General features: G+C 42.5%; 1 protein-coding gene across 3 annotated transcripts; it reads right to left on the minus strand.

Annotated features, from left to right (window-relative positions):
• Window positions 1–14926: 14926 nt before the first annotated feature.
• On the minus strand, window positions 14927–80709 carry AGPAT3 (1-acylglycerol-3-phosphate O-acyltransferase 3). Of its 3 annotated transcripts, XM_014938187.1 has the most exons (10): window positions 80639–80709; window positions 70414–70534; window positions 37354–37580; window positions 32079–32248; window positions 31719–31880; window positions 29003–29156; window positions 28458–28560; window positions 25044–25119; window positions 21921–22119; window positions 14927–21286 (listed from the first exon to the last, which is right to left on the minus strand). In XM_014938187.1, exons 3-10 carry the CDS (start codon window positions 37529–37531, stop codon window positions 21198–21200), a joined length of 1131 nt encoding a protein of 376 aa, XP_014793673.1. In that variant the 5' UTR covers window positions 37532–37580; window positions 70414–70534; window positions 80639–80709; the 3' UTR covers window positions 14927–21197. The 3 variants fall into 3 exon arrangements, with proteins under 3 accessions (XP_014793673.1, XP_014793674.1, XP_014793675.1); XM_014938188.1 differs by lacking the exon at window positions 70414–70534 and having other exon boundaries at window positions 80639–80706; XM_014938189.1 differs by lacking the exons at window positions 70414–70534; window positions 80639–80709 and adding an exon at window positions 37910–37928.
• Window positions 80710–102577: the final 21868 nt, after the last annotated feature.

Here is a 102577-nt window from a genome sequence, read left to right on the forward strand (position 1 = left end):
GTACATGTCTTAAGTGAACATTATATTGTATCCACAAAGTACAATCATTATGGCCACCAGGCCATCATGATGTGACAGTTCTCTACAATTTTTCAACCTTACATACTTAGCAAGATAAAATTACATTCCCTTTAGCAAAGTAATTAGCAAATTCTCTTCACCATTTCAGTTTGCTGGGTATCAGTTGCCTGAAACATTTCCCTCGTCACATGAGCATAGCAGAATTATACCTGCGCTTTAAACGATGTATTGGTGAGAGAGGAGGAGCTGAACTTGAGGTAGTTTATAGTTGGCCAGAGCTTGTGCAAACGCTTCTCCTAAGTGTCAGCAGCATCATCGCCATCGCAGCAGTAGCCTCAATGCCCAAGTAGGTCACCACTGGTATGGATCTTGACTTTGAGGTGCAGTAGAAGGGAGCAGATTAATCTAGGAGGCATCTGTATGATGATGGATGAAAAGCCTGCGTGTTCACTACTAGACCAAGAAGAGGTTTTTGGTTTCCAAGCCTGTGCACGCCTCAGCTTCATCCGAATTTCAGGTTGGTGTGGACAGAAGTGCACACCAGCCCTTCCTTTCCTCCCAGTCCTGAGGCTTCTGTGTGAGGGCATCGGAGGTGTTCTGGCTGAGCAGGGGCCATCGTTCACGCCATCGACTCCCTTAGGTGGGTGTTTACAGCAACAGGGCTCTGGGTGGGTGAGAAGACAATAGCAGGATAAACAACCTTGGGAAAAAGGGACTCGCTCTCTCCCAAAACAAGGCACAAAAACTCGTTACTTTTGAAAACGCAGAGTCTGCTCTTCACGCTAACTTGGTTTAACTGAACTTCATTGGCTGTTTCAATAGCAATAGCTGACATTTGTTCTTCCGACTTTTACTTTGTGTACGCACTCTGATCTTGCAGCCAGGTCACTCTCCCCTCATTTCACAACTTCTCTCTGCAATAGGATTTATAAGGCATCATAGGGAATTTAAAACTTTCTCCATCAAAATGTTGCACGGTTGCAGTTGTTGATGTCCTGCTGTAAGGATTGTTCTTAGTGGTGATGTAAAGATTTACACGCCCGCTCGTCACTGCCGACGTGCAATCCAGTCCCATCAGTATGACACGAGTCACGTTACATGGCTCGTTTCAGGCAAGGCTAGTTTCTTGGGCAGCTTCTGTGGCTTTTGGGAACTCTCCCTCCTGGAGGAGGAATGAAGTCTGACTTGAAAGGTGGGGATTGTTTCAGAAGAAAGAAACTGGTTTCAGGTGTGCCGTATGTGTATATTGTACAGAGGTCCATGTAAACAATTAAAGGGTTAAATTTCTCCTTCTCCCCTTCTATCATATTCCCTATGTTTTGAAGCACAAGCCCACATGGCCCAGGTGTCAGGGGAAAACAGGGGAAATCAACATATCCCACACCTTTTTTCTTCCCTGCAATTTCCATTTCCTTCTTTTCCCATCAGCTCAGTTAAATTTCTCATTCTCCCCTTCTATCATATTCCATGGCCCAGGTGTCAGGGGGAAACAGGGGAAATCAACATATCCCACGCCTTTTTTCTTCCCCGGAATTTCCATTTCCTTCTTTTCCCATCAGCTCTTCTGTTACTGGTTTGTTTAAATGATACTCTCTGCAAGGCCGGACAAGGAATTTCATTATCTCCGTGAAATATTTGGCACTTTACCAAAACAAGATATAGCTGTAGTCATCAGTACAATATCGAAGAGATTAATGAGCTCAGTAAGTGCAAAAGAAGCAGCAGTGGTTTTGTGAGAACTGGCTCCTCTTTCTCAGGTCTCCCAAAGGGTTAGAAGGTTAATTAAACCCTGGCTCATTGTTATAACACTAAATCCTAAAATATGATGTCAGTCGTCAGGTCCCTACTGGGACAACCCATGTTGAAATTCTTTCAAATTTTTAAGCAGCAGGAAAAAGGAAGGAAAGAAGTTAAATTGTATCCCTCATTGCCTTATGTTTTGATGGAGAGTCCATTACAGGGGAAAATCCACGTTTGAAAAATCTTCCTGCGGAGTTTGAAGGTGATACCAACTGCCCTTTTTTGGGGAGGCAGAGAGAAAAGAGGACAAACAGAAGGAAAATCACGTTGAGGAAGGGAAACGATCCCCAGCGGGCAAGGGTGCGATAGGAGGAAAATACCGTTCCTGTGGCAGGTTTTGATCGGGACAGAGACACAAGCAGCAGTGTCCACACCGTCATGTGAGTCCCTCTCTCCAGTTTTGTCTGGCTGCCCGACAGCCTCTAACGATAATGGAGGCCCAGCAATATCCTGGTAGGTGCTGGGATCCCAGGATTTGCTGGCAGTAACAGTCAGTCGTGAATGTAAAAAATTCCTTGTTCCCTCTAATCCACATATCCCCCTGCTCCCATTTGGTGACCTCCAAAGACAGGTTTTTTCATAAAACCACCCCATACCTACATTCATACTATAACATTGCTTTCTGTTTCCTGTGGCGGGTTGTTCCCAGCCAGCAGCCTGGGGACAGAGGAAAAGAGGAAGGATAAAAGTGAGGAATCACGGGGTTTGAGATAAAGACAGTTTAATAGTTGAAGGAAAAGAGACAGAAAATGAAGGACAGGAAATCACTCGCCACCTCCCACAAGCAGGCCAGGGCCCAGCTGGTCTCTGAGCAGCAGCCACCTTAGAAGCCAAAAATCACCCTCCTCCTTCCTGTACCCCAGTTTTCGCTGCTGAGCGTGACATTGTGGTATTATTTGGTATGGAAAAGCCCTTTGGCCAGCTGGGGTCAGCTGTCCCAGCTGTGTCCCCTCCTAAGTCTTTTGCCCACCCCAGCCTACTCACTGGAGGAGAAGAGTGGGGGAAAGAGAAAGCCCGGATGCTTTGCAAGCTCTGTTCAGCAAAGGCCAAAACTTCCATGTGTTAACAACACTGTTTTAGCCACAAATTCAAAACACAATGCTATATGAGCCGCTGCGAAGAAAGTTAACTCCATCCTGGCCTGAGTGCAATATCTAAATCGCTTCAATCATCATTATGCCAACTTTCAGTTGGATGGAGGGTCTTGAAGATGTCTTCCCAGAGCTCATCAATGTAGGCACAAAAATTAGTGCCAGTTAGACTGCGCCCAACTCTTCTTGTTTACACAACAACCAGTCATTTAACAGGTTGGGTCGGTTTCCCCGAGAGGGCTCAGTGTGGGATTATGCCAGAGATATTAAGGAAACAATACCCTGAGTTTGACGTACTATCACCACCACTTAAAACAGAGCCTTGTAGGCACGTGAGCAGTTCTGGGTGAGATGGTAGGAGAAAGCTGGTATTTCACCAAATTACACATCTGGTATTTTACCAAAAGTTCGAATCCTGTCTGACCTGAAAATGGTTACAGAAGAGAAACTTCATAGGCAGAATGAATATTTGAATGTCCAAATGAATGTCATTATCTGGACAGTAACAAGGTTTGGAAAGAATAATTCAGAAGGAATTTCTACAGGAAGCTTCCTACTGCAAGATGAGCATCAACTTCCACCTATGGAAAAAGTTTAAAGAAATTTTGATTGAGTTAAACCCCATACCTACATTCATACTATAATATTGCTTTCTGTCTCACGTGGTGGGTTGTCCCCAGCCAGCAGCCTGGGGACAGAGGAAAAGAGGAAGGATAAAAGCGAGGAATCACAGGGTTTGAGATAAAGACAGTTTAATAGTTGAAGGAAAGAGACAGAAAATGAAGGACAGGAAATCACTCACCACCTCCCACAAGCAGGCCAGGGCCCAGCTGGTCTCTGAGCAGCAGCCACCTTAGAAGCCAAAAATCACCCTCCTCCTTCCTGTACCCCAGTTTTCGCTGCTGAGCGTGACATTGTGGTATTATTTGGTACGGAAAAGCCCTTTGGCCAGCTGGGGTCAGCTGTCCCAGCTGTGTCCCCTCCTAAGTCTTTTGCCCGCCCCAGCCTACTCACTGGAGGAGAAGAGTGGGGGAAAGAGACAGCCCAGATGCTGTGCAAGCTCTGTTCAGCAAGGGCCAAAACTTGGGTGTGTTAGCAACACTGTTTTAGCCACAAATTCAAAACACAATGCTATATGAGCCGCTGCGAAGAAAGTTAACTCCATCCTGGCCTGAGTGCAATATCTAAATCGCTTCAATCATCATTATGCCAACTTTCAGTTGGATGGAGGGTCTTGAAGATGTCTTCCCAGAGCTCATCAATGTAGGCACAAAAATTAGTGCCAGTTAGACTGCGCCCAACTCTTCTTGTTTACACAACAACCAGTCATTTAACAGGTTGGGTCGGTTTCCCCGAGAGGGCTCAGTGTGGGATTATGCCAGAGATATTAAGGAAACAATACCCTGAGTTTGACGTACTATCACCACCACTTAAAACAGAGCCTTGTAGGCACGTGAGCAGTTCTGGGTGAGATGGTAGGAGAAAGCTGGTATTTCACCAAATTACACATCTGGTATTTTACCAAAAGTTCGAATCCTGTCTGACCTGAAAATGGTTACAGAAGAGAAACTTCATAGGCAGAATGAATATTTGAATGTCCAAATGAATGTCATTATCTGGACAGTAACAAGGTTTGGAAAGAATAATTCAGAAGGAATTTCTACAGGAAGCTTCCTACTGCAAGATGAGCATCAACTTCCACCTATGGAAAAAGTTTAAAGAAATTTTGATTGAGTTAGAGCAGAAGTCCTTGCTTGTAGGGATTTCTTACTTTTTCCTCTGATAGAGTTGGTAATTAATATTTTGGGAGAAATGGCTATTGAAGTTTATGGGCTTCCAGTGAAATGGCCTGCAGTTGCTCTTTAATTCGCTCTGTCCAGTGTTTGGGATTGAAAAAAAAATCTACTTATTAACTGTAACTAAACGTTATACAAGTACCAAAGGAAAAATCCCAAAGAATGGCTATTGAAGTTTATGGGCTTCCCATGAGATGGCCTGCAGTTGCTCTTCTAATTCACCCTGTGCAGTGTTTGGGATTGAAAAACATCTACTTATTAACAGTAACTAAATTTTATACAAGTACCAAAGGAAAAATCCCAAAGGAAGCCTATCTTGAGGAGTCAGATATAGAACCAGCTGTACAGTTGACGTTTTCATTTCAACGTGGGGACAGCAGTCACAAAACTGACACCAAACGGTGCAGTCTGGTGCCGCCGGCTTGTGGCACAGCCATGAACAGCACTTGGCACAGACACGGACCCGTGTCAACAGACAATGGGTTTAGATGTATTTTCAGATCATTCCTTTCAATCAAACAACTCTAAAAATGAGACACAATGTATTTGCCCCACTAAATAAATAGCTGGAGTCACTCCTCTACGCTGTAAGTACTTTCAAAGCCTCGACTTTGAGATTTTAAGGCAATCCTAACGTTGAAACCAGAGGTTATTGATATCATTTGACACCAGCTTAGGAATGGCTTTTCAGCTTATTTTACAATGGCTATTCATCTTATTTTACAAGAGAAAAAGATGGTGGATTCACTCTGTGATTAATGAATTTGTGTATGAAAGCAAGTAAAAATTAATGCTGAGGGCATGTTTAACTTTTGTCATCTCTGGGTCACAACCCATAAAACATTTCTGCATGCAGTCTGTTGTGGGTTTTTTAACTGAATGAGTTTTGCATAGAAAATTCTGTTCTGAATGAACTAATTTCACTGATTCACAACCACCTGCAGAAATGCAGAAGAAAATTGTTGAAATTTTGACAGTTGATAAATTGTTTTTCAAAAAGAACACTTTAAGAACACCTTGTCTTTTTAGAATCATAGAATTGTCTAGGTTGGAAGGGACCTTTAAGATCATCTAGTCCAACCATCAACCTAACACTGAGAAAAACAAAAAAACACATCACTAAACCATGTCACTAAGCACTATGTCAACCCGTCTTTTGAACACCTCCAGGGATGGTGCCTCAATCACTTCCCTGGGCAGCCCATTCCCAGGCTTAATAACCCTTTCAGTTTAAAAATTTTTCCTAATATCCAACCTGAACCTCCCCTGGTGCAACTTGAGGCCATTTCCCCTTGTCCTATCACCTGTGACTTGGAAGACGAGACCGACCCCCCCCTCTCTACACCCTCCTTTCAGGTAGTTGTAGAGAGTGATAAGGTCTCTCCTCAGTCTCCTTTTCTCCAGGCTGAACAACCCCAGCTCCCTCAGCCTCTCCTCATAAGACTTACTCTCCAAATGCTTCACCAGCTTTGTTCCCCTTTGTTTTACTTTGTTAAATTAGTACATCAGCCACAAATCATTAACTATACATGGTAATCAGAACGTTGGCCTTTTCTTTCACACCATTGGGAAAGAATCATTGCCTCAAACTTATTTAATAGCAACAAAACCAATATGGGGAACCCATTTCCATACCAGCTCTCTTCAAGAGTATTTTCATTTCATCCACAGATGTTTGTCCGTGTTTCTGCAGCAGCAAATGCTGTGTTGTGTGAACTGCCCCCCATCACCAGAGTTAGGAAAACACAGGGAATGCAGAGGAAATGATAGCAACTTTGCTGAAGAGCTGCATGCATCCTTGCTCTGAAAGCCCTAAATGGCCACCAAGACAAACCAGAGGGACAATGGTTGAAACGTGGGAGCAAACATGACCATGCAGAGGTTGCTTGAAGAGGAGTAATGGCACGGGGAAGATTTTCCCCTGGGAAGCCTCAGGGAGAGTGGCTCAGCTCTGCAGCATGGTGAACCCCACTTCTGCAACCTCTAGCAAGGTGATACCAAAGCTCCTGTACTTGGGTTGTGCATGGACAAAGGTACATGCTGGTTTTTGCACAAACAGATCATAACAGAGTAGTCACAGGCTGTTAATTCTCTTCATTTATCCTCCTGCTTAGGACTAGCTTCTGAAGAGTAGGGGTGCATTTGGTATGAGCTAGACCATAACATTTCTAATTTGATTTTCTAAGCAGTAAAGGTCTCTCTTTGTCCATCACACCAGGCTGGGGAACAGCTGACGCATCCAAGGTATAATTAAAAATTGATGGAAAGAGGGAAGGAGGGAATCGTAAAGTGAGTTACACCATTATTTAAATACTCTTCACTCAATTCATCAAGGGAAAGCTCATTTCAAAATTAGCATGTCAAAAACTATTAGTTATTAAATTAAAATGCAATATTAATTAGAAATGAGATTCCCTTGCAAACTTACATTAGGCAGGTCCTCCCTGGATGGCAAAATGGAAGTACTACAAGAATAATGAAGTCGCCCAGAAAGCCATCAGATAAGCCTAGAAGTAAATATTCAGGTAAGAATCCTCCACTTCAGAGTCATTACTTTTTTTTCCCCCGCTGATTTTTCTACTGATCCCTCCAGATCAGTAGAACTGTGTTCTGCAGTGACATGACATGTATAATGAATGGATGGAAAGAGGACACCTTTTACATGTGCACTGGAATGTAGTTATGAAGATGTCAGATGTTTTCACATGTGGAAGCAGGGATGGAGAGTGGGTTTTCGTATCTAAAGCATTTATAGGAGCGAGTCCCATCAGGAGGAGACTTTTTTCTTACACCACCATCAAATGGTAAGGTGCTGCTAGCACCAGCCTTCACTTTTGAAGAAAGAGCCTGATAATTACCTTAATAACAGTACACCTCACAAAGGGTTAAACTGACAGCTGCCACCTCTGCATTTCAGTGATTATGTGATTTCACAGAGAAGGACTAAGCAACCAGAGACACAATAGTACCAGAAGTTTTGAGATCACAAAGGCATCCATGCAGTACAGGCTTTTTCCTCCACAGATTTCTATTTCAGGGTTTGATCCTATTAGGTATTGGTGCTCTTAGTAAACCTATTAAGACAGCTGTAAAACAAAAGATATCACGGATGGGTGAGAAAGGACAATGAGATCTCTCATCGATTCTTGTTCTGACCACTGCCACCCCCCCATAATAATAAGACAGTAAATATTTCTAATGGATGATGCTACTTGCATCCAGAGTCCTCTAGTATCACTGCAAACAAGCATTCACTACTTTTAACACCCCATGTTAGTCTTTTGCAGCTGTACCTGAAGATGGAAAGGCACCATGAACCTTGTCCTAAGCACCAGGCTGAAGCTGAGTAAGACTGAGCTCGAACACCCCGCCACCACCACCCTCCCCACCAAATGAGTTGTTGGTAAATGAGAACTGGTTTCTGCCTTTTGTTGTTTTAAATCTTGAGTGGGAGTGAGTGCTGTTTCATCCCAGGTTCCACACCAAGTGCTCGTCGTTGGGAAGGCCATTTCCCCTTCTGATGGGTGGATTAGCAGATCTCTCCTGGCCTGGGGGAGAGCCAGGGAGGCAAATCTGGGTGTGCTGGCAGTTTGGGTGCCGCTTCTCAATCCGTGCTGAAATCTCAGAGAAGCCCAAGGGAATTAAACACTTGACTCCCCTCAGGCTGCAAAGGAAGTCATGTGCTTAATCCTATTAGTGCCTGTGAAATTCCCAGAGCCAATATTAGCTCCAGAGGTTGCTTCGCCGAGAAATCCCTCGGAGAGTAAGAAAGAAAAAAAAAAATAAAATAGCTTCAGTGCAATTTGTTCTCCCTAACCACGTTATCGCACTGGAGTTAACAGGAATAATTTATGTGCCATTATATGCGGTACTTAATTTAGCTCGGCCAACTGCCTCCCTGTATGGCTGCCAGCAAAAGAGCGCGTAGTCTCAAGAAAATAACCAGTTTGCAGGCTTCCCGTCTTGCTGCAGTGCTGGGCCAGGGGTGGTGGTGGGATGTTGGGTAGTCAGTTGGTTGGTTGGTCCCATCCAACAGGGATCTAACCCCGCTCTGAGCGAGTTTCCCTCCCCTAAACCCCAGGATTCCACTCTGCAGCAAACAGTTGTGTCTCGTCCACACCTCACAGCTGCACGATATTCAAAAGCCCTGTCACAGAAGCATTTCTCAGCAGTCGATGAAGGTCTTTTCCATCCTTTAGCGAGCCATTAACGTTAAATTCATCAGAGAAGAAGTAACGGGGTTTGCCAGGCAAACTCTCTTCTGTTCAGTTAGCAGGTCTTGCTCTGAACCTACCAGCTGGCAGAGGCAGCCAGCAACGCCTCCTCACCCTGCCCTGCTGCAGAAGTGGCAGGTTCTGCCCTTATAACCCAAATAAAAGCTCCACGCTGAAAACCTTCAACTTCTTTAAAAAAAAAAAAAAAAAAAAGTAAATATACATTGTAATACCAGAGATTTGCCATAAAGCTTTGTAAATGACGGGAATTACATGAAGAGACCATTACATGGTCTCTTCTCACAGGTAATTAATGACAGAACAAGAGGGAACAGCTTCAAGCTCCAACAGGGTAGGTTTAGACTGAACATTATGCAGGAATTTTTCACAGAAAGAGTGGTCGGGCATTGGAACAGGCTGCCCAGGGAGGTCGTGGAGTCACCGTCCCTGGATGTGTTTAAGGGACGTTTAGATGCGGTACTGAGGGATATGGTGTAGGGGAGGACTATGTAGAGTAGGGTAGATGGTTGGACTCGATGATCCCAAGGGTCTCTTCCAACCTGAATGATTCTATGATTCTATGTGCTGGGTGTAACGTGGGAGGAACAAAGCAGCAAAACAGGGGAAAAGACCTAACAAGGAGGGAGAGCTTAGTCCACCTGGTCAGCATGGATTGCGTTTTCCTTACGCCTCATTTTCGTGCAACTGCTTGAAGGAACACCTTATGGCTGGGAGAAAGCCCACTTGTGTGTAAACCCAGGTGGTCTCTTGGCCTCGCTGGCTCAAACATGACACTTGCAGAGGTCCCGTTGGCTCAAACATGACACTTGCAGAGGTCATTCTGTTGGAGTAACCACGATGGGAAGGATTTTCCCCTCAGGAGAGCGGCTCGGCACTGTGGCACAGTGGACCCCACTTCTGCAGCCTGCAAACCGGCTTTGCTGGACAGAGGCGAAGCATGGAAGAGGGTGGCTGTTAGGCTTGAAGTCCTCCATCTACTGTCCTCTCTTGCCCCACAAAGAGGTAAGAGAAGCTGTAGCAGCTGTACGGGGGGCTGCTTCCTGGCTGCTAATCCGCAAGGAGAGAATTATACACATCCCAGTCACCGCAACAGTCTGAACAGGATTTAGCTCAAGTCAACTCATCCTCTTCAATGTCACCATGTAAATGGAAACGTCTGATGGCCAAACAAGCTGCAGAGACCATATTCTGCTCCACAAGTCCTGCCTGGCTGGATTGGAAAGTGGAGAGCTTTGGCTGGATGGAACAAGGTGCAGCAGTGTCCTCCTTTCTGAAAGCCACCATGAGAGGGCTCACACTTCTCCGCTGTGAGGGGGGGAAACACAAATGCCAGGGGGAAACGCTGCCACCAGAGCTTTCTCTCCACAGACTGGAAGAAGCAGTCTTCTTCCACTGTATCTGCACGGTAGAGGTTTAGGATTAAACGATACAGTTTCCAGCCCTCATCTTGACTATGTAATTTCAGCTACAGCTGAATTAAAAGATGGGGAAAAAGGAAAGTGTAGCACTTCCCTGCCTTTCACAAGGAGCTTTGGGCTAATGGGAAGCATTCAAGAAATAGCATTTTCCTAAAAATACTTGTATTTTGTAGTTTGTATTTCGTTGCAGCCAAGGTGGGAGGAGATTTATACGTGTTGTTAAACCCCGCTTAGTTTCTCCTCTTCTACTGGTTTTCCTCATGAAGCAGAGCCACTACTGGCACGTAGCTGGTTGTACTATCGTTGGACAAGTAAATAAAAGAGATGTCACAGGACAACCGCTGAATTCCACGTTTGCAAAAGTTGCCCTACATCAACAGGATGAAAAACAAAGGCAGTTCACAAGTCACAGTGAAGAAAAACAACCCGTCAGCAGAGTGAACTGTGCTGCTTAACGTGTTCTTCACAATCATTCCCTTCCCTGCCCGTTACACCGTGTCCATCTCATGCCTGCGTCCCTGCAGAGGCATTTCACACAGATGGCAAGGTGGTCTCTGCTTTTGGTGGTCTGCTTCCTAGCAAATCACCTGGGAAGCAACACGCTTTGCCTTTCCAGCGGTGAGCAGGAATGCCAGCTCTAGCCACGTGGCACAGCTCAAGCTCCAGCAGGCACACACCATGTAGCCCACCGCAGTCCTGCCCCTTTGGCACATACCTTTATCACAGCAGGAACATAATGGTGTTGGCGTTAGGGGGGACATATCTCTCTCTCATACAATACATTGATTACATACCATGTATCACACGATATAAAATCATAGAATCATCTACGTTGGAAGGGACCCTTCCTAGCAAATCACCTGGGAAGCAACACGCTTTGCCTTTCCAGCGGTGAGCAGGAATGCCAGCTCTAGCCACGTGGCACAGCTCAAGCTCCAGCAGGCACACACCATGTAGCCCACTGCAGTCCTGCCCCTTTGGCACATACCTTTATCACAGCAGGAACGTAATGGTGTTGGCGTTAGGGGGGACATATCTCTCTCTCATACAATACATTGATTACATACCATGTATCACACGATATAAAATCATAGAATCATCTACGTTGGAAGGGACCTTCAAGATCATCTAGTCCAACCATCAACCTAACTCTGACAAAAAAACATCACTAAACCATGTTCCCCAGCACCATGTCAACCTGCCTTTTGACCACCTCCAAGGATGGTGCCTCAACCACTTCCCCGGGCAAACCAATAGCACATACGATACTATTGGAGCTGACCAATAAACCCCCAGAAGGGAAGGCAGCTCAGTGGAGATGGGCAAGGGCGATGCACCTATGGAGCTCCAGGAATAACGCGGGGTGTGACTGACCACAGCCATTGCAAAGCTGACTTTAGCTCAACACAAAGGGGACCAGAAGGTGGCCTTTGTTTCAGACCAATAGCACATACGATACTATTGGAGCTGACCAATAAACCCCCAGAAGGGAAGGCAGCTCAGTGGAGATGGGCAAGGGCGATGCACCTATGGAGCTCCAGGAATAACGCGGGGTGTGACTGACCACAGCCATTGCAAAGCTGACTTTAGCTCAACACAAAGGGGACCAGAAGGTGGCCTTTGTTTCAGATAAAGAGCGATCAACAGTTGAGTGGGTCAACTGGTGGTGTAAACATCTCGCCCGGTCAGGCAGACCAGCATCAGGGGAATGAATCCATAGCTCAGCCCCACATTGTATAAAACCTAAAGAACCAACAAAAGGATTTCAAAAACAGCAATGGGCTTGAGCTGGCCTCAACCCATCAGTTCCTTACTGGCGATGGGGGATGCCCAGCATCGTGATGGTGAGCATATTACAGAGACTGGTAATGGAGATCCCGTTGGCATTACGCTTGAACCTAGCTCAACGCAAAGGGGACCAGAAGGTGGCCTTTGTTTCAGATAAAGAGCGATCAACAGTTGAGTGGGTCAACTGGTGGTGTAAACATCTCGCCCGGTCAGGCAGACCAGCATCAGGGGAATGAATCCATAGCTCAGCCCCACATTGTATAAAACCTAAAGAACCAACAAAAGGATTTCAAAAACAGCAATGGGCTTGAGCTGGCCTCAACCCATCAGTTCCTTACTGGCGATGGGGGATGCCCAGCATCGTGATGGTGAGCATATTACAGAGACTGGTAATGGAGATCCCGTTGGCATTACGCTTGAACCGTGTATTGCAATTGCTGTATTTTGCTGAATGTAACTTACATCTGTACTGTGCCCTGATTTCAGTTTAATTTATAACATGCTGCTAAATCAGAAATCCCATGTAACAACAACTATGGTCAAATATCTTTGATATTAAACATTACACCCCTCCACATGTGGGATATCAACCCAGTCAGAGTGTATTGGACTCCAACTCACACACACACATATATATTGATAGATATAAAATAGGTTAATGGATGTGAATCCATAGGGCGACAAAATCCAGAGGTGTATTTCATTAACCCATATCACAGTTATTAAGCTTAGATCTACCCATAAAAATCGGTTAAATTTACATTAAGTTTTGTTTCACAGACACACTCAGTCTTGTCAAGCCTCTTGGTAAGAAATGCCAGTTTCAGCAGTACGTAGAAAACACATTAACCTCTTCCTGCCCCCAGAAAGCCCTCTGCCCAACGTAACTGCAGTCAGGAGTGTAGCACATCTGAAACATGAACTCACTCCCAACTGATCGTGTTTGGTGTTGAGGACACAACAGTGCTTTCATGGGGTTCCAGGCTGTTTTCCCAAATATTTTAAAGCAGTACGGGAAGAAAAAGGGTGAGATAAGTGAGATTGAAGAATCTAGAAGAGATACACCCAGAAAGTGCCACCATGTTTTCTTCCACTTCCACATCTACCTTACCCAGTGCTGCCCATCACACACTGTGGTGACACGCAGCCTCATTAACCTCCCCTTGTCCATACACCTCACTGCTGCTTCTTCTCCAGTACGTGCAGTTGTCATCTCTGATGCTGGCTGGTTCAACAAGAGAAAGCAGCTCAGCAGAGAGGACTTGCAGAAGGGCAGGTGGAGAGGCAACGAGAGAAGACAGGTACCTCTGAGGACAAGAATTAACAACAAACATGACTCTTCTGTAGGGCATGGCAAGACAACAGCCACCAGGGAACAGAGCTCTGCCATCAGCCAGGGCTTTGCTTTTCATGGCTTGGCTTTTGCACGCATGTAACTAAGAATCATATCATCTTAATCAAATGAATTATTTACTATGCCATACTGATAAAAACTTCAACCCCTATTTTTTACCTTAAAGCTGAAAAAAATAGTCCTGGAACAAAGCATTGAAAATTCCAGATCAAAATCATCAGCCTTTAAAAATGAATTATGGATACGAGAAGATTCAATGGAGGCACAGACATAAGAAAAGCTGTACTTGTGCAAACTAGAAACGTTTAAAAATAAAAAGTAAGTTTCTGCTTGTGTAATCCTAGAATCAGAGCCCATTTCTCTCCACACAAAGGTCTGCCCGTACAGTGCCACACGCTGCAACTGAGCTGTCATTTTAAGGCAGCTCAGCACAACCTGGAATATTCAAAGGGGCAAAGGATGAGGGAAGGAAAAACCTTCAGGAGAAACCAACAACTCGGTGCTTGCAGTCTAGGAAAAAGATGACAGAGGAACATGGTATTATCACAGCCCTTGTCATTCGTTACAGGCACAAATAGCCTAAAGAAGAGCTGATGCCTTAGGGGACCAAGCAGGTAGAGAGGCAGGGCAGGTAGAAATTGTGGAGATTTACTTCTGCTGGGCAGCTTCTGGCAAAAATATGGGAAAGGGAGCAAAAATGCCAAGTGATCTTCCAGTAGCTCTTGGTTTGCTTTCAGGTGTGAATGTATGACGTGGGCGTACAGCTGAGGAAGGGGGAAGGTCTTTTATCTTCCAGTGAAAAACAGAAACTTAAAAGATGTCAGATTTGAAAAAGTGGTTTAATCTACAGCCATCTATCCATACAGCCAGCTTACCCTGCTGGAGTCTCAACTTCGTAGATCATACAACTTTGGGTTTACATTGGAGGATTCTTCAGGAAAGGAACATCCCTCTCCCCCCATCCTGGTCATGTGGAGGAGCCACGCAAAACTTTACATACTGGTTCTATAAATGCTACGGAGTCCTCAACGACTGGCTTAGCGCAGGGAATGCCTGTGGGGTTAAGCTTGTTCTTCACTCCCAGCCCCCACAAAACCATCCACCCAGATTATTGCTGTTGAGACACGGCCCTCGCATGGATCCAAAAAGCATAAATGGAAAGACAACCAACCAAAGCAAAAAGAAAATAGCCCTTAGTGCACGTTTAGCTACAAAAACCAGAGTGGCAAATAGGAAAAGGACACAGATCTCCCAGTTACATTATCAGCTACTCAGTAACACTGCGAAAAAACAGATGCTGGGTAGTCACCCTTCTTCATTCAAGCGCAATTAAAAATCCCTCTATGCCAGCGTGTTACGTACAAAATCACATACGGTTAAAATAAGCAACTGAAAGAGCGAATGAGATTCTAATATACAGTACTTTCGCACAGCCAAAGCTATTTTATTTTACAAGATGAGTCTTTTGCGTTAATTTTTTTCCGAAAGCCCAGTAAAAACAGCGTGAACTACTTAAGCAAAATTTAAGAGACCACTTACAAAGTAATATTTGCATAGCACTGTAAATCTGCGTATTTGTTTGGGCACAGTTCTTAGTAGAAACTACAGTGGGTGACAGGGTTGGGTTTTCTTAATACCTTTGTTTTTAAACCAGATTCGGACGCATCTCCTCTGAACGTCATAAAATCAAGTGTAGGAAATAACTGTAAAAATGTACAAAAATATATACACATGCACCGTAAATGCGTACCCTGTATACAGTTTTATTACTCGTTAGGTTTGGCTAGTAACGATCATCTGGTACTTACACTTCCCTCCAAATGCCAGGTTTGCAACAAATCAGTCGGGTTAAGGATGGCGAGTTTTCTGAGAGAAGGTTTTCATTAAAGCTACAGTACTTGCTGGTGATCTTTAGGAGCGAGCGACGCGCCAGCTGACAGGGGCTGCCTGGCGTTCAGGCAAGTAGCATCCAGTCGTCACAAAAGGTACAGCTCTGACAAAGCTGAAGCAAAGTAACACGAAGGGGCGGCGCAGCTCAGCTCTCTGCACAGATGCACATGCAGGTAATAAAGGAGGTATACAGAAACCAGTTCATGCCTTGGGAAAGAAAAAAATTCATTCCTCGTTAGCCTTTGCTGCCCACTCTTCCTCCCTTCGCAAATTGGATTTTAGTGTGACTCATAAATCGGCGTGTTTTCCTTGAAAATACACCCTGGCCAAAATAAAAAACGAAACAAAACTTGTCTAAGACTGAAAATTGGTAGCCATAGCCCCCACGCTAAAGAATACTTCCAATTCAGATTTTAAAAGAGCTATTATATTCCAGTTTATGCTAAAGTGTCTGTTTTTAAAATACGTTTGCTCTTAAGATAAAATGCTGCTTCTGTTAAAGTTTTTAAAAATAGACAATCAGCAACACTCAGCTACTCTCAGAAGTGCACAAATTAACTTTCTTCCAAGTTTCAAAAACTGAAGATTCTAACTATGGGTATAGCATTTTAAGAAATACAGTCAGCTTTCCATAAACCTTGAGAGGCTGAGGATAAGAGAAACAGGGCATATTTGGCCTACAGATCCCAATCCACTGTCTTCCCAATTCCAAAGCGTAAAATATTTTCATGGCATTTTCTGGTGGCTACCAAACGTGGCACAGACCTGGTAATGTGGACTTCCAGAAAGTTTTCTCTCAGACACCATAGCAGGTAAAAAACCCACAAGCAACAACTGGCAAGGATCTTGCCACAGAGATTGCTGAGACAATCAGATAAATTAGTCTTCCAGATAAACAGGGGCAAGCGTGGCAGAGTAAGAGCTGCCACCTGTAACAAGGAGATAAGCCCTTCAAGACAAATTCTGCCCCCAATCAAGTGAACGTGGCAAGGGTTACCTCGTAAGTTGTCGCAGGGTGGTGTGACATCAGTTAGAGTTTGTCTGCCCACACACACACTTATCTCTGCTTTGCAAAGCTCCCGGCAATCGCTCAATTTTCTCAGGGCAAGAATTTGTCTAGACCTGCTGGTGTTCCTCCTCCCTTCAGCGATGCACCTTGCAGCTCTCAGCACGGCTCTTACCGGCTTCACATCCCGGCTTCAATCGGCGCTGGCAGCCCTGGAGCAGCCCACGATGGATCAGAAAGTTCAGAAATTCAGAAAAGAGTAGCTGCGAGTAGCAAAGTACAAACTCAGCGTTACCATTACGTGGATTTGCTTCTTTCCACAGGCATAAACCAGTGTAGTAATCGTCTGCTGTGAACCACAAACTTCACACCAAGTGATGTAAGTCACAGGCATCCAGGAGATGGTGTGAGCTCCACCGCTGCATCCAATTTTCAAAGGAAATCTAGGAATGGATTTTTCGCTTTTATCTGCGTTGGCCTCCAGCACCTGAAGGAAACATGCTTGGGCTAGGTCCGTCCAATTTTGGCCTTAGACTTAGTTAATACTTACTTCTCCAAGATGCCAAAATATGTGAACATTATCTGTCTTCAATCTGGAACACTCTGCATACTGTGAACTCAGCATTATTAAAAGCCTCCAACCCCACATTTCTTTAATCAAAACCAGATTTTGGGGCAGTCCCTAACAAAAACTGCCTCTTTAGCGATTACCAGCCATAACAGTGACCCCTCCTTGATAGATACTCCAACTGTTAGCGAAGTCCTTGTCCCAGCTCTCTTTTACTGGCTTCATCAATGCCAGAGGACCTGTTACCAGGTGGTGATGGAATATGTGAGCAGGCCTGGGAAGGACTCCTCTTCCCTAATAAAGTTTTGCTCCAAAGCGGCAAAGTTGCATTATCACTTAACACAACTATGCTACTTCAGATATATTGAGCAAGCCAACCAGCACCAAAATGCAGGAAGACAAAACCCCAGCTACGTGAGACGATTTTTATAGGATTGGTTGAACTGGAAAGCTCCAAGTTCCAGCTAAGAGGTTGTAACCGAACCATCTGCAGAAGATACAGGCAAGCAAATATACAGACATCAGTAGACGGAGACAAGTGGTATCACGTGGAAGTGAGCAGACACGCTCACTTCTTCTGTGAATACTAGGCAATTAGGACAAAGGTAGTAGTCATATTCATTGGTCAGCATTTAAATGTAGAGCCCTTCAAGATAAGTTAAAGCAGAACAAAGGAACGTTGCCCATGCTCTTTGTGCTAGAGACAAGTATTTTGCTCAGTAACGCAAAGTCAATTGCAAGAGCACATTCAGCCCACAATGAGCTACAGAGAACTATAATCCCTACTGAGCCAAGATCTCCAGATACCAGTTATCTGGTCCTTCTTCAGCATCAGCTTTTTGTGCCTTCCTAACTGAGAGATGCCACAATGCTAGCAGTCTCCAAGCTCTCCCATCAGGTTCTTAGATGCAGGTCAACATGATGCTACCTTGGAACTGCAAATCCCACTTTGAGAGCAACGTCACTGTTCTTCATGACAATGACAAGCACTGCCAAGGCCAAGAGAGTAGCATCTGTCCATGTTAGTCTGAGAACCATTCATCTTCGGAGTCAGTGCTGAACTCCACGGCAGTCAGCTTGCAAGTCCAGACTGGAGAACATGGTATTTAGTCTAAACAGTCAAGCAATAAATGGAAGTTCTGAAAGGTGGAGAGAAAAAATGTTCCTATAGCTTTTAAGTTTATTAAACCCTAGCATGGTTGAAAAGCAAAAGACGAAAAACATGATACATTTTTGTTTATTATTGCTCTTAAAGGGCTTGGTAGTCAAATATACAAGCTATGTTCTATTAAACCAGAAGAAAATAAGATATAAAATCTATGCTCACTTTTCCAATCCAAGCCACCTGCTAATCTTCATTAGTGACATTAACTTCAGTTATTTCCAGTCATTTTAACTTATACATACTCTGTGTACGTGTGCGCACGCGTGTGTATAAAAGCCCCTACTGGAGGAGATAAAATTCAAAATGAAGATATTTGTGTTGGTTTTGTACTGTTTTGTGCATTGCTGTACATTTCCGTTTTCCAAATGGTTATTGATATGTCAGTTTAGAAGAGCAAAATTTAAGTAACTGATGATGTATTTATTATATTTTCAAAAAGAAAGCATGACCAATAAGTTATGATAAGAAAATATGAAATGTTGATTATTCTCCCCTTGATGTACATGCATTAATCCCATGATTCCTAATAGGGAGTTACATGCACTAAGAGGAGAAAAGGATCCTGTAAAGAGAAAGGCTATTAATTCCCTTCTCCTTTAAGCATGTCCCCTCTTCTCAGCATTAAGAGGGGATTTAATTTTGTGAAATTTTTGTCATGCCCATTAATATACTTCTCAAAATCTAAGTATAAAACATAGTCAATGGTCAGCCTGCTTTGCAAGCCTCACTCTGCTAAGCCAGTACAATTTATATATACTCAGTATCATCTTCAGGAAGCAAGTGTACAGCATTTGTAACATCTTTCTAAGAAGCAAGAATTTTATCCATTACTGAATTACTTAAAGAAAAAAAAAAGAAAGAAAAGAAAGAAAAGCCCACTGCTTTTAGTCCTCTGGTTAAAAAAACAGGGAAAAGCCAGAGAGTTGTCTTTATCAGCATTTAGAAGTCCAACCATATTTAAAGACAGAGTACAAGAGCACCCAGCAAGGAAAAACAGAGTCATGGCCAGGCTCTGTTCTCCTCAATTCCCAAAGCATATTCCAAATTCCACTAGCGTTAACAACAGTGTTGCATCCCCTGCCTTAGGGAAGATTTATTGAGGGGACAAAGATGACATACTAATGCTGGGGCTACGGGTACAATGATTCAGCGAGGATGAGTATAACAGGAGACAGACAAGACAGGTCATCCTTCAGATCTTCTTGTTGAAAAGACCACAAATAAAAATTGAGTGCATGACAGAACAGTGACTAATGACCCCAACTAAAATATTTTTCTAAGTTACAAAATTGCCCTTCCAGTGTTTGCAAACAGAAAAATCTGTGGGAGGCTACATTCCAACAGTTAGAGTAAATACGAAAGGAAGGTAAATTATTACTCTCTTATCTTGGTTACTAGAGCAAAGATGAAAATAAGGACCAGTGCTTTGATAAGATCTGCTCTTTACAAAAGTTGAGATAAATATTCTAGTGGCAGCTGGGTTAAAAATACAGACCCCAAGGGTCACCTTTTGCCCTCAGCTGTATTTCTGCAACCCATTTCACCAACTTCTGAGCGTAGCCAAATGCAGATTGTGGCCTTTAGACTTGACCATACAGGTAGTTCCCATCTGTTTGTAAATAATTCTCCAGCTCTGCATACAGCAGCAATCTACAAAACCTTCAGAACGTGTGTTCGTAAAAAAAGAAAAAAAGGAAAAAACCAAAAAACCAAACGCAAGAGACAGGTACAGCCATGACTCTGATCTGTACTTTCAGTGAAAAAACCCAAAGGTCAACAAGCAAAACTAAAGATATTTAAAATCCCTGAAGAGACTCCATACTCTTTCTAATGCTTAACAGAACAGCTTACCTTGCAATATACTTCACATTAACATCTAAAGCACGATCAAGTACAAAGTGCAGTACAACCTATCATTACAGCACACAGGGTAAGATCCTGGCCCCATCTGAATCAATGTCAAAACTCTCATTAAAAGTTCAAGAGATGCCAGTATCGAAATCCCGTTGGTACAGACTTCTCCTTTTCAAATTCTTGTAAAAGACGACATTTTGAAAACTATTGTGCTGGTTTCTGCTGCTGCCTCCCAGTTTACTGAGAGAGGTTGGCTGAACTGGACTTTGGTGATAAGAGACGTGAACAGAAATAAAAGGAGAAAACGTCAGGAAAATTGAATAAGGATCCTTCTTTGCACAGCTCCAAATCCCACAGTCAGCATTAATTCAGAAAACAAAACAAGTCCAAACAGACTATTCAAGATTATCATACCTGTATGATGTGAAACAGGGCAAACAACGCTCAAGAATGAAGTAATATTTTGAAATTAAACGGCCTTGAGCAGTTAGCAGAAGATATGATGAGAATTTTATACTGTTTTAAACTAGTGGATCTGCTCTATGGTATGTGCTGATCAATAACGCACTGCTTCCAAACGCCACCATTCGTTCTCTCACATTACAGAAGTTTTAAGACGTTGCCTGAAAATAAAAGTATCAGTGTAACATACAAATAGGATTTCATCTGTAGCCATGACAACACAGCCTTTCCAAAAACGACTCTAACCCAATAACATCTGTCAATTAATTTAAGAAGGGTTGTTTTTTTTTTCCTGGCTCATTAATAAAAAAAGTTGGAAATCAACAAACATTACATTGGCTTTAGCAAGAAGAAACATTCAATGGCTCCTGTTGTAAAAGTGAGTGTAGTGCTCTTGACAGAAACCAGTGTATTCAGTCATCTGAAGATGCACGTGGCCATGGCCAATGCCCTCTTTTCTCCCCCACCCCCGAGTCCCGCAACAAAGCAAGAAAAATCAGTTTCTTCTTCCACCCCACCCCAGATTTTCTCCCATAGTTTGACTACAGTAATCCTTAAACAGGCAGAAAGTTGATGTGTTCTCTTCAGTTGATGCCTCCAACTTCTTAATTCTTGGCTCAAGTTTTATTCATTAATATTAGTCATCAGTTATTAAGAAAAAGATAGTTTCTAAGTGTTTGTTGTTGTTTTTTAACTGAAATTAATTGGGTACCATAGTCTGGTTATATGTGCTGAACTGCAGCTGTCAGTTATTCCTTCTTCTTGAATTCTTGGTTGCCATAGCTGGAGCCTTTTTCTATTTCAGTTACTCCTATCAGTCTACGAACTCCAAAGGAAGCTTTAAAATATAACAGAGAAATGGGAGGCATATTAAAACCAGTTCAAGAACTTAGGAAATTACATGTAAACACACAAGCAGAATGAACATGAGTTAACCCCAAGGCTACACATGGATCACAGGTCAGATGTCACTAAAAGAGCAGGACAATTCAGATTTAAAAATATAATTAATGCTTCTATGTTGATTAACAGGACAGGTAGTATGCACACTGAAGTATATCTCCCCCCAACCCCGCCATGTGGTTTTAGGGTTGGGTTGTTGGGGTTTTTTTGAGGGGGAAGGGTTACGGATTTGGGATTTTTGTATTTTGTTTGGGTTGGGTTGGGTTTAGTTTTTAACTCAAAGATAAGGTGCACAGTAAAAGTATGTTCTCCTTCAGGCACGCATAATAATGGGCTACAAAACTCACTTGCTAATGACTGCTATAGATATTGCCTAAGATATGAAGGCAAGCCTGCCTGCATTAAAGCTCTTGAAATAATATAAATGCTATACAATATAAAGACTACAGGTGAGCCCTAAGTACTCTTCTGCAAGCCTCATTCATATTAATTAATATATAGAACTTATTGGAGGCAACAGATCCTGTTACACATCACTTTGGGCGTAGCGTCTTCTCTGGTTTTATTACCTGCTCCAACAAGTCCCAGGAATGCAAGGATAAGGAGAGGTGATCCACTTGCAAAAACTCCAAAGCCAAATGTGAAGAGAGGAGAGAGGAGAACTGTGGCCCAAAAAAGAAAGTTTAGGAGAGTCCATGGTCTCCTAGGAGGTTTAAACTGCTGGCCAGGAAATATGCCTTCTTGATTATACATCTCTTGCAAAGCATCCTGGGAGAAAAAGAAGATAGAAGAAAACATGATGATAATGTTTGCATCAAGCAATACCAGACTAGTCAACTCCAGGACAATGTCAAGGACAGTATCTGTGATAAATACCCATCAAAACTTCACAGCATCCATTTCCATCTGCTGTCATTTATTTGGGCATTTCTGCTGACTGCCAAGCCTACTGAATTAGCCCTCTGAAGGCCGTCCTGGCCACCATCACAAACTGAAACCTTACCAGCCTCTCTGCTACCAAATATCCACATCTCCTCTCTTAATTGCTTAGGAATTTAGGGCAGTGTCAGGCCAGAGGCCAATTTAGGCCAACACTAGCTGCCTCTTTGCTTTTTCTTCCAAAAAGGTCAGCATGATGTAGGAAAGGACAGCAGAAAAATGCTGTATATGCAGCCAGAAGAGGAAGGCAAAGCACAAGCTGACCGGCAGAAGCAGCACTGTACTAGCCATAAGCCCCAGACTCCAAGAGAGTAGTTGCATCCTGATCTGAGCCTGCAGAGAGATGCAATCGAGAAACACATGACTCCAAGGAGCAGCAGGCCCAGAGCCTTCCCTCCGTTTGTAAGAACGTTTTGTAAGGTTTCCAAGCCATTACCAAGGACGGCTCGAGTTTGGCTACTTCTTATTTTCCCCCAGTTAAGCTGGCTTTGTTTTAGCTTCCCACATAGAGGGCTGAGAAGCACAAGGCGCTCCTTGCCAATAGCACAGCCTTTTGAGGACGTACCCTGTGTGGGAAGAGCGTTTTAAGGATTCCAGTTACAACATGTTGCTAACACCATGTCGTGGTTTACGCTGGGCTGGCCACTAAACAAATGACAGATGCTCTCTTTTAATCTCTCTCCCTTCCCGGAAGAGAAGGGAGGGAGAATCAGGGAGAGACACTTATGGGTTGAAAAGAAACTAAAATTACTTTAATGAAATATTAATAACAAAAAGATGGTAATATTAATAAGAAAATAATGAATTATATACAAAACCAATATCCAGCTCCTAGGATGATGTTGTCACTGACAGGCACTGGGAAAGTCCCAGACTGGATTCAGTGACAGATGGGAACTGGATTCAGGAATTTGATTCAGGAACACACGGATCAGGATCAAAGACAGACAAACAAAGTCCTCCTCAGACACTGGCCATTGAATAAAGAGGCTGACCCCTTTGATCCCTCAGCTGTTATACTGAGCATGATGCAGATGGGGTGGAATACTCCATTGGTCAGTTTTGGGTCACCTATCCCATCCCGTCCGCTCCTCCCCACAGGTGTGACCCCTTTACAAGAGGTCCGCTTCTGACCCTCCAACATGGCACCTAACGAAGCTAGCTGACCTTTCTTCTTATAGCAGTTAAGTACAAGCAAAAGCCTCTCTACATACCATCCCTTGGTATTAACTATAAACATCAGACCTTATCACTCTGGAAGCAGACACTATCTGAAAAATACGCCGTTAATTTCAGTTGGTTAGAAGAGACTTAACTGAAAAGTAAAATCACAGAAAACTGGTTCTGTTCTACCTCAAACCAGGACACACCATAAGATCAATATATAAAACACCTCCCCAGTAAAACCTCACACCAAAGTTGAACAGAGGTACAGCTGAAACCAGCAAGGAACACCATGCCCTCCATCTGCAAGCAAAGAAGAGCATTCAGCCCAAGGAATGGCACCACATGGCATGAACGCTCTGTGCTGCATCTGCTTAGCTCTGCGTTTACAAAGCAGGAGCCAAGCAGATACAGATCCCCCCTGTAACATACACTTTCATGTCTGCTCCTCCAGCCAGGCAACGTCAGAAGGAATTCTTACATCTAAGAGCCTTTTCACAAAGGAATGACATGACGGCATGTCCCAGATAGCAGGAGACAGGATTCAAAGATCCCAAAATTTATTTAGGGTTGTTTGGTTTGGTTTTTAAACTCTCTAATCCCATATTATGCTAAATGGCCCACAAGCTAGTTTGATAAACCTCCTAATGGGAGGTGGTAGGAGAAGATAATAGCTGCTGTTCTTTGTAAGAGAACTTCTCTCCCCTTAATTGAATTAGAGCTTAGGTATTCAAACAAGCAAAGTTAAAATGAACAAAAAGAAACTCAGAACAATCTGCTGCCTACCTGCAGGCTAAGCATAACCTTGGAAATGCTGCAAATGCTGCAGCATAGGTCATCACAGCAGAAGAAAGCCCAAAGTAACTAAAGTTTCTGTGCTCCTGTTTTCCCACAAAGATAAACAACGCAAAAATCAAGATCCACATTTCAAGTTCAACAATCCCGCAATTAGGTCTGGGCAACATTAGTTCTCTCCTCCTCCCCACAGAACTGTGGTGAAGAAATGAACCAGCTAAGGTAAAAGGAATACAATGCATGAGGAAAAGCTTTGAGCTGTTTGAAGGGATGCTGACCATGTGCCATATCGGCCTCTGGCAGCAGATCCCAGGGACTGTCTGTACCGTGTCACACACCACGGCAGAGATATCACCAAGAGGCAGAAGGAAAGTGACAGCAGAAGAAACACGAAAGCAAAGGACAATTGTAGCTAAGAGATGGACGGGCTGTCCCTGACATACAGTTATCAGTCTTCTTGAGTGCCTAAAGACACCCACAGGGAAAATGGAGCTTTTAGAAATGTATGAGACGCCCAAGAGCTAGACAATGGATTGCTATTAGTTCTCTGCAACTCAGACCTATCTCGGAATCCCATTGTGTTTCCCAGCAATTTGAGACCTATTCACTAGCCAGTCCTCTGTGGCCAAAGGGCTCTTCTGTACCACTCTTTCCAGAAGTTTGAGGGATGGCTGCCAAATTATACATAATATTTCCATCTCTTCTCTCCATCCAGTGGAAGAGTGTGCATTACTTAGTGCCTTAATACGCTACCCAAAGTCCCAAAAGAGAAAAAAGAAAGCAAAGTTGTTTACCTTTTCCTGGTAAAGCTTATGAAGCCAGTTTGCAGCTTCCTTTTCATCTTGAGGGATATCTTCCAGAGGAAATCTCCTGGTTTAGTAGAGACATTAAAAAAGGGAAAAAAAAAGAATTAAGGGAAAATCCAAGTATTTGACATTAGACCACTATTACGGAAGATCTTCTATTCACAGAATCACGGAATGATATGGGGTTGGAAGGGACCCCTGGAGATCATCTCATCCAACCCCCCAGACAAAGCAGGTCCTCCTAGAACAGGTTACACAGGAACTTGTCCAGGCAGGTTTTGAATGTCTCCAGAGACGGAGACTGCACCACCTCCCTGGGCAGCCTGTTCCAGTGCTCTGCCACCCACAAAGTGAAGAAGTTCCTCCTCATGTTTAGATGGAACTTCTTAAGTACAAGTTTATTCAATGAAGAGCATAAGCTACCAGAGAACTGGGACTTGAGTAACACCCGATTATCCATATAAAACTCAAATTCCTAAGACAAAAGAAACTGTACAAGCTTCTATCGATTTCAGAACATGAGTACAACAAGCATTTCTCACTCAAACACTGCTCTTCCTTCACCAGAACCTCACCGGCTGATTCCCAGTGAGCTCAGACTGAGGAACCCAGAGGTGGGGAAAGACAAGCAAGTGGCAAACCCCAGGATAATTGTTTGTATACACTTTGTTAGTGAAAATTTCATTTTGGAAAGAATGGGAGGGGTAGTTAAAAATTCACTTACTACCAACTCCAAGGAAAACATCTATAGCAACTGCACTTCTCTCTCCTTGCCTCTCCAGCCCTACAGATTGAGGCATGCAGTTCTGGTGCATGCAAAAATTATGCCCAGCTCCAGGTACTGATCTGACCTCACTGAGAACAGGCACCTTTTAAGAGCCTCCTTCTAGTGGTGAAGAGCCAACCATTATCCTGCATTCTTTTATTTTCCAAGGTAGGCCACTAACATGCTTGCAAATGTAGCATTTCTTTTCTCAGTGGCACATGTCTCAGTCCTGGTTCAATTCAGAAATCAGTTGCTCGATTTGTAGAGGGCAGGCACGCATCTTACCCTCACCTTGACCATATTTTGGTAACACTTAGACTGTATCAGGGCCTTCTTATAGCAAGGGTGACCTTTGGGAGGGCTCTGGACTCACTGATCCCAGATAAAACTTATTTGCTGCTGTTTAACCAGGGAATATGTTTCTGCAGTACAAACTAAAGCCTTCAAGTCTGCAGCAGCAGAGGGAAGATATTCTAATACAGTTCTAATATTTTCTGTATCCCATGAATTAATTGAACACTGGATTTTACAGATCTACTTTCATTAGCTCTAATAGGAGAAGTCGCTCAATTAATAAAAATAATGCTCAATAAAAGCTCAGTAAAAAGTAATTTGCTGAAAGCTCCCTGGTAAATTTGTTGCTGTGTTGCTATCACCACTAGAGGGTACTCACAGCAATAAATACCATTTGGTAATTTAGCTGATTATTTTCTCTGGAGCCAGTCAGGAGAAAGGCTGGATCCTCTGCAGAGAGCTAAGCTTCTTACCTCTGCACAGGTAACCGAATATGCAGATATGAAGAACAAGAGCTTATGTGCTTCCTTTCTCTGAGCTAAGCTAAGTCTGCTAGCACATTAAGGACATGTTCATTTTTCAGCAAAAGGACTGTAAAAATAGTATTCTTATTCTCATGACTTCCTCTCCAATACAGAGAAAGAGATTGGAGTGCAGAAAAGCCTCTTGAGAGTGTTGATTCAGTCCATAAATAATATTTTAAATCAAAATTATCTGCACGTAGTCATTAATTTCTATAATGGGTTACAATTAGTAATTTTACCTGGCAACATCATCCTCAACAGAATTTTATGAACTCAAATCTCTTCTAATGACTATTGAAACTACATTTCTCTTCTTTCCTCCTGCTACCTCGCCGTTAAAAAAACCCAACTTGCACCTGCATCAGCAAGGCATAGGATATTTAACTGAATGCAGCTGCTCTTCAAGGTATAGAGACATACATCTATGCATGTGTACTCCAGATCCAGCTACGCATGCTACATCCATCTGCTGTTACTATGGAATTACTGGCAGAAACCATCTGACCAGCTGTTTTTCTAGCTGTAAGTTGTCTGCTCACTGTCCTCACCAGGAATGTATCTGGCAAGTGTAAACAGTCAAAATGAAACCCCTTGCAAATGAGGGACCCCATCTCTCCCCATCACCTCTGCAGCCTTCTTTCCAACTGAAAGACTAAAATGTTGTGGAAGTTGCAGTAGCTGAGAGCCTAACTAGAACACGTGTCCTTCCCTTCCCAATTAAGGCTGCAGCATTCTCCCTCCCTTGAGATAGCATTTCTTCCACAAAACTGTTGCTGCTATACATCCACACAATGGGTAATCAGTGTGATTCCCTACAAAGTCCTTAACCCTTCAAGGCTCTGGTAAGACACACCTGCCCTGTAGGAGGAGAGCCTATAGAGCCAGTGCCATACATCTGCAATGCAGACCCATGGCCAGAGGGGAAAGGAGTGGGAAAGTAGCAAGGCTTTTTTAAATTTTATTTTATTTTAAAAACCAGACATCAACCTCATCACCATAGCGTAGCAATGTTTTCCAAAGTGTGGGTGCAATCCCTAGAGAAGGAGAAGTGAACTGTCAAAAGAACAACCAGGTGGTTTGTCACAAGCAAATATAAAAGGGAAAAGAAGAAATTCAACAGCGCGGGGTCAGTAGTTCTTATGATGACAAGGAAGCCTTTAAAGCAGAAGACAACAAGGAGAAAGCAAGAAAGACAAAATGTATGTGTGCGTGCACGTATGTACATGCTGCGTGGAGTCAGGTATTAGCAGTTACTCTTTCAGGCAAAAGAATAGTGACAAATGTGAGGAATGAAGCACCTCATTCATACAGTGTCTGAATTTCAGTATTACTTAATGTCTAATCTGCTAATCAAACCACGTGAGAGAAGGAGAGAAATTGGAACAGTAAAGAGCTTTACACGATTTATTACAAGAGACTACTGATGTTGGGCAGGCTATTTATACTGTGCATATGCTCACAGGGGACTGGGAAGGGGCCAGAACAATTGGTTTTCTGTTCCCATCAGAGAAAGGAAAAAGGTGGACTAGTGCTCTCACTGCACAAAACTTGGGGAAACCCTGTAACAAAAACGTGGTCATACCCAGGCTTAAAAAGTCTGCTTACTGCTCTCTGACTTGCTGGGTGATATCATGGGATCTCACACATGAAAGGGAACTAAAGCAAGGGGAAAACGCAGAGGTCTTTGCAGCCTGCAGAGAAGCTTGAAGGACAAGGAAGAGGGGACTACAGCAAAGGACATCACCCTGTAAAAACTGAATACACTTCAACATGCCAAAGCATGCATCTTAGGGCTTACCTCCATCATTACATGCTCACCTTACACACATATCTGCTTCATATTTCTTTCCATAAAGAATTCCTAATAAAGACGGGTTCTTGTTTCCTCTGAAATTTAGTGTTACATCATACACTGCTGAAACTGTTACAAAAAAGAAAATACGGCTGTTATATCAGCAATTCTAGCAACTGTGTTGCCAGCATCCTTACATTAGACAGCAACAGGGCCTTGCTTTAATGATGTCAGGTACCAGAATCCTTCACTACTTTGTGTTTACATGTTGTATCTTTCCATATCAGCCACCTGACATTCCCATCTACATAGCAAGTGTGTTATCAAAACACAATATAATTTGATGAACTTAGCAACAATGACATAAATGAAAGGTTTATTATTTTTTAAGACTGGTATCTGAGAGTTATGTGGCACAAATTAACGGCTGACATGCCGAATGCTTATCACTGCCAACTCACTAATTGTAATGGACTTAATGAACAATAGTGTATACTACACTGTGCTACAAAGAGAATATTAAATAACACACTACAATTAATGCAACGAACAAGTAGTAGCTTGCCAGTACCTGTTCCCCTGAGACACTGGACAGCAGTGGTGAAACCTTTGGTTCTGGGCAACAGGTGGTATTTCAGTTTAGGCAATCCCTTGGATTCAGCTACCTCCATACTGATACGATGCTTGGTCTCTGTAAAACGAGTTCCTTCACAGTACAGGAGAAACTAGTACAATGAGACAAAAGGCAAAAAACAAGGACATCTTGAGATCAAAAGAAACCAAGCAAAATACTGAAAACATGTGCAAGATAAACATACATCCATGCACACGTACACACTTAATTGTCTCATTACATTTAATTTTATCAACACTTGTACCAAATTTAAGGTGACAAAAAGTCTAAACGGTTATAACTGAAACATTTTTTAAAAAAAAAAAAAAATCCCTGAAGGCTTTAGCCTGATGATGGGCTAAACTACAAATCAGAAAAAGCAATCCAAATATCAGTACATGACCACTTTAGGAAAAAACGTATTAATCACTAGCTACCTCATTTAAAATGTATACAGTACAACCAGAATTATTCAACTGAATTCAGATTTGTTTATCTGAAAGCTTTTCTGATTTATTTTTGTTTCCTATTGGTATCAGTTGTGTTCATAAAAAATGGTGCCTTTCCCTAAAGCCTGTTCCTTGTTCATCTTGTAAGGCACCAATCTGACTGTGGTATTCTAATTAATTATTAAAGGCTTAAATCCTCCCATACTGACTTCGAGCAGCACAAAGCAATGATTTGTCCTTTCCAGCTTCTATATTGCCTCTGCTCTAGTTGAGAGAGAGCGAGAGAAAGCAGAAGCAATGCAAAGTCAAGAGCAGACAGAGCCCTTCTGAAGGCCCTCGGGTAAATTCCTGCTTATCGTTGGCCTTTTTGAAAGGTGGACATCATTCCCATTGCACCAGCAATAGGAAACATTGCTGCATTTGAGCACACAAACCTCTGCATCCCTGGCAAGCAATGGAGGGGGAGAAGCACAGGTTGCTACTACTCTCTCATAGCAGCATCATGCGACGCTGTAACATTGCAATTCAAAGGAAAGACTTGTTGGATGCATCACCATACACCTGCTGTTTGTCAGTACTGTGGTTGCTTGACTTTTCTCTGTAGTATATCCCCATGCTGTGCACCACAAAAAGCACATTAAATGAATGTTAAGACTGCAAAGCCATGGACAGGAGAGTTAGGCCTGCCAGAGCACAGTGGGAGAACGGGAGCTGGTCCTGCAATCTTCATTTGGCTCTTGCGGGCACATCCATTATGAAAACGTGACCAACCACCAGCACCACCACCAAGTGGCAAGGACAGCAACCAGGTACAGAGTGTGACGCCACAGCAATCAACCCCAGCCTGCAATGCAAGCTCTTTCTTCTGTACCAGACTCTCACCCTCCTTCTAGTCAACGGCACAGTGATCCTTCTGGACCAAGTCAGTGAGGGAGGTGCAGACTGTGCTGTGGTAAGCATGTGAGAAAGACTTCACCAAGGAAGGTTGCGCAGACAGCCCTAACTGTGGCAGTCAGAATGAACAAAAGTTAGGAAATTGATTTACTCACGTCAATTTTAATCATGATTTACATCACCAAGCAGGAAGTCTTGATTTAAATAATCAATGCTAAGTACGTTTTGCATTTATATTTTCCAGTTGTATTCCCTAGAGACTAGTCTTTGATTCTCAACCATAGAATCATTAAAACATATAGATTTGCAACTAAATTACAGTCTTTTAATTGGTAAGGGTTTTTCTTTTTCTTTTTTCCAACACTAATCAGAAAGGTATATTAAGTGTAGTTCATATCATTATCATTCAAGCAATTAAGTAGTTTAAAATACGTTCTCCAGATTCTTATTTTTTTTAACTTTGTAATGACAGAAAGTCACAAATGACGCATTCACAATGCACTACTTAAGGCTTACTATTTCACTATTCATTTTAACAAGCTGTACTGGATAATACTGAAAAAAATCACTTAAAATGCATAAAAAGCCCCTTAAAATGTTTTATGAGCCAAATTACATGTGCTGCTATAAAAGCAAACCAGTAAATTTATCAAAACGTTTGCATTCAATACTAAAAGAAGCTTAATAGGTCGATTATACCACTGTGCTGCCGCAGTAAAATCTAACAACATTGCCCATAATGAAACATAGTTGTTTCACCCTTGACTTCAAATAATGTCAAAATAAAAGGGGAAAGCATAATTGCAAAAGCAGATGTAAGCTTACACAGAGTTCTCATAGAGACTTTTTGAGAAACCTGTCAATGAACATACTAACAAGAACTTCCTATCAAAGTCCATGGCCTGTGCATCTCCCCACCCAAATTCTTCACTCATTTCCCCAGAAAAGACTTTTTTTGTTTATGTGTCTTTTTAGCCTACCTCAGATAATGTAGCTTAGGGTTATATTATGATTTTTTTTTTAAAAAAGTAAAAATAAGATCAGAAGGAATTAACAAGTATTAGACAAGCCTGATTTTTAAATTATCATAATGTTTCTAATCACCTATGCAAGCTTCTGAACTGTTTCCCAAAGGGCTTCCCTTACCAACAGGCAAACAGAGCAACACTTTACCGGCATATCCCAAAAGACCTCCTAAAACAGATTTTCCTTGACAACACTTGAAGATGAGCAGACCTTTCCCTGATATATAAGGCTACAGTATCACATGAGTATCTCTGTCGCCATTTCACTTCTAGCAGTCGATACTAGAGGAGCAACTCAACACTTACCCACATATATTCAGGATAATCAGCCAAACGTTTTAATCCTTCAATAACCGTATCTCTATCTTCTTCCCATTTTCTTTTGCAGAAAACAATCTCAAGGAAGTACCACGTCCAGCCAATTAAGGGCACATATAGTAGCTCTCTCTTAGCAAGAACTTTGGAACTCTTGGAGAAAAACAAAAATAACAATTAAAAAATGTCACTTGCTGATTTGTACAATGAGACCAAAGACATTAAAGTCACAACGACAAAGAGTTGATGGAGTTATATCTAGAAACTCAAACGCAAAAAAACTGTATGTGCATGGGATATAAACAGACCTATAGTCCTCCTAAGGAAGGAAAAACTCGTGGTGCCACATACCCCTAGCACTCCAAAGCGCTCTGTCATAGTCCAGCCACACAAGAAGTCAATTTCAAAGTTGTGATTCAGGATGATGATGACGTGTTCTTTCCCAAAGGTGTTCACTGTGGCCTCGTCTGAGAACAAGGTGCACTCTGTGCCTGACCACCATTCCAGCAGCATTACCAACTCTGACAAACATGATGAAGATGGAGAGAGGAGTTAAGGGTGCAGCTTTCAAAAAACATTTCATGTTTCACCTCCAGCCCCATTCAGTGCTCATTCTCTTCTGACTCCCAACATCTCTGTCACATTTTCAGTCCAACCCAGTAGAGATGAAATGAGAGCTTAGACAGGTATAGACCAAATAACATCACCATCCTCAAGCAGTATTTAGGGCACTAGATATATGCATTATGGATAATTTAACAAGTTTTTAACAGTGACAAGTTTGGGCATTATATTATGAATATGAAATTTCATAATCACTGGAAGAAATGCCAAAACTTTGTGTCTGAAAACGGACAGTTGAGTCGTTGATTGCTCCACTAAATGAGTCCAGTTTCTCCCAGGTGGAACACAAATTATGCATAGACGCAGCCTAATGCTTTTACTCAACATGAAACAAGCTTTATGGAGGTAAACAGACCAATGATGGGCTTTTAAAGGGATACAATGCCATAGATCTTCTGCAATAGATTTTAATATTACAACACAGGACTCTAATTGTTCTGTATTATGGTCATCAACACAGAGTCAAAAGCACCAGAGAATCGAGTTAATTTATCAAAATATGTGGGCAAAGCCAAGAATGATAACCTATGTCTTTCTTTTACAGCGAAAGAAAGAATTAGCCCTTTCTCATCTTTCTCCAGCTTTTCTATATCCCAGCATCTGTCTTACTCCACCCTGAACATTACCCATCCTTCATTACCCACTGTTCTTATTTCCCACCTCCCCTTTTTTAATCTTATAAAAAGCATTTCACTTAAATTCAGCATGCACTGAATGTAGTTGCCATGGTTAGCCTATTTCCCTCATTTCAGTACAACCAGGCAGATGGAAGGCATTGCCTCTACCATGGGACAACTATAAAAAGTATGAGAATAGTTCACTCTCCCAGGAGGAAGATTTGCTTCCATGCAAACTGTAGTCATTGCTGTTTTCTCATTTCAATGAGATACGGGTGCAATCAAAATTTGGATGCACAAGTATGGCTGTTAAAAAGTCCAACTCTTCCCATATAACTACGAGTAACTTGCAGGGTCAAAACTGGAAGGCACCCCCTTGGTTCTCTACATCAGGTTCTGCCACACAGTATTTCAGCTTTCCATCAAGAGGCCCCAGTTTTGCAAAATAGAGCAGTGCCTTCCTGCACAAGGGCTTCTAATCACAGATTCACAGAATGATATGGGGTTGGAAGGGATCTCTGGAGATCAAGACAGGGTAATCTATCCATACCACTAAATAAGAGTGGGTCCAAGTTTGGAACACATCAGAGAGAAGGCACACACCCTATTTGGGTGAATGATGGGGAAAACCAATCCTGGTCTGCTCAAGATACATAGCTTCTCTAGCAGTAGTTTTTTCACTTTTATTTCCCATGTGACCACTTATCCACCATGTTATTCCCCTGTATCATTTTCAAGACTCGCTCATTTGGAGGCATGACAAAAGTTATGCAACTTGCTGATGAAGACAGTGTAACTCTGGTAAACTGGAAATACAGCAGAGGGAAGACAGAATAATAGTTTATACCAACTAGAGGTTTCTATCATTGCTTTCCAGCTTTGTCTCCTTCACAAATGATGTGATGACTTACCTTTCTTGCTTTGGTTATCCCGGCTCAGCAAAAAGGGAAAAGAGGACAGCAAGCGTGTCCTTAGTTGCGAGCTATGCTCTTCCAAGCAGGTGGCCAGGAAACTGGAGCAGTGGTACCAAACACAGTGTGGTACTCTGAGCGATTTTACCCTTTCCATTGCTCTTTCTGTTCTAAGGAATAATCTCCAATACCTGCTACAGTTACTGCATTTTCTGCCCAAAAATAAAATAAAATGGGTGTGTTTCTTCCTCAAATTCAGAAAAAAAAGAAAAATTCAGAGGCAGGTGTGGATGATTTTCTGCAGAGCATTTCTTCTACTGTTCACTCTAAAATAGTGGAGGAAGCTTTGCTGAGAGATTTGCCAGAGTTCATACTGAGAGAGCAGGGTTGATGAGCCGAAGAATTAATACTAGGAAACAGATTGTCCTTTACAAGTGTACTGATAAATGATGTAATTATAACTGGGAGGGGAGTGGGCTGATTTCCTTTTTTTTTTTTTCTTTCTTTTTTTGGTGTGTGGGTGACAGCTATTTTGTGTGGCACCAATCTCCTGCCAACACTACGGCAAGCTCATCCTTCTGAACAAAGGGACGATAACACTTGCGCTACTTGGGCTGCTCCCTGTAGAGGACAAGCAACACTTCCCTACAACAAACCCTCTCCTGCAGCCAAAGCTCCCACACGCCAAGGCAAGCAGGGTTATAGCCTCATGAGCCACCCAGAAACAAAGCAAACAAGAGGCATCACGCATCTCTCAATTCAAAATACTAACATTGCAACTAACAATTGCAGAGAGGTGATTCTGCCACTTTACTCTGCTCTGGTGAGACCTCACCTGGAGTATTGTGTGCAGGTCTGGAGCCCTCAATATAAGAAGGACATGGACCTGATGGAGAGGGTCCAGAGGAGGGCCACAAGGATGATCAGGGGGTTGGAGCACCTCTGCTACGAGGACAGGCTGAGGGAGCTGGGGTTGTTCAGCCTGGAGAAGAGGCGGCTCCGGGGAGACCTCATAGCAGCCTTCCAGTACCTGAAGGGAGCCTACATGAAGGCTGGGGAGAACCTGTTTAGAAAGGCCTGCAGTGACAGGACGAGGGGAAATGGCTTCAAGCTGGAGGGGAACAGATTTAGATTGGAGATTAGGAGGGGGTTCTTTACTGTGAGGGTAGTGGAGCACTGGAACAGGTTGCCCAGGGAGGTGGTTGAGGCCCCATCCCTGGAGATATTCAAGGAGAGGCTTGATGAAGCCCTGGGCAACCTGGTCTAGTTGGGGGTGTTCCTGCTGACTGCGGGGAGGTCGGACTAGATGACCTTTGGAGGTCCCTTCCGGCCTGGACAATTCTATGATTCTATGATTCTATGAACACTGCAATACTAACATGCAACCAGTCTAGACCAAATGTGCTGAGCTCTCCAAAGGCATGAATCACCTGAAAGGAGCTGATGTAGGAGAGCTTGAAGTACAGACTACTCATATCATGAATTACATGTGCTGCAAAGGCTTTACATTGAGGTCAGAGCCCAACAAACGTTTTTTTTTTCCCCAAACATCTGCCAGAGCCTGGTTTTCAGTGGGCTAGAGGACATACCCAGATACACAATCACCTGTGTATCTACCCCTGCACGCAGATCCTCTGCCAGACGGGCAGAGCAGCTTCTGTTACAGACAGCTCTGACATGAACGCTCTCAGCTTAAAACTAAACAGCTTGGGGGAAGCAAGCAAAACACAGCATCCGGAACGGAACACCAACCCACAGGTTCATTGCCAAAAGGCCTCCACATAATGAAATATATTTCGTTATGAATGGCAACATTTGAACTGCTGCATTTACACGGCTTACTCAATTAGCTATAAATCACAACTGAAGTGCATATTCTGTCAGCTCTTCCATTACAGGCCATCAGCACTCTGCAATCCCACATAACATTTACGTTAATTTTCATAGTTTAATTTCTCAATCACTTAATTTATAATAGGCTATACATGAGGGGCTATCCTACATATAACCCAATTATCTACTCAGCCTCTCCAAACCTTTTTGAACAATAGTGCAGGTTATTTCCAGTGTATACAAGATATAAGAGAACAGCATTTAAAACATGATTTTTCCACACACAATGCTAACTTGTAGAAAGCACGGATCTAAACCTACAAGCCTCACAGGCACAAGCAGTTCATATCCTCAGAAAAGTCAAACTATTACTGCAACAATAGTTTTCAAGATGAGATCAGATTCTAGATTATTAAAAGCACATTAAGAAATTCTTACAAGCAAAGGAAAAAAAAAATTCCCATATACCCTGACCTCTCTCCAACCATGCTCATTTTGAAGTTTCTACCTTAGGGTCTTCTATTACAATACCCTTTCTCCTGACAGTTTACCTGCCACTCTCTATTTAATGTCCTTTCTCCTCTGCTTCTCAGGCAACATACTCAATAGGTAGAACAAAAAGCACAGAAAGGACAAGAAGCTTAAAAAGAAACTGAACTAGATACTTCGGAGAGCTTTTGTTGGTAGTACTTCACATTGATGATTTAAGAAATGTGGGTGCCTGTCAGTGGACTGCTCAACTGTAAGTACTCATTTGGGTGACTCATTTACCCGAAGTGGGAGTTGGATGCTGAGCTGAGCACTAAGGTAAGTGGCCAGGCATACTGGGAGGGGATGGAGAATGGAAACAAATTACATGATTCACTGCTGAAGCAGGAGATGACATTTGGACTAAGGAGCCTTCTAAACATTTATTTCAGAAATCTAATCCCCTGTTAAGCTGTATGAGAAGAAAAAAAAAAAAGCCATCCACAGGGAGGAAGTTTTGCAAAGGTCTGAAAGAGGAGAGCAAAGCAGCTGCACTCACTGCCATCCCACGGGCAGAGGAAGGAGAGTGACAAATTGCTCGTAAGAGGAGACACTGGCGTCACAGATGGACACCGTAGGGTGTAAGAGGACTCTGAAGTTGTCACACAGTTCAGCTATAGAGTCACCTACACTAGATACTTTAGGACAGATATATCTCTTCCTGCAGATCAGTCAACTTGGGCTCTTAAGTAAGTGGTCAAGATCACACATATGCTCAATACCTGAAGCAGTCTCTGTGAATTCCCTCTTCCTTATCACTCAGTACAGACTCTGATGCTGGATGAAGATGGTATGGAGAAAGAATGAGCAATTCCTACCAGTCAAGATAGGGTAGGGTGTGGGTGGGAAGAGCTTTACTTCTCACTTTTTTGAATAACAGAGTGACACTATGTATCAGTCCCTTGACTTCTGTGTGTGTTCCCAACATTTCAGGAAAGACGACTGCTTTGAACTGCTCTATGTCTAACTTACCACTTTTCTCTCTCTTTCTTGTGTCTGTATACAGATATGTGTATGTATATATTTTGTTTTCTTTAATTAACAAATACAGAAACAAAAGACATTCCCTTCCCCACCCCCCGCCCTCACATCCCCCCCTTCAAGCATACTCACGGCTCCAAAGTGAATAGGCAAGGCGACAGTTTACTCGGCGATAAAACTGCTTGTTTATGGGCCAGAGGACTAGCGTGCATAGTTGAATGAAGTTAATGATCAGTCCACTCACAACAAAGACGAACCCAATGAGGAGGTGAACTATGAACTGAGTCTTCAGAAAGGCAATGAAGCCCATGATAACCACTCAGAAGCGCGTGCAAGGGCCGTCACTCAGAATAATTGTCCTGAAAGAGAAAGAAAAGAGTCAAATGGAGATTGGATTTACAAGCCCTGAAGAAGGGCAAAGCAAGAGCCTTGAACAAGTCCATGCAACTTCAGCAACAGGAACCCAATCCAATGAACTCCCTGCTCTCCAAGCCTGCCTCATTCGGGTCCTCACACAAACTGTTGATGGTGCAAATCACTTCCAAAAATAGGAAGGAATCATTATTTGCAATTTACAGCCCACTAAGAAGACTATTGCTTGCTGAAGATGAACCTCACACCTCTCTTCAAACAAAGATCATATAATTGGGCTTAAGGCTGGGAGAAACGTAGAGAGCCCTGCGCTCACAAGCCAAGCAGCCGAGCCCTGACGGGTAAACAAGCTGCACCGTGACTGCTGGACCTTCAGGGGCTGCCGTCCCTCAACTGCAACAGGAGCCTCAGCCCCCCGCACCCAATATATGGCATGCCCGGCCTCTGGAGCTGCGCAAACGAACCCGTGCCTTCCTGGCCTGCCTTCAAAGCCACCGCTCTGTACACACTCCTCACGGACAAGCACCCAGCGCGGGTTGCCGGGGGCTACAGAGATTTTGTTACACGTTTGCCCCTGACTAGAATAGCATTACAGCAGCCCATCTGGGGAGCAGGCTCTTGATCCCACAGCACATTTCAGGATGAAGAGAGCGGGGCTGGTCACACGGAGAGTCAGTCTGGCAAACACTAAGGCATGGAAACGGAAATCAGGTATTCCCATAACTGAAACCCATGCCGGAGCAAGTTTAATAACTTCTCGCTTTGTCAAGCCACAGCTCCATGATCAAATATACCGGTTGGTGTGGCGAAAAAAAGTAAAATAGTAGAAAAACCTTAGGCTATGTAGCAGTGCAAATTTGATCTGGGATGGGGTTTGGTGCAGAATCTTGCGTCCCCTGAACTAGCCGGAGCACTTAATTCTGAGCACATGCCATATTTATACCAGATGCAGAAAGAAGAGCAATGTCTGAACCACCAAAAAGTCAGAGTAGCTTAGGCAGACAAGTCTGACCCAACACAAATGCAGACAGTACAAAGTTAACCCAATAAAATGTACTCACCAAACCACCAGATTGAGTTTATTCCAAACCCTGCGTTATCTGGCACTGGCCTTTTTGACCTGTTGGGTACTAGAAGCCCTCCAACTAGGCCAACCAAGCTGTCAAGCCACAGCCTCAACATCTCACCCAAAAAATAAAAGCATGACCCTGATTTTCTGCCACAGCTAAAGCTTGCTGATAGTACTTCTGCTCAGTTTCTACAAGTGTTGCAAATGACCAGACCAACCAGCAGATGGTAACAAATACTTCTGACAAGCCAAGCATCCAAAGCTGATGCAGAAGTTCCCACTGCCCCAAAATAAATACCTGCCAGCTGTGAGGAACCAAACCATTTTGGTTTGCCACCTGCTTACAGTATGGTGCTATTTATAAAACTCAAAAGCAATTTTACTCATGAAAGCTTGTTTTCTATCGTCTCTTCTACGAATCAGTTCCTGCCTTTCCAGGCACAGAGTGTCTAGCTTTTGCACAATTAAAATCTATTTGCATGATTAGTAATTTACCTACTTTGGAGGCACATTACAGAGGAAAAAGTTAGTTTTGATACAGCCACTATTGTGCCCACCACAGAAAACAAAGCAAAGCAAGTTGAATAAGCCGATATTGAAGCTTATGATGAATAATCTAAATTCTCCCATTGTTTTCCTGTAAGAATGGAAGAAATGTTTCTTCCACTAGTAAATTACTTTAAGAACAGCTGTTGGGAAGGAGAGACTTGCGTTTCAAAAGAAACAAGTGGAGCCCTCCTTTCTCTCCCCTTCCCAAAGGGGTTGTAGGGTACAGTTGTCTCATACAGCCAAAACACCATGCCAGCATTCAGATGCACAGGAGGTAGCCATGGTGTTTGGTGCTTGACTCCTCTTTTCCACTGGCATGTTCTTTAAGGCATTGTATTAAATGCTGCCAAACATTAAAGTTCTTCACTTCTAAGATCACTCGTTCTCTTCATCTGGTCTCTCTCAAAAACCAGTTCAAACAAAACTGAAAAGAACAATTGCCCCTTCTCCCTCTCTCCACACAACTATTTCTTGAATTTCTACCTGCCTTCCATACAGCCAGGTGCAGGCAGCTTTGCTGATGACTGTGCCTGTTGTACCCATTAGCCTAACACTTGCTGCCTTTCAACGCATAGCTTGGCCCCTCCTGGACAAGGGCCCAAAGAGCATAAATGGCATGAGGAAGAATAGAAATGTCAAGTATTATCCTCAAATAAAATGGTTTGGCTCCACTTCCACAGTCTCTTTGCTTTGAGCAAAGGGTGAAATACCAGAGTGCTAGAGACTAACTGTTAAGGACATTGTCGTATTACAGACCCAGAAGGACACATCCCTTTTTACAAGACAGAAAGCTGGAGATGTTGCAGCATGTTGCTTCTCCCACTTTGTTATATATTGAAAACAGGATTTATCACTCGTGTGCTGATGCTGTGCCCTGCACTCTGAGCACTGTCTTGCTCTGGCAGGACTCTAGAGCTGCCTGGCTCTGGTGGGCAACACGGCACAACCACCTCGTATGCCCACACCTGGGCCCATTGCACCCCTGGGCATCTTGGGGACTCCAGGTCTCACTGGTATTACTACAGGGTAAAAAGAACAGCAGCCAAAGCATAGCTGGCTCCCCTCTGGCACCTTACGAGGGCAGCATTTGCCCAATTTCTCCATAAAGCACAGCTGGTTTACTTGCACTTCCTCTTAAAATGGACAGGGATCAACTAAAAAAAAAGTGGGTTAGTCTGGTTGTCTGATCCTTCCAGTTTCAATGCAGGATACAGAACCTGACAGCGTCCCTTTTGCCAATCCCTCACTTGCTTGTATTTGACTTTTAAGATAATTAGAAGTTAATCTTAACCTAGGAATTTTTTACTTTTCTGCACTCCTGCCCACATAGGGCAGCCAGGCAGTTCAGGGACAGGCCAACAGGCAAAAGGTGGTCAGCAGCTGTTTTGCTGAATCCCACGGTCAGGCTGGGGAAAGGATGGGGAAATCAGTACTTGCTGGAACGAGGAGAAGCAACACCTCTTCATCTGACACATACATTAAGATCAGCTAAGTGAAGTATCTAGAAAGTAAACATCTACCCTAGCTTAAGACAGCAAGTCTCAGCACTATTCACTTTTTTCTTTTTTAGAGTATACCAATATCATGTGCATATTCAAAGATCTGCTAGTTAAAATCTTTTTTTCCTCCCTTCTTCTCCCAAAGCACCTTGTAACTTCACAACATTGAGCTCCCACCACAAAACCTCCATTTCCTCCTGTGCAGCCACACTGAGAACTGTAAGTGACTTCAGTACTCTTCCTGCTTTCACATCCTCTCCGAGTGCCTGCTTTCCACAGCCGTGGTACAGGACAGCAATAGTGTAAAGCCCAGCTCAAACCACACAGCACACTTCTATTGCCTTTCAGTGCCTTATCCTGCAGGGTCATTTGACTTTCATAAAGTCAGAAACCACTCCCCATAGTACTTCATCTTTATCTTCTCAGATGAGAAACTTCTTCAGTGCTTTGCATCCTTCTAGTCTCCCTCCCGTATTTATATATCTCTCAAGTAAAGGGCAAGGAGGCAGATGTCCTACGTATTTCTTGGGTATAGAGTCGCATCTTGAGGCAGCTCTGATGGATTCACATGGATTCTCTGGTATCTAAAAGATACTATGTGCCCCTCCCCAGAAGGAGGAATACAATCTTTTCCCTTTACCCAGCTTTCTACATTCATGAAAGTCCTAATGAATAAACTGCTTTGAGACTTTTACCTCTCTGCTAAATGCCACTGAAATGTGTCACCAAGTTCAAAAGCCATTAGGAAAGGAGAATGACAGACAGCGTGACTGCATCAGCCTCATTTCATCAAGAAATCAGGTTAAAAAACACAGATGCATGAAGTGCACTAAGCACGTTACAGCCATTTCATGAAATGTGGCCTTATTTATGAACTCAAAATTAAAAATTAAGCCATTAATCATTCTATAATACAGTATTTCCAGCCCGAACCCCAGGTTTTAATTAATTTGTTGCTATCATGTGTGGAACAATTCCTCTGAAGTTCATGAGGTTTGCATGAATATGAGCATGAAATTAGAAATTGGTCCACTGATTCTAATATTCCAACCCAGTGAGAATTAATGTGCTCAACAACAACAAAAACTGCGGCAGCCAGTATTTACATCTTTAGCCTTTTGCCTTCAGTTTTTTCCAAGCATGCTCTGTTCCCATTTTCCAGCTGCATCTGCTCTACTGTACCATATTTATCTCCCCTTATGAAACTAATTATCAGCATCTCTTGCTCTGAATGTGTTGCCCCACCCTGAATTCCGGTATTTTACCTACCTCATAATGTTTTTGCTATTTGGGGAACTGAGTGAAACCCTTACAATACTCAATTCTACTCTCACATTTTAAAATCCTGCATTTTTCAGATTAAGCTTGGTAAACCTCCTTCATCTGTATAAACTTGGCAAACCCTGTCTATGAAGAAAGGCTAATGTTGCAAGTTAAAGACAGTACAAAAAGGCATTATGTTGGCCAACCTCACCAAGAGTTTATCTACAAACTCTGCTCATTGAAAACACACAAGGAAAATTAAAAACTAATTTTTATCCAAAGTGAGAACTATCTGTTCCATGAGCTGCTTTGTGCTTATGAAGTGGACAGGGACAAACAGCAGCAGCCAGGAGCTGAAGAAAATGCTTTCCACCCTCCAGATTTCCCCGATGACCCAACTCAGGCTACTTTTCTTTTAAAACCAGCTATGAAAATCACTAGCATCAGTGCCTTTTCCCTCACTTTCCCTTACAAGATCAGAAAACCCACGAATACTAACCAATTATCCAACAGTTGAGGCAGAGATATGAGGGGAAGCTTTCAATACCACTGCCCATACAGTTTGGTGGATAAATAAAAGTACAGATCACCGTCTGGTCATTCTAGCATCCTTCAGAAGTACTACATTGACACAGCAGAGGCAGATTATTTTCCTGAACATTTCTGGGGCATACCACACAAAAATACGTTGATCGTCTCATGAGTTGCATTCAATGCTGAGAATTAATTACCTAGGTTACCTTTAAGAAATAATTTTTCCTTCCAGAATATGCAATACTTTTTAGCTAGAAGACAAAAGTACAGTAGCCATCCAGTTTTTGAAAGTGTAACGATACATTCATAGCAAATACCCCTGATACAGGAAAATACTCAGGAGGAAAGCAGGTAATTGATGGCCTCCCACTTCCTGCACTGTACCACATCTCTTTCTGGGATGAGGAACCTGGGAGCCTGAGCCATGTGGTGCAGAAACCATACAAAACCAACAGAGTATTTACCCAAGATTTTATCCCAGACTTCCAAAAAGCAACCCAAGGCACCTGCCCACTCTGCTATGGCACCACTAAAAGCACTTGTCACTCAGGCCTGATTTATTTTAGAAGTATAGTTTTAGAAGAACCACTAGCAACCACAGCTGTCTAAGTAGGCTAAAAAACATAGCTTAGACCAACAGCAGTGAGTCAGTACAACTAATAAGCAAATGAAAGGAAATAAGGTATAACAACAGTTTTGGTATCCATTTGAACAGTCTGTACTCCAGATATGCTTCAAATATGCTGTAAAAATAGACAACTATTCAATCACATCCCACACAGCATTACAAACTGTCTACTACAGACCTAGCCTTTTAAACCTAAGCATGACAGGAAGATTATCTTAGTTTTTCACACAATATAGGTCTAATTTCCTTGCACATCTCTCAGTGAAATTCAAGACTGATTCAGAGTTCATTAAAAATCTTGCTTGTCATGACTTTGCAAAATTGAAGTGTATGGAAGAGGACCTTAAGCCAAACTTAGGTCACAAAGATGCAAAGATTTGTGACTTAGGTCACAAATTTGTTTCCGAATTGTGAGAACTAGGAATATGATCTCAAAAGAAAAAGTGTTACTGAGTTAACATCATGGAATTAGATGACAATTTATTCCTTGAAATTTTGTCAATCTTGGCTTTGAAACAGCACCAGAGCCAGTTTCTAGAACATGTCAAGAGTAAAAGATCATCACCTCTATCTGTTTGAAATATGTTCATTATTTTGGTCTTGATCTAAAGCCCACTAAATCATAGAAACTTCCATGAGTGTCAATAGGTTTCGCTCAGTATAGAGATTTTTTTATGAGATTAGTCTATTTCTATCAAATAGAAAGCCTTTTGCTTGACTCATCATCCTAATAAGATGCTGATCCTTCAAGGTTTAAAAAAAAAAAAAAAAAAAAAACTGGTGCACATTGCTCTGACACTCATCATTTAACAGGCATGGAAAATGAGAGATCCTGAAGAAATTATTTCTTTTTTTCCTATCACAGGTAAAGTGTAGGCGTTAACTCTAGACATGATGTGGTGGTCACTCAGAACAATGACAACCGCATGAGGAGCACGCATCCTCAACAGAGACTCTAGTCCCTATTCATGCCTTTTCCACTCTTTGGAAATCTTTATCTTTATTATCACAAGACTGTAAGTTTACCATTTCAGTTTTGGGAGAGAGTAGGTAAAAAAATAAAATGCATAGGTGAATAGCTTCTGCATACCAGCGAGCCCCATTGGGGAGGGACCACAGGAAGCCAATGCCTTCACCCCACAAATGCTGTACTAGGGCATAGCCCCACTGTGGGGAGTCCTGTATGTGCTCAGGGGACCTCCTGCCACAGCAACACTCCCCATCCTACGGAGATCATCCATAACAGGTCCACACCCTACCAGGACCTCAGTCCCAGCACCTCTTCCATTTCAAAATGTGGGGAAGCTTGCTATCAAGATATGCTCTAAAAAAAATAGATCAAGATAACCAGTTATTTAACTCTTATTTTGTAGATAAAAGACCACAGAATATGCAAACAAAGCAAAGAAAAACATTCAAACAACTTGACAGACCAGAAGAGAATAAATGAGTTCTTGATAGCTGAACCTTCAAAGTTTAAAAAAAAAAAAAAAAAAAGAACTGTGCACATTGCTCTGACACTCATCATTTAACAGGCATGGAAAATGAGAGATCCTGAAGAAATTATTTCTTTTTTTCCTATCACAGGTAAAGTGTAGGCGTTAACTCTAGACATGATGTGGTGGTCACTCAGAACAATGACAACCGCATGAGGAGCACGCATCCTCAACAGAGACTCTAGTCCCTATTCATGCCTTTTCCACTCTTTGGAAATCTTTATCTTTATTATCACAAGACTGTAAGTTTACCATTTCAGTTTTGGGAGAGAGTAGGTAAAAAAATAAAATGCATAGGTGAATAGCTTCTGCATACCAGCGAGCCCCATTGGGGAGGGACCACAGGAAGCCAATGCCTTCACCCCACAAATGCTGTACTAGGGCATAGCCCCACTGTGGGGAGTCCTGTATGTGCTCAGGGGACCTCCTGCCACAGCAACACTCCCCATCCTACGGAGATCATCCATAACAGGTCCACACCCTACCAGGACCTCAGTCCCAGCACCTCTTCCATTTCAAAATGTGGGGAAGCTTGCTATCAAGATATGCTCTAAAAAAAATAGATCAAGATAACCAGTTATTTAACTCTTATTTTGTAGATAAAAGACCACAGAATATGCAAACAAAGCAAAGAAAAACATTCAAACAACTTGACAGACCAGAAGAGAATAAATGAGTTCTTGATACTACATACCACCACACCTGAGGGGCAGTTTTCCCTCTTCCCTACCCTAAATGAAGTGCTACTGATATGATTAAACCTCCTCACCAGCTGTGGAGAGCACTGTACTTCTGCCTCAGCAGAACCTGTTGCTATAATATTACAGCTGAAAACACAAGCAATATTAAAATGGCTATTTTCCAAATTTAATTTCAACCATTTCCTTTTATCGTACTCGGCGGATAGAAAAAGAGCAAGTATGCACAAATTCAATTTCTCCTCAGCATTTGGTTAACTCAGGATCTATTTAAACAAATGGATCAGATAACCAAAATGAATCCTGACTTGCTTAGAAATCTGTTGGCTGCAAGGCAACCAACACAAGGAAGCAGAACCGCTTGAGAAAACTCCCTCCCTGGAAGCGTCTCTTTATCAACAAAGAAAATAATGGTATTTCATAAGGATTTTCTATTCGCAACAGGGAAACTAGAGAGATCCTGTTGCAAGTTCACTGGGTAAAAACCAGCCCAGACAACTTCGATGTCACAGCTGAATATCACTGAACCAAACTGACATAATTTTTTTCTGTAGAACAGCCTCTCCGTACTTGCAAAGCACCACAGGATTCTCCATTGAGCTTTCCAGTGAAGGAGTTCCACTGCTTCAAAACCTGGTTGTGCGTGTGTGCAACTTGTTTTTATTTCAGGAAGACAAACATTGCCTTATGGTTTAGTAAACTTCTATTATAGTACGTAATTTACAACTGCTTGTAGGTGTTTGCATGCTGTTTCTCCCCTGTATACACACATGCCTCTTGTCACCATTCGATCTGCAGTCTGGCACTTTTGCTTCACTATGAACAACATGTAAAGTTAATTTTTCCTAAAGCTATAATTACAAAACCTTAATTGCATATTAAATTTAGATTAGATAATAATTTGCAAGTTTTGCAAGTCTACCTCATTTCTCATACGTACAGATGGGTTTTGTGGGTACACACGTATTTATAGAAACTTGGGAGAGCCCCTGTAGAACTCAGCCTTAATAAACCTTGTCCTGAAGTTGAATATTACGAATTGCAAAGATTTTCCCAACTGCAAGCATTTGAACTCAAGTTCTTTCTTTTTGAACCTACTTGCCATCAAGAGAAAAAAAAACCAACCCATAACTTATCTTATTCTACACAACATACAATTAGACTCATATTGGAAACCAAAGGCAAGTAGACACACACCACTCCTGGTTTTATCTTTAGTGGAAAACGGAAAATTCAACAGTTGGGGCAAAAAAATGAGAGCTTTTCTATTCTGGTCTCTACACTACAGAAGTCAGCCTCCCTGCTGCAGCCACACACAGAGACATCAGCTATTGACCCAGGGCGAGGGGGAGAACGTGTTCCCACCAGCCCATTGGCACAGCAAGACACAGCAGGAACGGACCTGGCTCTTATATGGAGGGGAAGAAGATAAGCAAGACTGTGATTTAAAAGAAAAAAGGATGAAACCAGGGGAAAATACCAGCCCACAGCAAGACATTTTACGCTGAAATGCATGAGCTAGAACACTGTCATATTCTGTATATTTTAAGAAATAAATAGGAACAATTATCCAGTTTTGCAAATTCCTCATGGCTCCAGACAGACAGTTAAGTGTGACTCACTCAGAAATGGCTGTCAAACACCTTATGCCAGCCGTGCTCCTTCTCTTGGGAGCTTTTAAACCTCCCCCTGGCCCATTTTGTTTGTTTGGGGGCAGCTCTTCTCCCCCCTGCGCCGCTTTAGATAAAATTCCTTAAAGGGAGAAGCAGGATGCTAATCCTTGCTAGCTCCCCAGTTCCCTACCCCTTCCCTCATGCCATAACTCCTCTTTTTGTTACACGTGCCGGTGCCTCCCCAGGCCCGGGCAAGAGGTTTGCTGCCTGCCACGGGGGATTTACACCATTCAGTCATTGTGCACAGCCTCACAGGCACTGCCTGCCCATCTGCTATTCAGTTGGTATGTCAGCCCCAAGTTCTGAAAAATGCTGTCAAGCTTCCAGCTTGCATAGGCTTTGAGAGCAAAAGCAGGCCGGGAGAAGCTCTTGGACCACTCAGCACACTCCAGCAGGTCTAACGGGTCCACTCCAGTTCTCTAAAGGACAGGCCAAATATTTTCTGTCCTGCTAACTGCTCTCTGCCATTTCACTCTGAGTACAACAGCAGGGTGTCCTGCCCAATTTCAAGTGTGGCAGACGACAGGCAATGCTGGGATGCGATACCTGCCAAGCAGTACTGGGATGCTCTTGGTGCTAAATGCTCCCTTTCTTTTCCCAGCCAGGTTCGCTCCTCAGTGATATCTAAGGAAGGATTTCAGTGGCACCTTCACTAAACACTGTGCATCTCTTTACCCCTGCATGCAAAGGAAGGGATACTTGTGAGATGTAGCTTACTGCATAGCCCGGCAGCAGCTCACACATCATTTAACCATTGCATTTGCAATGAACAAAATCGCCACCAGCACCACAAGACATTTGAGCAGTTTTGAATGCTCATCATGAAAAACAAGCCAGCAAACCACCAATAACCACAGTGTCTGCATGCTTCTGACTTACTCCCAAAGTTACACTGCAGGCAGAAGAATTCTTTTTTGTCTTAATACCAACACATAGCTTTATGATGCCGCAGACGTAAAGCACATCCCACAGGCACCCATCGATTGTCCGCTTGCTTGTGTTGTTCATGCTCTCTGCTACGGTCTCTGCCATGGCTTAGGAGTTTGTGGGCAGCACCACACTGATGTGGCTTTAAGGTTTCTGGGTCTCAGTTGGCCAAAGTGGGGTAGGCACACAGAGTAGGGCAAGAACCCACAACAGTACACAGGGATTTGCTTTGATATTCCCACCATCACCTCTTCCTTGAGCCTCATGAGGAGCTGAGGGACCTCCCTCTCTCACACAACGGAAAAGGTATAAAATACTTCTCCACTACACAGCAGGATGAAGTGGCTGAAAACATGCATGCCCGCTTCTGGGGGCTGGAAAAGAAAAAAAAAAAATCTGTTTTCCCTGTGGCAGAGGACCCCAGATCTCTGGGCAAGGGAACAAGAAGCAAGATGCTTCTCCCCAGAAGGAGAAGGATGGAGAGGATGACCCATTTTAGCCAGGTTTAGTGCTCACAATGTGGGTGCCCTGCAGGTCTTGTAGATTTGGTGGGTAGCACCACACTGACACCCCCAAACAATGTTCCTCAGCTGACAGCAGGTCTCAGTACAGTAGGGCAGAATTCCACACAGGCATGGCTTTGAAAATCACTTTGCTTATAAATGCGCACACACATAAATATATAACATGTACAGGACATATCAACAATTTCCAGGATAGCAGTTGTAGGCCTGAAGGAATTTAATTTTAACACAGGAGTTATGCCAGTATTTGGAAAAAAATGGTCTGCAGAAAATTAGCATTGTAATCAAAGAAAGGGTGGGAAGTGGAAGCCAGGAGAGCGTGGACTCCATGATTTACAAGTAATGAAACAAAGGCTGGGCTGGCCATAATCAATGTTCTTCTCAAATCAGCTCATTATTTATTCCATCCCACTGCTGTTTACATACCTATGCAACTGCTACACAGTATCTGTGATCCCACAAATCTATGATAACATTTGCACTTTGACAGAAGCATGAATCTTCCTTCTCTTCAGGCAACGTGGCAAGAATATTAAATCTCTTCCCTCTCCACAAAAGTAATTGATGTCAGTTGAATTTTTCCTGTTGAGCTAAGGCATAGATCATCCAACACAGAGTAATATGAAAATTAAAATGAACATTTTTTTTAATATATTCTTTTCAAAAAGGACAGACCAAAAGCCATAGTTCTTCCCAGTTCTTAACTGGCTTGGAACAGGTTCTCGCCTTGCATGTAACTTCACAAATTCTAAATAAATTCTGTGATAGTTCTTTGGTTTCTCCTACTTTTGTATTGTTATTGATTACAAACACCTTGAATATTGGGGGGGCACTGTTGCACGGGCCAGCCTGGGTGCTGGTGCTGCTCTCATGGCTGTGACAGGGCAGGAGGAGCTCAGAGAGCAGGGGCCAAAGAGCAGTAACCTGCCCTGCACCTCAGCTGGCCCCAGACTCACCTTCACAAACTTCCCCCTACACTTTATGTGAAGGTGGGCAAAACCAACAATGTAAGTACATATTGTGAAACAGAAAGACAACCCAGGTTTTCAGTTTGATTGAAAAAAAAAAAAAAAAAAAAAAAAAAGAAAAAAGAAAAAAATGAAAAAAGAAAAAAAAAAGAAAAAAAAAGAAACACTCCAGTTGCTTTTACCCAGGACTGAGATAAAAATTTATTATGTATATATGCACACTATGTAATTACAACATGTAATTAACCACAGCAAATTGCTGAAGCTGCAAGTTGCCTCAGTGAGTTCTTCTCAATATAACTGAAAAAAGGGGCATTTTTATCATTTTGAAGAGTTCAGGACTTTTGTCCCACCTGACTGGAGGTCAAGTCAAGATTTAACTATGAGGAAATCACAATCTGCATCTAGCAGATCTATTCTTTTTAGTCTTTCCCATCGAGCAAATGCTGATATTGGCATTTTTCCCCTCAAATGTAAGCATTTTCAATTCCTTTTGCGAAGAAAGACTTTTTGCCTTAATTACTTCTGGTTTCGATGGAGCTAGCAGGTGTAGCAAGACTATTTTCTTCATTTCAGCTAGTTCATTCAAAGTTGAAAACCCAACTGGGAGCTGAAAAAGGAAAGAGCCTTTTGGAATCTCTGAATAAAAAACAGGTGGGAGAAAATGAGGTCTCTGAATTTTAAATGGGGCCAGACTTTCCCTGGTACTTACATCTTGTTTTTTCCCTTATAGTATACTTCTTCTCTTAAAGCAAACATGTTCCAGCTGTGGCTACTCTCTTTAGTGAGAAGAATACTGTCCAGAATGGATTTTCAGAGTAATTCAATCTTCCTCCAAAACCTTTCATTCTTTCTGAAGTTATTAAGCCAGACAGTTTGCCTGCACAGGTGAAAATGCATTTTTATGGATGCAAAAATCCGAAGCTACTACAATTACGATTGGTACCATAAAACAGGATTTGGTCAGATTTATGTCTAGATGATGATAGCAACACTTTCAAGGCATTACACAAATGCTACAGGGAAAATACTAAAAATATTTAGAGTAACACACTTAAATAGTTTGTCATCACTTTGACTCCTACTTTCCAATTTGAGATTAACACCTGCTTTGCAGCTGGCAATTAAGTCTCTTATTTGTTCCCAAATTCTGAAGTTTAATCAGGTTAAAAAAAGTTTGAATTGTTTTAAAAAAACAGTTGATAATGTATTTCAGTGATAAACTTTAGTATTTCTATATTTCGATGCAGTGATTTACAATTTGACAGAAGATTAGTTGGAGCACCCTTTCCTGGATCACCTGCTCTGATTTGTACAGATTTTAAGTTGTTCAAAATTTCAGAGTGCCCCCACCCTCACTGAAGAGGGAGGTTCACTGACAGCAAGTGGCCAGAGCACTTGCCACCTAGTTGAAGTGGCAAATAAGAAAGTAATTAGCCGCAGTGACTTCTTTAAAATATTAGGATTTTTTTCCTAGGTAGCCCAAATAATTTTCATAACTCCAATGACCCAGCACTTTTCAGAGAACAACAAAGGGTCAAAAGTACAAGTTAAACACTGTGTACAAAGGCATCATTTGGAAAACATTGCCTATTTCCAGATTAGTGTATGGTTTCCTCAAGGACAAAAGTACACAGCTCCCAGCTGAATGGAGGGACATTTCCCAAAGGGAGCCATGCAACTGCAAAACAGAAACCCTGCCGCATAGGACTGCCACTACTGAGGTCAACAGTAAGTTCAGCCCAAGTATCGCACAGGGAGAGCACAAACCTCCCTCGAGATGGCAACTTCCCCACATCTCTATGGAGCCAAGGGCAGGGAGGATGCTCACTCATAAGCGCTCAGGCAGGTAAGAGGAAGGGGAAAACGGCAACCTTGACATGCAGACAGCTGAAGATCTGAGAGACTGAGGCAAGAACAAAACAGCACAGGGAGTAGACATCACTGCCAGACCATTCTCTCCCCTGCAACCTGTACATCTGAATTCACAACGTGAACAAGTCTTCCATCCATCACTCTCCACCTCCATGCCAGTATATTTAGCATGTTATATCCCTCCCTTTGCTACATGCAACTACAGGAGTTATTTATATGTCAGACGAAATTCCCATCACTTTAATTTGTCCCCCTACTTGCTGAATCCACAGAGTGAAATGACAATCTGATGTTCTGACATCAGTTTGATAGCTACCTACTACCATGCCACAGAGACACAGTTAATGTTGCCACTACAACACCTTGATTTAGTCAGGCAGGAGGAGCTTACTAATTGCCAAAAAACCCTCTAAACTGGACTATTTGTTTCCTAAATCTTTGGGTGCAGGAAAAAAGCCACATACACACACGTCACACTGGTGCAGCCCTCTTCAGCTCTGCCCCATGCATCAGCTTCCTTCCACCAGATCTGCTCCCAGTGGATGAGCAAAGCAACCGCTGGTCAATCCAAAAATTTCTCAGACACATCAAAAAGATAGTAAACCTAAAATATCCCAAACTTATCTTGTCTGCTTCTCCACGTAAATGTCTATTTTCAGAAGTGTAGCTTCTATTATTGATCTCTCGAGAAAACAAAGGTTTTGTTTTAAATTCTCCCCTCGCCATGGCAATACATGTACCAAGTAGAAGGATGGTCTATTTAGTAAAGTGCATTTGATGCTATTTCTGAACACAAGATACAAAATAGTATCCTAATGGTTTGCCAAGTTTTATTTTTATAGTAATTTCCCAAGAACTCAAGTTCCCATCAATTTTTTGTCATTACAAGCCATTTCCTCAGTTGTGTTTTCTGCTAAAAAAAAATCTTAAGGGCTGTTATGTTTTAAAAACAACATTTTTTTTCTGACGTTTCATTTCATGCTATCATTTCTAGTTAGTTTTCTCTGAAAAGCTTCTACCTCTCCTCTGTGTTAATGCATTCTTTATATCTACACTCTGATGGCATTTTTGTCATCTTACCTACTCCATATACACAGCCAATTAGTCTCCTCAATCTTTCCCTGGATGACAGTTCCTGCAAGCACTTCATGATCCTGTCTGCACATCTCAAAATTTTGCTTTCAGCTACTAGTTTTATTGTACCATGCGAAAGCCAACAGAATACATACATGGCAGCGATGTGAGGGAAATAATCTTTTAACACCTGCTGATGAACGTGTATTTCAGACTATAGGACAGGCGAGAGAAGGAGAGCAAATCGAGCTGCTGATAACTTCTGTTTTCCTAGCAGACTCCTAACACAGAATGAGAGATCGACTCCTCATATAGACAAGGCCATACCATGGACATGGTACGATTCTCTTCTTGTCAGGCAAAACAGCCACCAACAAAGAAAAGCCGTGAGCTGCTTCCAGGTTTCAAGGCCACCAAACTTCAGATGTTTGCTCTGCATTGTGAACTGGCCTCTCCCAAGAAATAGCCTCTGGAAAAGGTGACCTATCGCTTACCTTTGGACACAGACTAATAAAAAGGCATCTCAGTTCCTGAAATTTGGGTATGTATGAAGTCATCTCAGGACATCACATCACAAAGCCAAAGCACTGACATAAATTCTCTTGTCCCTTCACCCTCTGTCTGCACAACGTGAACACGCCCAGTGCAAAGGGAGACAGTACTGAATCCACTCTGCAGTCATCACACTGGGCACGTACAGGAAAGCCATCACAGAGGTATTTTCTGTATTAGGGGCCCAAGTTCTGCCAGGGCACACACTCCCCCAGTGGCACCTCACAAGAGCCCAATCACAAACGTTGGGAAGATCAAAAAGTTCTCGCTAACAACAGCCCTTCACGTTCCCAGAACTTCTTCCAAAAGGAATTCACAGCAATGCCTGCTCCTCACCAAGGCTTCCTTCCTTTCTCTCTTTCCAGACATTGAAAGATGACACTGATTTGTACTACTGCTAGCTGCATTAACAATGTACATACAGTGGTTCAGCACTCAAACAGTTGCCCAGAGAGGCTGAGGAAACCCCATCCTTAGAAATTTTCAAAACTCAACTGGACAAAGCCCTGAGTAACCCAATCTATTTGTGAAATAAGCCCTGCTGAAAGCTGCCTCAAACTCAAATGGCACACTCCAGAGGTCCCACCCAACTATGATCTCTATATTATTTTTATAATGAATGCTTGTAAAATTACAAGCCCTCAATTGCAACCTCCATAGAAAAAAGGATGCCAAGACCTCCTATTTGACCATGGGAAACCATTCTGAGATATCTTTCCTACTTGAAATATCATCAAGTGAGCTCTACAGGAAGGGAGGCAATGCGCTTTGAGCAATAATAATTAAGTAAAATAAATAATAAATTAACTACCTGAGTTTTCACTCCACTTCCCAGGTGTTTTTTGGTGCCTGCAGCGAGCTTTACGTTGCTATGGCTACTCTTACAAGCACTTCACCCTCCTTTAAAACTAATCACATCACAGCTGCAGTACAGACATGCCCAATCAGGTAACTCAGCCACAGACTATTTTTTTCCCTTTACCACCTCTGCAAATCTAAGATTTGATTTAAAGCAAGTTCATCCTTATTAAGATAGATGCAAGTTTAAGTATTACTTAGAGCATTTGGTTTGCTACTCTTAATCTCTTCGCTATCTTAAAATGATGGGTCTCTCATTGTATCTTCCAAATTTCAGAGTTAACTCACATCTCTTTCATATCACAGTCTGACATCATTTGTTTGCAAAAGGCATCCAAATCAGCCACTGGAAACCAAGTACCTGGGGAACTGCATTTTACACATTGCCAGTGAAACAGGAACTGCCTGCTTCTCCAGACTAGACAACTGTGGCAGAGCAACCACTGCAATGGGCATGACCCATGATCAGCAAAGTCCCTGAGGTCAACTCAGCTTGTGGTCAAGAGTAAAAAACAGTCTGTGTGGTGTTGACAGATGCTCTTCCAGTCTTTCCTCCAGCCTTTATTATCTCATGTTTTTCCTACGCTCCAGTGCCGACCAATATATAGGGATCTCCAATTAGCTAATGCGTAACAACTGCTCTGGTTACAGAGAAGAGCTTGAGTAACCAGATACTCATTGTTAGAAAGCAGCCTAAAGAAATCAATTTAACAAGTAGTTCCAAAAGCCTTGTTCCCTACAAACTTGTATTTTAATGTTGACTGATCCTTTTACAGGCTTACATCTGTGTAGAGACCCAGATATCAAAGAACATCCAACTTTTAAGGCATAACACTTCCCTAAGGTGAGGCTTTTAACAGCCCCTCTCTCCCTTCCCCAGCTACCTCCATGAAACTTACAGGATTTCAGTTATTTTGGAGATACCACCACTGCCACCCACCAGCCAAGCATGGCTGGAGATGCCTCAATGGGTTAAAAACATGGCTAAGGACAGGAACACAGATAAATGTCTTTGAACAACAAAGTTCAATTTAAGTTTTATTTTCATAGCAAAGCTGGCTGAAAATCTGCCAAGCTCAACCTCTTCAAGTCATCAAATTTAAATACACAGCAATGCTATGTTAGCCTGGATAAACTTGTGGTTTATATATATGGGCATGGTCATGAAATTCTTTGGGTAATGGAGTTTTTAAGATATTCAAGATTTCCACATTAGCAGATCCACGAGCAGCAGCCACAGTACAGAAATCCACATTGAGAACACTGCTCAAAGCTTCGACTTCCCTGGAAACTCCTGATTTTTTTTAATACTCTACAGTCTTAAAATTGCAGGGTTTGGTGCTATGGGTGTGTTAGGAAGACATTGGCTGTTTTAATCTTTATGCACTTATCTCATAGACAACTACCAAGTCAATGTAGGACACCTGCCTTCTCAGTGCATGAGTTTAACCCTCTGAATAAAGCAGCAGAGCCTACAGTGGCTTTTACACAAACAGGGTGATATTTCAAGTACAGCAGACCGTAGATTATGGGCACATTATCCACAGATAATAGATGTTATATATAAATGTATCATGTATGCTGCACTTTGTGTGTTGAGTGATAATCTGCACAGACACCCCAGGAAAATGGAACTGCCCCTCTACCAGGCTCAGGCCCATTCTTCCTTAGCCTCCCACCATGGCGGCACAGAGAGCTGCGCTCCACAGGCCTGACAGAGAACATGCCACCCAGCACATAATGCTCCTCTCCCCTGCCGTTCTGAGAAAAGCATTAGTGGATTAGCATTTAGATACGTGAATAATATACTAAGGATAGATGAGACATATATTTTTTTTAAGTCTCCATCCCAAGAGTCGCCCACCAGTGAGCCATCTCTCCCCTTCAGCCATCATGGAGGGCAGGGCCCACCAGGGGAGCACTGCTCTTCAGCCACTCTGCTCCTCTCCTCAGGGCTGGGGAACTGGTGCAGGAGCACACACGGACAGCTTGGCTACTCATTTTTGCCTATTTATCTCCCTCGGAAGTGAATCATTTATTAAGACACTTTTTTAATAGGCAGTCACCATGCAGCCTTTTGCTGTGCGACTCTGAAGGAAAACACAAATCAAGCACTAACTTGACAGGAGCAGGGCTTAAAGCCCACTTTCCACCAGTTTAGCATTTACAATGCAGTACTTCCCAGGGGGCTCAACCAACGACCTGTCCCCACTGTGTGCAAATCACCCCTCCAGCACGTACAAATTAGGAACCTTCAGCCACCTAAAATAACAGACAGGACATTGTCTCCAAAAATACAATTATGGTAAATACTAATAAAATCCAAGTGCAGATAGACATCATTAGCGATCATGTGCTAAACTATTGCTTCAAACACCCAAAACCCAAAGAGCAAAGCATAATTGCAGTCAATAAGCAAATAAAATAAATGGGCAGTGAAATTACACAGCTCATTAAAACTGCTTGAACATGCATACGAGTCTAGCCTCTCTCAATCTGTCTCAAAAGCCGTGAAACTGTTGCAGCACAAAACACAATAGTAGCCAAAACTTTGTCATCTGAATTATTTTGCTCTTAAAGTGCATTAATGAATTCAAAACATTCATGGCAAGTTCAGGTGTTTCGACACATCACTCAAGCTACAGGGCTAGGAACGTGGTAAGATCTCCGAGTTAAATTACCATAAGTTCTAAGAAAAGGTACATCAATTAATCAAGTATTTCGGGTTCCTTTGGTGGCCAGAAGCTGGAACTTACAGGGCAGATTTGGCAATAGGGGAAAAAGAAAGGAAAAGGGATTTGCTTCAAACATTTTGTAGCTTGGAATGGTGTCAATTAAAAACTCCCCAAAAATTAGAGCTGAGAATTCTTATGAGTTTATCCTATATATTAAGTGATGACGAGCACACACAGAATGATAAATGCCTTATTTATGTGCTACGTGATTTGTTGAGTGGTGAAAAAGGACAATTCTTTTAGGGTATGATGTTGTGGGGAGACTTTCACCAAACAAACTCCCTGACTGATCAAAGAAGAAAATATGCTGTCTCATGCTCTTATAATTTCTGTGGACTTTAATTTTGCACTATGGGTTATACAATCTGTATATACACTCTATTGCTGCACTGTACCTTGTAAAGCACTCAGACCTGATAGCAGAATAAGCCTACGTGTGGAGAAGTAGATGGATAGATGCCTTCTGGACTATTTCCTACACAGTTGCCTGTAACCTCAGGAGACTTGTAACTGTGGTGGTCCTTTGCACATCTTCCATTGCTTCCTAAGCACCAGCCTTCACATAGCTGCACAATGCATTTTTAATATTTTTTTTTTGAGGTCGGTGTTGGTCTTGCATCGGACATGCAGCAAGGGAGAGAGCCCCAGGCCTGCAGGGTGCCACATAAATCCCAGCAGAACAAAGACCCTTCTCTTCCTTAGATGAATTCCTTAGAGAGTACAAACTAAATTTAGACCAGAAGGTGACCAAATTACATCCCATCCAGCAAGCTAATAAGGGTGCTCCAATCCAGGAGAAGCAAAAGATCACAGATGGAATTACAGAAAAAGCGGGTTAATCTCTCAATATGCAAAGTTGATTCCCTGCTGAACTGGTGATCTCTGATCTTAATCACCCCAGCTCTGTCTGAAGATATTCTAAGGAATTGCAGCAGCCACACTAACACATTTAAGAAAAAAAAAAATAATTAAAAACTCAGTCTTTCTAGTTACTTCCTACAGAGCAGACATATGCTAAAAGCTTAATACACTAAAATATTTATCAAAGTCAGCTTTCTTCAAGCATCAACAAATTAAAGAGTTAAAAAGAACCAAAACCAACAAAGCCCAAAAAGGACTCTGAAGTACTCACATTAGGTCTCATCCATATCTAATCAGAGAGGTTTGAATGAGCTTTCTTTTCACAAACAAGTACATGATGTCATTAATTTTCTCCTGAACCTTGAGGTTGTTGAAGAAGAGGATCTGACCTAATACCAGTTAATTCCTGCTGTGTGCAGAATTGTAATCTCTCCTGCAAACCAGATCTGACCTGGATTTAAGTAAGAATTTTAAGAGTGAACAAAATAAGGGAAAAATAAGAATTACGAGACATGTACAAGCTAAGCCTACATATAACACTCACACATATTTATATTTGTATCAAAAGCACAACTGATGCATATACTATACCCCAATATTGAGTCAAAACATGCAGAATTAATTAAAAATTACACTGTGTTCATGCATATACCTACCACATGTAATTGGTTTGATAAAAAAAACATTTAGCAGGGCAGCTGCAAACAATATGTCCCATTTTCTTGATCATTTTGAGGACTAAGGAGGCTAGTAATTCACATATATTGTAATTTTGTGCTACCACAACGTATAGCTGAAAGCTTGCATATCTGCAGATATTCACTGTAAAGCTTAAACATAAATAAACTCATTAATATTAGAAGTGTGTGCGTACACACACAGAGGATTGTAAGCTTGTAAATAGCACAAGCATAACTGCCTGGAGCAAGCACTTGGTAATAACAAAGCCAAGAAGATCACTCCACAGATTTTCATTTATTTGTTTCTTCATTGCCTTATAAAACAAACAAACAAAAGAACCCACACTTTACACTAGAGATTCACTCTCAGCAACATCACACCCCATAGAAAGTATTCCAATCAGAGCCATATTAATTACGATTCCAGCAGGCTTTTCCTTTTACAGCTGAAGTGACATGCAATTTTTCCACCACAACTAGTCAACAGATTGCACTCGGGTTTTGAAAAGTTGCTATTTGCTCCAGACGAAGCTCTAAGAAGTTCCAAGATTTCTTTTGGCTGAAAGTCTTGGACATATGTAAAGACACGTAGAAAAGACGCCAGCTCAGAAATCTAGGGCAGCCCTGCACCGCTCTATCTTTCCCAAAGCCCACGCAGACCCGTCGCTACGTGCTGCTCCACAGCATGGCAAAAAACCCGGGTAACACCTGGGCTCCCATCCCCACTGCTCCATGCCACCAACCCTCCCAGGCCACAGCTTACTCCTGAAGGGAAGCAACCTGCTGTGCTCCTGCTGTGGGAAACTATGGTAGCCTTCCATCTGCACCTGTCTGAAATATTTCTTTTGAAGTGCTGAAGACACGGGTGTCCCACAAACATCCTAATGCACTGTGAGCCTGTCACAGCCTAATTTCCAAGCTGTGTGCCAAGAGAGACAGCCACGCAAACGCTAAGCAAGGGCACGAAATAAGAGTGGAAGAAGTTTAAAAAGGCTCTCACAACAAACTGGGAGATGCAATTACCATCTTACCCAACACACGCTATAGCCACTATGCTCTCGGCTGAATAAAAACATACGAAAATTCAAACGGCAAAACTGAGCCCACAACAACTAAGAGGGCACCGGAATGAATGAGGGAAGGTATCAACCCCTGGGCACACATTACTAAGTATGCAAACCTCTACAAGCATTTCAAAAGGACCACCACTCTCCAGCCCACCCCAAGAACGCATTTTGAAGGACAAGCCACCACCGCAGTAAGAGCGCAAAATCCAACTTACCAATACAAGTAATAGGCTAAAGCCAGGGCGATGAGTGTAGCACAGATTCCAGCTAGCAAGCATATACCTGACTGGTTTACCAACATCTTCCTGATTTGTTATTGATGAATAAAAGCAAAAAAAAAGGAGGAGGAGAAACGGAACGGCAAAAATGGACGATGCGAGTCTTGGCTAGGAAAGCAAATTAGTCTTGACATGGAGGAGGGATTATGATGACAAAAGCACATCGAGGTAAATCTGGAAGCGCTGCCGCTACTAGAACTGCCTGCTCAGCAGCAGGAAAAAAACCAACAGGTGGGTTTCCTCTCCATTACGTGGCTTTGTAAAACACCGAACTAGAAAAGCCCCTCTCACCTTAAGAATGAAGGTACGATTGGGGCATAAGTGGACTAATATTTAAAATAGGTAATACTTCTCAATAAATATTACTGTCAGGTGGTGTTGCTGACAAACCAAGCTTTTGCTCTAATCCAATAATCTTCTTAAAGCAAATTACCAGGCTACAATCAACTGGATTCGCTCGTGTGGCGAGGTACGTATGTTCAAGCCCTGCCGCTTGACACTTTTTTTTTTTAAGAGCTGACAAAAGATTTTAACAAAAAGGAACCTCCCGCCCCACCAAAGCCTGTCTCTTCTCCATGAAGAGCAAACTCAAGGCTTGAGAGAACATCACAGCAGAGAATGGGTTTGGTCTGCATCCAGAGGGCAGCTCTTGCAGGACAGAAGGACTGCTCGCCTTTGTGGTGTGATGAAGGGACACCTTTGGACTGCACAGACTGAAGAAAGGGGCCCCACAGCCAGCTGGGGAGCAGGCTCCTGGGTGCTTTGTTTGGAGGGGGACTCTGGACTCCAATGCCCTTAGCTTTTCTTTGACTTTAGGTGTCTCTCTCTACCCAACTAAAGACAATGGTATTTTTCCTCTCTTCTCCCCACTCCAAATTCAAGGCTTTTGGAAGGCCTGACTCACAGTAGGCACGCTCCAGTAGCTTGATTAACCAAAAGGAGATACTAGACTCTACAGAGGAAAGAAACAAGGTGGCAGTGGTTTCAGCCTACCCAGAGGGCAGGAACACAGAGCCACTGGTGTGATTAAGGCTCAGGGGCCCATCCACTGTTCTGCACCATAATGTGTACAGTCCCCATAAAGACAGACGTGAGGCCACATCCACACGGGGACACAACAGTCAGACCAAAGAAGTGATTCCCCTTCACCTACCATTACCCCAACACAGCCCTTCCTGCAGGTACACCAGGTGTAACTGATCCTCTCCTGGTAAGAGTTAGGCCTCTAAAAGAAACAAGAGGAAACAAAATCCAAACAAAATCTAGCTTGAAAACCAAAGGAAAATTGAAGTGGTAGTGACAGCCCCCTGACGCTCCCATCTTCTGAGCAAACTTTAGCAGCAGCAGCACAGAAAGCTACGGCACGCTGTTAGCTCCTCTTAAACCCTTGGCTGCCCTCTAAGTGGAGTCACAAGAGATTTTAGGAGATTTCAATGAAGTGGAAAGAGACAGTACAAAAACAGAAGATACAATAAATAGAAAGTTCTTACAATCAAATAAACAGACAGTACTTGGAACTATTCGGCCGAGAAGGACAAAAAGGAGGCTGTGAATTTAAAATCACAGCCAAATAAGAGATTTTTATCTGGTACGAAGTTCAGCGGAGCTGGGTGGAAAAAGAAGAATGGAAGCTGCCTCTGAGTTTAAAAGCACATGCAAAATAAACACTTCATACTCCAGAAACTGGTGAATAGGGTCCAGTGGAAACCAAGTTCTCAACGAGGACAGAAGCACCACAGCATTCATTCATTAAAGGAAAAATCTGGGTGCTCTCTGTGCACCAAGTCAATAGGTCCTCCTGCCCTCTTATACACCATGCAAAGTCCAGGCTTATTGTAAAACCTTTTCCTATAGCTCAACCACATTTCTCAAGCGACTACACAGATAAAAGTCTTACTACTATCTACACCTTTGTCAGTGAAGGAGATAGCTGGCAACTAAATACATTGCTTGGGAATTACCAGTTTCTGTGGGGTCCAAAGGAATTTTAACTGATTGTGTTCCCCAATCTCATTTTGAGACTGCTCACACTGTTTCTGTTCTCAATTACAGAAATAAAATTATATTAACCTGTATTAAAATAAACCCCAAGCCCCAAGGAGACAAACACACATCTAGTTCAAAGATGACAGGAGGGTTCCCGACACGCAGAGTCTGTAAATTGACACTTGCCATTTTTTTGTAGGTGAGGTTAAATTACCAGCTTCCAGGACTGCTGATCAATACTTTTCCAGTGCACAATATTTATTACAGAAAATGCATATAGAAGAATATGACTGGGCACAAGACAGCCTTAGAATTTTGTAAATAAAAACCAAAGTTGCAATTATCAAAAGGCCTCATTTGAAAAAAAAAAAATATAATTAGGATACTGCAATAATTGCCTATATCTGAAGCAAGGCTTACTTGGTATTTCTATTCTAAAAGGAATTCTAAAATTATAGTGCTGGTATTCAAACAGTGATTCCATAATACCAGCCCTTACATAACAAACAGAAAAGGAGTTATCTAACAGAAACCTTATTAGTACAAAATTATTTGAGTAATAGGCCTCTTGTATTGTATAAAATAGATCAATGTTATGTAATTATACAATGTTGCCAATCTTAGTCTCTGATGATTAAGAAAAACCTCAGTAGTGTCTACTCATCTCTAAGACTACACAAAATGCTCCTCTTCACTCCAAGCAGTTGATTTTTCAAGGCAAGTGGGAATCATCCTTTGTATTCAGATAAAAATAAACTACAACAGATTTCAGGAGTGTTAAGTGCATCTACACACCAACCTGTGAAACCTAAGGACTTATCTCCTTCTAGATACATTGTGTGAATCTGGAAAATACCTTGTGGCACAGTTTCCTTACTTGATAAAAGAGGGATGCAAAATAAAGGATAAACAAGAAAGTCTCATCTGCGATCATCTGAGATAAGTGTTATAAGAAGAATGATGTACTTTGCTTTCTGTATGGAAAATTATGCAAAAAATAAAATAAAATCAACCCTCAAACATAAGAAACAAAGGGAGCCAACAGAAGATATCTGTCAACATGCAAATGTGCTGTGGCTGAACAAGGAGAAGCTTCTGACTGCTGCTAAATGAAGTCTCAGCAAACACCGTATGTGTGCCCACAAGCCCCTACCCAAGTTCAAAGCTTTTCTCTGAAGTACTGCATACTAATTGGGAAGAAAATTAAAGTCTGTCTTTTGAGAATTGCTGAGCTGCTTTAAGCTTTTGGTATAAAACACTACCTTCTGCAAAAGAGGAGCAATATGATTTATTCTGTGATTGCATCCACAGTAACGTGTAATCACTGGTGCAAGCAGGCAGGCTCTTGGGGCTGTCCAGTAGCAAACCCACCACATCTCTCCTGCTCCTGCCAGGGTGGGCGAGGAGAAGCCAAACTCGGCACATTGGCTTTGCTCGCTTACCCCTCGTGCTTCTGCTCCAGCGTTTGTCACCACAGCCTCAACTGCCAGGACGGGAAAGCTTAAATAAATACAATTATTTATTCTTATTAAATAAGTAAATGAATAATACATAAAGCAAAGGCCCCAGATGACACCAGAGCTATCCACACACTGTAAGAACCACAGCTGCAAAACCAAGGCGAGACAGCATGAAATTTTTCCCCCTGCAAGCGCTCTGCTACACTGAAGCCAGAAATTCCGCAGAAGAGTATTCGTGTTATTTCACCCTACAAATGTACCTGCAAACTGCTCACAGCTTACTAGTGATGGAGAAAGGCTGCTCCAAAAGATAGACGAGAAGCAGAATATATGCGACTCAATTTTAGCTTTATGGTCCCCAGCCTTCTTGATAGATCTGTGACAAGTGAGAAAGACCAACCAGCCTACTGTCACCAAACTGACATTTGTCACATGGACAATGAAACCTCCTCTAGACACTTCTTTATCGGAAATCTACGCTTCCACCAACAAATCTTCCAGGGTTCAACCTCAGAGGGAGGTGGGGGCTGTATGAAGGGGGAAAGAAGAAGAAAGCCACTGTTCTGAAGTATCTGGGTTTGGAAGATCTCTGTCACAGGCAAAACGGAGAGAGAAGTAAAAATACTAAAATCAGAAGCAGTAGGTGTTCTGCTGGGTGACTGACAATCACTGAGACACCTTAAGATGAAATCCCACTGTTTTGCATTCAGGAAGGAGTAACAGGTGAGAAGTGTGGCTTGGAAAATCAACAGGTACACAACCCAGACAGTTCCTCAGTCGGTTCATGTGAGCCAAACTGGCAGCCTGAATTGTGCTGGGGACCTCGACCTTGCAGAGGAGGAGGAGGAGGATGTTCAGCGCAATGCTGCTTTGTACAGAGCTGTGTGCAGTCTGCTGTTCACAACCCAAAGGGCAAGAAAGCAAGAAGGTACAGCAGTACAGCAGGGCAGGAGCCTACATCACCTCCCTTCTTCCTTGTACGGGATTCAACCTTTATCCTCTTTCCTGTCACCTCGGCTGCCATCAGCAGCATGTTCCTACCTAAACACAATGGCTATACTTCTTTTGGGTTATTTCACTGACAAATATTTCACAAGGCCGTTATCAGTCTGAAATCATAATTATCCTTGTGGTCAGATGTCTTTTTGCATATCCACAAAAGCAGGTATCTTTCTAAAAAGACAGGGCAGACTATCAGGCAGACTATCAAGCAGACTGATAGCAAAAACAAATACATGCCAGACAAAGCTTTTTGTTCTGTGTTTTCAGATGAGATTATACCAGCTCCTTCTGGTTTGAATACCAATACTGACAGCAGCCACACATCACACAATCTTTTCAGTGTAAATGGAAAAAAACTCCACTCCAAACAACAGGAGAAAAAAAACCCAAAAAAAACAGAGCAAATGACCACAAAATGAAAAAGCCCTTCTCTACTACCCAAATTTGAAGATCACTTTTTAAAAGCAAAGCTGAGCCCCATGTGCATGAATGTGTGCTTTTGCACATAGTGAAATCTTTATAAATTACAACCAGAACACTTTATAATATAGTATACCACTCATTCAAAAAATTAACTTGGAAGAGGGAAGCCTGCATACTGTAATAGTTCAGGCTCTTGTTGGCCATTCAGCTGGAAAACAGAAGGGCAGCCGCTCTACAGACAGCCCATCTATTTTAAAGTCCATGTGAGAGATAGACCTGGAAAGAAAGATCTACAGCTCTCCCCAGCCCTTAAGATCTTCCATCTTCTTGTAGCTTGGCATTCTATTGCTAAATAAGCCTCTTGAGTATATAAAGTTAATTCAAACCATTTTGAATTCCGCAGAGCCAGGGACCCTTGCATGGTTACATGCACAATCTTTGAAAGATGCTGCCAACAAAGACCAGAAATCCAGGACCAGCTTGCGTTGTCACGATTCAGTTTCACTTGTTCAGCTTCTTCTGAACAGTAGCCTTTTAACACAATGTTTGAGAGGGAGGTGACCTAAATATCCTTTTAGTGAAGGCTGCAGGGATCCTGGAAACGACTGGCCCACTAGAAATGCGTGCCTGCCTTGCACCAGCAAAATTCAGACAGCTACTTTGCGTGAGGGCTGCTCCGCAACTGACAGCAAAAGCACAGGAGTTTTCAGACACTTTTTGCTCTTTTTATCATCGTCTGATGTAAACTAGCTCTGACTGGACCTAGACAAAAGAACGTTAAAATAATTCTGACCTTGTGAGTACCTTTTCAGACCTACAGGGTGCCACAGTACTGACATTAATGGGAGATTAATGGGAGATTTCTCAGTGACCTAACCCGAGCCTGGTGGGCAGCTGCCTGTGTGGAAATTTCTACATCTCTGTACGTTCCACTGCATCGTTTCCACTTCTGTCGGAGACATGGAAGATCACTGGAGCAGAGATTGTTTTCTGTTACCTGGCACAGTTATAAAGCACTGAAAGAAATGTGAAATTATAGTATAAAAGTGGGCACCCATTTCTCTTGGAGCTCACAGCGTTTCAGAATACTTAGACTGCCAAGTTAAAAGTCACTCCCCATCATTTGAAAAATTAGAAGCTAATTAGTAAACAGAGGTGTTTATTGTAGCAAAGTCTTGTATTCAAAACAGCCTGTGTGCCATACTTGAATTCTGGATGTCACTGTTGCTAGCTTGGCACTGGTCTTCAAAAGCTCCTCAGTCAGGCAGAGAAATGGTTTGAGAAGCAGCACTTACACTCGTATTGTTCATTTTTATCTGCCAGAATAACCCTCAGCTCATCTGCAATTATATGCCAAAAAAATCACATATTCAAGGATATTAAAGACTGCCTGCAGTTCAATGCAATGTGTTAATATAGAGCACATTTATAGGCAATGAGTCTAGCAAACCAGGCTAGCTTAATTTAAAATAAACAAACAACCAGACTGGTCTAATTACCACAACTAATCTAAAAGAATCAGTATTGCTCCAATCAAGACATATAACAAGAACCTTCATGCTATTTACTCAGCAACGTATAATTGCTTCTTTAGTCTGCCATCAGTGCTGTTCACTTTCAAGCCTATTAAACATGAATTACTTCTTTTGATTCATTCAATTTAAATTTCTTTTACCTTAACTATAATAATTCAGATTTTGGAAATACCTATAATAATTGAAACTTCACTGCATTTATAGTAATTATTTTTCTGTAGCTAAGTTCATTACTTCCAGGCAAACAGGAGCTTGTCCCAGGCCTTGTCTGACTCGCTGCTCTCAAGTCCCTACTCCCAGGCACTGCTAAAGGCTCACTTTTAACTCACGCTTAAGGTCAGCATGTCCTGGGGTTTGCTTGTGTAACTGCTTTTACAGTTATCCCAGGGATGCTTTTACTCATCCCAGGACTGTAGCAACAAGATAGAGCTTAACCTAAACTGTTTGGGTTTTTTTTTTTTAATTGTAATTTCTGTTTAGAATTTTTTAGCAAATAGATAATTTCCATAGACTCACTTAGGGAACAGTTAACCTAGTAGAGCTGAGAAGTTGGTAGTGGCAGGCACAGAGGGACAGACAGCCTTAACACAGTGGCACCTGCAACTGGGCTGTAAGTTTATGTTACCAAAAATCCCAGCACTTCACTGGCCCACAGTCATAATCAGTGAAGATGTTTTCCTTCTGGGGCACACCATAACAAGTGGCATTGCTACACCTTCAGTACAGGAAAAAGAACTACATGGGGAGATGCTTAGCACTTTTGCTCCCGTCTTGTGATACGGATCCAAAGTACCCAGATGATTTCTGAATAAACAAGGCAAAACCCAGGGTAAGGAGTATCTGTCCTGACAGCCATCCAAGAAGGGAACTCCAAAACATGCTCTGTAGCCTGGCCCTGCAGTGCAGCATGAGCAGCCCATGCTCCTGGCCAGCTGATGTTCACCCATCCAGCTCCAACATGTACACCTGTTCTCCACTACAGTATGGCACCAGAAGTTGCCACAACCATCCCAGCAGTTGCATCACCTGCTCACACTGCACTGAGCTTCCTTCTTGCTGTTGTTCTCCTTACATCATGGCAGGAGCGAGGCTTGTTCTGGTTTTAGGGGGGGGGGTGTCCTTTGTTTGCCAGCTGTTTTCAATCACTAATGTATTTGGTTGTGTGATCTCCTCTGTCTCAGGCCAAGCCACTCATGTGCATCAGGCTACTTAATCTTGACCACCACAATAGGTCGATGACTGGACTCTATGATCTGAAAGGTCCCTTCTAACCCAGACAATTCTATGATTCTAAGTTGGAAAGGGAGGCACAGGTGCAGAGATTGGGCAAATGAACCCTTGATACAAAACTGGCCTTGCTGGTAAGGCATAATAATATCAACCCGAATCACATGCTGTGACGGCATTCATATTCCCATCTGTACTTTCTGCTGCTTTGGAAAATACTGTCAAAGGTCCTGAATGTGTGGCTTTCACAACTTAAAAAGCATGTGAAAATAATTGCTCCCATGGAAACATTGACATTTTCAAAACAATTATAAAAGAGTAAGGAGTAAATGTCATTATAGCTTCTTATAAAGCACTTTTACTTTGGTTTTATTTTTTCTTCTCAAAATAAATATCTTTAGGAAATCCAGTTTGTAGGTCCTTGGTCCTTGACTTGCAGCAGCTGATTCCCCCCCGCCCCAGCTAGAAGTGGTCCCTGTGCTGGCCCAAAGCAGTGACCATGCTGTCAGGGCTGAAGAGGGTTGGGTCCTAGGCATTGTCCAACAAGGCTGCTCTTTCCCTAAGCTTTGAGGGGCAAAGTTTAGTGGGATGCAGTTTGACTGTTTTCAAAGATCAAGAGGACCGATGCTTCACAACACAGTTGTCAAACTCACTTCTTCCAAATAAAAATCCCAACAAGTAGAACTGATCTTCTGGTGCTCATCTTCTGGTGCTCACCTCTTATACACAGGCTGAGTAGTTAGAGGAAACATGCTGAAGTAAGTAAAAAACATGGAAACAATATTCGCCCTGTCCGGAAAGAGTTCAGAGCAACACTTTTCACCTTGCAAGAAGAGTGCTCCATCCTGTAATGTACCAAACACACCCAGACCTTCTCGAGTGTTTCTAGACTACCATGAAAAATTAGTCCTTTTTCATTTTCATAGAGTCCTGACTCAGTGTGCTATCTATTAAAAACTGATAGGAGAGACTATTATTTCTGCATGTTGTACAAAATTAACTCTTAGCTTAAAAACCACACCACACCAAACTAACGGCAGGCATCATATCTCTAGTAGCAGCTTTTCAGAACATCAGTCTGCCAGGGAAGAGGCCTCTATCTTATAGGTTTTGAAATAGCCCATTACTACAGCTTCCACACTGGTAAATTAAATATCAAAGCAGAGAACGTAACTGGTTTTCCCAATGTACTTTACATTTCTCCTTGCCTGAATGACAGAAAACTCTTGAAATTGTGACTGCCATGACTGCTTTTGTGAGCTTCTTTTTGGTCTAGCCTGCTGGATCTTTATGTCCACAAGTACTTTGCAAAGATTTTTATATTTTTTTTTTTTCTCTCCCTGTGGCCCCCCAACTAAGTTAATATGAAAATTCAATCTTCCAGCAATTGTTACAAATTGTAATGCTGGCAAGTCTGAGAGAGAGAGATCCCCTCATGAAGACATACAATAAGGACAATAGCAGCAGATGATACCTATAGTGCCTCTGCTTATGTATAAACCCCAACAGGAAAGGACGGCTGCTATGGCAAATGCTATCATAATTTGGCCTTCCCATAATTCAGTCCCTCACCTCCTTGACTGTGTGCCTGTTGGCACCAATTGTGCTTTGGTTCATGAAATGGAGATTTGTTCCGCAGAAGAAGCATCCACTGGGACACTGAAAAGCTCTCAGTACAATTTCTCTAATCCATATTAATATCTGCCAACCCGCTCAGGATTTATCTTAACAATCGAGAAGGTGAAGGCTGAAGGAATTATTCATGGGATTATTCAACCCATGCAGCTTCCAGCACGGACATCCACTTCATTCAGAACATTTCATTTCCAGATTATTCTTCCTTGCAGTTTCTACTGACCCAAGATAAGACACCCAGGCATGCACTACATGAAGGTACCAGGCTTGGCAGCCTGCAGGGCTGGGTAGGAGAAGCCCCAGTTCTCTCTTTTCCAAACAGAAGCAGAGCTTGAAAATTCAAGAGCTGTGCACAATTCGTAAAATCCTGCCCTGCCAAGCATATTTTAGCTTCTCCACAACGGTCAAACTGATGGCCTTTTCAGGCCTTGCACACAAGGAAAAAAAGCAAAAGTTGCAGTTGTGTAAGCTGAAAAATATGCTACAAAACAGTAAAAGCATAAAAATGGACTTTCATGTATTTCTGGGGCATTGCTCTTACACCAATGGCAGTGAGCCTGGGCAAAAGCATTTTGCAGAACTAGTTTTGAAAGTAGCTGGTCACCATGACACTGTAACAAGGCTACTTTCATTAATTGACCTGCTGGGTGCCCTTCCACCCATCAAAACTGTTGGTCAGTATTTACCAGATTCAGCTGCAATAACTGATTTTTGGGGTAAAATTTTGATTGAAGAACATTTGGAGCTCACAGATGATGGTTATTTGCCCATCTAATATGATTTGGGATAAATGCTTTAGCTTCCTCTATAGCAGGAAAATGCACATCTTTAGAAAGTACATAACTTTGCATGGGGTCAGAATACATTCCCTGAGCATCGACTATGGCTGATCCAATATGTACTGCCCTGTGAATAAGTGCTTTGACAAATATCTCACAGAAATGAAAGCTTCTTGGGACGCTACTTGTCCTATAATAAGCCTTGAAAGGTTACAGAATACAAAAGGAATGCTCTAGGTCTTGGCAAAATCACCAAGATTAAATTACTTTCCTATAAAAAAAAAAGCTACTAATAGCCCATGAAGGGGCAGGGTATCAGAGATCATCATTAAAATGTCAACATCTGACACAAACCACTCTGAGGTTTTAAGATCCTGTCCTGGAAAAACCCTTTCCTACTGCTGTTGTGTCACTGGGGTCTCATCAGCTTTCCACTTTTGCTGTCTCCGTTTGTAGGAGAGGCTACAAAAAAAGGGCAAAAAGAAGGAAGTTTTCTGCTATAACTTAAAATTTCTATATCTGGATACTGCACAAAATTTAAGGATATTTGGATTAAGATGACCCCAGAGTCAGTATTCAAGAGATTTTTAAGAACTCTGTAAAGGAGGTCCTTAAAGTATTGGAAGGCCACAGTTCCCCACCAACATTTAAGGGGGGAGGCAACAGTTAAGTATTTCTAGAGTCCTCTGAAGGTTTATTTGTGGTTAAGTCTTTGCTGCAATGATTGCCAACAGATATAGCATACATGAGAGAGCAGGAGCAAATATTACAGAAGCAACAAGCTGAAGCGTTAGTTTTGTCCCTAAATTAAAATTCTCAGAGTGGGAGACTTCTGACGCCTCTCCCAGCAATTCATACAGCTCTATGAAAAGAACAGGATTTGCACCCCCATTTTTTTCTAAAAGCATCTTATTGCTACAGACAAAACGCAAATACAGAAATGTGGGGGAAGATTTCTTTCTTACCACCACCACTGGGGACCACTTCTGGCACCTGGCAACACTCAGAGCAACAGGAGAATCCCCATCTCCTCCCTCCAGGGAAGTACCACTGTTTATGTTTCAAGAGATTTGCTTTCTCATTTGCCTATAAGCAAAAAAGACATTCTTCAATGAATGGAGGTAAAAATAGTTTGTTTAGAAACAAAATACAATGCAAACAACATGCAGCTGCTAACCCGGGCCACAAATTCTTTAAGTCAAACTCTTCTCATTAAAATTACCCATCTTTTTCTTTTCTTCGAGGAAAAAAAACCTACTAAAGCCTTCTTCCATGTACTAATTCTACACTCTCCTCCTCAGGTACCAACTACTATTGCTTTCACAGGGAATTAACTGGAACATATCTATGAAATTGAAAGCAAGTGTGTTCAACTTATATTTAGTAGTGAAATTGCAGCTTCTATTCAGAAGAGAGAAAGAGCTTGTATACTCAATAACTAGCCTAGTTTTCCTAGCTTCAGTAATCAGCATAACAAAAGGTATTTCTTTTACCTAGGAATGCTGTCTTGATAGAAGTCATTGAAAATGAAGCAGAAGCAATTATGCACTCTCAAAACACACACTTAATCCCTATATTTTATTAAGAGCGGTTTTTATGATCCTGAAGCAATTAAGTTAATCATTATTTAATTTTAGATTACTGAACTGGAGATTTACTTCAGACACAAGCTCACTTTCCACATAATTTAGTCTCAGTAATTAGAGATGTACTTTACCCAGAGGTGGCTTTTCTACAGCGTGTTATCTAATTTCACAAGCCTTATGCCATGAAAGTTTCGTGCAGAAATCTACAACTCAAACTTCAAAAAAAAATAACCCCCAAAGAAACTATGATTTACCAGATTGCAAAACTAGTTTTCCTTAAAAATAAAAAACTGAAGACAGCAATATTCTTCAAACACCTGACCAACAAGTCAGATGTATCACAAAGCTAATATAAAGAATTTCTTTAACCCACCACTACCTTTAGCAAAGTTTAAAGCCATAAGAACAAAAAATATTCTTCTCACACAAATCACTTCATTTACAATTTATTTTAACCAGGATGTGAGTTCTACAGGAAAATCTATGTGTCTATTAGGATGCCAAGCAAGTATCGGCCACAGGATGTAACCAGTACTGAATTGTTCAGACACTTAACAAAGACTGTGTTATCGGAGGAGCAGAAATAAAGACCAGGCATGTAGGTTCATACTGTATATATTTACCTTGGATATAATACCATTTGAAAACTGTTGAATTCCAACCCACTTCAGACAAATTTGTGTAAACATGTTGTTGAAACCAAACCATACCAGGAAAAGTCAGTTAGCCATTAAGCTAGCTACTACCCGTCTAGCTCAGCTTTAGGTTTACATACAGTTAATGGCATCACTAGCTGCCAGTCCATCTGGGCTGGCACACTGCCCAAGGCCAGTTTTATGTCAAAACACATTTGCTGGTTTTTGGAACAAAGGCTATCATCTTCCACCGCTGCCATTAGAGAGAAGGAAAACAGATGACCAGGCAAGCATTTTAAAAACGTACATCACTCTTTGCAACTCTTTGTCTTCAAAATTGTCCAACAAAAACAACACATGCAATTCCTAAACACTCAATTAAAAGTCTACTAAATTCAAACCAATAGAGAACTACCTCTGTAAATGCAGAAGACATAGATTAATTTCAAGACTTTAGTGCCAGTACTTCCATGATCCAGTTTGACTTGCCACATAGAAGGCAGGCTACAGAACTCATGAACAGCAGGTAAGATTTCAGCAGACTGACAAAGAGGAATAAGGATGTGAAGCTACAAAGAGATTAGAATACAACAAGTTTGCTGTCGGGAGTTGAGTCAAAATAAATGTAAGTAAGTCTCAGCTATCTGGATTTTCAACAAACATTAATTAATACTTTTCCATGCAGTATCACATTAAACAGGAAAAGTTGGAGACCAGTAGAGGAACCATGCCAGCAGGAAAGAATGTGACCAAAACAGATGAGCGACAGATCGCATGGGAAGAAAAAGATGCAGACACCTTGTAAGTTACTAATGAAAACACTAAACAAACCCCAACAGTCTTCTGCTTCAATTTTAACTGATTAATGACTTGCATACAAAAAAAAGTAATTATGGCAGCTGGTGACAAAGCTGGGAAGCGATTTGAACATGATGGCATACTGAGTGGTTATACAACTGGCGCCATGGCCTTAGAGACTGGAGCCATTAAGAGTGGGATGAAAGTCACTAATATACAATGCACAATCATGTATATAAACTAAACAAGCCCCAGGTAGACACTGGAGGATGATCAGTGCCTGGAGCAGAAAGGCCTGGATGCACTCGCCCATCCTAGCACAAAATGGCTGTGAGTCACCGCTGAGATACAGCTGTGAAAAACGCACACACAATCCTGGGATGTGTCCAGAGCAACATTTCCAACACAGATAAGAAGTTCAGGGAAGTACGTAAGAGGCACTGCTAAAATCCCATCTGGAATACTGCAAGAGAGAGGCTACCCATGTTCAAAAAGGAGGCACAAGAAACACAGGAGGCTGAAGGAGGATTTCCATCGCTGACAGCAAGCACAGAGACCGGCACGCACAGTGGAGATCCAGGGGGATTTACGGGGGATGCAACTGCTCCCTCTAAGACAGTAAAGATAACCACTAGGGAGAGAAATAAACCATTTGAGCCAAAAAACACTGCTGATACCAGAACAAACCAGGAGCAGGTTTGGGCTGGAGCCTATCAGAACAGCAAAGCTCTGGGAGCAGCTTTTGGTGACAATAAACCTACATGCTTAAGGAGGCTCTTGTTGCAAGAAGGATGTCATGACACACTACCTGCTTTGCTCTCCATAGCTCCAACCACTTTTGTAGCTGTCTCATCTAAACATTCATTGAAGGGTCTACAAAACTATCACCAAAAGCAGCTGGTTCAGTTCTCAGTGCTAGTAGCAGAAGGTGGTACACGGCACATGAGTTACAGGAGGGAATAAAATAAAAAGCTGATTTATAGGGGAAACTGTAAATAGTTATGGTTATCTTCCTGCATACCTAAAAGGCAAACAAATGTCCCATAATTTAAAATAATAATGTCAGCCTTTTTGTTTACATTAAAGTCCTCACATGCAACTACGGCAATAAAAAAGCATGCATTAAAAAAGCTCAGCAAAACAGGAACAATATCTCATCCGACTTCCCAGTATTCCAGAAGAAAGCGATCTGTGGAACCGGTGCAGCAGAGCATGCCACAGTTCAACAAACTGTATTACTCAAAAGACAAGCTGCTCCTTGGAGCAAGCACGTTCTCTGGTCTTGAAGCGATTCTTGAACACTGCTTTCATGGCCTATCAAAGGGATCTTTGCCTTTTCACTGCCTGTGCATAGCGTCCCTCATGCAGACGTTTTTACTAAAACTGATAAAACTGAGGTTGAAGTTCCCAGAATGAAACACTGCGACTGGCAGGAGAATAATTTCAGGTTCGATATTGAAGTACAGCAGTGTTATGCAAGAAAACGGGATTTGAAAGTAAGTTTTGGTCTGATGCTGTTTATTTTACTGGTGCTTGCATATGAGGTACATGAACCCTAAAAAGAGGGTCCTCATCTTCCCCACTTAAAAAACAAAAACAAAAATCTGGAAACTACAAGTTGTATCAACTTGCTTTTCTGATGTCTTCTAAGATTGAACAAACACATTTAGGCAGTACATTGAGGATAAAAGAGTCACATTTAAGTACACACATATTTTTCCACTTCAAAAAATGTTCCCCAATTAAATATAAATGCATGTGCACGCACTTAAACACTTATGCAATTTTTCTCTTGCATGGTACCTTGCACTGAATTCAGTATGATAACCTCTAAAACCATGTTTCCATTAGCTACTTTGATACTACAGCTTTGAAAATATTCTCAGTGCTCCAACGTTTAGGACATGCAAGACTCAAAAGTGGACACATACAGCTCTGTCTTCAGCATCATCTCACAAGGGGAACATTTAATTCCTTTTTCTCATTTTCTTTTTTTTTTTCTCCTTGCTCTTTTTTTTAAAAAAATAATTAATTAAAACTACTGAAACAATTTTCTGGTCAGTTTTCCTCCTCACTACAGGAAGTATCAATAGGATTGAGTCTTGTGATTATTCTTCTATATGATAATATCCCAATGCTGATGGAGGAACAGCAGTCGGGAGAAGGGGCAGGGAAGCACAAAAATAAGGGAAAAATAAAGAAGGAAAAAAGCACCTTGATAATGTATTTTTAAGCACAAGTTAATGCTCTCCCTAAACGGTGAAACTATTTTCATGGCAAATCTCTCTCAATGTCTTATGGAATCATACAAGTATTAACAGAATGGCTTCAGGAAATTACTTTCTGCCACCATCCTACTACTGTGAACGTCATGTCTCAGAAAGAGGGCATCCCTAAAAATTAAATGCTTCCCTAATAATAATTGGAAATTATTAATTCTGCAAGTGCTTTCAGAAAAAGAAGTCTTTGTCCCTAGTTTTTCCTACAATTAGCAATGTCACTAAATTATGAACAGTTTGCAACAATCTTGCAACAAGAAGTTTGCCTCCCCCCAAAGCATGACTGAACTGTAAACTGAACTGCGAACCTTCTTGCCATGGTTGTTAGAGGTGGTGTCAGTAGACTGAAAAGAGAGGGACTGGAATTATTAATTGAATGGAAATTAGGAGTATATAACAGAGCAAATACCAGTCATTCTGTTTACTGTAAATCCTTTCATAAGGCATCCACTATAAGACAGACTACTGACCTAGATGGACCAATGACAGACAGACTCTCTTGCTTTTCAAGATCAAAATTAGACTTCCGCAGCAAACACAGCATTTAATTTTCCATTGCAGCTTGCAACCAAACCCTTCAGTTTTGAGCTTCTCTCTGTAAGATGGGGAACAGACAAGCCAGACTGAAGTGGATGAATTTATCTGTGGCCACATAACTCCACAACGTTCTCTGTTCACTCATTGAGAGAGCCTGAGCACCTTCAGAAGACCAGTTACACCTAACCCTGTCCATAGCCGCCTGTGGAGCCAGGACTCTGATGGATAAACATCCTCCAGCAGGTTCAGCTGTGGCAGCCTAAAACATTACTGCCCCCTCTTGTCCATCCCAGCCTTCTGCTAGGGCTAACTGCTTCATAGCTGGAACACCTTCATAGCCTGCACCTTCACAACTCGATGTGTTAGTTTAAACCCCTGATGAAGGGGTTGGGTGTGTGTTTGTTTGTTGGTTTGTTTTGTTTTTTTTTCAAAAAAGGCAGCAAACTTCACCAGAATTTTCCAGCTGTGAACTGCTAGAGCTGAAGCACCTGCACATGGTGCTTTCTGCAGTGCCAATGGTTGGTGACATATGGAGGAGCAAGCAACGTCCAAGATCATTGCAGCAAGATTTGCTAGGCAGTCCTCATCCAAGTTGGAGAGGTTGAATTATTCTGGGTTAAAGAGGCTATAATTCTTCTGATACTTGAGACCAGGGTAAGTCCTCAGCAAGTTAACTCAGATGTGTGTATAGCCCTCAAATGTTTGTGTAGCTTAGTTGGAAAGCTTTCATCTCACTCCTAGCTTCAAATGTGACATACAGGAAAGAAAACCATGGCCATATGAAATGACGTCAACTGGGAAAGCCACAGCTGCCCTAAACAACTAGGGCAGAACATCTTTGAACCAAGTCTGCCCTGCTCTGGGAAATGTTACACCAGTTGCAGTCCAGACAGGATTATACCCAAGAAACCTAGTAATTTATCTGCAATTTCTTAGTGACTAGTTACCTCTGAGGTTTTGCTGACTTACTCCTGATTTAAGGCCTAAATAAAAAATAGCATAAAAGAGTAAAAGAGGAATTACACCTACTGTGGAGTGAGCATGGAAAATATATATGGAAATAACCTGCAGGTAAGGGATAAGCTTCAATTCCTAATTTCACTCCTCCTTTCACTTTTCAAGTCTTAAAACAAAACACAAAAAACAAAACAAAAAACCCAAACAAAACAAAACAAAAACAGAAGAGTTGTAAACACTCTCCACTGATTTCCTCTGGCTGACCTCCATAATGACACATTTCTTTCACTACAGTGGTCCTCCACCACCTTCATGTTGTGCCCTGCCCCAAACCATGGGGCTAAGGGTCCCCACACTGCACTGTAGGGTAAGCCTCCATCATGCAGCTGGAGCTGCACAAGCTTCTCTCCCATTGCTCTTATGTTTTCTTTGGTGTGCAATAGATTTATAGATAGCTTTTAGAGCTGTAGGTGTTTAAACAGCCTTCAGTCAAGAAAAAAAAATAATAAAAATCCCAAAATACAATTCTTCATAGTTACCCACTAGCAAGAAGCAATTGATCATTAACTTTCATGCTCTGATCTTCCACAAGCAGACTTTCCAGGTACTCCAAACTAATCATTTTCTTAGGAATTCACAGATAAAGTTAACAGGAAGGAGTTACCTCGTGGGACCCGAGAGCTGCAGGAAGTCTTTTGGCAGAAATACCTTTCCTTTACCAGCCTCAAGTCTGTAAGATCCCGAAACAAAAACTTGTAGGTGAAGCGTCAGTCACACCAGCATCAAAACTCTCAGTGACCTGTACCTGCCCAGCACACCAGACTCACGTCACCCCCTTGAGCTCACCCACACACACCCCTTCCCTGTCCACATTGAGTCCCTTTTAGCAAGAGGCTGCCAGAAGGGTCATGAGTCAAGCACGCTTGGCTAAAAATACTCTCCAACGCTATCCCTCATCTGCCTCACTGTTGTCCACCTCATCCTCTGCCTTGATGCTGGATGTCCTTCAAGCTTCCAAGTTGTTCACAAAGCACCTACTGCTACCAGAGCTAGCACCAGCAAACCCCAGGAGACAGCCACATCCTAGCACTGGGCACAAACCGGCGTGGCAGGTATTTGTGGCTGAGGAATCCTCCTCCTTAGTCATTATTTTACTCCCCCTGGTCAGGCTAAAGTAAGTTCACAAATTTCTGTTTATTCACTATTCATAATTCAAATACAAGTGAAATTAAAAGGATCTAGAACAGCAATCTAGTTAAGAAGTTTAATGAACACGAATAGCATTTTAGAAATAGTCTATTATAAAGCACTTGAACTAATTAAGTTTACTCCATGCCCAAAACCCTTAGCATTCTGCATTAAGAAAATGAAAGCCTTTTAAAGAAACCTTTAAAATGCTGAATCGCTGCAGGTAAGATCTGAACAGGCAACAGTGAAACTAGCCACATTTGCTATCACATCTCACGCAGTAGCACAAGCAAGTACAGAAGAGTTAAATACACCCCTATCCCCAAAAAACCCTATTCTTCTTTGTAACAGGTGAAGTCATTTCACAGTGAAGGAGGTGATAATTTTGGATGCATTAGCTCTTCAGGATCTCTAAAAAATTACAGATATGCATACTCTTACTATAGATATGTATCCTCCTTCCCAGGAACATTGTCTAACAATAAAATAATAAAAAAAAGAAACAAACCCCAAACAGAGGTAACGGCCGAGGCAGAGAAAGCCTAGCTTATCTTCTCCAGGGGAACCTGTGCACTGGACCTTTGAACTAATGTCTTTTTTCCCTTGTTTACACAAGGGAAGTTTCTTAATACCATCTTAATAGCATACTTATTAGCAGAAATATACATAAACAATAGATTTCCAGAAGCCTGATGAAGCTTGAGCTAGCTGTAATCCAAAATAACAACGCAATTCCTAAGAGGATGCATTATCTTTACACTGTCCTAGCTTGGGCTTGGTCAAACACAGCAAAAGCGTAAAATTGCTATGTTAGAGGTTAAAAGCAGGAGGAAAAAAACCAAGTCAAATAGAAGAGCACACAGGTGAGGAGACAGAAGATACTTGTGATCAAAGGGTGACACAGCATGGGTGTTTTATTGATCTTGCAGGAGTCCAGCCAACAACCCTGCCAAGGGGTCGTCCACGCTCCTCCCCACGGCTGGGGCTGCTCTACTTGTAACAGGCAGAGAAAACCTCACCAGACCGCTCTTGCTGAGGCCAGCCCCGGGGCTGGCACAGGCAGCAGCAAGGCCCCAGCTCACCCCGGCCAGCCTGAGCGAAGCAGGTGCCAGCTATTTTTATGTCCAAACTGCTATTTACATCTGACCTGTTATTAAGTTCAAAGGGAGAAGCAGTCGCAGGAACACCACCAGGAAGGCAAAGCGATGTGCTCCTGGTTCATCCGTGAAGAAGAGGAGGCTATGGCTGGGAGGGGGCATGTGGTCACGGCCCTGAAATGCCCAGTGGGCTGCAGGAATGGTTTGCTCTGCCTGAGATGCCAAAAAGCCCTGACCCCTTCCTCTCCATGCATCACACAACCCACTTCTGACGGCACCAGACTGTGGGTAGCACACACTGGCTTGGGCTCTTCTCAATGTTTCTAGGTACCAAAATGCATGCAGTTCGTAAATAAAGGAGTGCGGCACAAAATTATTAAATTTTGAAGTCCTACAGGATGGGGCACTGAAGGAGGAGTCAAATCTTAAACTGATTTAAATGTCTTAACTGATTCACCAATTCATTTTCGTAACACAGATCTCAAGGGACTATTCAGAATGTAATCAAGTGGCCAACTATGCGCAAGGAGTCCACAGCAGATCATCTGCAAATTGATAATTACTTGAAAATCTATTTCAAGTAAATCATCCTCCTGCTACAAAAATCTTAGCTTCTAAGATCTTTCGCAAGATTATTCATTCCCTCATGTCACACTTAAAAGGATGCCAGAATTACTATATCCTGGACTGTAACTGAAGCCGTTCAGTGCGAGCAGCTTTCCTAACGAGGGACCATCTTTTCAGTGAGATCCATTATATATCTCAGGATTTGATTGAGGTATTTAGTATCTTTTTTTTTTTTTCCCCCCCATAAATGCAAGAGCTGAGCAGTCTTCTAATCTCTAAAACAGCAAATGCCCAGCTTCTACAGCTGCAGTAATTAAACCAACTTCTCATGCCATTACCCACATCAAGTCTCTTCCTCAGCATCTGCTCTATTCCCACACTGCACTCTTAAATCAAACCAAGATAAGCTATTTTCTAAGATCAGCTGACTTGTCTCTCCCTTGAAATCACTGCAGCCAAAACAATTCTGAACAGATATGAAGCATCTTGCTAAATATCCAAAAGGTCTCTTATAAAGAGAAAAAAAATAGACGTCAATGCATGTGGGTATTTTTAGCACCTGAGTTGTTCTATATTTATTCCTTTATGTCTATCTAAAAAAAAAGCATGATCTCTGATGAAGCATTACCAGAAAATATATTCTACTGCAAAGTCTGCTTTATGACTCTTAGCTACATGAGCACTGCAACAAGTACATCACGCCACCCATTCAACCAACCATACAAGTCTAAGGGTTAGCAGTGTACACAGAATAATGTTTCCTCAGTTTCAAAGAGGTGCTTAAAAACCCAAACAAATAAACCAACCCCAAAAGCAAACTCCCCAGCATAATCTTTTTGTCATTCTGCTTAGATGCAGTGCTTCAGCCTCAAGCTTAAAAACTGCCACCTTGAAGTATTTCTAGTTGTCTAACCCTCAAAAAAACTCCAGACACTTTGTGGGTTACCTGTTAAAAACCAAAACAAATCCACCATCCCCAATTCCAGGACATGCTATGCTTCACCTTAACAAAACCTCAAGTCAGCAGCAACAGCAGCAGCTCAGGTCATACAAATATTCAGGCAATAAAAGACTACTTATCTCTTCCTTATACTTTTTCCTTATAGCTGCTACCTTCTTGACCTGAAAACTCCTGCCCCGTTACCTCCAATGTGTTTACCTTAATAACCTTGTAGCTCTGATCTTATGCAAGTTACCTGAAGATTTATTTTCAAGGACAGGATACAGATTATCAAAGGGTTATTTGTGTGGGAAGAGATATATCAGATAGTCAGGAAAAGCAGAACTGTGTCAAGGAAGCTTCTCCTGGCTGGAGTAAGCTTGCATTAAAAAAGAAAGAGAAAATAAAGTAGTTTAAGATAGGGTCTTACATCCACAAAATCTGGAAGTATTTTGAAGGTAACAGTATTTTAATTTCCTTATCTAGAAAGATAGTTGTTAGGTATCCACAGTTATTTTAGATTTTTGAGTTATGCTAGACCTCCTGCCACAGACATCAAAACAGCAAAAGGGGGAGTGTGTGGGAAGATACTGGCAAAATACTTACCTCTGTATATAAACTTGAAACTGTTTCCTCTGACCTTGAAGGACTCCGTCTTCCTTGCAGATACTCCCTACCTACAAGACAGACACGTCTCATCACTCAGCCATACCCCCCCAAGTATTTTTCCAACTGGCATTACCTACATGTTTGTCAGCTCTCTGATCCCAGGGCAAACAACAGACAGTTGAGGGACTTCAGAGCACAAAACTACAGCAGAAACATTTCAGTGCACACACTGGTATCAAATGAGTAAGTTTGGTCAGTGGCAGGTTCTTACTACGTTCATAAGGGCAAAACTAGGCACAAGGTAAAATAAAGGATTTTCAAATAATTATAGGCTTTCCAAGTTAAAAATGCCTCAATAATCTCAGACCGACCCTTGTATATTTGTTTTTGAAGACCTTGCACTGCATCACTATTGCACTATGCAAGGCAGGAAGACTTCAGGTTAATTTTACGCAATTTTAAAACAAGCTGCTCTGAAGGCTTTCAACCAGGCAAACCCACCCAGCTGTCCTACACAGTTTTTAACCGTTTTTCTACGGACTAAAATGTTTCCCATCCAGCTGTGGGTTCATTTGAGTCTTCTGTAGAACACTGAAGACAAGGAAATAACTAGCTTGAATTCAGTGGCAGGTTCTTACTACTTTCATAAGGGCAAAACTAGGCACAAGGTAAAATAAAGGATTTTCAAATAATTATAGGCTTTCCAAGTTAAAAATGCCTCAATAATCTCAGACCGACCCTTGTATATTTGTTTTTGAAGACCTTGCACTGCATCACTATTGCACTATGCAAGGCAGGAAGACTTCAGGCTAATTTTACGCAATTTTAAAACAAGCTGCTCTGAAGGCTTTCAACCAGGCAAACCCACCCAGCTGTCCTACACAGTTTTTAACCGTTTTTCTACGGACTAAAATGTTTCCCATCCAGCTGTGGGTTCATTTGAGTCTTCTGTAGAACACTGAAGACAAGGAAATAACTAGCTTGAATTCAAGAATTGTCTCCTCGTAGCCACACAAAATTCAGGGGAAAAAAAAAAAGGAAATTCTCTAACAGTAACATCCAAAACCTTAGAAAGATAAATCAAATGCTGCATATCCTCTCTGTTTATTAAAAACAAACAAACAAAATACATACTTTAACCAAAACAAAGTTAGGGTTTGCTTAAGAGAAGTACATCTGTGGGAGAAGGGACACCATATCCAACTTATTTTTTTTAGACAATTTGTCTACCTTTTGTGACTTGGATAATCCCTTTTTCAAAATGGATTAAATTCCAGAATAAGCATGTCAAGAAAAGTTTGTCCAGAAACATGCACTATGAATGAACTGGGCTGTGCCTCTGGCAATCTTCCCTTCTGCTATATTATTTAATACTCAAATTAAGCTGTTTTGTGGCTTTTGTTAGTACTCAGGTGTAGAACCGACCACATATAACCTGTGCGCATAAAGGACACTATGCAGCTAGATACAGCCCATTTGTAACTACAGACACAGAGGTGGTCACATACCCTTCTCAGCACTAGAGCCATCTGACGTGTTTCTCTGATGCAGACATCCTGCAGATATGAGCTGGTTCCTTAACATGAGCCGCAAACACAAGACTCACAAGGACACATCCAAACAAACAACTTGGGAAGTCACTCCCAGGACAGCCATGCTGCATTTAAGAACACATGAGCTACAAAAATAGCTTCTTCCAGAGGAATTAAGACTGCAACAAGACCTCCAGCACCTGCCCCTGTTTGCTGGAAAAAGCAACAAGGGAAGTTCAGCAAGAACACCACCGAGCCCTACCCACAGCCAGCATCAAAAGCACCAGGGAAGCTGCAGGCCCAACTGATCTACACATTAATCCACAGCACCGTCCTGCTTTTGAAGGGAACGCCCTATTGCTTCTGCAACTTGGACCACAGAATGGTACCACAAGCCAGATTCCCTTTGGAGGAAACCAAATCAGAAGATCCGCCTAGCCTGTGACTCTAAACCCAGCTGGTGACACAAGCTGGGGCCAGTGTCATCACACAAGAGAGACTGTGGGACAGCGCAGTCTCTATATTTCTCGTTCCCAGACTCTGCGCAAAACTCCTATGAGAGAACACTGATGTTCAGGGAATGGACACTTCTCTTTGACCATTCTCCCCCCATGGCCAGCACCAGCAACATTAACACCTCTGATTCCAACCCAGGTAAGCACGCTGCTTTTCTGTACCCATTGCTAGGGAAAAAGGATGTGTGCATATGAGCCTTCAAGCTGAATTACAGCATGCTGATCTTGGGTCTGCAGAGTCAATCACCACCAGCAGTCTGATTGGGAAAGCTGTCATGCCTTCAAAAGCAATGCCACAAGGGCAGATGATTGCTGTCACTCATAGCATGGCAAGCAGCTAAACTAGAAAACATCTCTCCACTCCTTGCCCTGTACAATAGGCTTGCTCAGCCCTGCTGACCAAGCACACCTCCCACCTCCCCAGCATATTCTGCTAACGTGGCCCACAAAGGCCCTGACTATAGCCTCCTCCTTCTCCAGCACAGTGGCACAAACCCAAAGCAGATGAGCCTAGGTCACCCCTTCAATCCAGGTGAGTTGCCGTGTGGCACAGAGCCCTGTGTTATATCAATACAGCAAGGACCAAACAGGTTGGTTTTCTCTCCTCCACAAGGTCCTCTGATGTAGAGAAGGTCTCAGAGGCAAAGACAGCCCCTACTCATCAAACCCAGGCAGCAGCAGGCCAAGCCACTGTAGCATCCCTAGTCTGAGGAGGTACTTTGGAGGAGGAGAAGAGAGCAGTGGGAGACCCTGGGCTGGCACAAGGACTCACAGCAGGCCCAACAAAGGGGTTTGGTTCAGCTCAATGCCAGATGGGCAGAGAGCCTGGTGAGGTGGTAGTCCCTGCAAAGACCTTCATCTCCATCTCACCTCATAATGACAGACACCACCGGGTACAGCAGGGCAGAAGCAAGGGGAAGGCTGTCAGCCCCAGTGACAGCTGACACACCCCCCTCAATCTACAGACCTTCTACCCAAGTATTTAAGTTGGGCCAAGATGACAGCACAACAACAGGCTCCATATAGAGACTTCTGTTATCACAATTAACAAAGAGGTCTCTGCCCTTCTGATTATTGTTAATAAAAATAATCCTGGCCTAATCCTCCAAAGGCACACTTGGGATACGGGACACCTGTATAGTTTGTCATACTCCTTGACTACCCTCATCCTGGAAACTCTAGGCACCACTGCCTTCCCTCACCAACCTCTTCCCTTGAGGTGGCAGCAGCTAATACTGATCTTACCAAACTTGCCTTCCCTTCCTTACCCCAGCAAAGCATAGAGACACTGCCCCTCAAGCCCACTCCCCTTCCTCTGAGTGGCAGATCACTCTGTCAGATGAGGTCTCCTCAAAGGAGTATGACAGCAGTAACAAGCACAAACCTGGACACGAGGAAGCCCCAAAGGGCTGGAGGCCCAACAAAAATGCTACCAAGAGTGATCAAAAGGGACAAAAAGGGATGATTGATTTGAGTGCCACCAGGAACAGGGTGCACAGACACGTGTCTGCACAGGCATGCAAATACGGGGAGGGCAGGTTAAGCAGATCCAGAGTAGGCTTGAGTGCCACCGGAACAGGGTGCACACACACGTGTATGCACAGGCATGCAAATACAGGGAGGGCAGGTTAAGCAGATCCAGAGTAGGATCTGGAATATCTTGCTTTTTATTCGGCGCAGGCGTGTTCACACACTAATAAGTTATAGCACATAGTTTTGTTCTCCCATCCACTTTGTCTGCTCCCTGCCACTGATCACGGTGATTTTCCTCTGTGCTAAGTGTCCTAGATGAGTGTCATGATGGGTGCTCCAACTCTTTGAAGCCAATGTGGGAGGCTGAAATTACAGCCTCAGAAAAGGTTCACCCACATCCTCACTGTCCACAGCAGCCACCTGTGATTCAGAGGGCACTGGAAATATTCATGTCTCACCTTTTGTGCAGGCAGAACCATGTTGCACGTTCCACCTCAGTAATGCAACATATGAGGCCATGGCCCGGAAATACCTTTCCATGGTCCAAAGCTGGCAGGACTGCCAAGGGCTGCCCCCACTGTTTACCCAACAGCAGTCCTGGGCCAGGCACCAGGCTGGAATCAATACTGCTCACACTGCCTGGGGATCTACAGAGGGTAAAGACCCGGGTTATCTTGTTGATAACTACCACTACGTGGAGGTAAAAGGTTTGGAACATAGCCTTGGAAACCTTGATCAAAACTACACCCAGACCGGAATTGCTCACCCCACATCAATTCACCACTAGTATTAGGAACTGAGGGTCACGAGACCTCACAGATGACAGTCCCTCTTTTGCGCAAGGTCTGGGCTGCTAAAATTTCATTCGGTGAGAGCAGAGATGCTGTACCACCTGATAGCAGAAGACCTTGACTGTACCTCTTCACATACAAAGTCTCTGTGCCCCACTGCTGGTCGTTTCATGTCTCGAGCAACAGCATCCCACCGACCATGCTTCCCCACCAGGGCCAGAGAAAAAGCAGCTGCAAAACTTCAGAGAAAGCTCTTACTTCTGCCTTCTTCCCCAAACAACAGGACATCCAGAAAGGCGAGAGTGTGGTCTTTTGGGTGTGCTCCTGGAGCAGCTGATGGTGAAAAACACCCATCTCCCTTGACATCACTAATTTCAAGAGTCAAGAGGAGATCCAGGCAGCAGGTTGCATAGGTCACTCAAGCGAGCAAGAAAAGAAATAAAGTTTGTTCCCACAAGAGGCTTACACAGACACTACTGACAGGACAACGGCATGCTAGCATCATCCCTGCGAAACAGGGAAGAGGACAATTCGACTCTTCCTGAAAAAACACTCTAAAGAACAGAGGTTAGTGGGACAGCTTTCCTTCAGAGAGCTCTGCAGCACACAGACAGGAAGGACAGTCAGTCTAGGGAGTAGGCGAACTCAAATTCAAAGAACATTAAGTAGACAGAGCACGTAAAACTGAAATATGATCTCCTGGCCTGCTCCTACTGCACTACACATGTCATTTAACACAGACATGGCCAGCCACAAGTCCCCTGGCAAAGAGATTCTCTCCCCCCATAGAAAAGAATCCACAGAGAGTAGCTCCAAAATCCCAGCCAAAGCCCAGCGTTGGCACTGCAGGGAAGAGATGACTTCTGCTAAAAAGTATTATGAGTATTACATACCACACTGTAGTACGTTTCTGTTCCTTGGGGTTTTGGTTTGTCTTAATAAATTTTTGCTTCAAATATCTGATGGGCAGGTGCCTTTTCAATCTTCCCTCCAATATGAACCTTTGTTATTGTGGTTATAATCATCACAACTGCTAGAAAAAAACAGGGACTACCACATTTATTTGAACAACTGTTAAGGACAGAAGAACATACCATACAGTCCTTTGATTTCCAGTTTGAGCAATATCCTGAGTCTGAACATTTCACGTAGGTCTGTTTTCCCCCCCTTCCTCCCCGAAACGTGACATTCAAAAATCCAGAGGCTATCAAACACAGAACTACTATTATAATCAGCTTCTCAGGATCTGAATCCCACGGGTTCAGGGCAAATTGCTGTAGAAGCTTATTTCTTCTTCAATGGCTGTGGTGCTGATTCCCAAGCCACATGAAGAGCGGCAAGGCTAGGATTCCATTTTGGCACATACCCTGCCAGGCAATGCAGCTACTGCTCCTTGAGGCACTGCTCTAGACTGATGCTGCTGAAGGCCATAAGGCCAAGACTAGTCCAAAATAAGTCAGGTGGTGGTAAGCCAACAGCTAAGCAGGGTGGATGACGAGGGCTCCAGTCCGTATGATTGTTTTTTGGACCTCTTCTACTGAGGTGTCCTCTTGGATCCCACAGTCAGAGCACTCCAGCAAGTGCACTGCTTCCCAAACGGGGCAGGCCCCTTTCTGCCTTCCTACGAACCATTACCAGCCTCCCACACAAAGACTTTTCTACAGACACACATGTAAAATGTCTGCTGCCATGGCCCTTCCTGTCCCTACACGATTCTGGACAGGTCTCTAGACCCTATACAAAGCAGATAGCAAGGGATGGAGGGGATGTCTCCTCACATCCAGGCTCACTTTGACATGAGGAGATTATGAGGGCTCTGCAGAACTGAGGGAGGTAAGGACCAATATTTCAATCAAGTGAAGGAAAAACCCCAGACCTTTATCATTGTTTCCAGACACTGGAATATTTTTTCAGTAATTTTTTGTGCTATTTTTGTGCTTCCCCAGCTCCTGCATGCTGACCTGTCCTCCCAACTAAGAGGATTTATCAGCCACTAAAATCTAAGAAATACCAGATCTTTCAAACACTCACATTATCACCACCTAGATGTAAATCCTCTGGTGGACCTCAGTGTTTGCTCCCCAAAGAGGGAAGAAACAGCTGCAGAACAAAAGGAAAAAATCTCTTTATTAGGCAGCTCACTTTGCTTCTAGGGGTTCAAGTAGCAGACAACAGGGAACAGCCAAATTGCAGGGCAGGGACAAAACAAATCTAAAAGCTCAATATAGGGAACACACTAAACAGATCTGGCAGCTGCCTGCAAAAGGGGGCAGAAATGGCTCCACCTCCAAATGGGATAACAGGACCCTCAGAAATACTGAGGGTAAATCCTGCCTGTAGCCGTACACTAATACCTTAGTACCATCCACTCCTGTTCATGTTTGGACAATACTCTGAAGCCTGGGCAAAAGACTCATTTGAGCACAGCTAATCACTGGGCTGATGAATCAGCTCACCAGTGTGCTTTCTCCTTAGGGAGAGAAGAGAGAACTGGCAGAGGACAGTGCTGCAGAAGACAGCAATATGAGGAAACAGCTGCTGCGTTTGATGCAGGAGCAGCCTGTCGTGTGGAAAACATTTTGGTGCAGTGTTCTTGGCGAAAATCATCATCCCCAGCTAAGCACATCCTACAGCACACAAGGAACAAACACATTCCCTTAGGAAATCCACAGGATTGCCAACTCCAAAATGCTGGAACAGCAAAACCCAAAGCTTTTGCTACTGTACACGCAAGTAACAGCAAGATAGAAAACATTCTCTGTCTCATGGCAGAGATCAAGGGAAACCCATATCGATGCACTTCTCTCAAGGATGGTTATCAGTTACGCATCCAAAATCTATGAGCTTGTGAAATATCTGCATCTGTATTTCACGAAACCTGTTTTAGTTCAAGGATAGCTTTTGTGACAACTTGAGGTTGACTGGTTTAAGGCCTGCACTTCACTCAGTAACCTTTCATAAGGTCAAATGCAAAATGAACTTCAAGTGTTTTCTGTAAAATTATTTTCTAAAAAGCCCTCAGACTAAAACAGGAGTGCAAAGCCCCAGGTAAGACCACTGTGCAGTCCAATGGACTTGCTGCAGTTCGCAGCAGCAGTCTTCCTGCCTTTTCTGTGTGTTGCACGGGTTCCTGCACCTCTTATGCTAAATGAGGCTTCCACCCTTCCTCTTTCCCATTCCCCTTACAGATAAGCTCAAGCACCTGTAAAGTAGCCCTCAACAGCACAGTGTTAAGCCTTGCCACGAACGCCCTCCCTACAATCCACCAGGCCACCATCTACCTTAGAAAAACACTGCCTGGGAAACAACCAAGTCAGGGGAATGGTAAGAAGCCATTGCCCAGAGCAACCACAGGAAAAACGTCTTTCTACAGAAGTAGTTCTCGTTGACAAAGATGCGAGAGTGAGTTTAAGGATCCTGACATCATATGCCTCTGCTAGTTAGCAGATTTCCAAAAAGATTAAGGCCAATTCTCTACTGACATACCAGGAAGCCTAGTTGGGAAAGGGAAGGCTCAAGGCTAATGGAGACACTCCAAGACACTCTTGGAGCCACTGCAGCACTACTGCCCTCAGCATACTGCCAAGCAGCTCCTTACATCAAACGTAGACACTACTGGGAAGCAAGGGATCAGGAGGGGTGATGTGCAGCGATCTCCCAGGCAGCGATGGCGGCACAGAGAGAGCCAGGCAGAGGGGAACTATCACATCCATGTGCTCCCACGCAGAGCTTCCCCGGACTAGGAACAACACTCCCAAGTTGACCTTCAGCAGGCAGAGGCTGTGATTCCACCGGCAGCTGCCTTTGTCCTGCGCAGCTATCTCTCCTGATCAGGCCATGCTCATTTCCATATGCAAAAACATCTCCAGGAGAGGCTGCTGCAGGTAAGGGCATCCAAAAACAGCAGTTTGATTTCTTCCTTCACCTGTATCAGCCAAGCAACCACAGCAGCTGAACAGCCTGAGCGACCAGGCTGTGCAATCACACACACATGGGCTGCAGCTTAAGTATCTCAATGATTCTCAGGATCATGTCACCAAGCAATGGTTCCACCTAGCTGTCTGACAGCAGCCCAAAACCAGGAGTGGACAGATTAGAATCATCACAGGAACCGGTACTTGAGCTCACACTTGCAAAAGTCTTGGCTTCCTTAGAAAAGCTCCCTACCTGGAAAGCAAATCCCAGAGCACAGAGACCAAACAGCAGGCAAGCGAAGAGCTCACAGCTTGCTAATCTTGCAAAACCAAGCTGCTACGCACGTGTGTTGATTCAAAGGGAGGGAGGTCAAAGCCAACAGGTGGACACGTTCTGGATTATTCTGATGACAAGTTCTATGCAAATACATGCCTGCACAGGAGTATTTATGTGGAACATGCCCTTATCTAAAATATGTTATCAGTACTTCATGTGAAAATCTACCACTACTATTAAAAAGAAAAACTTGCATGAGCTGAATTCTTCACTCCTCACACAAGATAAAGCTCCCAGGTGCTCTTGCCTGTAAGAGAAAGTTTAATAAATAAGCACTGTTCTCTAACTGGCTTTTTTTGGATATAAAGATTTGATCAGCATCCTCCTGCCCTTCCAGCCAGCTCACAGATCAGTTACATTAGGCCCATAATAGAAGGTACAAGCCAGCTTAAGCTTTGATGGCCTTTATTTCCAAGCTGCCTTAATGGAACAGAGAAATCTCATGGAGCAAAACTGCATTTCACATTTTTGTTCAAATGAACACTAGTTTACTGCAGGACTACTACATTTTTCCCACCTGCAACGTTTTCAGTGACTGATAATATCCCACCTCCAGGACTGATGTACACGTCATGCAAAGGCAAAGAACCATGTAATGAAAAATTACAACCACAAATGTACATATGCTCCAAAGCCTTTTCACATAATATAATCTATTTCACCAAGCAATTTTAGACTTTAAGGAACAAAAGTGCGTTTGTATTCCTATGCCAGACTGGTAGATCCTCTCCTTTCTTTGAAAAGTAAATAAAACCTGCTCTCGATTCTGTCAGCATAGAGATAAGGATCTAACTTCAGTGAGAACTGCAAGTAACCCGACCTTTTAATTTTTCCTAATGCTTCATATGTGTCCCATCAGTGGCATAGTAATGTTTTACTTATTTGTTCTTTTTCTGTACAGCAGAAAAGAGCTTTCAGTCTGCGTGAAAGATGATGCCTCAGGCGCTCCCTGTGGGCCTCTTATTTATTGTTCACTGTAACTTCTTTCTCCTGCTGGCAACTGGAGACTCATTCACCAGATTTCCCTGATGACAGGTATAATAAGAGACAAGCAGATATCTTCTATTGCATCTCTGGACACCTGCTCTGAAAGAGTTTTCTGTTCTTGCATGCTGTTATTTGAATACGTAAATGACCTTTCCAAGGCAAGCAACAGTTTTCCCCAGAACAGACTTGGTCTGACTGTCAAACTGAAGGGTGGAAAAAAAGCACTCGCTCTCCTCAAATATCTTCCAGTGCTACCTTTGTGAATTGAGAAATCAACAGCCTCCAAGACTTATTTCAAGTCTTGGCACAAATTATAAGGCTTAAGGCAGATGGGGCCTTACTGTTGTAGTACAAATAAAACTATTACACTCCATCTATCAAGATTTTAATAATACACAGTCTTTTGTATGAGCCCTGTTGCGTTGGTTTTCTTTCCACTATTTTTCTTCCAGGTGACCAAAAGGACTACTTTCCCCACTAAGGCCTTGACAGGCACCTGGAAAAGCAAAGAGGTAGTTTTTTTTTTTTTTAATTCTGAACACCGAGCAACCGAAAACAAAGGGAGGGCACTATGTGCATAGCTCATTCCTGAGGCTGGTGAGCCTCATGACTTGGGATCATTGCTTCCCCCAAAACCAGCATGAAGAGTAGAACCATACCAACAGCCTTCCAATATTTGGCTCAATGGCTTTCAAACCCATCAGTCCCTCTACCCAAAAGATATAAAGATCAGGTCCTGGGCAAATGGTGAAGAGGAAAATATGCACACTATTAAAAGCTGGGACAGTCCTTGAGCAAGGGGAAGCAGAGCAGCTAAAGGGAATTTCATACGAGAGGAAGGAGAAGAAACAAGGTGAACAAAGATGTTGAAGATTCAGGGTGTTGGTCAGGAGGCATGGAAAGAAACAGGGCCTTGCTGTAGTGAGGGGCTCATACAAACAGGAGATGGGGTTGTCATGCATCCACATCACCGTATCCAGTTCTGTCTTCAGTATTTTAAGGATTACATTCACAGACTGAAAAGCGTGCATAGAAGAGCTTCACAATTTCAACCACCAGAAAACAAGCCTTCAGCAAGAGACGGAGCAAGGACAGCTGTTTCAAGTTTGGAGGAAAAAAACCACAAACCCAACAACCTACAAACTTAATCACAAACTTGGTAAAAGGTTTTACAGCAGATTAAACCTCAGCTGCTAGAGCTAAATCTTGATAAACAAGAGCCATCAGTTTCTGGATGAAACTAAAAAAAAAAAATCAGGTCACAAGCCATGTACTTCAGCGAAGATCACCAGCCATTGAAACAACTTATTGAGGTCCAGGATACTCTTCATGACTAACCACTTTTGAAATAAGTCTGGAAGTTTTCCTTGGAGGCAAGTTATAGTTTGAGTATAGAATTATGAGACATAGGGTTAACCCTGGGATAATTCCTACACCTTCTACCTTTGGCTTGTGACCCAAGAGCCCAAGGGGCTCACCCAAGGGGTGTGTGTGCAAAGGGTATAGGGAATAAAAAAGCAGCAGGAAAAGAAAGTAAGAGAAGGTACAGAAAAAAAAATATAGAGGGGAAACAAAGAAAGGAATCTGATAATGAAGTAGAATGAGTAAAAGCAGCCTGCAAAGAGAAAGCAAAAGGATGTACATAATCATTTTATTTCTTTTAGTTGAAGATGCATGGGAGAAAGAAAAGAAACAGAAGCAGGCAACATAAGGGAAAAGAAAAGAACTTTTGTTTGTTTGTCTGTCTCCTCAGATCACTGAATATTTCAAGGGTGAGTCTTCCTAGCACAAAGCTCCCCATACCAGAGAACCCAGGTCCAGGTCGCCATATGGTGTTCCGACCGGCCTTGTGTTGTGTAGGCAATACACAATGCCACGTGACAATTAGCCAGAAAAATGCTAAACCTAAAACATGCCCCCAGTCACGCTGATACACAGCCTCACTCTTCCAGGTGACAAATCCTTACTCTTAGTGACCCCCTATCCAAGTGAAACATGGAAGCAGATGCTCTTTTAAAGTCACTGTATTCCTTTGCATGCCACCTTGATCAATACAGCCATTGTTTATTTACTTCGTTGTTTCGAGCTCCGTGACAAGGTACAGCAGCGAAACTTTACCTGGACACCAGCACTATGGGGGATCGGATGTGTGCAGGCCTTGTGATCTATGCGAACGGAAAGGAGACACCAGGAGACCAGGTATAGATATACAAAAGCACAGGAAGCAAGGGACTACCCAGCTAGGCTCTTTCTGTTGGCTTCTACAAGGAACAATTACAGGATCAAGTAGCAATAACCAAATTAAAAGGGTTTGCCACATAATGGTGTAAGATCAGATCTTTATAGTCAAGAGAGCTGAGGTGGTAAACTATATAGGACAGATCAAAATGTACTGACTGATTCATTAGCCACAGAGGCTTTAAAGCAGGCTGGTTTGTCTCGCTTACAGCTCTATCAATGAAAGCAATCAGCCTCTCTGAACACTGCAAGAAAGTTTATGTAGGGCAGCACAGCAGGCTTCTCTCACCTCAGCTAGGCATGGGATGGTAACTTGCTGGGGGAGGCAGAGATAGAGATCAATTCCATCATCAGATCTGAGTTTACTCCTACCTCTGCTCTAAAAAAAGAAATAATAAATAATCACATCCAGCAAAACACACACAGACAGAAACTTCCAAGTGGATAAACACTGCATAAAAGTTTACACTTTCTGCAACTAAGCACTATCATAGGCAGAAAATACAAACAGCATCATGCACGTACTCAAAAAGTCATGGGCAAAACTCAAACTCATGGAAAAAAAGCCTCCTAAAAGCCTTAAGAAAGTAAAACCAGGGGACTTTTGCTTCCACCTACATTTATGTTTCACCCATACAGCTTCTTCCACTCGAGATTTAAAAAACAAACCCCACAGAACCAAAGAAAAAACCCCACAGAACCAAAGAAAAAACCCCACAGAACCAAAGAAAAAACCCCACAGAACCATAGACATTCAAAGCCATGTTTCGCATCCCCCCTCCCCCCATCAATTCCAAATAGTCTCTTTACAATTTGTATAATACTAGTCTGGACCAGCTCAGTGATCCCCACACTGCATGAAGCGATCCCAAGCAGTGTTCACTCTGGAGGTATTAGGAGAAGAGACAGAAAAAAACCTTGCTAATTTACAGATATACTCAAATGACTCAAGGAAAGGGGAGTAATTCTTCCTGAATGCCAAAGACAGCTGGCAGCTTACTCATGCCCCATGCAGAAAGGCTTTTAAGCGTTAAAGAGCAGAGTCATAAAGAGATCTGTTCCTTCTCGTGTGCACGCTTACCCCTCTTCCAGTCGCTCTGCTCCTGGGAGCTCCATTACTTATGTTTAAAGTAATAATCTACCTACTGCTTTGCAGATTCATTTCACAGCATGATTTTTAAAATATTAAAATCAAAGAGGAAAAAAAAAAAGACAACATTTGACTGTAAGAAATGATCATTTTCCAAATAATTCAGTTTTTAATTATTATTTCTTTTCTTTCTCTGTATAAAAATTCCAAACACAAGGAATGGCAAAGGAAAAAAAGAAATGAACAGCAAAATGCCAAGAAATCAGACTTTTCTTTTCTTTCAGTTTGACAGATCTGGGTCCTGCAGTAGACCTGTCTGCCTTCAAGCTGCGTGAAAGAGAGTCAATGGCATCTACATGTCAGAAGCCTGTTTTCACCACTCATTTTCATTTTAAGCATAGGGTTAGGTTTTCTCTCATTCTCATTTCCCAGATGCCACAAAAGGTTAAAATGGAACAGTAAAGCCATTTCCTACCTTACTAAGAAACTAAAAGATTAATAAAAAAATGAAAAAAGTGAGATGCCTCTCTACATTCATCACATCGATTTATTTTCACGTATCATGAAAGGTAAAAACTGTCTCCTTATTATCCTCATGGGAAACAGAAATTCACACGCAAAGACAACTTCTCCTAAGCGGATGAGAGATTTTAAAAAGGATTCCTGTTTTAGAAATATAGAACCTATAAACAATAAAACAATATTAATAATTCAAGTTAAAATTTTAACATGGAAAATAAAATTCCACGTGGACAGAGCATCCTAAGTATAGTGCAGCTAGCAGAAAATGGATTAAGACCTATACACGCTTCAGAGGGGACATGTAGGGGTGTGACAGCTCTTTCACAAGCTCCCAGCTCCACCTTACCCCCAAGCCCAGTTATCACCTTAAATATCAAATCCCAATCCACTTGTAGCAAACTGAGAAATAAGGGTGCACCACTTTTGCTAGGTAACAGGTAATCCAAAGACCTGCACCAAAGACCTGCAGCTGCTAAGTAGGCAGGCTTGGTCCTACAGAGAGGTCCATGAGACATGCTGCTGGCTGACTCACTGCAAGGACTGCTGCTCCAGGAGCAGAAGAACCACATGCTGCCCCGACAGGGCCAGGGCCTCCAGGAACAGCCTCCCTGACTTCACCTAGGCCTGCACTTCACAGACTCACCAGGCTTCACCTCACCAGGGATGGCCCACTCCACGTTCATGCATTCTCCTTAAACCAAGGCTTTTTTGCAGATGAAGCACCCCATGGTATCACCAGCAGAAGAGACAGCTGGTCAGATGCTTGTGTGTTCACACGCTCTACTAGCACCAGATGTGTCCAGCTGCATGTGATGCTACTGTGTCAAAAAATTAGGAAGGCATTGCCAAAATGGCAGGTGCCAGCCCGTGCTGGTGCGGAGCCCATTTGGAGAGGAACAGCAAGTATGAACTGACCCTTCCGTGCACACCACCACTCGCATCCTTCAAAGATCCAGCTGCAATCTCATGTTGCTTAAAATATAAATACCATTTGGAAAAGTCACATAATCAGGGTAAAGTGCAGAGCTAAAGCAAACATACAAGTGGCCTCTGTATCTCTGAGGCCAACCCCTAGCGCTGTTCATGTGCAAACAGCGGAATTTGAGAAATACTGCCATAGACTTGTGCTGGTCAGTGAAACCTGTGTAAGTCAGTATGAGCAGACTTCTCTTTTTGAGTGCTTTTTACGGTCGCAGAGAACAATTATGATTTCTCACGCCTGCATTTCAGCAGGTGCCAGACTTGACTTTTCAATCTGGTGTCCAGAGCTGCAGGCAACCTCCTACCCAGGCTACATCCACCCCCTGGAAACATACCCGGCCAGGAGGTTGTGACAGCACAAAGCGGCATTTGATTACAATCCTCAAACACAACATGAACTATTTAGAAAGCACAAACTATAGTATTATTTACCCATTTCATTATCATGCTATAACATGCTGTTGTTAAGTAAGACTTCTGGCTTTTCAATGTGTTCTGGTGAACGGAATATATTTTGACCCATATACAAAGTACTGGCTGATTTTTAGATAGAGAAAAATAGGTAGAAATAGGAACATCTGTGCTTATTTCTGAATCTTCTGAAAGCAGAAGCATTAACTACAACAAGCATTTGATGCACTCCAAAGGAAAGGAGTTTTGCTTTTCAGCAGTGCAATAACCAGGGTTAAACATCGTTTGAAGTGCTGGTTACTACAGAGATGGGCATGTGAGCTGGAGGGAAGGTTTCTAGTTATTCATTTCTAGGCTTAAAGCTCTGCTTATTGCTTGATTCTTAAAAAGAGCCAACTGTGCTTCTGTTTTTCTCTTGGACACAAAAAAAAAATAAGATAAAGGAATATATACTTTAAAAAAACCCAACTCTTCCCTCCTTCCACTCTATGCCTTCCCCTCCTGGAAAGGTATTTAAAACATGAAATGACTACTCAAAACACTAAACAACCAAATCTATATAGAACCTCTATATAGATCTCCATACAAGCAGTCTTAATTAAAAACTGAATGTTCAGTGACCAAGTAACTCGCATCATCTTAATTTCTGATAGGCATTCAGACACCAAGAACAACAACATTCAGAGACTCCTTGAATCTTACCCAGATTTTCACCATTGATGTGACTGCTTTTCAGAGGCTGGATTTTCTCTTAATATGCCCACTAATTGTTTTTTCCACAGTTCAAGATGGTTGTCCTATTTTCTATCGAAAGGTGGTTTTGCTACTATGGCCCCTTTATCAAAGTCCAATGTCATGAATAACAAGAACAATAGTAAAGCAGCTTCATTCAGAACACAGAGGAATCTTGAAATCAAGAGGACTTAAACATATACCTGAGTGTTTTAGTGAATAGCAAAGGATTGGAAAGCATAGAGATGCAAGTAATTTTTGCTAGGGAATGATTTTGCTCTTCACATGACAAATATTCTTCCGAAGCTGGAAACCTCTGGTGATGTTTTCTTTCATTTCTTTAGAACATCAGCTTTATTACAAAGGTATCACATAGTGTTCCAATATATTTATTAGTTTGGAAGCACTGTGCTAAAGGACAGTGGGAGACAAGGGGAAAAAAAAAATATCTCACCATAGCAATTATTAGCCCACTCATTGGCGTTCATCATAGCAGAGGCATGCTATTTCATTTAAAAGGGTAGGACACTATGGGGCAGGAATGGGGAAGAAAGCAAACAATTAGACACTACTTTGCTCAGCTGCCTAGAAACTATTTAATGCATAATAAAAATCTTGATCCTGCCAACAACGAATATATAAGGTTTACAGCACTTGCAGTCCCGTAAGTATCTATCTTTGAAGACATACACTTACACACCTGCACTTTTGCAGTTGAATCCACGGAACATTCCTTTATTATAGATTACTCTGAGATCTTCATTTCAGAGCAATTTTAAAGAGTCTTATAGCAATGACTCTCATGAAGGCATAATTTCAATCTCAAACTGAATTTGGGTGTATTTGTGCACTGACCTACGGGTGTATTTGTGTATTGGCACTTAAAGGTTTTAACCTATGGGTGTATTTCGCATGTTGGTACTTAAAGCCAAACACTGAGGCAGGGAGGTGAAAAGACAACTGAGGTTTGAGGAAAAGTCTATCCGTTATAAAGGCTTCTAGGTTAACAGGCAGAGAAAAATTGTTCCTTGAAATTCTTACAAACACTTATGGAAGAGATCTAGGTTTCTAAACACAGGCGCCAAGCGTCATTTTTAGATGTTTCCAAGATACATCCACATGGGATCGGCAGATGCAACACCAGACCACTGGGAAACCTATACTCTTTGAGAGTGGTGGCTTCAGGCCAGGAGAAATACCCTAGAGTGCCTACAGTGACAGATACCCGAGTCGCCCCACTAGTCTCTACAGCATTTAATTAAAGCAGAGAAGATTACAACTGGGTTTAGAACCATCCTGGTCACTCCATCCTATCCACTTCCAGTCAGTTCATTTGCTGAATGGCTACATAATTTCAGCATGCAGAAAAGAAAGCTGCTTCTGCTTGCTCAGAGTATTTGGAATAATTTGCATGGTACCAGTTCGACAAATAACTGAAGAAACTTTTAAGAACAGTGACCACAAAAGGAAGAGCACATATTAAAAACTGAGCTGCACAGAAGGCAAATAGAAGATAGCAGTAGGAAAAGACTAGGCTTCCATAACACATCAAGGGATTTACAACACTATTTCCCACTATCACTTTGTAAGAGATCATGGCAGTTTATCTTTTTATTAAAAAAAAATATAAATAAAAATCTGGCTCCAATGTGGAAGAGCATACATTATAAACTCAAAAAAACCCAGTTGATAGCTAAAAGCTATAGACATTAACTACCTGATACACACACTTTCAGAAAACTTTTTCTACCTGCACAGAGCTTCTCCTGTTCTTCAAGACCACCGCAATTACTGATGGGAATCCTCATGATACCATGAACACAGGTGACATTAGCACAGGTTAAGACTCCAAGTACTCCACCTTATCTTACCCATCTGTTTTACTAAGTTTACTCTGCTCACTGGCAGGCCTTTAAATTTCAAATTCATACTAGGAGTGAAATAGGTCAAATCAAAACATAGCCACAACTGATCTGCAGAAAAAACACTAAGCAAAAAGGAAATTTTTTTGTTCCCCTTTGGGCTTTATTACTTGCACCAAAGCATTTCTGTCAAGTCAAAAAGTACATTCAAGACAAAACAGAAATTAGTGTTCAGGAATCTGAAGTGAAACCATGTCAGGAAAGCCAATCATTGCCAACAGGAAAGACCACATGTAAAAATTAGTTCAAACACTTCAATTCTTCCAATGTCTGTTGTGAGCAATGCCCAGCAACCAAAATATACCCATACAAAATAAATCAGACTTGGCTGAAGTTTGAATTTTGCCTCGATTACGTTCTTCATTCCAAAAATAACCTCTCATCAAACAACTAAAAAGGCTGCAGTTGAGAACTGGCCAACATAGGCAGGGTCTTTAGCAAGCTTACGCAGCTCCCTCCGCACACAGAAACCACCACTTCCATTGCAGGAACTGCAAAGCTGTCTCTGCTAAGTTAACATCTGAACAAGCCTTAAGATAGGATCTCTACATAAATTAGGATTGCATCCAGACCTGAAGCAGGAAACTAAGACTCCCAAGAAAAAGAAGAGAGATTGCCATCTTAAAAAATGGGCAGCTGCTCTTTGATGCCTGTGTGAGCCCTCCAGAGAAGAGCTTGGGCTTCTCATCCTCTGACAAAGCAGCAGAAAGTGCCTCGGCTGGGTAGAGGAGGGAGGAAAAAGCTGAAACAACCCAACAGGTTCATGGTGGAAGAAATAAAGAAATCTGACAAACAGCAAACTGAAGATGTGAAAGACAGATCCACGGAAGCAGTAAGGCCAGGAGAGATATGCGTAGATATTTGGAACAAGGCAGGCAACAGAGAGTCCCAAAAAGCCACAGCTTGAACTGATGAACCTGCTAACCTCCCCCCAGCATCCTCCCCCACACCCTTCTCTGTTTCAGCCAAGACCCTTTCCAAAAACCTGTGGAATTCATAGCTGAAATAATGGCAGCATCTACCCAAACATGGATTCCAGGTTACATTCAGGTCTGCTGGCTGTGTCCACAATGGACTCAAGACAGAAGAACGAGGCAGGCACACGTAAGTAAACGTAAATCCAAGAAAACCCAGGAATAGTTAAAAGGACCTTCATTCCCTTTATGCTCCTTACCCTCTCTCCCCCACGCGCTTCTAGTATAGAAGAGAAATGGTTAGAGGTACAGTAAAGAAAACCGGATCTAATTACACTGGAAGTACAAAAAATGAAATACACAAAGATGAAGTGTTGCTAGTACAATTAGTTCATCTATCATGCAACACAGCATTAAACTTGTTACTGCTCGTTACTGTAATTGAGCAACTGAAGAAAATGCTTAAAAAAGAGCCCTGACAAAACCCACAGTAAGTGGGATGGAACGAGGAAGAAGAGGAGGAGGTGAACAAGAGAAAATTACACCCAGAGACCAAGATAAATTGGAGATGCACAAATTCACCTGTCTGAGAAGATCCACCCTCTTCTAGAGAAGATCTGCAAGCTAAAGTTTCAGGCAAAAAACTCAGTGGGGGGAAAAATCCCCACTTTGTAACCAAGTTGTATGTGCTTGGCACTGCTAGAACCTGTTAAACACAGCTGCCCTCAGACAGACAGCCCTGCAGAGAAGGCCTGTCAGTGCAGTGGGGTTTTTAATTTGTCTAACAGTAGTCTCAGGGCTAGAAGCACCCAGCTAGTGAGGACTCACTGGCTACAGCAAACATGTATTGCAAAGTGCAGGTCCTGGCTTTCTGCTGTTTACACCCTCTCTCATAGGTGTAATTATACCAGATTACACCAGATTTGTGAACTCCAAATATTATATTATCTGCAAAAGACAGTAACATCCAAAATGTTTCCAACGTTCAGAATCCCATTTTAACTTTGTTCTGGAATTAAGGCAGAAACACAGCAGGGCTCCCCTTTCATAAGAGCATATGGCATTTTAAAAAGCAACACATTACAAATTCCCCCAACAGCTATTGAGTCATTCAATAGAGGCTTGATTTATCTTAATTCTGTCTCTCCTACCTCGGCACAAGCTCTGTAGTCAGTGGCAGGAAGATTGAAGTTCCTCGTGGTCATAAAGAGGCAAGCTGTGTCTCATTTATATTAGAGATATACACACTTTTGATGAGTTTTTTTAGACACAGCTGATGAAAGCTCAGCGCTGCTGAGGTCAGGCACCGGCCATTACTGGGGAAAGAACTCAAAGAACAAGTTGCTTGTGTAGAGCATTCTAGGTCGCCTCTGTTTTACCAACACACAAAGACCATATGTCCTGCCAAACAATTTTAGGCATACCATGTACAAAAGAAAGCATTTCAGGAAGCTGCATGGTATTTCTTTTCTGTTCGTAGAGAGTGACAGACCATGACAGTCCATAAATTTTCTGGTACTTCGTCTCCAATGCTTGCTAGTGAAACGTTTGCCAGTATAGGGAGCCAGGAACTTGACTCAGATTTTAATTCACTGCTTATCATTCTGCAAAACTACTTCAGCACCCACCAGCTTCGCGCAATGGCTGTAATACCAAAAAGGCAAGCAGTTTTAGAGAGAACTCGCGCTTGCATTGAAATTCTGTGGGCACATACCAGCTAGCTTCTGAATGAGGTTCACCCAGCCTTTCAGCTTTTGTTTAGTGCCCTCCATGCATTGCTGGTAGTTACTGCTTCTGGGCAGAGCGACTCTAAGGTACTTTGGCTGGTCATCGGGAATTAAATCTGTGCCACAGAAACTCACCGAGACACGAATGGCTGAAAAATAGCAAACCAAAGGAAACGAGCACCACAGGCTTTGTTGGTTCAAGCGCCAATTTTGAGGCTGATCTGTAAGGTCAACATCCTCAAGGCTTTGCTCCAGCTTCTGCATGGAACAAACGTGGACTGCAAGCAAATTGTTTTCACATACTTAAAACGGAAGATATGAAGTAGCCACTAATTAAAAGAACCCCTTGTCAGAAAAGCTAAAATACCAATACCCTTCCCGGGGTCATTCAGTCTGACGCACAGATTGATCAGTGTTGCCCTGTGCTGGAACGTGCAGCACATGAGGCTCCAGGAGAGGAACAAGCTTGCAGCATGAGTCTCTACCAAAATAAAATTATAGTGTACGGAGCTGAAGGGAATTTCAAGAGCTCACCTAACCCAGTTGTGTCCCCACCCTTCAACAGCTAAGTTTCTCCGTAACCTTTAACTTCTCTTCTTTATCACCAACACTAATTTCTTATCCTCCACCTCCTTACCACCCATTTTTTGCACAGCAACATAAGGGACATGCACGAAGGGCCAGAACTTACAGACTCTGGCTCCTCCCTGTCCTTTGCCCACACATCATAAGGGTGCATTTCCCACCAGGGACCCAGCACTCCACTCCCCAGTACAGGGGCACCAAACCCAAACCCTTCCCACTGGCATCTGCCAGGATCTTTCCTTTGTGAGTTCTTTCCAGCAACAGAGATTTCACAACTCCTGGTTGGCAACAGAAAGCTTTTTCCAAAGCTTTCCAGCTCTCTCTTCTGCATCTTAAATCCATAACTTCTTGTCCTCTCTACAGCAGGCACGGAGAGCAGTTCATGCCCTTCTCTGTAGCAGGCTTTCAGGTGTTGTCTGTGTAGAACAACCTTTCCTTTTGGTAATGTTTTCTAGACATCCCTGTGAATTTTTTCACTCAATTTTGTCCATGGGAAAAGGGGTTTGTTAAAAGGTGATGCCTTCATTTGCATGCCATAGTCCAACTCATGCAAGAAGAAACATTTCATGGAAGCATGTCTACATCCCCATCTAGTGTGCTTGCTTTTTTCTTTTGGGGTCAGAGAGAAGAGGAGGGTTTGGGGTTTTTTTTTGCATTGATGTAAGCCTGACTCACATTCAAGCTTGCAAACTGCCAAGTGGAAGCACTACCAACCAGGTATTTGGTAGGAATATGGGCAAGCCTAGGGCTTTCTCTTCCCTTAGATGTTTTGCCAACCTAGCTGTGTTAATGAATACCATTAAAGAAGAGACTCCAGTGTCAGTACAGAGGCAGAAATGAATGTAGGCAACAACATCACCAAAACTGAGGCTGTTGTGGTTGATCTCCTTCAAGAAGAAGGGATTAGAGTACCAGCAGACAGACTCCTCCCTTCCAGGCTAAACTGCAATCCCACTAGAAAAGATGCTGCCAACCCTTTTTCAATGTTGATATTCCTGTTGCACTGTGGAGGAGAAAGGAGCCAGCTAGATAGGAAGTACACAGCCAGCTTTATTTGCCCTGTCATGAAATGCTCCCAACCAAGGAGTAGTCCCCACTATTCAACTAGTCCCCACGCTGGATCAGGCAGGAACCTGAGCACACAAAAATATAGCTCTATTCCCTCTTTAGTGATCCAAATCTCAGGAAAGTTAAAGTCGATCAACAAGTAAAGGACAGGCGTGCCGGAAGAGATGAGAAAGGATGGGGGGGGGGGGAAAAAAAAG

Source organism: Calidris pugnax, unplaced genomic scaffold (assembly GCF_001431845.1).
Source record: "Calidris pugnax isolate Ruff unplaced genomic scaffold, ASM143184v1 scaffold25, whole genome shotgun sequence".
Classification (NCBI taxonomy): Eukaryota; Metazoa; Chordata; class Aves; order Charadriiformes; family Scolopacidae; genus Calidris; species Calidris pugnax.

Coding starts and splice junctions, on each gene's coding strand:
- AGPAT3 (XM_014938187.1), bottom strand. CDS start 37,531: ATGGGCTTCATTGCCTTTCTGAAGACTCAGTTCATAGTTCACCTCCTC. Junction 31,881..32,078: donor AGCGCTTTGGAGTGCTAGGG/GTATGTGGCACC, acceptor TTTTTCTCCAAG/AGTTCCAAAGTTCTTGCTAA. Junction 28,561..29,002: donor CCAGTGTCTCAGGGGAACAG/GTACTGGCAAGC, acceptor TTTTTGTAACAG/TTTCAGCAGTGTATGATGTA.